This window comes from Sarcophilus harrisii, chromosome 4, assembly GCF_902635505.1.
Source record: "Sarcophilus harrisii chromosome 4, mSarHar1.11, whole genome shotgun sequence".
Classification (NCBI taxonomy): Eukaryota; Metazoa; Chordata; class Mammalia; order Dasyuromorphia; family Dasyuridae; genus Sarcophilus; species Sarcophilus harrisii.
Genome location: NC_045429.1, coordinates 420,117,867 through 420,262,045, shown reverse-complemented (window position 1 = coordinate 420,262,045; position 144,179 = coordinate 420,117,867). Strand labels below are relative to the sequence as shown.

Here is a 144,179-nt window from a genome sequence, read left to right as displayed (position 1 = left end):
TCAAAAAAGGAATTTAAGTTAGTCTTGTACTATTATTTTTGATGGATTCAAGGCATCCATAGCAGTAACTATTTCCCTTCAAAATATTCACACTTCATTTATTTAAAAAATACAACCTAAGATGAAAGCTGAAAACGAACTTTACATGTATTTGGAAAAATAAAACATTATTAAAATAAATAAATAAATGCAAAAAAAAAAGCTGAGCAAGGCCGGATGATTATGAATCACACTGTCCTCAGAGGAAGTTCTTCCTTCCATGGCCAGAGTTGGGGAGAAAAGCAGCTCTTCCCCCAAGTTGGTGTTTTCCTTCTTTATTGACAGAAGGGATTTGTGCAGGGAAGTCCTGGTTCTGAGTAGTTGGGTGGACTCAGACAATGTACCGGCACAAGGATTTCCACTCTTCCCTGCCATTTCTGGACATCCCTCTGCCACTGTTTATTATAGCATACTATAAAATAAATGAGTTGCTATTAGTCTTTGGTTTTTGTTATGTGAGCAATAGAAACTGAGAATCATCATAGTCTGGAATATCTGGCAGACCCACTAGTGCCCAGGGAGAAGAAAATCTCTCCCTAAGGGCAGCTAGACAGCACAGTGGATAGAGCACCTGAAGTCAGGAAGATCTGAGTTCAAATCTTAACACTTCCGGCTGTGTGACCCTGGGCAAGTCACTTAACCCCAATTGCCTCAGCAAAAAAGAAAAAAAAAAGAAAGTCTGTCCCTAAGTGTTCCCAAACCCAGTGGTTCTGCCCATAACTGCCCTCATGGCTAGCCCAAGGCCATATGTAGAAGTAACAGGCAGAAAGTGACTGTAACCTGCCATGAGTCATATTTCCCTGGACTGGAAATATTGTTTTTGGAGAGCTGTTGGAGAGAGGAGAGTTTTTATCTCTGGGAACCTCTGTGGAACACATTTCTGATTTCTCTCTTTCTCTTTTATCCCCTTCCCTTATATTCATTGCTACTCAGGGGGCTGCTCTACCACAGGAATCCTGCTGCACATGAGCTGTGCGGTATAAATATACATGTGGGGAGCTGCACCCCTAAGCCTTCCATCTGTGCTATCCTGGAAGCCTGGGAGCACGAATGCATAATATACTCAGTGTACCGAAGCCCTTCCCTGCTTGCAGGAATGCAGTTCCTAGTATCACAGGACCAGGTTTTTATTAAAAGGAGGAAACTAAACAAACCCTTTATTGGGCAATCAGTAGTCCCAAGGTTATGCAATTCCCAGGGTTATTTAACAGTTCCTAGCACGATGGCTCCTATGGCGGAGGGAGTGACCTCTAAGTCCCATGAGTAACCTCGCTCTCTGTCTTTCTGCCACCCTTTCCCTCTCCAAGGTACTGTCACATACAATTCATCATTTTTTCAGGCAAGCCTGGAAATCCTCTCTAAAGTACCCTGGATCTTTCAGGGCTATCTCTCCAGGCTAAAGAAAGACACAAAAGCACCTTGGAGGGGGTTTTTTATGCTTCTGGTTGTCCCTACCCCCCCTCCCCACTTCTACTGCTCTCATCCTTCTGTTTCTCCTCATTATGTCTTCCTTTTTTCCTTAGTTACCAATCTCTAACGTTATGGAGAGGTGGGTCAAGGAAGCTCTTTATAATCTCTCTGGACAAATATTATTCACTGGGGAGGTGAGGGAAGGTGGCAAGCTAAGGGAAGAAGAGGAACAAATTTCTTGTAGTTTAAAGACTCTATTTTCCACTTTTTGAACATTGGTTTATTTGCCCATCTCTGAGCCTGCCAGCCTTTTAGCTTTAAATTTAAGGCTGTTTTATATTGGCTCTGCATATGGCTCCTTTCCTTTCCTAGAGATTTATTCCATGTCAATCTTTACCCCTGAATTAATTTCTCCCTGCCCCCCTTTTTTTGTTTGCCAAATAATACTATCACTGAAGGGTCAGAATCCTCAGATTGAATACATCAATCAAAGGTGTAAAAAGGCATTTCCTTCTAGCCATTGGAAGAAAGATCCCCGCAAGAAACATCTTGTTATTGGTTGAAAAATTAGATATACCTCTGGGTCTCTGTATAATGATAGCTATACTTACTATCATTAAGATTAGGGATATTCTTCCCTATATATATATCTCTATATATATCTACATATATATATATATATTCATGGGAAAATATAACCTCAGACTTTGGGGGAGATGAGGAAATTTAGTATACCATAACAACAACAATACTCATATAAATAGCTAGCATTTATACAGCATTGCAAAGCACTTTACAAATATTACCTCACTTAATCCTCACAACAACCCTGGAAGTAGGGGCTATTATAATTCTGATTTTACATAAGAGAAAACTGAGGCATGCAGAAGTTAGATGGTCTGCCCATGGTCACACAGCTAGTTAATGTCTGAGGTAAAATTGGAACTCAGATCTAGTGGGCTTTCCACCATCATTTTGTTGCTTAGAGCTAATGTTTTGTGTATTTCATAGATACAAACTCTTTAAAGTTTGCAAAACACGTAGGCATGTTATCTAAATTAATCCTCACGATGGATCAATAATAATCACAATAATCCTATTATATAGATGAGGAAATTGAAGCTGAGAAAGGTTAGGTGAATTGCCCAGATTCACACAGGAAATTTCTGAGATGGAATTTGACATGCTCATTCTGACTTCAACTCTCTTACCCACTGAACTACTTAGCTTCATGTTAGTAACAGACCACATAATACTCTTTTCAAAAAGCTAAAGGAAGCTTGGTTAGATGATGTTAAAGGCAAGCATACCAATAGGGGTTCTTGAGCCTCTTAAAGGTACTTCTAGGATTCTTAGAGTAGCAGTCAGTGCCTTCTGGGGTTCTAGCCTGCTAAGAAGAGTAAGAGTTGAGGAAGTGGTCCCAGATGGGATGCTACACACACACACACATACACACACACACACACACACACACATATACATGTGTATGTGGATATATATTTATGTAGTCATTTTTATATGTGTAAGATATTTTATAAATATCTTTAAAATTCTTATGTATTTTAGAATGTATGTAATTTAAATATTTATACATACAACTACCAAGGAAAGAAAAGAATCATTATCTCACAGAGACCGTGTCAAATGGTTGGAAAATATTCCCTCAAACACTCCCAGTTTCTTTTAATAATCTGTTGTGTCATTTATCCATTAAATCTAAACTTAAGGTACAAACAACTCTAGTCTATTCATTTAAAAGATTTTAATCTTATTTTTATTGCTATCTATTGTTTTACATCACTCTGATTTCCAAATTTAGTCCTAGCGTGCGCTTTGTCTCTCTGTCTCTCTTTGTCTCCGTCTCTCTGTGTCAGGTTCAGGATTTTATTTGTTACCGTTTGGTTTATTTATTTGTTATCGTTTTGCTGTTTTATAATCATTATAATGGGATGTTGGTAGAGACCTATATCTGCTGATAGATAGACAAGTATTCGGAATGTTTATCTATGGGAGTCCTCAGAGATCCAGGAAGACTCTGACTGAAAAGCTAGCCTCTACCCATCCTAAGGCAGGGAGGAGGAGGAGGAGGAGGAAGAGAAGGAGAAGGAGGAGGAGGACTCTCCTGAAAATACTAAGACTTGAGAGACTGGAATAGGCCTAAGGAACAGACTCAGAATTAGTGATATCATGGGGAGGAGGGGGGCAAGCGGGCCAGATGTCCAGGTGCAGGACTGCTCTTCATTTTGAGGGAACTGACATGGGAGAGAAAAGCTCAGGCTCTAAGGCAAGCACTGGCTGAGTAACTGGATATACTCGGGCTACTGAGAATAGACTTGATGAATTTGTATTTTCCCATCCTCATTCTCTTTCTCAGGAAAGTAAGGAGAATATTTCTCAATCCCTGTTCCTAAGAGTTTGTTTTGTTTTCTGTTTTGTTGGTTCTCTTTGCAATAGAGTGGTTAACCAGTGAATGACTAATTGTGTGCAATGATGGCAAAGAGAGGTAGCAATCAGGTGGTGGGATACTGAAGGAGAGACAGAAACAGAAAGACAGAGATAGATAGACGCATATAAGAGACAGAGACAGGGAGAGACACAGAGAGAGAGAGAGAGAGAAGAAAGGGAGGGAGGGAGAGAGGGAGAGAGACAGGGAGAGCCACACACATAGAAAGAAAGACAGAGACAGAGAGAGACAGAATCAGGGAGAGACACAGAGAGGGAGAGCATGGAGGGAGGGAAAAAGGGAAAGATACAGAGACACAGAAACAGAGATGAGAGACAGACAGACAGAGACAAAGAGACAGAGACATGGAGACATAGAGAGAGACACACACACACACACAGAGAGATAATTTTTAAAATAATTGCTGGGTATTCTTATTGTCAGGGATTAAAAAGCCGTTCAAAAGAGAGAAATGTATAGCTTCCCAAAATCAGAGAGAAAAACATGGGCGCTAACTAGTCCTAGACAAAATGGCTTAGTGATACTGATGGGAAATGGTTTGTGATTATCTTATCCACTTCCATTTTCCCATTATTTCTTCTCAGGCTTAAAAGGAAAGCATCTTCAGGGTAGAACCAAGGAAGTGACTAGAGAGAAAAGATCACATCCAAGGGGAGGAAGGAGGGAAAAAGCTGAGGAAGATTTGTTGTTTGTCCTTCCTTCTTGAAAAGGACCCAGACATCAGGGAGGAGATGCCATGACATACAAGTGAATTAGACTGTAGTGAGGGAAGATTGTACAAAGTCACCAGCCTCATTTTCTCCTCCAGAGCCATCAGGGGCCATTAGAAAGATATAGATCAGGACAACTGGATTTGGTCGAGGGGAATAGTGTTACCATCTGCACAAAGGGTGGAAGCCAGATAAAGGAGATAATTAGTCCCATGTCACCAATACCAGCTTTCTAAAAGCTAAAACAACTATTTGACACATATTATATATTCTTTTCTTACTTTACTTCCTTTATTTAGCCTGTATCAGTTCATATAATTCATCCAGTTCTTCTGTGATCTCTCCACATTCATAATTTCTTATAGCACAGTAATATTCATGTACCATAATTTTTAGCCAATTCTCAAATGATGGCATCTACTTGTTTTCAGTTCTTTGTTATGATAAAAAAAATGCTCCTTTTCTCCTGTATTTTAGTGTAAGGTGCCTTTTTTTCTGTCTTTGACAATGGCCATCCATTTATTTTATAGATAAAGAAACTGCAGCCTCCAAAGTTTCCAGATTACTTACAAAAGGTCACAAAATTGGTAAAAGGCTCCAACAAGATTAAAGCCCTCATCTCCTCCTTCCCAGTTCTCTAGTTCTTTCATAAAGCTATGTCTTTTCTGTTATTTTTGATAATATCCTTTTAAAAGCACTGATTGCTGAGGGCTATGAGAATAAGGCAGGAGGTCTAGCAGGCTTTATTGTATAAAAATCATGTTTGTGTTACATGTGAAAAACTACAAAGTTCAAGGTCAATTTCAACAATTTTCCATCCAGTAAATGGAAATTTCCTCCCTGGGTCAATCCTGTTAAAAGAATGACTTTTTTTTCCCTTTTTCCTGTGCTGGATCAGTGACGGATCATCAGTTACATTATAAAGTAAATGTCAAATTCAAACTAAGGGTTCTTGGGCTCACCCATATAAACAAAGGGGAGGATATGCTGGTAACATTTGTCCTCTGCCAAGACAATACTTGTCATGTGTATGGATCCTGAGCACACTGGCCATCCTGGTATGCGGGGGACTGCCCAGATCCATGTGGGAGGGTGGGGAGGTACCTGTCATCAGTGGCCATGGTCTAAGCAAGAGGGAGGAATATATAGCTAATGATTGACATGTGGAAATGTTGGGAGTAAAGATAGGATTTATACACAAACGTTAAGTACAAGGTAATACCAATAAACTTTGCAGAGAAAATGCCATCTGCATCCAGAAAGAGATATATGGTGATTGAATATAAATCAACAATGCTAGCTAGTTCACTTCTTTGTTCTGTTTTTTTTTTCTTTCCTGTGGCTTTTTCCCCCTTTAGTTATGATTTTTCTCTCTTAACATGATTGAATATAAATCAACACATGCTACATTCATTTCTTTTTTCTGTTTTTTTTCTCTCCCCTATGACTTTTTTCCCTTTTGTTCTGATTTTTCTCTCTTAATATGATTCAGAAAGAAATATACATTTAAAAAGTGAATACGCATGTATAACCAGAAAAAAATATAAAAAGCAAACATTAATCAGAATTAGATAAGTTTGACGTTTTATGATATTAATATATCTCCCTCTACTTTTAGCCCTGACCTTTTTCTTCCATTTAATGCATGATCTTCAGGAATGATTTGAGATAGAATAAGAGGTGAGAGAAATTTGAATAGATCCAGTAAAGCAGGATAAAGTGCTCTCCCTACTGGTCATTATCAGATAGTGCAAAAGAAAGAGGAACGGGGTACAGGGCGGGAGCAGGGAGAGAGCCATAGCACTGAACGGCAGGAATGATGTCTTCTGGAACTAGAACAAAATGGAGAAGTTGTGCCCATTAGTATTTCCTTCCCTGGTCAAAGTTCTATTACTATTCACTACAACCGTCTCAAGAAAGGAAAGTTTTTTTCTTTTTATATTTTCCCCAATGCCTCATACAGAATTATAATTGGATTATTTATGGAACTCCCAATGTGGAAACTCCCTTCATAATGCATATCAGAAACTCATCTGTAATTTATGACCTTGGGAAGATTCAGGGCACTAAAAAATTAAGAAACTTGTCTACTCAGAAGCAGGACTTGAATCTGTGGCATGTGAAAAGTTCTAGAGACACAGGTGCTGGGTAATTAGTCATTTTATTAATGGTGCTAGTATTTTAATAAAATAGGTCAGTAACATTCTCGAATGCCAAAGATCCCTCAAAGTGAGGAGCTCATAGTTCATATGCCCTTGGAAGAGCAAGTGTTTCGGAGAGTAGCAATCAATTCTGATTGGTTAACAATTAATGAGAGAATGAGTATTATAATTATAATGAGTAGGTTATATTCCTTTTTTAATACTAATAGCTTTTTATTTTTCAAAATACATGCAAAGATAGTTTTCAACATTCACCCTTGAAAAACCTTGAGTTCCAAATTTTTCCCCCTCCCTCCTTTCCTTTCCCCTCCCCTAGATAGAGGCTAAATATGGGCAATTCTCTTTTAAACATATTTCCACATGCATCATGCTGCACAAGAAAAATCAGAAGAAAAGGGGGAAAGAGAGGAAAAGAGCAAGCAAGGAAACAAGAAAAAAGAAATAAAACTACTATGTTGTGATCCACATTCAGTCCCCACAGCTCTCTCTCTGAATGCAGATGGCTCTCTCCATCAAAAGACTATTGGAATTGCCTTGAATCACCTCATTGTTGAAAAGAGCCAAGTCCATCACAATTGATCATCACATAATCTTGTTGTTATGTACAATGTTCTCTTGGTTTGAGTAGGTTATATTCCAAAGAGAGTCTTGAGATGGGATCACTCAAGAAAGAGACATATCAATTTTCATATCACCTATCTGATTAAAAAAGGAGAATCCATTTATTTTCTTAGATCTGACTAAACACAATGATCAAGACTTCTCCCACTGTCCTAAACTTAGAATTTCTCTTATTGTCTGGTTAACTTTTAGTTTCAGTAAATCTTTTACGAGATTTCCCACATTGGTTGCCTTCTGGATGAGGAAATAGAAAAGGGGAAAAATTTTGATCCTGATTCGATAGTTATTAACAAAAGGGAGAAAAAAATCATTTCTCTCAAACCCAGATCTTTCTGCCTGAGGAAGGCTTCCTTCCCTTTATCCTATATTATCTCTCTTGCACATTATAGACCCTTAACAACTACTTGAATTCAATTCAATATTTTTAAGATGTTGACTATAAAATGCTTATACTAGGCACTTGTATAGAACAGTAATAGGTTAGTGTAGGGAAACCCCCTTCATAATGCATATCATAAACTTATCTATAATTTATGATCTTGGAGAGTCGTTAAAGGGTACTGAGAAATTATAGAAGTGATGAGTTCACTTTCTTTAAGAGCTTGAAGTTGGGGGATAACTTGTCAGAGTTTCTTTTGAGTAGATGACCACAGAGAACCTCCCAACACTCATATTCTTGATTCTAGGATGGAAGAGTTAATGGTTTAGTTTTATTTTGTTTAAAAAACTTGTGAATGTTTGTAAGCATCATGGAAGAAATCTGGGGAGCACGAGTTGTATCTATGCTCCAAGCTCAGGAGCATCATTTCCATGGCTCATTATAAGGTTTCTTAAAAAGTCAGAAGAGAGTTCCTATCTTCTGGGGAGTCATCGGGGAATGGCTGCACTGCTGAGGAGAGAAAGTGGGAGAGGTGGATTGGTCCCAAGGAGGAAATGATGCAGGATGCAATTAGCATGTCTTCTTTCAAAGAGAGGCAAACTGGGACCCTGGCTGCTGGGTAGACTCGAGAGAGTGGGGTGAATCCTGATGTTTGTGGGGACTCACATCCTCTGGACTTGGTGATATAGAAAGCCATGACCTAAAAACAGCAGAATCAGGAGAGGTGGAGGATCTATGGTACCCGACATTCAGAACTTCACAAATGAGGAAGGTTCCTCCTTCCCTGGAACAGGAGGAAGAAGAGCTCTGAATTGAAATAAATTGTGTCTGGAATTTGGGGGGCTTGTGCAAATCTCAGGGGAATGGCAGACTCTTAGTGCCTATCATATTTTATGATGCTTGGTCTCATTCATCTTTGTTTCTATGGTTATTAATAAAACACACCATTGATCCACGCTGGTGTGACTCAATTGAAATATGACATAGAAGGGAAGAAGGAAGTTTTCCTGGTGGAAACTCGTGGGAGCTGAGAAGAGATTATGTTTAATAAATCTACACAGATCATACTAAGAGACTAATAAGAACAGTGCCATCCATAAAAGGAACAGAAATAGCAGCTTTCTGAGGACCATAATAAGGATGGTATTTTCACCCTCTGATTCTCTCTCTCCTTTCTCTTCCCTCCCCTTTCTCTCTCTCTCTTTCTCTCTCTCTCTCTCTCTCTCTCTCTCTCTCTCTCTCTCTCTCACACACACACACACACACACACACACACACACATACACACACACACCCCTGGATTAACTTAATGATAATTTCACTCTTCAGCTAATAAGTAGAAAGGCTATTATAAACCTGATTTTCACCAACAAGGAGAAATTATTGGACTGACAAGTCATCAAGACAAGGTATCCTAAAACAAATTGTACTGTTCCATTTATCAAACTCCATGAAACTAATGATCTTGATTTATAAAATCATGATTTAGGTTGGTTTTAGTTCAAAGTTCCCAATATCATGGACTCTGAGCAAGTCAAGGGGAGAGGGATGGGAAGTAAACAAGTATTTATTAAACATCACTATATGTCAGGCATTGTGTTAGGGGCTTAACAAATGCTCTTTCATTTGATATTTTAGTTGGTGGGGGAGTTTTAAGCAAAAGACTCAGTTTATATCTTGCACTGAATTTACTTGCTTTGCTTACAAAATATTTGATGTGTGCTGGTTACTAAGAAATGATTTCTGAGAAGAAAACTTCATATACCATTTCCCTTTGCCAACGAAAGTGATGAAGAAAGGGAAAGACATGTATGATTAGGGAGGCCTAGTAATCAACCTTGTATTGACTTTTGTCTTGCTTTGTCTACCTTTACAAAGCAATATGAACAGTGAAAATGGGATATTAATGTGTGCTTTATAGGCAATCAAGGGGAGGGTTATAAATAGAACAAGTTTAAGAATAAAATAGATTAACTATCATGCACAAAGTTTGCTTGATAAAAGGCATCAATTTACATTTCACAAATGGGAATTTTCAGCTTGATTCTTCCCTTTCTGGTCCACTAGGGCAAAGCAGCAAAACCTATGGAACTACTAAATAAATATGGAATAATAAAAAGAGTTCCAGTTCTAGAGCAAAAGGACCTGGGTTCAAAAATCTTTCTAGTACTTGCCATCTGATGACCTTGGAAGGCCATTTTCATCTCAGTGGACCCTCATTTTTGTTTTATTTTATTTTTTTGAAAAATGAGATTTTACTAGTTTCTTTTAAATCTAGATCTATGATCCTATGAAATAATTTTCCTTTTGTTGCACTATTCTTCCTGTGGCAGAGGAATCTCTCACATCACACAAAGCTATGGAGAGATTTTCTCTACAGACTTACAGTAACCCAACTGGCTGAAGAGTAACTTGAAGTTACATATCTCCCATTATCTCAAGATGACATAATATATTGCTCTACCTCATTTCCCCTATAAGAAAAAATAAAGAAAACTCTTTTAGAAAAAAATACAGTCATCTAAAACAAATCCTCCCCGGCCATGTCCTAAAACGTATGTCTCATTCTGTACCTTGAGTCCATACTCTCTCTTTCAAGAGAGAGGAAGAACGTTTCATCATCAGTCCTTTGGAATCATGACTGTACATTGCATTCATCAGTTCTCTAGTCTTTCAAAACTATATTCTTTTACAATGCTGTAGTCATTGTAAAGATCTTCTTCTGCGTCTGTTCCTTTCATGATTTCATGTAAATCCTCCCAAGATTTTCTGAATCCATCCTTCTTTCTCATTTTCTATGGCTCAACTACAATTATAGCCCTAAACCACTACATTGTGAATATCCTTTGTTCCAGCAACATCATTACTAGACACGTACCCCAAAGAAATCACATATTCAGGGATGTGGTACAGCATATTGGCTATCTATCTCTCGTCTGGTGCTCCAGCTACGTGACCAATAACTATCTTTTCTGATCAGACATCTCTTGGATGCTCTCTTTTCTTTTTTTTTTTTATTTAATAGCCTTTTATTTACAGGATATATACATGGGTAACTTTACAGCATTAACAATTGCCAAACCTCTTGTTCCAATTTTTCACCTCTTACCCTCCCCACCCCCTCCCCTAGATGGCAGGATGACCTGTAGATGTTAAATACATTAAAATATAAATTAGATACACAATAAGTATACATGACCAAAACGTTATTTTGCTGTACAAAAAGAATCAGACTCTGAAATATTGTACAATTAGCTTGTGAAGGAAATCAAAAATGCAGGTGGGCATAAATATAGGGATTGGGAGTTCAATGTAATGGTTTTTAGTCATTACCCAGAGTTCTTTCTCTGGGCGTAGCTGGTTCAGTTCATTACTGCTCCATTGGAAATGATTTGGTTGATCTCGTTGCTGAGGATGGCCAGGTCCATCAGAACTGGTCATCATATAGTATTGTTGTTGAAGTATATAATGATCTCCTGGTCCTGCTCATTTCGCTCGGCATCAGTTCATATAAGTCTCTCCAGGCCTTTCTGAAATCATCCTGTTGGTCATTTCTTACAGAACAGTAATATTCCATAATTTTCATATACCACAATTTATTCAGCCATTCTCCAACTGATGGACATCCATTCAGTTTCCAGTTTCTAGCCACTACGAAAAGGGCTGCCACAAACATTCGTGCACATACAGGTCCCTTTCCCTTCTTTATAATCTCTTTGGGATATAATCCCAGTAGTAACACTGCTGGATCAAAGGGTATGGATGCTCTCTTTTCTACCACTTCTTGCATTCAAGGGGTCACTGATTTTACATTAAAGTCCATTTATGACTCCATTTGTCTCTCCTTTGTCCTCTGTGTGACCTGCATAGTAGAGACTGCCACATTCTATGATTCATAATAACACAGGGTCAATGTAAGAATATTGGTGCCAAAATTTTAGGCTTTTTAAAATAGAGAAAGCCCTCTTTCATTAAATGCAGAATATTTTTAAGCAGTAGTTTTTTGTTTCAGAGAGAAGCTTGGGGTCATTGGCAAGTACAGTGCAATTTTCCAAAGGCAATTCATCCTACTCTCTTCATTCTATTCAATTCCGAAACCTAGTAACTCTTAACTCAGGCCAGCTTTGAAAAAGAAAAAAAGGTGAGAAAAGAAATCATCAGCCTTATGGTAAAACAAAGAGAGTTTCTAGGTATTCTGTACTTGATACTCCCTATAGCACTGTCTCTTTACATATATAAATATATGTATAAATATATATATACATATATTATATATTCATATATATTATATATTCATATATATGTGTATATGTATATGATTGCTATGGATGTATGTCTGTATATAAATGGCAGGTGGCTCAGTGGATAGAGTACTAGATGTGGACTCAGAAACACCTGTATTCAAATTTGGCCTCAGATCCATATTAGACCTTATGACCCTGGATAGGTTACTTAAACTCTTCTCTCCCTCAGTTTCCTCAATTATAAATGGGAATAATAATAATAATAAAATATATCTATTTCCCAGGGTTGTTGTGAGGATCAAATTAGATTACATCTGCAGAGTGCTTAAAATATTATATAAATGCTGGCTATTGTTATTAAAATAGCATCAAGAAAACACAAAAAACACTCAATTAAAAAAGGATCAGAGAAAATTAGAACAATAGAGCTGCTAACAAAAATAAAGCTAGATGGCCACACCAAAATATAATAGAATAAAGATCTTTAAAGAGTTTAAATAATTTATCAAGAGAATACATTCTATGAGTATTTAATTGTTTATATATGATAATCATAAAATGCTTCTATAACTGTGTATTTATAGTTAGGAATATAATTTTCAAAATTTGGAGAAAAACTGATATATATATATATACACATACATATATACTCTCTTTCTGCATATATATATATGCACATATATATATATACATACATACACATAATTCTAATATTCTTTTTGAGGGCCCTAGTACAATTTTTGGAAACCTCTTACACCCAGGGAAATCCTGGCAACTTAAATATCAGTTTCAGATTGTTTAATTCCAACTGGAGCTCTTAGCTCCTCTGTAACCATTCAGATCGATGACAATAGCAAACAGAGAACAGACTCAAAATGGTTAATAATAATAAATAGAAAGAAGTCACACCTTAATCTTTGGAAAATCAAGAAACCCCCTCAATGTTGGCCTTCTTCTACCCAGAGTTCCCACAATTTATAAAAATACTCTGGGTGAAGTTCCATCCAAAAACAAAGATGACTGACCCTGTTGCCTACTCAGCATCTCCACATGGTACTGGCTCCTTTTTTCTGGACAGCTCATGCTGTTGTGCATCCAGGTTAACAGAGGGCTTAGAGGGGCTTTCTTTCCCTTTCTGTCCCTTTTAACAGATGTTTTCATCTTATCCAATATGTTAAATTTAATAGCCAATCATATGATGTACATTTATTTTTAAATCTATTTCTCTAGGTATATATAGAGATTATAAACAGCTTAACTTGCAGGATTCTAACAATTCTTAGTTATGACAAGTTTATGAAAAACAGACAAAAATGATGAGGAAAGATGGAACTATAAACATAATAGAAAGACAAATAATAGTGTGTTCTGGACTCAGTATTCTATCCAGCATCAAACATGTACAAAAAGCACTCATTAAAAAAAAAAAGCACCTTATTTTTATTGTTGCCTTTTGTTTTTACATGAGCTTTATTTCTAAATAGATCTCTTTCTCCCATCTACATTATCCCCTATTAACAAAAATTTTAAAAGAGGGAGAAAAGGGATTTCAGCAAAACTACCCAACAACACATCAGTTATTTCTGTCGGTATTTGTAATGTTCCCTATCCATAGTCCTCCATATCTGCAAAAGAGGGATATAATAAGATGCATGTTCTCAACTCTTCTCCAATAATCAAGCTTGCTCATTATAATTAGGATTACATTTTGGAGTTTGGGGAACTTTCTGTTGACATTATTGTAGTCACTGTGCATATTGTTTTCTTAATTCTGCTTATTTTGCTCTGCTTATTTCAATAATTAAAAAAAAAATCGAGAAAACTAGGACTCTCCAAGCAGAATTTTTAAGGCAGATAAAAATATAGTTAGTGATAATGATGAGGAGGCTAATGGTACTCAGCATTTATGTGGTGCTCTAAGGTTTGAGAAACACTTTACACATATAATCTCTGCCTACATTCCCTCTCATCTGAGAGCAGCAGAATCAAAATTGGTAGGAGATAATAAAAGAACACCTATCATCTCTAAAAGTCTTGTGTTCCAGACATATCATACCCCAGATAGTAAAGGAGATTCCCTAATGAAATCTCCAAGGAAATAATGATGTTTGATCAATTGTGTAAAGAGTAGAGGCCTGAAACCTGAAGATGAGTAAATACTGTTCTGATTTATGGTAAAAGGGGCAAGATGATGAGCCACCAGAAATCCCCCTTGCAGAAAGAACCTAGGACATGTGGAGGGAAAGAAAATCATGTTATCTGAAAGTACCTCTTGAGAGGGATCTATAAGGTACAATCCAGAGATAGAGCATAAAATAGAAATGGGGAAATTGTTTCCAATGGGTAAGCTGGAGTAAAATTAACAATTTGTGTTGGGGTGTTTCTGGGGTATAGAATATCCAGGCTACAAAGGTGGCCTTAAGTCCCAGATGTTGTGCATCTGAAATGGACCACTTGAATTGCTTATCTGATTGACTCTGTTGGGCCTTGAGGGATGGGCTGCATGGTTTAGCCCACTTCCACATCCACCATCTCTGGGTCTGTGAGTTTTATCGTCAGTCCCGGGCAAATTTCTAGAACGGATTATTTGACATTTTATGAGGATTTAGAAAGTGATATCTAGAAGACAGTGTAAGTTTACTAAGAACATGTCATGGAACACTAATTTAATTTTCCAGTGACAGGATTAATAGATTAGGGGAATGCTGTAAAAATATCTTATGTGTATTTCTGCCAGGGATTTAGAATGATCCTCCATGATGTTTACTGAATCAGTGACTTTATACTTCAAACAGGTTTATTATTAGCTATTCTTTCAATTGTCATGCCATCTAGGCACCTGGGGGATGTAAAGTATAAAGTATTGTACTTATAAGTCAGAAAAACCCAAATCTGAATGCTGTCTCATTTTTATGTGACACTGGACAATCAATTAATTATTCATCATCTAATTCACAAACTGGGGATAGCAATACCTCAAAGGATTATTATAAGGACTAAATGTAAAATGTGTGTAAAGTGCTTTGCAAAACATAAAGTATATATATATATATATATATATATACACATATATAATAGTTACTTATATATATATACATATATGTATATATAATAGTTATATATATACATATATGTATATATATTAATAACTTATCTTCATGCCTTTGCACAAATGGCCTCCATCCCTTCTCACCATCACCTCCTAAGCATACACCTCCTAACTGAAGACTTTTCTGATCCCCTCAAACATTAGTGCTGTTTCTTTTCTGAAAATACATGATTGTATTAATTATGCATTTATGTACACATTGACTCTCCTGATAGGATGGTAAGCTCTTGGGCATGGGATGCCCAATTTTCATTCTTTGTTTCTGTATTCCCTGACATCCAGAACAATACTAGGTAGTCTAAGTGCATAAAGCAGACTCTTAATATTAGTTGATCTCAGTTGAATTGAATTGATGAAGGTATAATAAACTAATGAACAGGGATAAAAAATAGGACCTGAAAGGAAAAATCATCCTGGAAAAAGTGTGTTTGGATTGTTGTGACCTGAGATAGACAAAAAGATGCTCTATTGATTCAAACCAGATTTCACTGAATAATCAGGAAGGAGCCAGGAAAACTTGCTTGTTGCAACATTCCCAACTGGGAAAGACTACATTACAAAGGGAAGAGACAGATATCACTGAAGTGATGGCTTATCTCCCACAGCTTTTCCTTTCAGAGAGCTGTCTCTTACCTCAGGGACATTGGCTCTGCCTGGGATCTGGGCAATTTCCCTTTTAAAAATACAATGAAATAAGGAGATGGATTATAGTACTTAAAGGTAGATTCATGACGGATGGAATAATCAGATGAAGAGAATGAATTATCTACCTGGATGAATGCTTTCCAGTGGTAACCACAAGGGCTTTGCCCTTGATCCCATCATGTTTAATATCAATGATTTGAAGATGTTAATGTTATTATTGCCTAATTTGAAGATGAAAGGAAGTTTTTTGGTGGGATAAAAAAATTGGGGGGAATAGTTAATATTTTGGATGATAGAATGAGAATCTCAAGATTCCCCCAACTTACAAAACAAAACAAAATCAAACCAGTGAGCTTGATCTAATGACATGAAATTTAATGACAATAACTAGGTTAAAAATCCTGAATTTGAACTAAAAAAATAATCCAAGTGTTCTTTGGTAGTTGTACAGCCTGTAAAGATTGGGAGCAGGAAGTCCAGTGGGAAGACTATTACAATACTTAGGGCAAAACCTACCTGAATTAGTGGGATGGCCATGGCAGCAGATACAAGAGCTACTGGGGACGTGGACTCACCAGGATGGCGGCAACCAGATGATCTAAAGAGGGGCAGAAATGGGGCAAAAAGACCAAAATGAATTTGAGCAGGCAATTTTGGAGGAAGAGTAGTTTGGAGGGTATCTGAGGAAGATGTGAGCTAGTGCTTAATTCAAGCTCTTTTAATAGGAAAAATAAAAATCAATCAATGGAGGAGAAAAGGGAAAGCAGCTTTTCCTCTTTGTAGCATCCCCATCACCCAAGCCTTGATGTCTCGATATGCAGCAGAGAATAGCCACGTGAGGTTGTGTTCAGCTGCTTTCATTCTTGATACCTCTTTTCCATGGTTCTTAATTAGACCAAGTTGTCTCTCAAGGGAATATCAATTCAAAACAAACATCAGGTGATCTTAGCATGACTAAGGAGCTTGTTAACAGATGGAAAGGACTGGCACCAAGGGATAGATATTAGGCAAATGTCTTGATCCTGTAATAGGGTTAGGGATGGATAAGTAGGTTCACTAGTCCAGTCATGCAATTCATTATACAGAGACAGAGCAATATTATACTCAATTGATCTAATTATGGGGTTTATTGATAGGGGACAAATTAATTTAGTAAAGAAAGAATATTGAAGCTGCAGCTCCCTGCTTCACTACCTAGGCTTCCTGAGAGATGATGCAGAATCCATAATAGTGTCAAGAAACCCACCCAGAATTTTGCAGACTAGTCCTGAATGATCCAGAGGAAATCGATGCTACTGGATTTAATTCTGAGATAGATGAAAGGAGCAAGAACCCTTAAGGGTTCTACATGTTCCAGTCTGGCACGTGAAGATACTAGTCAATTAGAAAAAATTCCAAGCATAAGACAAAGATCTAGAGTAGAAGGGACTTCAGAGTCAATATTTTCAGAGTTACATCTTGGCTTTGAGGTTGGAGGCTGCAAATTAATTTAGGAAATTTACATAATAATGACCTCCAAATCCCCAAATGCAGAATCTCTTATGGATGGCATTAAAGTCAAGATTTTCAGCAGTTACCCAAATGTACTATTGGTAGTCTGGGTCTTTTTCAGACTGGTCAGGGAGTCCCATTTACAGCTGTCATGGAAAGGATTTCTACTGTCATTCAAATGGAGACATCCCATTGGAGAATCAACCTTATCTCTCCTTCATAGTTGCATTATTGACTCCTTGAAAGTCACTATTTCATGGTCTACAAAGGCAGACTTCCTCATGATGTACAAGCAATGGCCAGCTTTGGGTGCGACCTCCTAATACCCAGGTAGAGAATGAATAGGTAAGCAGAAATAATCTGCTGAGGTATCCCACCGAGGAAAAAAGTTCTGTTCAAGGGCTTTAATTGTGGAAACTAGGCCAAGCAATGCCTAAGTAGCAGAGATATTCAAGCATATGAGATGCCATATCCCAAGGTTTTGAAATGATAGAAGGCTGCTGCCTATCATAGTAGGAGGGTCCCTTCCCTTTAGTAATGAATAGCCAATGTGATATGGAAGACTAACACAATGGAACCTCATCCACACTTAAACATCTTTCTGCTGTGGGTCTTTTGTTAGTCTATGATTCAGGACTACTTGTTCTATTAGTTTAGGCAACTGGAGGTTATGACAATTGTTGATAGAATTCTTTAACCAGGGAAATGAAAGGAAGAAAGAAAGAAAGAAAGAAAGAAAGAAAGAAAGAAAGAAAGAAAGAAAGAAAGAAAGAAAGAGGAAGGAAGGAAGGAAAGAAGGAAGGAAGGAAGGAAGGAAGGAAGGAAGGAAGGAAGGAAGGAAGGAAGGAAGGAAGGAAGAAACAGAGAGAAAAAAGAAAGAAAAAGACAAAGAAAAAAGAAAGAAGGAAGTTAGAGGGAAGGAAGAAGGAAGAAAGAAAGAAAAAAGAGAAAAGAAAAAGGAGGGAAGAAATGAAAGAATAAAGGAGGGGGAAAAAGAAAAGAGAAAAAAGGAAGGAGGAAAGGAAGGCAGCCTTAAAAACAATATTGCTGATCTTGAGCTATTACTGAAAAGTAACTGCACCCCTGTACATCAAAACATATGGCATCATTGCCATCATCATAGCTAACATATGTATATATCGAGAGACAGAGACAGAGAGAGAGAGAGAGAGAGAGAGAGAGAGAGAGAGAGAGAGAGAGAGAGAGAGAGAGAGAGAGAGACAGAGACAGAGAGACAGAGACAGAGACAGAGACAGACAAAGAAAGACAAAGAAAGACAGAGAGACAGAGAGAGAGACAAACAGACAGAGACAGGGAGAGGGAGAGGGAGAGGGAGAGAGAGAATCAGAAGATTGGGGCCATCCTCTATCCTGCCATTTTATGTTTCTTCATGCCCAGATGGAAAGCCATACATACAGAGACTATAGCGCGTCTTAATATTTACAGAGCATTTTATATGTATTATCTCAATTTAAAACCGCACTCCCAGTCAGGAAATAACCCCCCCCCCCCTTGTCTTTCACTAGCTGTCTGCTCCTAGGTAAATTCCTCAACGTCTCTGATTCTCACTTTCCCCATGGGCAGAAATGGAAATAGATGGTGATAGCATCTACCTCCAGGGCTGTCGAGAGGATGAAATGAAGCCCTGTGTGTGTAAGCTGCCTTAAAGTCCTGAGCCCACGTGAGATTCTACCACAATGAGCCTTCCTAATCTCCCTCGGAGAAAGGCAGCTTTGCCATAATTTTAGAGAGGATGAGCACAAAGCCCCAGGGAGTGCGCTGTATTGCCCTTAGCCATACAGTTAGTCAACAGAGACTTCAGACTTTCTACTCAGAATCCAAGGGATAGTGAGATGGCAAGTGGACAGAGCACCAGTCAGGAGGACCCAGCCTCAGACACCTAACACTCCCCAGCTGTGTGACCCTGGGCAAGTCACTTAACCCCAATTGCCTCAGCAAAAACAAACAAAAAATAAGCATCAGAATCCAGGGCTTGCTCTTGCCCTATGGGACAGATCCTTCTACCTTTATATCATCCCTAGGGCCCAGCATAGCACTTTTCACATCATGCAAACCGAGTAAATGTTAGAAATGACCCCCTCCATCACTGCAGGGCTATCCTTTCATTCTTGCCCAACAGACTCCTTACCACAATCTATCCAGCAGCCGTTCCTGGTCCTTCTGCCTCTTCTAAAGCCTTTCTACATCTTTGCCCCTGTCTCAGAGGATAGAATGGTTCTCCGTACAAAGGCCAGTTCTCTACTGCTATTCATTGATCCCAAATAGCATTCTCTCTTTCTTTCTACTTATTGGGTTCTTCCATGCAGTTTACAAATACATTCATCCCTCTCATCTTTAGATTTAACCCCATCATCTATTACAGCTAAAATAGAAACCCATATCTTAGTTATATTACAAACTTCCCCCAAGAGCCTTTTGTTCATAAGAGTTGCCACTGTTCAATCCAGTATTTCAAAGTGATTTTCCAAGTGAAATGGCCCTGGCTGGGCTTCATTGACAATAACTTGAGAGGATTAATATCAAACTGCTAGAAAATCAGCCAGGAGGGAGGAATCATAAATATAGCTCTTTCCTTCCCCTACCACTCCCCCCAGTGTTGGTCTTATTTCTTTCCTAACAGGAACTAGGAGTCTGCAAGACCACATTCCCTTTTGAGGATACAACTTTCCTACCCCGTGAGGTGCAGATCCTGGAAACTCAGAAGATTGAGGCCATCCTGAATCCTGCTGCTTTCTTGCCTTTGTTCCTTCATGCTCACACGGAAGGCCAGTTCCTTCCTCCCCTTCCCACATTATAAAATGGATCTTATTAGCCCAAACTTTCTTCCAATTACAATTTGCATTCTCCCAAATCTAAATTTAATACAAGTACACTTAGAATTCAAGTTAATCAAACCAAAATGGAAACAAGCAGGAAAAAACCAGTCTTTGGGCATTCCTCAGTTTCCTGTATATCTATAAAATTCAGTGTTTTCTTTATTGCACAACTTTAGCAAGAATCATTAGCTGGCCAGAGTAAGAATATGAACCCAACGAAATATACACAGTTTGTAAACTTTTAAGTGCCAGATTCCAAAATCAATTGATCACTTCCTCCTCTTCCTTCTAATTTAATAAACTTGCATCAGTAGATTAAACTAACTTTCCTAAGTGAAAACACTAACACACACCCTATTGTCATTTGTGGTTTGGGTTTTCTGTTTTGTTTTGTTTTTTTCACTGATTCCAATTCATTTGTCTTCCCCCTTTCCCCTTGCTTAGGTTCTTTGGAAGCCATCTCATAAATCAATCCAACCATGGCATCATGGGAAGACAGGTAGGAGAGGAGCAAGATTCAAAAGACAAGGACGAGCTCCCCATCCATTCTCCCTCCCTACCACCCTGTTATTAATGTTGTATGCCCTCCATTTACTTGTCTGTCTACGTTCTGTACTCCCTCAGCAGAATCTAAGTTTGTTGAGGTCAGGAACGGCTTTCTGGTCTTTGTATCTCCAAAGCTTGATACAAAGCACAAGGGGCTAAGAATATTCATTAAATTGAATGGAATGGAAGGAAGCCTCTATGTGGTCTTTCATCTCTGTTAAAAGAATGGATCATGGAGGAACTAGGGAGAGAAATAAGGTTCACCAAAGGGGAAGCGAGGGCTGGTGGGAGGCGCCTCTGCTTAAGACCCCAGAGCAGATGAGATCCTGTGGTACTGTCAGCCCATCTGCATGGCTCCTATTCCTCTAAAGTCCTTTGTTTCTGAGGAGGGCCCCCACTTCAAAGTCTGGTTTTGTGATCACATTTAAGAAAAAACTTTGAACAAACTGCCAGGTTCTAATCTTGGTTCTGCCACCAAGAAGCTGTGTAGCGCTGGGCAAGCGACTTGGGTCTCAGTTTCCTGATCTATAAAATGAGCACGTAGCATCAGGATTCTCCTACTCCCGCACCCCTCAGTTTCCTCTGTTCTCACAAAGGGTTGTGTCCCTTTCAGTTCAGCCTCTGACCCCTCACGTCCTTTGGACCCGCAGTTCCCTCACACTTAGATTAATAAATATTAGAGTTGCATGGGAGGGGGGCAGAGAGGAGGAGGGGGAGTGGGCTAATTTTGATTCTTCTGGGAAATTAGCAGATGTCGGCTTCATTTCTCCAGCTGCTGCCTGGGGATCAGCAAACTGTGCTGAGGGCAGTGCCCACATTCCTGGTGATCACTGACCCCCACGGGCTCTAGCTCTACTCGGGCTCTATCTTTGAGGTCTCTTGTTTATCTGGGGTGGACAGGCCCCTGAGCCAGGGGGAGCTGGGAACAATGAGACCATTCAGGGCTGGAGTGCTTCCTTCTGTCTATGGCCTCATTCTTTGCCTCCTTGGGCTTCTTTGTTGTTCTTGTTCTATTTAATAAACTGGGTGTGGGTGTGGGGAGTATTTGAATGGCCAGTAACCAAGGTGGATGACTGAGAACTCTTGATCAGAATGCATTTTAGGGCAAGTGGCCCAGGCGGAGCAAACCTCCCCCGAGCGGTCCTGCCCACACCTCCAATTTTGGCCTTGGTCTCTTTAGTCTACACGAGCCAAAGCCAACCAGAACAATGGGCTGGTGTCCTGACACATGGGTCTCATTATTGATCCAGGGCATGGAGTTCTCTGAAGGGCATGTTTCCACAGCTGAGCCCCGACCCACGGTGAATCCACCTTTTATTCCTTTCCGGAGGGTCAGTTTCTAACTGTCTATGACATGTAGCCAAGTAGCTAAGAGCTCTGTTATTTGGGATGATGAGAGTCCCCCCAATAATCCCTTATTTCTCTGTTTGGTTTTCTGTAGCATCATTAGCATCATCATCATTCTGGCTGGAGCAATCGCACTCATCATCGGCTTTGGCATTTCAGGTAGGTGATCTGTTGAATCAGGAGCCGGAGGGCCCTCACAACTTGCCCACTGCAATTTTACCTTAAGCTCCCCTTCTCCCAGGTCTGGGGAGCAATCGTGCTCTCCAGGTAAAGGTCCCGGAGCTCCTAGACCCTTCGCCAGGTGGGTGACGCGGGAGGCTCTGCGTCTGACAGTGAGGCTGCCCTTGGGTCTTTAACAGTTCTTAAGTCTCTGTTTCCTTAATTTAGAGAAAGGCAAAGCTCCCAGTGGCCACTGTAGCCTGTCACTAACAGATGCCTCCGCAGTGTGGATGACTGGTTTCTGAAAGCAGCTTATGTTTCAAGTTAGAAAGTCACCTCTCCCTTCTGGTGGACCGGCTATTTCTCTGAAGCACCTGACACACACCTGACAAACAATAATGGCCCAAGAGCCTGAATTGTACAAATTGGCAGCTTTTCCCGGCTTTTCCTTTGTACCTTAATACAGTCCGTGTCTAGGTGTCTTGGGAGAGACCCCCCAGGTTGCCTAGTCCAATGTTTACCAACTCAGTGTCTCCTCTACAGTATTACTGAAAAATAGTCATAATCATCTCGGCTCAATGGGGAGCAGCCCATTTCACTCTTGAAAAGCTTTACTTATCAGAAATGTTCCTTATATCAAGCCAAAATCAGCCTCTCCCTGGGTCTGCCCTCTGAAGCCAAATCGAACCTGCTTTCCATATGCCATCCTTCAGATATGGAGGAGAGCTACTGTTATTCTCTCTGGTTCTTCTCTTCTCATCAACTAAAAATCATTTAACTGGGGATCATATGGAAACAGTTTCCAGGCCCCCTACCCCTCAGCTCCCCTCCTAGAGCTAGACTTCAGCTTCAAGCCCCTTCCAAAGATATCTGGTCCAGAACCGAACCGAACACCCCAGTTGTGGTCTGAGAGGGCAGGCTCTGAGCTGCTCACCTCCTCCCACAGCCTCTGACAAAAGCTGCCCCTTCATCTCTTTAACCAAGCAGCTTCCACACTGGAGAATGATTTCCCTCCTCTTGGATGGCTGTGGTCCTGGGTATGTGCTTGTACCTGCAGTACCTGTTATAGGTCCAAAGGACAGTTCCCTTGGGGGCTGGCTGGTTTTAAGTCTTTGAGGACAGGGACAGAGGCTACCCTTTGCCTCTTAGCAGAGTACCTGGCACAAAGTAGGTATTTAATAAATGTTGATTGATTGATAGATAGATAATGCAGCCTTTGTTGGAACAATGTTCCTCCTCCTTGAATTCTCACCCAAATTTTACCCATAAAACTTTCATGAGATGTACGTATCTAATTCAGTTTGTAATTTGAGAAGACTAATTTACTACTTGGCAGGCCTTTATTGTCTTTTACTCTTCCTATATCACTGGCCATCTCCTTTTCTATTTACATGTCCTCAATAACATATTTTACTCAACTTTTTCTATGTGGTTATTCCCAGATAATGTATGATAGTCTACTTATACCCACCCATCTGTTTTCCCACTGCCCTTTCAGTCGTTTCCAATTTTAGTCACTTTGTGCTCATGACATCCCCTGATTTGTAGCCATAGAGCATCATCCAAAAAATAGTGGTGGTAAAAAAAAAATGATTTTTTTGGTGCCAAAGTGTTTAAGAGCACCAAAAGCATTCTGCAATTTCTCAAATGCCAGGAAGCCTTAGGCTCCCCTCCTCTTCCCCATCTGAGCCCATGAATAATGAGGTCACTGTAGCACTGTAAATATTCTGTACTAAATTGGAAAAACTTTATGTGGGGAGCATTATCTCAACAGCTCAGCTACTGGGATTTCTGAAGAGGTTTCTAAGCCTCCTTTTTGTCCCTGAGACTGCCAAGCTTTGCAGCAACTGGCATCTTTGCGGCTTGTTATTCCACATCACCTTGAACTACATCACCTTTCCCCTATACATTATATAAATACATACAACACAAGCACACATATATAAGTGTGTATATATCCTATGTAGAATATATAACATAAATATATAAATATATCTTATAATATATATCCTTTTGAACCTTTTGTTGCTTTTGAGAATTTAAATGAGTATTCTTTGTTGCAATAAACTTTTACTTAATAGTAGCTAGCATTTTTTGAGAGGGTTTGCAAAGCACTTTACAAATATTATTGCATAACCACCTTGGGAAATGCTATTATCCTCATTTTGCAGATCAGGAAACTGAGGCACTCAAAGATTAAGTGGCTTAAGTATGAGGTATATAGTTAGTAATAGTGACCAAGATCAGATTTGAACTCGAGGTTCAGAATTCCTGAATCCAGGTTCAGGATTCTATCCATTGCACCACAGAGTGGCCTTCAATATTGTAATGAATTCATGATTGCATAAATGTGGGTAATTTCCCAAATCTCTGAAAATCACCCATCCGTGCCTTCTCATCCTTGTCTTTGTTGCCCATATCTTTCTAGAAATCCTCCCAAAGGTTTCACCCACTTGCTAGGCCGGGAGAATTCCTCTCCTTACTTGAATATTGTATGGAAATCAGGGAATCACCTGGGCTATTTAACATGGCATCTAAAATAGTTGAAGCACTCTGAAGTCCACAATTTTTTTTTTCAAATTGAACTCCATTTTAATAGTTCATGCTCATTTTTGTTCAATTCAACAAGGATTTCTTTTTTTTATTATAGCTTTTTATTTACAAAATATATGCAGGGGTAATTTTTCAGCATTGACAATTGCAAAACCTTTGTTTCAACTTTTTCCCTCCTTCCCCTCACTCCCTCCCTCAGATGGCAGGTTGACCAATACATGTTAAATGTCAAAGTATAAGTTAAATACAATATATGTATACATGTCCATACAGTTATTTTGCTGTACAAGAAAAATCAGACTTTGAAATAGTGTACTATTAGCCTGTGAAGGAAATCAAAAATACAGGCGGGCAAAAATATAAGGATTGGGAATTCTATGTAGTGGTTCATAGTCATTTCCCAGAGTTCTTTTGATGGGTGTAGCTGGTTCAATTCATTACTGATCTATTGGAATTGATTTGGTTCATCTCATTTCAACAAGGATTTCTTAAGTTTCCACCATGATTTATTTGGGCATTTTGTTCATGCTAGGCATGAAACTCAAAAACCTGTCCCTCCATGAGCTTATATTTTACTAAAGGGAAACAACATGTATCCAGGTAGATATATCTAAAGAAAATACCAAATACCTATGGAGGTTGGGAGGGGACTAATGGGGGATCAGGAGAAGAGGAGCCCCTCCATGGCCAAGCCTTAATGGATATGAATTCAAGAAACTGAGGTTGAGAGGGACAATGTTGCAGGCTCAGGAGGTAGCCTGTCCTAAGGCCCAGAGAGAGAAGAGATTCAGTTCCTGGACTAGGGAACTCCAAGTAAGCCCAATTGGCTGGAATCCAGGGTGAATACTAACAAATGGGAGGATAGACTGGATCCAGATTGTGATGGGAAGCTGGAAAGCTTCACATATAGGAGAATGAAATGGCCCAGCCTTCTTTAGTTTGTTTTTTAAATTTTGGTTAATTTGTTTTGGCAATAGGTCATAGGTTCATCGATTTAGAGCTAGAAGGGACTTCTTACTCAGCTTCTCATTTTCTAGATGAAGAAACTGAGGTCAGAGTCATTGTGCCTTGCCCATGGCCTCCCAGTCACAAAGAATCAGAAGTAGCATTTGAATCCTAGCTTTTTACCACAGGTAAGACAGGGGGAGAGCCTGGAGGCAAGGAGACCAAAGAGACCATTGAAATAATCCAGCCAAGAGACAGACCTGACCTGGTGGTGGACAGGGACAATCCCCATCACTTAGCAAAGCATCTTAATAAATGGAACACGTATGCACTGAGCTCCTCTCACGTGCACGCTCAGAGTTCATATTTGTTTGGTATCTTCAGACTTAATTAACATTGATGTTCATTCCATCTGCCACAGTATTAACGAAAAGAGTAAATGGGGCCCAAGCCCACAGCACGTCCCAGCGGCTCACCACAGGTGCCCGTTTTCAATCATTATGTCCGCTCTAAAAAGTTTCAGTTCATTTCCTACCTGTGGGCTCAAGGCCAACCTATTTAAATTAATTTGGTGAGTAGCAATATTACTGAAATTGAGATACATCATTACCATTGCACTCCTTTCATAAGCTCTACTAATTGCCTATTTTTATCCAAAAAGCAATCTGCTTCCGTCCAGCATGGCTGGTTCTTTATAAACTCCTGCTATGCATAGCTACATTACCCTCAAATTGACAGATGTTTTCTCTTAGTAATATTTGTTTCATTATTACAATAAGAATTGATGAGGGTAGGTATTTCCTTCTCTTTCATCAGCTAGCTTCTTCAGTGTCTCTGAGTGTCATCTCCCTCAGAACTGAGACCAGAAATCGGCCTTATTAAACATAGATACTGATAATAACTTGCATTTTCATGACATCATAAAGTGCTTTATACAAACACCATCCCTTTGGGATCTCACCAACAACCCTGTGAGGTAGGTCATGAAAGTATTATTATTCCCATTTTACAGATGAGGGCTCCAGGAAATAAAATGAGCCACATGTTATAACATTGCTAATAAGTGACAGAGTTGAGGTTTGAATTTAGCCCTTTCTACCACCGTATATGCTACCATTTTCCTCGTGATTCCTACAGGGAATGGGCTATGATTAGTCAACATCTCTGTACCGCTGTCGGTTGATCTTTGTTTAATGAGCTAAGGGAAGGGAAAAGCCCCAAGACAGCTCTTTTCAGTTTGGGGACAAGTTTAACTCAATGCCATGAATGACCCTGAAAATCTCTCTCACGTATACCTCTGGATGCCTGGATTCAGTGCCTTCATTCTCTGTTAAGTCGTCAGAGAAGCTCCAATATGTAACATAATTTTTACTAATTCTTGTGTAAATTATTAGGCAAAGGGTACAGCGCAGCAGAAAACAATGCAAGGACTATATTACGGAAACATCAAACATCAGCAAGGATTTTTCTTGCTATTCTCAGCAGTATAGAAAAGTGCCCCAATAATTCAGAAGGAATTTTCTTGTGTGTGAAGGAAGCCACAAGAAGCTTATGACAGAGGAAGAATCACTTGAAGACCTCTTGGGTTTCCTCCTTTACACTCTGAGGTTTAGTGTAGCTTAAAGTAGTGAATTGAATTTCATCTTCTCCTTCGCTTGCTTCACATTTCTAAAGGAGATGACAATGACCAGTGAAATGGGCAGAGAAGGGGTAGCATTTTTCATTGTGTTCTTAACTTTTCACATTTGCATTAGGTGAAAATACATTCATGAATGCATGATTTGTTGACCTTGAAATAGTTTTGTCTTAGCTTTCACTTTTTTAATTGGCTTAATTCCGCATTAATTCTTAAATGTGAGATAATGATAATGTGTAATGCACTAGAAAGCATACTGGGAGTCAGAAAAAGGGTTCAAATCCTTCCCTTGCTAATACTTTGTATGACTGAGAACAAATCATTTAATTTCTCTGGCCAATAAAATGAGAATAAATAAGATGAAAAATAAGACTCTTTCTACATCTGAAGGTCTCTTCTGCTATTCTAGGCTCCTAAACACAAAGGCAGGACATTCTAGGAAAGAATGATTCCATATACTTTTATATTTGTTCTCTTGATTCAGGCCAATGGCCGTCTAGATTTAAGAGAACCTGAGATATTATTGCTGTCTGACTAATGAAAAGGAACAATAGAGAAATTGATTGTCTTGCCAGGGCCACACAGCTCAGGTTCTGCTCAGGCCAGAATTTACTCTTCTAAATTTGTCTGATTGGATGATATGATCTCTCTAGACCCTGATTTTTCTCATAGTGAAAATGTCTTTGTTTCTCCTCAACAAGGAGGTTGTAAGAATGACTTTAGAGGGATTTTGTAGCTCCTTAAAGGTCTTTTTCATTCATTCTAGCAAAGAGATCCATATAGGATCACAGATTGAGAAAAGAAGGCACCTCAGAGGACAACTAATCTAATGCTCTCATTTTATAGATGAGGAACTAAGATCCAGACAGTGAATAATTTTGTCTCAGTCACACAGTTATCAGAATTAATAATCTAATGTTTTCCATATCCATTTCTTTACAAATATCCAAGTTGCAACAAATTCAAACCAGCCCCTTGCCCAGCTGAAAGTATTCTTTTCCTCCATAATTTTCCTAAAATACTTTTGTTTAGATGGCTTCTTTATCCCCATCACATGCTTGTATTATACTTACTTGGGTACATGTCTTATTATTCTGATTAGATTGTAAGTTTCTTCAAGTAAGAGCCATGTCATTTTTAAAATCTATGTCTTCATATCATCCTGGTAAGAAATGTTTGCTGAATTGAACTGAACCCCTCAAATTTTTAGCAAATGTAATCTCATTTGGCTCTTTTTGATTATAAATCACTCCCAGAATATTGCCCCCACCCTTTACCCCTTCCCCAAACTCCTACAGAGCTTTACTTGCCCTCTGGACCACCACTTGCTTCTGCTCACTCTTTGGCAGAATCCAACAAGGATTCTTGAAATATGTTCTAGAACCCAAACTGCAATGCTTGGAGGTCTCAATCCTTTCCCATTCCAGCTTGACAGGCTTTAATTTTGTTCCATTTTTAATACTAGCCTCGTTTGAGCTACTTTTTTTTTTCTCTTGGGCTTTTTTTTTATTCTTTTCATCTTATAATCTAAATCTTTTGGTCTGATTTTTTTTTCTGTCATACAGGATAAATAGAATAATTCGGAACTGGAAAAACATTAGAAATGATCTAGTCCAGGCTATTCATTTACAGATGAGGAAACAAGTCTAGAAAAGTAACATTATCTGGTCAGGGTCACACCACTGGGTTCCATGATTTCCTGGCCCATTGTTCTCTTCCTTGCATTTAGCTTCCTCTCTTGTTCTTCATAGTGCTTTAAAGAAAGCTGTGGTACATTGGGAAAAGTACTAATTTTATAGTCAGAGAATGAGTGCAAAACTCATCTCTTTCACTTGCCTATGCGATCTTGAAAAGTTCTCTGTGCCACAGCCTTAGTAAAATGAAGGGGGAATGTAAAGAGAAGATTAGAGAATCTTTAAGGACCCTTCAAGCTGCAAAACTATGAACTAATTTCTTTAAAACCTTGTCTTTTCTCCTTAACTGGATCTCTTACCTAACCTGATGCACAGCAGGTGGTCCCAAGACATCTTCCTTTGATAATATTAATATGAGAGCAATAAGAATTCAAAAAATCAGATTCTAAATCTTTGGGTTTTTTTTTTTGTTTGTTTATTTATTTATTTATTTATTTAATAGCCTTTAATTTACAGGTTATATGCATGGGTAACTTTACAGCATTAACAATTACCAAATCTCTTGTTCCAATTTTTCACCTCTTTCCCCCCCACCCCCTCCCCCAGATGGCAGGATGACCAGTAGATGTTAAATATATTAAAATATAAATTAGATACACAATAAGTATACATGACCAAACTGTTATTTTGCTGTACAAAAAGAAGATTCTAAATCTTTGCAAGTATACTGGTGCTAGTCCAAGGCTAGATTTGGAAATAACAATCCTTTATACCTGTAATTATCAGGGATAATAACTTCAATGTACTCAAAGGAAGATGTTCATCATAGCCACTCTTGAAGAAAACCTGCCCATACTAGCAGGTGGGAATCAGAAGAACCATTTACTTTAAAAGATAAAGATAGCTAAGTAAATTTTTTAAAATTTGGTATATAAGTAAAAAACATATTCTGTGGTTTTTTTCCTTAAAAAAAAGAAAAAAATAGTTTGAATTTAGTTAGACATTTATAGCACTGTCTCATTTGGTTACAGTCTCAGATGTTATCAGAGGCTACTGAAAGCTACAGAACAAAAATAATTACTATAATGTTTTTATTTGAATGGATCCTTAAATGTACAGCTCTTGCTCATCATGCCTTCCTGCAGTTTCTTCATGGAGATTCCTTCTAATGTGCTGAAGGCCTTTCTCAAGATCTCCCAATATTGTGGTTGCTTGTCCTTCATTCTTGAAGAGGACCATGACATCAGGAAGGTGGCCATGACTTGCAAATAAATTGTATTTAAGTGAGGAAGGACTGTGCAAAGTCACCGGTCTCACTTATGTGGAGAGAGTGGCCAGATATAGATCAGCATGCCTGGAGAGGGCCCCAGATGTAGTAGTGGGAAACCTAGCTTAAGCTAGTGTCTTTCTCAGGTTTCAATCTAAGAAAATGTCCAATCAGTAATTGGACAACCTTATAGTGTAGCCAAAGAACTAGGAGTCTTTTTGATATAAGAGACTGTTCTACAAATAAAGGCTTTGGTTGACTTTGCCTAATTCTTGGATTTTATAGGTTGTTTTTTACTCCTTCTAAAAAGGGAAGGGGAGAAAGGAATAAACATTTATATGGCACTTACATATGCCGGGCATTGTGCTAGCTAAGCACTTTACAAACATTATCTCATTTGATTTGAAAAAAAAAAAAGTTCGAGAAAACAGAGGACAACAAATGATCTGTGGGATAGTAGAAAGAGCCGTGGACTCAGGATCAGAGGGTCTGGTTTCAAATCCTGGCCATATCATTGACACCTCCTAAATCACTTAGTCACTTCTGGTGACCTTGGTTTATTCTTCTGTAAAATGAAAGCCTGGATAACGGAAGATCCTTGCCAACTCTTTGATCTTCCACCTACTTAGTCATTAGCATTTCTTATTCCCTTTATTAAACTACAACCTGCATAAATTTGGACATTCCGTTGTTCATTAGTGTGTGTCCAGCACTTAAAAGTCACAGTTGCCTGACCAGAAGTGCCTAAGGAACATCCTTAGTTAGTCTGTAAACTATTGCAAGAAGCTCTCTTAAACAGTCTTTCACTTCATAGCAACATCCTCCTAATGCACCACTCTGGTCCTAGTCACTTCTGCCCTCCACAATGGCTAATGAATGAAGGCCAGACCTTTGAGTGGAGCCTTCAAGTCCTCAGCTATTTCCATCTCATCACTTGCCTCTCTTACCTGTGAATCCGGGAAGCTATAGCATGTACAGTGGCCATATCCCAGTAAAACCTTCCAAAAAGGTGGGCCAAACCAGGCTGACAATAACAGACAAAGCTCAAGCCCGTTAATGACTTGGGGGATGTCTATCCCAAGCAAGGGAAGACTTCCTCTGATGGAAAAGCCACGAAGGAGGCTGACTCAGGAGGGCTTAGAGCTTGGTCAGACATCAAAGACCTCAAGGTCGTCCACTGTATCCCAGGCCATCCTGAGATTTCCTGCCTAGTCTTGCCACTGGACCTTGATGACTCTGGAAGACAGAACGAGGGTCACAATTTGATGCAACTCTGCCTCCCTAAAAATCAATTCATACACAAGTTAAGACATTGCACATCACATTGTGATGTGTTTGATCCTCTTCAAAGATGAAGGATGTCCAGCAACATTCATTCTATCTATTGGGTCCTTCATGGACAGATCTGCCTTTAATTACACTTCATCAAAATCTGCCATCCTTCAAAATACCATCATCTACTTCACCTATTCTTTCACACTACACTCTTAGAAAAAGTTGTCTCCTCTTGATACCTTTCACTTTCCCACCATCCATTGACTTCTCAGCCCTTTTGATTTGCTTTCTGAACCTAGAATGCTACTTGAAGGATTCTCTTAACAATCATTCATCAAGTAAATCAGATGGTCTGCCCTCTTTGTCCGTCACCTCTCTGTAAATCAACACCACTGACCTCCTCCTCTTGAATACTTTCTTCTTCCTGGGTTTCAATAGCTTTCCTTTCTCTTAATTTTCCTGGTTCAGTCCTCTTTTCATCTCCTAATTATGGATGTTGCTCAAGATGATGAATATTCTCGTGTGTTTCCGTGACTGCAATTATCATCCTTTCATCTGCTCTCCTGTGTTTCCAACACTCTAGTATTTTCTTTCACCCAAATATACTTCCGGATCATCAAACTCAAAAGATCCAAAGCTAAACTCATCTTTCCACTTAAAACTATGCTTCTTCCAAACTTTCTCATTTCTGGTCATAGAATCATCACCTCTCAGTTATCCAGGCTTGAAACCTTGTTATCATTTGGGCTCTTCCTTCTCTTTCCCCCCTATATATCTGCTCATCTGCCAATATCCATTCATTTTTCCTTTGCAATCTCTTTTATATCTGTTCCTTTCTTTCTACTCCCACTGGACCCTCCCCAAATCCAAGCCATTCCTATAATTCTCATGGGTCCCTAATATCTGTGTTCCTCTTTTCTCCTTTGACCTTGGAAGTAGGGGAATGAGAGTCACAATGACATTTGGAGCTGGAAGGCATTCATCTTGTACTAATTCTATTTTTAACACAAGGAAAATCAACTCCATAGAAGTGACCTCTCCAGAGTCAAGGAGGCAATAAATAGCAGAATCTCCTTTGTCTCAAAAGTCCTTTGACTCTAAATCCATTATACTACATCACCTTTCCTCCATCAACCATTTTAACTTTCTGCCCTTGTTAGCTTTGACAATCACCCATAATTTGGTATTATCACCATTTATTGCAAACTGCTTCCCCATTTAGGAATTCACCACACAGAATTAACAGAGGCAGGGTAGGAATAGTGGGGAAAGTGTTCAACACGAATGAAGAAATTAGGATGGGACCTCAAATTTCCCTGTCTGACACTGACCTCTCTGTGTAACCATGGGCAAGTCACTCACCCTTTCCTCATCTGTAAAATAAAATAATTGGACTATACAGGCTTTTCTAAATGTATGCTCCTATAAATTTCATTTTGTTTTTCAGGATAATCCTTGGCTTAAATTGTCAATATCTTTATCGTTCACCTGATCATTCATTCATCAGGTTCAATTAACCTGATAAGATTAATTGACAAACCAATCATTTATTACATGCTTACTACAACCAAGATATAGTCACTGGTTTTGTTTTATTTTTTAATTTGTGGTGCACTTGGAAAAAAAAAGGCAAAGTGCTTCAAGTGAGAAAAAGCCCTGACTTCATTTGGCATAGTGAATGGGATTAGATAAAGAGTTAGAAAGACCTCGATTCAAGTCTTGCATCAATAGGGAGGTCACTTAAGTTAGCTTTTCCATAAGTTACTTAGACTCTCCATACCCATACAATGAAGGTAGATCCTCTAAAGTTCCTTCTAGCTCTAAATATATGATCTTATGGCTGTGGAGAACATAAGTTGGTCATCATAAAATGGGGGTTTCTACCTTATCAGAGAGTTGTGCTATTTGAGCTTGACACCAATGGCCTAGGGAACCTAGGAAGCAATTTTATGGTTAACCAGACTAAAAAATAAATGGAACCATATGAAGGATAAATATCAGCCATGGTTATTCCAGAGTGGGGTGATGGCCTCTGGGATCCACAACTTTGGAGACTTCCCTTCAAAGGCAAGCAAACATTTCCTCCGGGGCTGATCTCTCTTTCAGGGAGGCACTCCATCGCGGTCACGACTCTCACCTCGGCAGGGAACATCGGGGAGGATGGCATCCTGAGCTGCACGTTTGAGCCCGACATCAAACTCAGTGACATCGTGATACAGTGGCTAAAGGAAGGCGTCATGGGCTTGGTCCATGAGTTCAAAGCAGGCAAGGATGATCTGTCTGGCCAAGATGACATGTTTAAGGGCCGCACGGCCGTGTTTGCAGATCAAGTGATAGTTGGCAACGCTTCTCTAAAGCTGAAAAATGTGCAGTTAACAGACGCCGGCACCTACAAGTGCTACGTCATCACCTCCAAGGGCAAGGGGAACGCCAAACTGGAATACAAAACCGGAGGTGAGTCACAGCTGGGAAGGGGGAAGGAAGTGTCCCCCAAACTCACATCGGTATCACGTCACGTGTCCAAAATCCAACTGGGTGAGCAGTTATTCAGTCTATAAGAGAGGCAGCCAGGAAGCCCCCCGGCTCCCAGCCCACCTCTGACCCCTCATGGAGGCCACAATGTCCTCGGGCTTTTATTTCAGGCACTTGAATCCCTAGAAGGTGCCTCTCTGCTTGGGTAAAGGAAGTTTCCTCACCTGGGAGTCTTGTATCTACACTAACAACACAACAGGCCAGTCTCCCTGTCCTGGGCCTATACAAGCCTATTATGTTTGAGTAAATGGAAGATGGCAGCCCAAGGCCAGCACCCATTGTACTGTGTGACGCGGACTCCCTTGGAATCAGAAGGCTGGAGTTCTAGTCCTGGTTCAGATAAGTTGTCAGACTTTGAGCAAATCCCTTTAGTTTTCTGAACCTCAGCTTCTTCATCCATAAAATAGGGCTAAATTCAAAGATTATTCAAAGGTTATTAAATGGAGAATGCATTTGCAAACCTTAGAGCCTCCCTATATGATCCTGAATCAGATGCATCCACTCTTCTGCCCGGAGCGATTCCTGACACTAACTTGAAGCCTGCTTCCCATGTGTCCCAGTGTCTGACAATGTCCCCATCTGCATTTACTGATCCCCTGTCTCAGCTGGAGATCCCCACATGGCACCTCTACTCCCTCAATGTATAGACATCCTTGGCCACAGCAGTCTCTGATATAACAGAATAGACTTAATTGACATCTAGGGCAAAGAGAAGTCTCCTTTGCTATTTAGATCAAGTATAATGTGCCAGACTCCTTACATTTATACAAGCGTTTGTTGGGCTGGGGTTCAGTTCTAAGAGCATGCAGTTGGAACTGAACAAAAGCCCCATTTGTCCTTACAAGGAAATGTTTTGGAAACCTGTGTCAATAAGCATTTTATTCATCTTTCAAGACTCAGGGATCCAGCTTTTCCAGAAGCCTTCCCAGGCTTACCCTACCCCATCCATCATAGTCTTTCCCTGAGCATTCCAAAATGTATACAATCTAACCCCTTGAATTCAAAGCATCATAAACTTGCAGAGGAAGAGAGAGACTTGAGAAGTCATTCATTCTAACATCTTGCAATATATAACATGTTCAGCTCTTCAACCCTCTCTGCCACCCCAGGTGTGAAGCAAGAGAGGAATTATGAATTATGGGAGTATCTCTCCTGTGTTATGGGTCTTATCACCTTCTTCTGACTGAGGGCTCCTGGGAAGAGAAAATATGGCTTCTTTTGCAGACCTTGTAGCCCTAACAGAGTTCTTGACAGCCAGAAGGCACTTGGCAAATGAAGAAGAAATAAACTTGGATCACAATGTTTTGCAGAGAGTCTAGGACCTATTTTCCCCCTGCATCTCCCACTATTATCTCATCCTATAGGTCCAGGAGAAATAAATTTAACTTCAAAATATAGCCATTTTTGGAATAAGAAGCAATATATCCAAGGGGAAGAAATGCCTGAGTTTTGTCATTATAAGTCTAGAACTGAAAGGGACTTGAACCAGTCCCTCCCATTTTACAGTCCTAGAGAAGTTAAATGATTTGCCTAATGAGAGAAAGAGAGAGAATTAGAACTCAGGCCTTGAGATCTTTCCCCTATATCCTTTTATCTATTTACAGTTGCTAGGATGGATAACTTCCATAAAATTAATGAATAAATATTTATTAAGTGTCTATGTTACAGCCACTATGCTAAGTGTTGGGGGTGCCTCCTTTAGTCTCTTTCTCTGCTGTTAAAGACAGGAAGCCTGGGCCTGCCTTCACTTAGTCAGGGCCTGTCCAGTCTGAAGAGGCTTCATCCTTGCAGTCCATCCTCATCCTCCCCCTTTTTCTCATGACCACCACCACTGGGCAATCCTTCCCCAGTCCTCCTGATTCCAGTCCCCCATTCGTGTTTCCATCTCTTCTCTCCCAGACCTTTGTAATAGTCATTAACCCAATATTCCTGCCCTCAGTATATCACCCCAATCACCCCTCCATTTCACTAAGTAATACTATTAATTAGTGCAGTGTTATGACTATTGATCAAAAAACCTTCCATTTCCCCATTTCCTACCAAATAAAATAAGAACTCCTGATCCCAGGACTTGAAACTCTGCCACCTGTTTTTTTTTTTTCTTTTTAATTTAATAGCCTTTTATTTACAGGTTATATGTATGGGTAACTTTACAGCATTAACAATTGCCAAACCTCTTGTTCCAATTTTTCACCTCTTGCCCCCCACCCCCTCCCCCAGATGGCAGGATGACCAGTAGATGTTAAATATATTAAAATATAAATTAGATACACAATAAGTATACATGACCAAAACGTTATTTTGCTGTACAAAAAGAATCAGACTCTGAAATATTGTACAATTAGCTTGTGAAGGAAATCAAAAATGCAAGTGTGCATAAATATAGGGATTGGGAATTCAATGTAATGGTTTTTAGTCATCTCCCAGAGTTCTTTCACTGGGCGTAGCTGGTTCAGTTCATTACTGCTCCATTGAAATTGATTTGGTTGATCTCATTGCTGAGGATGACCAGGTCCATCAGAACTGGTCATCATATAGTATTGTTGTTGAAGTATATAATGATCTCCTGGTCCTGCTCATTTCACTCAGCATCAGTTCGTGTAAGTCTCTCCAGGCCTTTCTAAAATCATCCTGTTGGTCATTTCTTACAGAACAATAATATTCCATAATATTCATATACCACAATTTATTCAGCCATTCTCCAATTGATGTCTGCCACTTGTTTCAACCAATTCATGTTGTCTTAGCTCATACTCTCCTCCTTGTATTCTCTGATCCAGTTAAACTGGACTACCCTACACTCCTTCATCCTGCCGTCTTCTATCTATGTATCTCATACCATCATCTCTGCTTGGTGGACTCTCTGCTCAACAACGCTAGCTGCTAATTAGCCTCTTCTTTCCTTCTACAACTAATTCTAATGTCATCTTTTCCATATTTTTTTGATCCCTTCAGATGAAAGTAATCTCTTGTGTCTCTGCCTTTCTGTGTCTCTCTCCCTCTCTGTCCCTGTCTCTCTGTGTATGTTTCTATCTCTTCCCATCTTTCTCCCTCCTTCCCCCTCTGCCATTTTCTCTGTGTATGTGACCATCTTTTTCCCTCTTTCTTTCTCTTCTTTAATTCCCCTGACACTTTCATTTTCTTTTCTTACAAAGCAGTTGCATATTTGCCCATTCCCATGGGACTGTTTTTTACAGGGTCCAGGTCATGTCTCTATTAGCATCTCCAGCTTTTAGCCCACTACCTTGTATACAGCAGATATGATTTAAATATATATATATAGATAGATAGATACATATGTGTGTATGTATGTGTATATATATATATATATATATATATATATATATACGAATTATGCTCTAGTCCTAGGATGCTTCTATGAGCAACCAGACGTACACACAGGACCCTGGGAAGCCTGATGCCCAGGGCTAGGTATAAACTAGTTTTTTTGGGGGGGTGAGTGGGGTCCTCAAGACCCCTGCAATAGGCTCCTAAGAGTTCTTCCAAGTCTCTCACTTTCCCATCTATCCTCTTCACCCTGTACAAAAGTAATTTTCCTAAAGCACAGGTCTGCTTGTGTCAATCCCCTAAATAAACTCCAAATGGATGCAAGTTAATTAATGCTTTTACTTTTGAATTTTGCTCTCAAACCATTGACTTGCACCTTTAGTCCTGACCCCTGCTCTCCTGTGGATTACATTTTAGCCTTCAGCATCCCAGATGTGAATGTGGACTACAATGCCAGTTCCGAAAGTCTGCGCTGCGAGGCTCCCCGATGGTTCCCACAGCCCACTGTGGCCTGGGCCTCTCAGGTTGACCAGGGAGCCAACTTTTCTGAAGTTTCCAACACCAGCTTTGAGCTGAACTCTGAGAATGTCACCATGAAGGTGGTGTCAGTGCTCTACAATGTCACTGTCAACAACACATACTCCTGCATGATTGAGAATGACATTGCCAAAGCTACAGGAGATATCAAAGTGACAGGTAGGTCCCTCTACATCTGTTCTGTGCATGGAATTGAAGGGACTCTGACTGGTTTAGAGACCTGGTGCAGACTGAAATTTAATCTGATTGGATTCAATAGCTATTTATGGTTCACTACAGTGTTAAAGGATGACCTCTGCAAGCTATGTTACTACTTGCCATCCAAGCCAGTTTTCTAACAGCTCAGAGTAAGGTCAACAGGGAGAGAATTATACAACAGCTATTCACGTGAGGCAGCTGCTCACAAAAGCTGATTCACGGTGTCCTTGGGAGCTGATGGGTTCAGACTACAATGTGGGAATGCAATTTCCTCTGATGTGGCTCTCAGGTCTAGCCTGTCCCCTAGTATATGAAAGACCTTGAATGGATCCAGTGGTTTATAACCACATTAGCGTGAACCTTGAGTACCAATGCTTGAAAACTTTGAACTTAACTGGCCTCCCAGGCTGGACAGAGGCAGACCTAAACAGTCCCCAGAAGCATCCTGCTCTCCTTGGGTTCTTTTAGAATACAATTTGTGGTTGGGCTAGTCTTTCAAGAAGTTTCTCTAGACTGACCAGGACGCCCTGGGTTTATGTAAGAGCTAGGGTGGAATCAAATTGGTTTCTAAGATAAAAAGTAACTAGAAAAAATTTAATTCAGAAAATTCAGTTGTTATTTACTCATATCACGATCAGTCAACATTGTATTTAGGTGCCTTTGATTATGAAGCTTTTAAAAAAGGAATTGTTGAATGAGTTGAATGGGAATTCATTTCCCATTGAATGACTTTTCTCCACATATCACAAAGAATGTCTATTGGCATAGAAAGGTCAAGAGCTGCATACAACACAATGGCTTCTGGACTTCTACTCTATTCAGAGACTGGGTCCTTTGGCTGCCACAAAGAGGTCAGATGCAAAGGGGGAATCAGACCTAAAGACCTAAGACCCAAAGAAAGAATTTGGAACAGAACAGCACAGAAATCATTAATCTGCACAGATCCCTTCCTTGCTATGCATGTAGTAGCCATTCAATAAATATTTATTGAATGGATGAATGTGTTATGGTCTGTTTCTTATTATTGATAACTTGGGTGTCCTCTGGTAAGCCAATCTATTTCTTCACTCACTGACTTTCTCAACTATAAAATGAGCACTTTTTCTCCCTAAGCATTTTACTAATGTTGTGAGGGTTAATGATAGAATATCTGGTAAGAGCTAAATACTACGCAAGAAAAGTGCTATATGCACAAAGGGATTTTCTATGAACCTGTTTGTTGAGAAAATGAACCAAGGAAGTCTATTCCATTATTAGGCAATGTGTAATATTATTCTATTGGCAAAGGTTCACATTTGACTGAGTGATCATGGGAATGAATCCAAGAATGGAATTTCCTTTGAAGAAAGATCTGCTCTTAAGCCAACTATAAATTAAATGGTGATCTGATAAAAATGGCTTTTATTAAAAACAACTCCTATTGTTTCAGTGTTTGCTATTTGTTTGCTAATGAGCCACATGAAGAAAAAAAAGCACCCAGTTTGCCCTCAATGGTATTTTTTCCCTCTCCATCTGCAGACTCTGAGATTAAAAAACGGGGCCACCTGCAGCTGCTGCATTCCGAAGCTGGCCTGGCAGGCTCATCCCTCTGTGCCCTTGGTTGGGTGCTTCTGCCCCTCACCCCGCACTTGATGCTCTTATAGGTTCTCTGGGATATACAGAAACATACACAGTCATTGACAAAACAGGTAAGATATCCAGGTGAATGGTATGGGAAACCATTTCTGAATTACATGTGCATGAAGGTACTTTCAAGAAGCTTTGCTCACAGTTGTTGGTCTCAGAAAACAATTAAGCAAATTCATGAACCAGAGCTCTATTTATGCACATACTCTGTGGGATAATAGCATTCACTTCTCAGACCCAAGCTCCCAATGCACCACCCTCTTTTGCAGAAGTAGGAGGACTTCAGGGGAACAAGGCTGCATATATTCAGACATGTTGGTTAATTTTTTTCTTTTTTCTTATACAAACTTCGCAGAAAGCCATCTTTCTGGGTAGCAAACAATTCAGAAATAAAAATGAAGACACAAAAAAGATATCAGGCATTAAAAAAAAAACTTATACTTGTGGTACTGGAATCAGTGTCCCATAGGAAAGGAGTTCATATTCTTCTGATGGTATACTCATGCCTCTGTACTTTTATTTACACCTTGGCCTGTTTTTAGAATGCCCTTTTCCCCATGTCTACCTTTTGAAATCCTTCACATTCTTCAAGATTCAGCATAAATGCTCACTTTTACATGATACTTTTCCTGACTGTCCCAATTAGAACTAAGTCCTCATGTACTTCTTATATCTTTCATTGTACTTATTATGGTCTATTTTGTTTCTGTGAGACCCTAACCACCATGAGCCTCAGTTTCCTCATCTATAAAATGAAGATAATATTTGTACTACTAACTACACAGGGTTGTCTTGAAGAAAACACTTTGTAAAGAATAATATTCAACATAAATATGAGCTTTAATATGATCATTATTTTGATATGTGCCTTATCTCTCTTCCAGGATAAGCTCATTTGAATCAGGGATGATGTTTTATTCATTTTTGTATCTCCTGCAAGACACAGCAGTCTATCCTGTATATGGAATATGATTAATCAATGTTTAATTGAACTAAAATTTTATTGGGATTTGTAGAAATATCTTTTACTGATGGGCATCATATACTTCAATGAAGGCAAAGCAATTTAAAACAAATAATTATCCCTGACCAGAGAAGAATAAAAAGGCCCCACTAATGTGTTCATTCTTTTCAGTTCAACAAATAGTCACTGAGCACTGTGTTGCTAGGAGGGATGCGCTAGAGCCAGCAAGAACTGAATTTTCAACACGATCACTTACATTTCAGAAATGAGCAAATGCGACAAGCTTTAATAGCTTATAATGATGATTGATACGATATCAATTATGTTAATAATACTTTCTACTGCCTGTTCTCCCTTTTCCTCCTCATTCCAATTGATTATAACACATCAGCATCTTCCAGAAACTCAAATTTCATTGTTTCACTCTACTGCTCAAGACCCAATAATGGCTCCTTTTTCCTCATTGTCACCTCTAAGCACCTCATCTCAGTGTTTAAGGACCTCCATTGACATTTCAACATTTCTTATTATTGCCCAATATGGCCCTCCACTCCAGTCAAACTGACTTACTACTTCCTATAATCATCTCGCTGCCTTTTCCTCTGCCATTCCTGCTGCATGTAATCTTCCTCCCTCTCTGACAGTATATGCGAATCACACTTCCCTTGAGACCTACCTCAAAATTGGCTTCCAAAGAGTCCTCCCAAAGTAGCCTCGTCTTTCTCCTCAAACACTGAGGGAATTTAAATAGAATTTAGGCCATAAAATCTTGTGCTTGTTTGTTTCTTTAAATGTATTCTCTAGATGCATGAATACTTAGGAGGCAGATATGCTATCTTGTTCTTCTTTACACAGAACTACAATGTTTTCCTACTGGAAGGGACCCCATGGGCCAGCTGATCCAAATCATCTATCAGAGGCAACCCTTCTAGAGTCTATTGGACAAGTGGCCATTTAGCCTCTGCTCAGAGACTCCCAGTGAGGGAGAATGTGAAGCTTCCTTACTAAGGCATTCCATTTCCCTGCACACAGTTCTAATTGTTGGGAGGCTTTTTCTGACATCAAGGCTGTTTGCTCAATTGCAACTTCTATCTATTACTCCTGGTACTGCTCTCTAGAACAAAACAAAACATCTCTGATTCCCCTTCCATGTGACAATCCTTCAGAATATCTGAAGGCAGCTAGCGTGCCCCTCATAAGTCTTCTCTTCTCAAGTATAAAAATTCCCAGTTCCTTCCATCAGAATTCATATGCATGAACTTCACCATCTTAACTGCCTTCCTCTGGATGCTCTAAATATAATGATTAAAAAGTATATACAACGCTGCATTTGTAGCAGGACTATAGCAACCTATTATTCTCCTTATTCCTGAAAGACAAGTCTTTTTCAAAAAAGACTCAAATCACTCCATTATGATTTCGTTTTTTAAACTATCAAATCACCCCATCAATTCAAAATGAACTTGCAGCCCACCAAGACCCCACTATCTTTGTCAAACTGCTCTTTAACCATGGATTTTTTCCTTACCTTATATTTATGAAGTAAATTTATTGAACTCAAGCCTAAGACGCTGCTTTTATTCCTATTAAATTTGGACTTGGTCCAGTGTCCCAGTCTGTCAAAATCTTTCTGAATCCTACTCAATCATCTAGTTATAGTCATTCTTCCCACTTTGCATCATTTGAAAAGCTGACAAACATGTAACACATGTATCTTTACCCAAGTCATTAATTAAAAATGTTAAAAAAGCATAGGGCCAAGCACAAATTCCTGGAGTACCCCACTGGGGATCTCCTTCTAAGTTGCAATATAGAACTATTAATAATTACTCTGGATCCAGTCAGTCCAGTCTTCTATCTCATTGTACTAGCATCTAATCTACCTCTCTCCATCTTTTTCATGAAAATAACATAAAAGACTTTGTCAGGTGTTTTGTTAAAATCTAGGTGCACCATATCTACCCAAGAGCTTTTCCTTGGTTTTCCAACTTAGTAATTCTACAAAAAGAGGAAATAAAGTTAGTCTGATATGACTATGAGAAAGTAGAACTCAAAGGCCTCTGAGATCCCTTCCAGGTCTAAGTCTATGACTCTATGATCCATTCTTGATGAAGCTCTGCTGGTTCTTTGTGAACATCTCTTCCTTTTCTAGATGTTCTTTAACCATTCCATTTATAGTATGCTTTAGAACTTTGCCAAGAGTAGAAGTCAACCTCATTGGCCTCTAGTTTTTTATAAACTTCATTTTCTTTGCTTTTATGGGGATTGGGGACTTGTCCTTTTCCAGTGCTGCAGTATTTCTTCCTTCCCTTCTCCAGAGATCACTGCTCTTCACAGTCTGCCAGTCACATCACATCTTCCAATTGTTTCAGTGTTCTGGGATGTAGTTCCCCTGGGCTTCGTACCTACGGTCATCAAAGGCAATGATAACTCTCTTACCAGAAAATGAACAAATCTGCTCAATTATTTTTTGTTTCTCCTTGCTAAGTACATAGTACAGTTCTACCCAATAAATTCTTGTTGAACTAATAAATTAATAAATGATACCTTATTTTTTTTTCAGAGTCCCCAAAATCTCCTGGACTGTATCACATCTTGAAGACATGATTTTTTTTTAACATGCTGCTTCTTTTTCTAGAGAGTAAATGCCTTTACTTCTAGAAATCTGAACTGAAAAAGATCAAGAAGCAAAAAAGAAATAAAAAGCAACTCAGAAAACATACCAGACTATAGCCAATTAACCCACCTTCCTAGAAGCAGGTTCACAACTTGTAAAATGATTCATCTGAAACAGAGAACCATCTCAGAGCCTTTCTATAAATGCATCTGGACATAATGGACTTCTGCCCACATCTCCCCACATCAGAGACAGACCTCTTCCCTCCTAATCCCTGGATGACCATGGAAGGCAACTCTAAAGATGCTCTAAATTTCACTTCAAATGTCCTCTATAAAATATACCCTGGGCTTCCTGAAGCACTGCAGTGGCCAAATGGCCCAGCCCCAAAAAAGGGCTGCATTTCAGTACTGGGTCAAATCTCTACCATCTTCCTACATGCTGAGCCCCGAGGAAATGTAAGGGGTTTTCATTAGGTAAATGCACTAAATTATTTAGGTGTTCTCCCCACCCCACCTCCAGTCTTCAGGCCTCCAGGATTTAGAGGTGGAAGAGACCTTGGGAAACACCTCATTAATCCATGCCTCTCACTTGATAGACAAGGAAACTAAGCCCCCGAGGCCCCCAGAGAACAGGGGGTCTGGCCAAATTCGAGCTCTCTCCTCCGGCCTCGGACGTTCTGCCACAAAGTCCACCCTGTAATGGTCCAGGGAGATGCTGTTGGAGGTGAGAGGTCCTTGGGAGAGGGGCCTGTCTTGCTCTGTGAGCAGCTCTCAGCAGCATTCAGGAGAAAGGCCCAGGGAGGGGGACCCCACTGCGGAGGGATGCACAGGGCTCAGGCTTGTTGCTGGGCACACCTGCTGGGTGCAGAACTGCCCGTCTGGGGATGGGCCTGGCGCCGGCTCTCAGTGACCAGACCCGGGGAGTGTCATTCTAGCCCATCTGGCTACTGAAATCCCTGTCATCCTCCCTATGACAAAGCAGGCCCCTGGTCTGTGAGGGAGCTCCTGCCTTGGCCTCCCAGTTCCTCCTCAGAATCCAGCTTGGCCCAAAGGATGGGAAGGCAGCCCAAGTGGGCTGTCCTGATGGAGGGACCGGGCAATGGGCCTGAAGGCCAGCTCGACAGGGTGAAGAACCGGGCCAAGGGACACTTCTTTCTGGTTCTCTTTACTATGTTTTTATATACTGAGAGTCATCTCTTCTCCCTGGAGGTCACACTTCAAGACTCTGTTTCAGTTCTACTGTAGGAAACTTGCTTCCACATTTCTGAGTCGTTAAAGTTGCGTTTCCAAGTCCGGTCTCTGCTGGCCAGGTCAGAGAAACCAAGGACTGGGCAGGAAAAAGGATGGAGAAGGAGGTCTGGGAAGTGAGTGCTTTTAACACTCACCTATCTGTGGGAAGCCGTCCGGTTCCAGAGGATCACTGATTTGGGGGCCAAAGGGGAGGAAAGCAGATCCCCCGGTGGGGGAAGCTGAGGAGGCGGTCCGGTCCATCTGATCCTGGAGTGGGAAAGAACTCTGGACCCATGACACCAATGGGGGAAACTCCCAAAATCCAAACCTTCTTTCGGGACACAGATCAGCAGCCCTTCTGTAACTTTGGGGTGCCTTTGTCCAGGGTCCCCAGCTGATGTTCCTGAAGCAGCCCTTGTCCTTCCTGCTCCCAAAGCCAGCCCTTTATGCAAGATGCCGGACGGGCTAGGGAAGAGCCAGATTTGGAGAATGTCAGCATCAAGACCCTACACACGACAAGAGCCGAGAACTTGGGAGGGACCTTCAGACCAGCTCGGGAACGAGAATCTTCTCTTCTCCTCCACTCCCTCTCATCTGGCCCAATGCAACTCATCCTGAAATTTTAAAAATGGGACCCAGAGAGAGTCAATGACTGGTGAACTGTCAAGGACAAAGTGATTAGTAGCACAGCCCCGGCTTATCAACTGATAAAGTCCCCAGCCCAGTCTGGGGGAGGGGCTCCTCGCCTGTGGCTCACTGCAGCTTCATGTTGGGCAAGTTCTTTGCCCACCAGGCCCAGGAGAACCAAGTAGGAGAAAGATTCAGGCCCCTCTCCCACAAATTCTACATCATCTCCATCAACATTTAGTTACTGACCACACACCCACCTGCTCCGGTGATGAGGATACATCATACAAGCTGAAGCACGTTCGAGGAAGGGAGTGAATGAGAGCCGCTGGGAAAACCTGGAAAGAGGCCGGCCCCATGCCCAGGCCCATGCCCAGGCCCCGTGCCCAGTCCTGGTGCCCAAGTGCACAACCCTTTACAAGGGCTGAAAAATTCAAGAGAACCCACACATCCCACCTCAGGGTGAACCGTGAGCCTCGGGCAGCTGTGGGGGCCTGCCGTGGGGGCCCTGGGAAGTCTGGGCACGGTGCCCACATGGGAGGCCTTTCTGACCCCAGGGGTGGCTGGGCACTGTGCTCTTGGCATCCGCAGGGGCTCTGCCCTCCCCCGATTCCCTCGGGCTGGTGAGTCTTGCCAGGCCTTTGGCCACCGCCCAGCCAGGCTGCCTGGTTGTTTGCGTTGTGCATGGGCAGGACTGGAAGCCCCCAAAGGAGCAGCGCTGGGAAAGGAATCCCAGAGAAAGGAGCCCAGGCTCTCCCCGCGTGCTGGGCGGCCTGGCTTCCTCGTCCCTATACCCTGATGTCCCCCCACCCTTCAGGGCCTGACAGGGGGCTCAGAGGCCCAGCTCCCAGGCTCGCTTCTCTGTGGCCCGAGCCAGTCACTTCCTCGAGGGATCACAGTTTCCTCCTCTATAAGATACTAGACACCTCAAAGGCGTCCCTGCCGGTTTAAATCTGAAGCACCTCCTCCCCCCTCCATGAAGTTTGTACCACCTGGGACAGCCCTGGCCTATCTCCCTCCCCTTGGACTCCTATGAAAGTTCGTCTGCCACAAACACTTTAGAACTCCGATGTACACTGTCTTATACTGCATGATGTGCTTCCCGTGTGTCTGTCCTGCTTCCCCGCTTGGAATGTGAGCTCTCCAAGGGCAGGTTCCATGCCCACTGCCAGGCAAACCGCGGGTGCCAATAAACGCTTGCTACTTCCAGCTCCGTGTGACGGTGGCCACATTATTGACTGCACTAGCCTTCAGAAGTCTCGAGGGGGTCTGATCTCCCCAGGAGCATTTTAGCCTGGAGTGCCCGTCCTGGCGCCTTCTGGACCCAACCCTGACTTTTTCTGCCCAAGTCCCCAAAATAAAACCTTTAGAGTGCATTGTCCTGGTGCAGCTATTTTTAAAAAAAGCCTCCATGGCACTGAATCTGGAGCAGAAAGGATGGCATTCAAATTCTCTCATTGTGTGACCCCTGGGGTAAAATACTTGCCCCTCTGGACCTCAGCTTTCCCAGCTGTGAAAGGAAGGGTTGGACTAGATGGCTGCTTGCTAAGGTCCTTTCAGAAAGAAGCCCTATTATCTTATGAACACAAATGAACAAACAGAGCAGTAGGAAGTCCGTTCCAATTATGAGAGGAACTCTAGAAATTATAAATGCTAACATCAGCAAGGCTGGTGGGCTCCTAGACTGCCTCAGACACTGACTAGCTGTGTGATGCTGGGAAGGTCATTTAACAGCTTGGTGCCTCAGTTTCCTCATGTGTAAAATGGGGATGATAACCGCACCTACCTCCCACGACAATATGTGAGGATCCATGATATTAAGATATGTAAGGCACTTACTGGCTATTTTCCAAGGACCCTCCATCACATGATGAAAACAGAGGAACATGTCCTGAAAGTGGGAGAGGTGGGAGAAGAGACTAGGAGATGCAGAAACCCCTTTAGCTCCATATTTTGGAGTGGGAATTCTAGTAAATGACATCATCATCATCATACTTCTCGTCATCATCATCATTCATAAAGCACTTTGTTTTCAAATACATGTTAACTCATGAGACCAACTCTAAACACTCTCTGGTTACAGAGAATGTTGATGTTTGACCACTTGGGAGACAACCAAATTCTTTGTCCAATTCTCTATTGACAGGACACTTAGGGGACTGGAGCAGGATAGGTCAGCAGTGTAGATAATACATACTCTTTAAGAAGAATGCAATAGTTATGGTCTTGCTAAACCAGAGGTAACTATTTTAAATGTTCCACAGAATGACACAGAATGAAAGAAGAAAAATGAAATAAAGCCAGAGTGAGTTCAATCTTCAAAGGAGAAGTAAGGGAGGTAGTTTGATGGGCTGCAGATACCTCACTTCAATTTTGGGTCCTGGGCTATACTTGCAACCCAGTGAAAGGGCCATCTTCCCTGGGATCAGCAGCTCTAAAGGCAGGGAATTTTGTTTTTCACCATCCTCATTTTCTTTTTTTTCCAGTTGAATCCAACCCCTAACTTTCCCTTTTCTAGGTCATGAAGGTAATATGAATCCTGGAAAGAGAATGAATAATCACTTTCTCGTTTTTTTCAGAATCCTTTCATTTAAGCTTTACAATCATAAGAATATTTTAACTACATGCTAAATGATAAGCATGACATCCTCTTCAAGAGAAGATCATTGCTCTCTTTTTCTTTTTTGTTAATTATGAAACAGGTCTCTAGCAGAAAGGAACCTTCCGAGATTTCAAAGATGTTCAAGGGAAAATTTACACCAGTAAGTTCACTCAGCAGTAATCAAGTGACATTTTAAAATGTCTAAAATGTGCAGGGCTAGACAATGAGAGTAATTTAAAGTTAAATAAAAAGTACATTGGAGAATGCTAGCTAGCTGAGCTGATAAGATGTAAACAAAAATATGTGAAAAATCGTGCCAAATATACAGTCTGGGGAAGTCCTTCCCAATCCCTCCAGTCTTCTTAATGGGATGTTAAACTCTTGATAAGGTTAATTAACCTTGTTAACCAGGTATTCTTTGAGGCTTTTGTTTGGCATTAATGGAATTATCTTGAAAAGGCATTAGCTTATTAAGTTATGGCCTTGGGTACTGTTAATACCACATTAAAGATTACTCATCGAGTCACGGATAGTAATCCACCAGAGGTATACCTTGAACTTCACCTTTTTTAGGCCCAGAGAGCTGGCAATGCCCCCAGAAAAGCCTCCAAGGGAGAAGAAAAACTTGTAACACTTACACAGTTCAAGTTCCTTGAAGATAAATCCATACAATGCTATGGCTTCTCCAGGAAACCCTGTGTATCGGGAGCCAGGGTGGGCCCAGGAATAGAAACAGAGAGGAAGAAGTAAATGAGAATTTACTAGAGCAAACAGTGAACTAAAGTAATGTGAGACGTTGGCAGAGGAGAAGCTCTGTCCCTGGACAACAAGGAGTTCTAGGATCAAGCCTCTTATAGTAACACCCAGGGGAAAAGTTCCTGAACCGGATGGGGGAATTCTTGCACTAAGCAAGCAGGAACTAGTGAGGATGTGGAGGGACAAAGCTAGATCTTGCCTTTCAACCGTGCTGGGATTTAGGTGGATTATACTAGTCCTGGTGTGCAAAGGTAGACTTCCTTGTTACTCTTGGCAGTGACGGAGTCTCAACCCTGGGATAGTATTATAAAGCAAAAGAATATATAGCTCCTTGGGAGAAGAGAAGGTTCATAACTCAGGGAAGGAGAATTATATTATTTCTTAAGGTGGTCAGGTTTAAGTCCTTTGAATATTCTGTTGGGTTAATTAAAACTTCTTCTATATTTGATATATTGTTAAGTGGAATGAGTGCTTACATGAGAAATGAGTGCCCTTTTTCTTTTTCTAACAGACTTGAATAATAACTGAATGATAATGTTCTCATTGAAAAACCAGGAAGGAGCATAAACCAAAAAGATGGTAGTTTGTGATGAAACCCCAAAGTTTTTTTTTAATTAATTTATTTTTTAATTTAATAGCCTTTTATTTACAGGTTATATGTATGGGTAACTTTACAGCATTGACAATTGCCAAATCTCTTGTTTCAATTTTTCCCCTCTTTCCCCCCACCCTTTCCCCCAGATGGCAGGATGACCACTAGATATTAAATATATTAAAATATAAATTAGATACACAATAAGTATACATGACCAAACCGTTATTTTGCTGTACAAAAAGAATCGGACTCTGAAATATTGTACAATTAGCCTGTGAAGGAAATCAAAAATGCAGGCGGGCAAAAATATAGGGATTGGGAATTCAGTGTAATGGTTTTTAGTCATCTCCCAGAGTTCCTTCCCTGGGCGTAGCTGGTTCAATTCATTACTGCTCCATTGGAACTGATTTGTTGATCTCATTGCTGAGGATGGCCAAGTCCATCAGAAACCCCAAAGTTGAACCAAGCCCACATTAAGGCCAGAGAAATGGTAGCCTGAGATAGAAAGGGAAAGCATTGCAGAACTAAGAATGGGATGGGCAAATCCAGGATGAGGAAAAGTGTCAATTAAGTTCAAGTAATAGTGATAGTCTACTTTGGCTAAAGACAAGATGTAGTTTTTGTTTTTTAATGTATGTTGCATAGCATTTCTACTCATTCTGTTATTGTTTGCTTGCATTTTTGTTTTCCTTCTCAGGTTTTTTTACCTTCTTTCTAGATCCAATCTTTCTTGAGCAGCAAGATAACTGTATAAATATGTATACATATATTGTATTTAACATATACTTTAACATATTTAACATGTATTGGTCAACCTGCCATCTGGGGGAGGGAGTAGGGGAAAAGAGGGGAAAATTTGGAACAAAACATTTTGCAAGGGTCAATGTTGAAAAACTACCCATGCATATGTTTTGTAAATAAAAAGCTGTAATTTAAAAAAATGTATGCTGCAGCCAAATTGTAGAAAGCCTTGAATTCAGGAGAAGGCCTATTCCACAACCAACAGTGATTAAGATTTGTTACTGGCAAAGTGACATGATTAGAGCTGTGTTTTATTAAATATTAACCCAAGAGAAATATACACAGTAGATTGGAAAATGGAGACACTAGTGGTTGGAAGAGACAATGTTGAGTCTCAATCACAGACACCAGAAGAAAACAGATTAACTTGATACTATATCCACAAGAACAATATGAGAGGCTGGTATTTGTGGCTATCGGCTATAACTGCAAAGAATTGTGAAAGAACAAGCCTGACCTCTCCTGGACACACAATTGACTGTTAAGTAAGATAAGAATCCTTAAAGTTAGTATAATGTAGAGAGACAAGGAATGCAGAAAATGACAGTATAAACCTCTCCCAAATGAAGGTGTCCTAGTACTTCTAACAAATGATTGGAGGTGAAGTCAAGAGTTGTAAGCATTTATTAAGTTCTTCTATATAATAAAGTCAGTCGCTGTACTAAGTTCCAGGGAGGAAAACAAAAGTCTTTGGCTGAAAGGGGTTTACCTTCTAATGGAGAAAACAACATGCAAATAGACAATACACATAGTCAGTAAACACACCTACTGTGTGTGCCCACATAGTGCTAAACAATGGGGAGACAAATACCAAAAAAAGACACAGTCCCACCTAATACACTAATGCTGTAGGACCACCCACCAAAGGCTCCAGGGCAGGGGACCCGTCCCCTAAGTACATGATGGAAAAGCTGAGGGAGCCTCAGAGTAGAGCAGCCGAGGAGATGTCTCTAGTGTTCATGGCTCCATACTCCCACGATCCACAGCACAAATGGGAGGCAACTTCAGAAAGGCATTAGCTATTTGGGAGATGAGCCTGGGCTCCTGAAGGAGGTGAGATTTGTATTTTGAAGGAAGAAAAGGAATAAGGTATAAAAGCAGAGTCTTCTAGGAATGCTGGGAAAGTGGTGCAAAATCAGAGAAGGGAGATGAGATGTCTGAGGATGAGAAAATAAGCTAGCAGAAATGAATGGTGGAATGTGGAAGGGAAAAGAGGAAGAAACCAAACTGTCAAAGAAAGGACTTGATATTTGATGTTGGAATTAATCAGATAAGTGACATGGTGAGATCTGCACTTTGGGAAAATCACACTGGCAAGTGATTGAGGACAGACCAGAATGGGGGCTGAGACTTGATATAGAAAAACCAATTAGGAGATAATTGCAGTAATCCAGGTAAGAGGGGTGGTGTAAGCCTGAACTAACACATTAGCAACTGTATAAATAGAGAAAGAGACATAAAAATAAGAGAAGCTTTGAAGATAGAAATAGCAATATTTGGCAATGAATTACCTAAGTGCATGAATGAGAACGAGGAATCAAGGATGACATGAAAGTTGGAAGCCTAATGACTCAGAGAACAGTTTTATTCCATCAATAATATGGAAGTTCAGAGGAGAGGAGCCAACTTGGGACTCCATCCATGGGCCCCTTTAGCTAAATTTCTCCTTATAAAAGAGCCAAGCTGGAGCCCTCTCTTTGCAGAGGTCCCAAACATGGCAGCCTCATACCTGGCACCAAGGACTCTCTGCCCATTGGAATCCTGTTTTCGGTGCCCTCTTATCTTTACCTTCACCTATTTCCTTAACTAGACTTTAACCTTACTTCCAAACCCCATAATAAACCTCTTTTATCAATTTAGTTTTTCTGGTCTGTAAATTCCTTTACAGGGAACTCTTGCGCTGCCACTAGACCTCATTTAACTCCGTATCCTTGTGTCGAATCCAGGGGGGTTGCAGAGGAGCTCTTTTTGACTCCCTGTATCCTGAACCTGCCACTAGACCTCAATTAAACTCTAATTTCATTTAGGCACCCCAAATCTAGACCTCATCAGAAAGACTGAAGAATGGAGAGACAACAGAGATGCTCTCTGGGGCAATTTGCTGGATATGATTAGGTAGAGAATCTAGTCTTTTTAAAGAAGGGCTGCCTAATCATTCAATATTAGAATGAAAGAGGAGATAATGGGAGGGGGAAGATATATGAATGATCTGTATCTATCTTTGCAGCTTTGTCTTACCTGCACATTTGATGAACATGCCATCTATTACTGCATCCAAGTTATTGATAAAAATGCTAAAAAGTATAGGGCCAAGCATAGATCATTCAGGCATTTTACTTCAGATTTTCTTCCAAGATGTCACAGAATCATTTATCATTGCTCTTTTGAGTCCAGCCATGCAACTAGTTCTGAATCTGATTATTTCATTGTCTCTCCTTCTTTTGCATATGAATAGTATGAGGTACTTTATCAAATGCATTACTGAAGTCCAGATATAATCACTAATTATTAGAAAATTATGAATCAAAATAACCTGAGGTTTCATCTCTGTGGGAGGCAGGCAACATGCAATTATGAAGGACACCAAACACCAAGCACTGGGTATACAAATACAAGTCAAAAAGAAAAACAGCCTAACCCTCAAGGGCTTATGTCCTAACGGTGAAGGACCACATATAAAAGGGAGCTGGGAAGGAGTGGGGGAGGATCAAGGTACCTATTAGCCATCTGGTATAACTATCCATATCCAACAGAGGAACAGTTAGCAAACCTGAGCCTCTCCCCAAGATGGAGAGTCCCAAAACTTACCAGTGGGAGAAAACCACACACAAAAGGGAGCTGCAAAGGAGTAGGGGAGGATCAAGTTACCCTTTAGCCATGTGATATTACTTATATCTGCAAAGTCTGAAGCATATCCAACAGAGGAACAGTTAGTAAGCCTGAGCCCTTCCCCAGAATGGAGAAGTCAAGAACTTACCAATTAGAAAGGGGATCAACAGGAGCGATATCTGCTGAACCAGTTTTCCTTAAAAGGTACTAAGATAGTCCCCAAGACTTATGGGATCAGGAGACCAAGTCTCCAGCTACTAATAGAGCTTCTTGGTAGTCTGGGTCCAAGAGTCATTCAGAAAGTTGCTCTCAAGCATGGACAAAACATGCTCAGCTCAATTAATGCTAGGTCCTTGCTGAATATCCCTTCCATGCTATGGAAATCAACTTCTCTGGTTCTGTTAGACGGTCTATGAGTATTTCGTTCAAACCAGAATTTGGGTCAGATACACTCAGAGACTGTAACAGATAGACCTTATGGAAGTTGGAGAAGATCAGTGGAGAGAAAGGTGAGACCCACATAATCCCCAAGCTTGCCTTGCTCCTATCGCACTAGCCACTTCCTGTACAGCAGCATCCATTCCACAGCTGGAATTAGAAAATACAGGCAATTCAGTAACATGATAAAGGTGAATAGGCTTTTCAACTTTCAGAACCATGTCCCAAAGATGCTTCAGCTGCCCTCATTGGGAACCTTCGTTTGAGAAGGGCCCACTTCATCCCCCAAACTCTGCGGCCATGTCGCTGTATGTTGTCTTCCTCTATTAGAACGGAGGCTCCTCAGTGACACAGACTGTCCTTTTGTATGTGTACCCCCAAAATTTAACATAGTGCCTGTGTCAGTGCTGGAAAATGAGGTGGATTGACTTTCTTTCCCTGTCAGCAAGACGCTGTCTGGCTATTACCATAACCAAGTCCCAGACTCTCCTGTACAGAGTGATAGTGAGGAGGAAACTATCACCCTCCATTGTCTTTCCCCCAACCTCTGAGCATCTTTAAAAATCTTTGAGACAGTGATTAGCATATTTTTAGACAGGTCTGAGACCTGCCCTGGTTCTTTGATCCCTCCCTCTGCCTTTACTTCCCTGGTTTCCCTGAGAAATTCCCAACGCTGTATTTCCCCTCTGCTTATGATGATTATCTTTGTTCTTTTCAGGACCAAACCCACCATGAGCAACTTTCTCTCCCCCTCATAGTGCCTTCCCTTTAATGGTGTCTTTCTCCTTACTCTAGCTATTCTGCTAAACTCCTCTACGAATCTAACCTGCCAGTCAAAGGCTTAATCCCATGTCACTCAATATTTCCTTTCTAATGGTGAGTTCCCTTGGGGAACTTGTCTTTTCCTTGCTAACTATATGCTCTCCCAACTCTATTTCATATTTGCTATTCCTGGTGCCTATTTTATTCTTAGCCTCTTCTCCTAAATAAATCTACCTTTTAGCAAAGAGAGTGGTGATTGCAAATTTGTCACATTTATTTACAACTAGGGATTGCTATCTCAAGTTCATTAGTTAAGTGCTTAATAAATGCTAGTGGACTTGACTAAAAATGATAAATTCTATAAATTTTGTTGAATTCCTATAATTTTCATTTTTGAAAATTAAAGTGTCTATCATAGAAATCTTGGACCCAGTTGTTGTGTCCAAGGTATAGCTCTGCATGACCAGACTATTGATTGGGGAAGAGCCATATTCTAATAGGGCATATGAATCATATAAACTAAGTTCTATAGGAGTTCAGAAGAAGAAGAATTCAATGCAAAATAACTATCTAATATTTAATCTTCCCATGTTGGAATTTCAGGTTAGAGGCTAGTGGGTCATAGAGACCTATATTTAGTCTTCAAATCACAAATTATAGTTATATATTCCATATATATGTGCCAGATTTCTGTCCCAGGATTAAATACCTACAAAATAAAAAACCAGCCAAAGAAGCAATCCACGTGAAGATAACTGAGAATTGACTATGTGAGATATTTTTAAATGTTGAGCTTTAGTTTAAGGCTTTTCTTCGCTATGATTTCTTGGGTGTTTACAGAGCTGACTCTGCCAGTGTCTTAGAGCAGACCACAATATTATGACTGGTTGATTAGAGTTGTTCTGTACATTATCAGATCTCACCCACACTCTGCCAGCCGGGAGGCAGTAGATCACTAGATTTGAAAGTCTCTTTGATTTATATTGGCCAGATTCTGCCCTATGGGTAGGGTAGGCCTGAGGATAGGCCCAGAGAGTAAACCAGTGGGATTAGAGGTAGAGAACCCCAGAGAAACAGATGAGGAGCAAGTTTCTCACAGCTGCTTAATTTTGTCCCATCTCCCAAACTACTTCACTCCTAATCTAATCACTAATCTAATTTCCCTTGTCAAAATTTGAGTGTGTCAAGATCAAGAGAGTAAGAGTGAGACCATGACGAAATAAGAGTTAGAAAACTTTCTTTCAGAATGCTTTCATAATTGAATTTCAGGGCTTAAGTAAACATGTTTCTATAGGGATATATATGGATATGCACACACACACACATAATACATGAAAATTGTTGAAAAATGACAGAAAAGAATGGCTTGAGCTTATCTTCTCTCTACCCCCCCCCTTTTTGTAACTCCATTGTCTATTATATCTTCAGTCTCCCTACACTCTGCCCCTAATTTCTCTTCTTATGCTTATTACTTCCAGAGTCCCAAAGAGAGAAGTGGTATCCTGGGGTCCCTAGAAAGGTGAGACCATTAGGAAAAGGAACACACACACACACACACACACACACACACACACACAAATGAACACATATGCATATATGTGAAGATTTGCTCATTATTCATGGGTGCCATTTTTTGAATTTGCCTACTTGATAAAATTTATCTGTAATACCAAAATCCATACTCATGGTAACTTTTCAGTGAGCAAAGCACCCAAACTTAAAGTCTCACATTTTTTGTGTTCCCAGTTGGGTAAAATAAGGTAACATATCTTCCTTCTTACAGCAGCTCTCACATTGTAAATAAATAAGTGTTCTTTTCTCAATCTATTTAGTGGTACAGTACTTTGTTTTTTGCATCTTTGTATTTTTCATTGTTAAAAATGGCTCTAAGAATGCAAGATGATGGATTAAGGATATGGAAGAAACTTAAGTCAGAAGGCCAACTATGAGTCTCTTTTCTAATATTCCTAGCAGGACATGATGAAAGCCTAGACTGGAAGAGGTGGGGGAAGTTGGAAGTGATATTACAAACTGAGGAGAAAAGGAGATTTCTGAGAGATAATCTATTTTTAATTAATTTTGTTTTTAATAGTTTTTCATTTTTTCAAATACATGCAAAGATCATTTTCAACATTCACCTTTGCAAAATCTTGTGTTCCAAATTTTTCTCCCTCCTTCTACCTTCTCCTATAAACAGCAAGCAATTCAATATAGCTTATAACATGCAATTCTCCATTTCTTGTGGAGGAATCCACAGGATTCCATTCCATTCCATGGATGAATTTCCATATTCATCATGCAGCACAAGAAAAAACAGATCAAAAGGAAAAAAAAAAGCACTAGAAAAAAAAAAAAAACAAGCAAAAAAAAAAAAAAAGAAAAGAAAACAACAACTATCCCCCCAAAAGGTGAAAATACTATACTTTGATCCACATTCAGTCTCCATAATTCTCTCTCTGGATGCCATCACAAATCCATTGGAATTGCCTTCAATCACCTCATTGTTGAAAAGAGCCAAGTCCATCATATTTGATCATATAATCTTGTGTTTGCTTTGTACCATGTTTTCTTGGTTCTACTATCTCACTTAGCATCGGTTCATGTAGGTCTAAAATGAAATACTCCCCTAGAAATGAATACAGGCCTTTCTCCTCATAGTTCAAATGTTTCCTTTCTATTTACAAATTCAGTGTTTGACATTGCTGAAATTGCTTAAAAACAAAACAAAAAACAAAGAACAAACACAAAAACAAAACCAGAAAAGAATGACTTGGACTTACCTGTCTCTCTGAGATGAGTCTTCCCTTACTCTACCTATTTCTGTATCTATCACATTTTCACTCTGCCCATACTTAGCCCCCCTCTCCACACACACACCATTTCTCCTCTTGATGTTAACTATCTGGGTCCCAAAAGCATCATGGGATCCTTAGAAAGATGAGACCCTCAGGGCAAGGAATTGTCCAGGGACTTTATACCCATTTTTTTCCATAATCCATTCATATACCATAATTTATTCTTCCATTCTCCAACTGATGGGCATCCACTCAGTTTCCAGTTTCTTGCCACTACAAAAAGGACTGCCACAAACATTTTTGTCCATGTGGGTCCTTTTCCCTTTTTTTATGATTTCTCTGGGATACAGGTCCAGTGGAGATACTGCTAGATCAAAGGGGATGCACCGTTTGATGATCCTTTGGAAATAGTTCAAAAAAGTGTTTAGTGTCTGAGGTCAAATTTGAACTCAGGTTCTTCTGACTTCAGAACTGGTGTCCTATCCACTGTGCCATCTACCTGCCCTGAGAGACATTTTAAAAGAAAAAAATGATAGGATTTAAGAGACTGATGAGAGAATGTATATGAAAAATAAGAATAAGTCAAAGATGATGTCCAAGTTTTGAATCTAGATAATCAGGAAATTGATGGTGCTACTAAAAAAAAATTGGTTCAGGAAGAAAGATTATGAATTTGGTTCTACACAAGTAGAATTTGAAGTGATATGGACATTACCCTGCTAATGGTGACTAGTAGAAATTTGAAGATTCAAGACTGGAGTTCATATGAAAAAAAAGGGGATGGTTGGGATTGTAGATTTAGAAAGCGTCTGAAAGGTAGTTAAACGCATAAAAACAAATGAGCTATCCAAAGTATACAGAAAAATTCCTTAGATGAGAGACATAAGGAAAAAGAAACGGGGGTGGGGGAGGTGGGGGACATATTCACATTTTCCCAATAACCTATGTGGTAAGTGGGGAATGTCTTTTATCTCTATCTTCCTAAGGAGAAAATTGAAGCACAAAGAAAGATTAAATAACTTGCCTAAGGTCATAATCTTTAATTAGGGGCAGAAGCAGAGACACTGATTTTTTTTTTTTTTTTAACTAGGAAGTCCCCAATTATGTTTCCTTTTGTTCTTAGGGAGAAGGGAAGGGAAGAGAAGAAAATAGCTTTCTATAGTTTCCTCTATGTGCCAGTCACTGTGCTAAATGCTTTATAAAGCAGTACATTTCTGACTGCTTGGGAGAACAAGCCCAGAACTTTTACAGATAAAGAAGAGCTTTCTGTAGAAAAAAAAAGCCCTTGCTGCCAATTTGAGATTGCTTAACAATCTCAAAGAGAAGTCAGTCAAAGCTGGGAAATGCTTACAGCTGCATCAGATTCACCAGTGAGACAAGTCTGAATTCTGGACCTTCAACCAAAAATTTCAGAGAGGGTTCCCTCCCTCAATCCTTGGACTTTACATATACAGGCCATAGAACAGTACTAGGCCTGATCCTGGTTCAACCTCTTAGTTTCTTCTCCTCTGAGAAAACAGTTATGATGATAGCAATGATGATGAAGATGAAGATAACAATAATAATAATAGCAGCTAGAATTTATAGCATGCTTTAAATTTGCAAAAGTACTTTTAAAAGATCATCTCATGTTATCCTTAAAACAAACTTACATTTAACAGGAGAAAAAGGGTCATGGAAGAGAGAAATAGAAGGGAGAAGGAAACCAATGTCATTAAAGCCAGAGTAGAGAGTATGAAAGAAAGTCTGGGATAATGAGAACTAGGTAGCTTCTCTTAATGCTGTTCTCCCTCCATTCTCTCCTTACTGACATCCTCACCCTATTCTTCATACTCACTACAAACTTAAGGTGATCTCACTTTTGTTGATCACTAGGACTGTGCCTTCCTTTTATTAATGATAGTCCAATTTGTATTCTAATCATCTATGTGTCTAATAACCTCTTAGAGATTGTACCCTTTTAATGGGCAGGAATATTATCTTGTTTGTATCGTACCCAATACCTAACACAGACTTAATAAATACAATGTTCAAATACTCTGGTGAGTTAAATACTCTCCTAGAAATGAAACACACATCCTTCTCTTCATAGTTCAACTGTTCCCTTTCTATCTACACGCAGAGTTTGACATTGCTGAAGTTGCCAGAAAACAAAAGAAAAGAATGGCTTGAACTTACCCTTCTCTCTGAGGAGTCTTCCCTTTATCTCTTTTTGTAACTTCACTGTCTATCACATATTCAGTCTACTTATACTTTGCACAGTCCCCCCATTCTCTTATGTTTATTGTCCCAAAGAGAGAAGTGGAATCATGGGGTCCCTAGAAAGGTGAGACCAATGGGGAAATTGCTGTCCAGGAGCTTCACACACACCTTTTGTACCTCCTCCTTTGTGGCCTCCCTGTCCCTGAAGCTTTCCCACTCTCAGCACTAGATCACCTGGGGGCAGGGATTGTTCACTGCCATCATTATTGGTATCACCATCATAGCCTAGGCTCTGTGCAGGGCCCAGGAGATAAGAAGGTCTAAGTTACAGAAAACCCTCGTTCTCTAAGGGCTTACAAACTAGTTGGGAAAAAAGAACACATTAATGTTAATGATGATGATGATGATACCTTATGTTAAGTACCACTTGGTACAGAAAAGCAGAGGCAGTGATCATCAAAGAGGGTGAGGCAGTTGGAGGAGGTGGTTCTAGAGACACATTTTGAAGGAACCATAGGAATTAGAAAAGCAGAGATGGGGAAAGGACATTTCCAGCGAGGAGAACATTGAGAAGAAAGGGGCACATTCATGTACATAACATGTTTCAGAGAGCCGTGAGCAGACAGGCTGGTTTAGGTGAATCACAAAGTTTAGAGAAGCAGTTGGAAATAAGGTTGGGGAAGTAGGTAGAAATCAGATTGTGGGGGATTTTGAATATTAAATAAGTTAAGGAGTTTATATTTTGTCTTACAAAGAGAAATCCTATTTCTAAGTCCGATTTTTCTTGTGCAGCAAAATAACTGTATGGATATGTATACATATATTGTGTTTAACATATACTTTAACATATTTAACACGTATTGGTCTATCTGCCATCTAGGGGAGGGGGTGAGAAGGAAGGGAAAAGTTGGAACAGAAAGTTTTGCAAGGGTCAATGCTGAAAAATTATCCATTGCATATGTCTTGTAAATAAAAAGCTATAATAAAAAAAACAAAACAAAATGAGAGTCACTGACGATTTCTGAATGATGTCATATTAACGTATAAAAAAAGTATGCTGGCTTTTTAAATCACATATAAGATAAATTGATTAGAAAAAATCAGAAGCAGGGAGATGAGCTGGGAGATTTTTGCAAGAGGAGGAATGATGTGGTAAGAGATTGAACAAGGTTAGTGGCAGCAGGAAAAGAAGAGATGAATTAAAGACTTCAAAAAGAAAGAAAGAATAGGACTTGGTAACAACTGCATGTAGGTGATGAAAGTCAAGGATGACTCCAATGTTTCAGGAGTCTGAGTAACTGAAAGAATGATAGTATTGGGACAAACGGTTTGAGGTAATCGTTATTTAGCTTTTAGATTCACCGAGTTCTGGAAGTGACAGGAATCAGGAAGAAGCAGCATGGTATAGAGGTAAAAATATACTGCATTAGAAGTCAGAAGACTGATTCACAACCCTGTCTTTCAAGATTTTCTCTTTATGTGACCCCCTGGACAAAATAATGTCACTTTTCTGACCTCTTTCCTCATCTGTAAAATAAGAAAATTGAACTAGAAGAGCTCCGTCCCTTCCATTTCTGAATCCATAATTGTATAATCTAAATAGTGATGTTCAGCAGACAAGATGACCGATTTGAGCACAAGAAATGTCAGAGTTGGAGACTTACATTTGGGAATTTCCTACATAGAAATGCTAGTGAAAACCATGATAATGAATTTTCCTTTCTCAGGGAAAGCATGTCTTGGAGAACATATACATTTAGTTAAAGTGGAAGAAATCAGCATAGGAGACAGAGAAGGAGCAGTTTATAAGGTACAAAGACCAGGAGATGTAGTGATTCCCCAGCCACTAATTACCTCCAAAATAACTCAGGTTTATTTTGTATATATTTGGCTTATGCTTATATGCATACACATTAACCTCCTCCCAAAATGCAGGCTCCGTGAGAGCAGGCTCTATTTCATTTTTTTTCCCTCTGTATCCCCAGCATCCAGCACAGCCTGACTCATGATGAACACTGAATAAATGCTTTTTGATTGAATGATGGTATCTTGAAAGCTGAGGGAATAGAAATATTCTATAGAGGAGAGGAAATTGCTAATAGAGATTAGTAAAAAAAATGAGAACTGAGAAAAGGTCACTAAATTCAGTAATTAGGAGGTTATTAGAGACATCGGAGAAAATACTTCATAGATTAATGGGAAAAGGAGCGAGGTTATATTGGGCATTTTGGAAATGGAAGAATTAAATGCAGAGAAGTCAGATCACAGAATCATTAAGAACTTGATTATTATCTAGTAATAGATTTTGGTTGAATTTCCTCACTTTACAGATGAGGAGTAGAGAGCCAAAGATCTGAAGTGTTCTAAGGTCACACTGCTGAGAGTCCGAGTCTCCACACTCTGAGACCAATGTTCTTTTCACTTTGTCACTTTTGGATATTTCAGAGAGAGAGAACATACCTGGAAGGCAAGAGAATGTCAAGGAAAACTTTAAGGAATAGGGAGGCCTGAGCATATTTGTAAGTAGGATGGATAGAGAAGAACAGATTATGAAGAAAAAGAAATTGAAAGAGATGGTGTGCAAGAAAGGGATAATGGGCTAAAGTCTCAGAAGGGAAAGCAAAATATAATGGAATCCAGGACATAGGTAGAATTGATGGGTGAAGTATCACATATTTTGAAACAGAGAAGTTAACAGCGAAGATTATGATAAATCTGGATTGTATTCAGTAAATTAAGGCACAAGAGGCAAATTACTCAAACAGATCATCAGAGAAGGTGCAGATCATTTCATAGGTAGATGAAATACATATATAGAACTCATAACACTTATGGATAGGCAGATTTTTTTTTAGTTAAAGGCAAGAATTAGAATTATAGGGTAGAAGGGAAAATTAGAAACATAATGGGTTAAAATAATGGCTATAGAGAAATCCATAGTAAGGATTCAAATAATACTTAATAAGTGCTAGGGACATTAGGACAAAAATGAAAAAAGATGCCTTCAAGGAGCTTGCAAGGGAGGACAATAAGAACAGAAAGAACTGTCAGGGGCAAGGAAGACCTAGTTAAAGGATGAAGAGAGAAAAATTGTGTGTTCCCAGTTAGAATTTTCTCCAGCAACTCAGAAATGCCCACATTAAAACTCTGCAAACACAAGGGATAACCTAACGATGAGAAGGGTCAGCCCAGTAAAAAGTCAGGAGGAGGGCATTGGGGCGTCCTGGGATGGAGGACTTGAGTCCAAACTAGAAAGAAAAGAAAGTCAGAAGGGAGTCGGGGGCTTGTGGAAATAGGAAAAGTAAAAGGAACAGAAGAGGAGTCAGATTTAGGCGGTAAGAGGAATAGCAGGGAAAGTAACAAAAGCGCTGATGAGGGATGACTTTGCCAGGAGAGCGCATCCTTCATCCATGCCTCGCAGCTCTCAGTGAGCATCTTCCGTGCTTCTCTCACCTCCCCCACCACATAAGGCGCTCATTGGAGGGCTTCCTATTTGCTGTTTCCCTTTGCGTTGTCCCCGCCCACGAGGCCCCCAGCAGCTCCTCAATGGATCCTTGTTGAGTCACAAAACTAAAGATGGGCAGTAGGGTGACGGGGCGCGGAGTTATGAAATCACACAAAGTCAGAGCTGGAAGGTACTTGAAGGGTCCGCATGGTCCAACCCCCTAATTTTAAAAATGAGGAAACGGGTTCCCCGGACACTGACTGACTCGCCCAAGGTCACACCCCAAAACTTAGGGGCAAGGCTGGAACTCAAGGGCCCCGACTGAGTGCCCGGTGGCTGCCCCCCCCCCCCCCCCCCCAGGCGGTGGGGAGTTCTGGAGGGGAAGGCCATGGGGAGAGTGAGGGTAAGAGACCGGGGCAACGAGCTCCCAAAACCTGCAGGATTAAAAGAGACGCCCCCATCCTCCACCTCTCTGCTTTTCTAGCTTAGTGCGGGAGGGGTTCCTCATCACTGGGGAAGGAAGAGCATCAATGTCAGGGTGACATCACCCTGGTTTTCGAAATACACAATAAAAGTTTCTAGGGAGAAGGGCAAATACTCTGGTGGAAAAGAAACTACATCTCCCAAAAGCCTATGGGGCTCCAGGGCTGGACAGAATTTTAATTGACATCACTTGGGCTCCAGGGCTGGACAGAATTTTAATTGACATCACTAATAACCAATCAGAAAGTGAAGAGGCGGTACTTTCGATTTCTATTGCTCTCTTCCCCTGAGGTTTTGTGTTTAAAAAACACCTCTGGAGACCTTCCTGCTTATATCAGGGGGACAGAAGATAGTTTCCCCTAAAAGGGCGACTCCCGCCTGACCTCTAACCGGTACCGCCCCGCACCCTCGTCCCGTCCTATCCCTCAGTAAATCCCTCCTCCGACGTCCCATTCATCTCCCGCTTCCTCCACTTTAGTGCCGCCCTCTCCCTTACGTGATTGGCGAAGACTGGATTGCTCCCAATGGTGATTGGTAAGGTTCGGTGTTACTCTGGATGGAGGTGTGGCAGGGGCCGCCTTCCCGGGAGAGTGATTGGACTCAGCTGCGGCGTGAGGAGGCCGGGGGTTGGCTTGCGCTTTGCGGGGCAGCTGAGGGAGGAGAAAAGGCGGCTGACTGAACTCAGCTCTGAGGTATAAGCGTCCCGAGTTTATTACGTAGCGGAGGGAACCTGAAGAGCCCGCGGGAAGGGGGCGGGGCTCTGGGCTGCGGGGCGGGGCGTGCGCTGGAGATTGGCACGTGACAGGGGATGGCGTGGGAGAGGAAAGAAAAAGGGGTTAGAGAGTAGCACATGCTTCGGGGGCGAAGGGCGCGTGCGTGGAGGAGGATCGCGCCGGGGCTGGCACCTTGAGCAGCGGGATGTATCAGCTGCACGGGGAACGGGGTGGGGCCGGAGAAGTCATGAGTCCGGCATTGGGCAGCGACTTTGTAGGTAGAATTTAAATACAGTGCACGGGCTTGGGGAACAATATCCACACTGGTAAATTGCACGTAAGAGACGTCATCGGCAGGTGTGGGGGCTGCTGGCTCTTTCCCCTTCTGTCCTACTGTGAGAGTCTGACTTGGAAGGCGCCTATGTGTGTGCGTGCGCGTGCGCGTGAGTGTCTATGTATGGATAGATTTCTGGCTCGGAAAGCGTGCGCGCGCACGTGCGCGTGCGCGTGTGTATATACGTGTTTGTGTGTATGGACATTTCTGGCTCGGAAAGTGTGTGTGCGCGTGCGTGTGCATGTGCGTGCGCGTGCGTATATAGACAGAGTTCTGGCTCGGAAAGCGCGTGCGTGCGCGTGCGCGTGTGTTTATGCGTGTTTGTGTATAGACAGATTTCTGGCTCGGAAAGCGTGTGTGCGCGTGCGCGTGTGTATATAGACAGTTCTGGCTCGGAAAGCGCGTGCGTGCGCGTGCGCGTGTGTTTATGCGTGTTTGTGTGTATAGACAAGATTTCTGGCTCGGAACGCGCGTGCGTGCGCGTGCGCGTGTGTTTATGCGTGTTTGTGTGTATAGACAAGATTTCTGGCTCGGAACGCGCGTGCGCGCGTGTGTAATGATCTCTCTCTGAGATCAGGCTTTCTCCCTCGGACGGGACGGCCCTCACTCCCCTGTTGCTTCCTCCTAGATAAGATCTGGAAAAACCTTGGGAAAATGTCAGCGAGGGAGGCGAAGCAAGAGCCCCAGGGGGTTGGGATGCCGCTCTCCAGCCCCTCGGTTTCCCTCGGAAGCCTAGGCAAGACTCGCTGTCCAATGTGCATGGAGCTTTTTAAAGTCCCCAGGATCTTGCCGTGCTTGCACACGTTCTGCACGACCTGCCTGGAAAAGCTGGAGCCCTTCTCCGTCCTGGCCCTGCGACCATCTGACCTAGAAACGTCCCCGGAGGGAGCCAGGCCTTGGGATAAGCCGCCGCCGCCGCCGCCGCCGCCAGCGCCGCCGCAGGAGTCACAGCTCAGCATCCTCTGCCCAGTCTGTGATACGGAGGTTGACCTGCCTCCAGGGGGCGTGAAGTCCCTGACTATGGACCACCTGGCTGTGAATGAGGTGCTGCAACAAAACCTGCAGGAGGACACGCCGGGCGTGGTGTGTGATCTGTGCAGCGACCGGGAAGTGGATAATCGCTGTCTCACCTGCAAGGTGAATCTGTGCCAGTTCTGCAGTCAGGCCCATAGGTAAAGAAGGGGGGTCCCCTTCATCCGGGCCCGGGTACACAGCGCTCCCGAGGCCATTCGCTCTGGAGGGGAAGGTTTCCTCCCCAGCTGCAGTAGCCGCTCACCTCTTTTGTGCATTCGCCTGACCTAGGAGAGGGGCCTGGACTCAGTTCAGTGATTATTAAACGCCAGTTGCGTAGAAGACACTGTGCTAGACAAAAACAAACAAACAAACAAACAAACAAAAAACCCGTCAACATGTGTCTTTTTGTAGATTGAGAAAACTGAAATTGCAGAGCGAAAAAGGACTTTACTAAAATCACACAGGTAGCAAGTAGGAGACCCGCTTCTAACTTCCTAGAGTGCTCAGAGTACAACCGAGAGAACATTTCAACACTTATATTAACCAAAGGGTCAGTCATTAGAATGCTTGGCTTGACCCTTCCCATGGCCAGATTGGCAGTCAGGTCGCCCTGTGAGGGGGGTCAGTGTGTGCTGGCAGCAGCCCCCTGTCTGGTTTTTGGATCTCTTAGCATTTGGTGGGCAAACCAGTTCCTAGATATCTCTGCTGAGGTTTTCTTGGCAAGAATAGTGGTTTTGATTTTTCCTACTCCAGCCCATTTTGCAGATGAGGAGACTGAGGCAAATAGGGGTGATTTGCCCGTGTCTGAAGCCAGAGTTGAGACTCAGGTCTTCCTGACTGGGTGCTATTCACTGTTGCTTGTCGATGATATTTAGGAGAGGCATCAGAGGAATAGTTTCACTTGGCTTTTAATCTGCAGTTGTGAGATGATCCTTAGATAGTGGACAGCAGGTCCCTCCTGGGTAACTCTTCCTACAATCCCTCTTCTAGTAGGTTATGTTACTTGAAATGGATTCCTAAATGCCGAACAAACTTTATGGGGTTTTTGTTTGTTCGTTTTTAATTTAGGATTGGTTACTGATCTGGACTTTTTTCTGATACTAAAAATAACTTATGGGGAACCTGAAAGAAGGCAGGTTGTGTTAAAGGTGGCATTGACTATTTAGTATTCTTCTGGTGTCCATTATAAGTGTTTGTAAGTAGTAGAGCTCTCTTGAGTTCGGAGCAACTAGAAATCAGAAATGACTGTGGACTGGTTTGAGGGGTAGCTGCTACATGGAGAAAATGCCCTTCCAAAGCCTTTTACTTGAATTTTATCTGGACTTATTCAGCACAAGCTACTCCATAATTCAGTTCCCTTGAAGGGTCATTGCTGAGTCATTTAACAGATTTTCCAGCACCTAATGTAGAGTGTCACTTGAGAGTTCCTCTCCTGTTTGCCAAAGGGCAAACGGTTCTGCAGGCTCTTGTTTCACTTTGTTCAGACATAGGGAGAAGGGTAAAAAGCTCTTTACGATTCACTGTGACCTTTTGGGATTTACTACTTCTCATGCCTTGAGGTGGATTTTTTTTTGTTGGCTGCTCAGAGATTTGGAGTCAGGTCTAGAACTGAAATCGCCTAAATTTTAGCATTCTGAGATGATGTGGACCAAGTTTAGAACTTATGGCTGTGCTATAGAATCTTTACTGGTTGGCAATAGTTTTTACAATTTTTGATCTATAATTGTAATGCCGGAGAAACTGAGGCAGGGGAGAGATTAGAGAGTTTTCAATATTTTATTAATTTGAGAGTATAATTGACTGGACAGGACTCTCGTCTCAAATTATCCAGTCAGATAGAGATAAAAATGTACTGGGACTAAGGAAACTATGTTGGTCCTAGGGCTGGAGGAGACTGTCATCTCAAAGAATCCAGCACCTGAATGGGCGTATCTCAAGCTCTTAAATACCCCTCTAGAGACAAAGAAGGGGTAAGAAGCACGGGAAGACTTCTGTCAGGATGGGGGAGACCATAAATCCTAAAAGCCCAGAGACAGGATGTCTGAATACCCAGAGATAAAGATGTCAGTGAGGTATCTTGGAATATTTTAGAGGGATATTGTAAATTCTTGAGGACAGGGAAGTCCTTAGAGTAAACGGTTCCCAATCTTAATGGACCAGAAGGGGTTTTTACAGTTTTAAGGAATTGAGACAGAACACACAAGTTAAGGAAACTTGAGATAAAGGAAACTAGTTCAGGGAAACCAAGTCAGAACAGTTAAAGAGAACTGTGGCATAACATAGTAGTTGCAAACAGATAAATTTAAGCATAATGAAAGGAAAATTTTCCTACAGAGTTATCCAAGAATGGAATGGGCCATTTGGAAGATAATGGGTTTTCTTTAGAGAAGGTTTTCAAATAAAGGGTGGATGACTGATTGTCACAGCTATATTGTAGAAAGGGCTTCTAATCAGGTATTGATTAGGCTAGATGGCTTCTGAGGTTCCTTTCATCTTTGAGATTCCATGATTATCATTTCTGTGGCACATTGTGTATTCATTTAATAAACTACCTTGGAATTTTTTTTTTGTTATTCCTATACATTTATCTCTGATCACAAGTCAATTAGTACATTTCATTTTTTCACAGAATCAGAAACATCAAGTAATTTGATCCAAAAACAAAATGGCAGAAGTGAGCTTAGGACCTTAGCCCCCTACATTTCATGGCCACCACTCCTTTTGCTGAGTCATAATCTTCCTTTAATCTTGTCCGTGTCTGTTTAACCTAGGCGGCAAAAAAAAACTTCTTCCCATTCTGTCATGCCTATGAAGGACCTGAAAGGATACAGCCAGATTGGGAAGCAAATTATGTGTTCTATCCACCCTGCTGAGGAGCTGAACCTGTTCTGCGAGCAGTGTGACCAGCCGATGTGTGGGGTCTGTGTGCTAGGTGAACATCGGGGGCACACCTACGACTTGATTGGCAACATTATCCACAAGCACGGGAACTCCATGCGGGAGCTCCTCCACAGCACCCAGCCCCACGTGGGCTCCTTAGAGAGAGCCCTGGCCCAGATTGAGGGGGTGGGAAGTGCCCTCCGTTGCCGCATGGATGCCCTATCCGCTGACATCCGGGAGTTCTGCGATGGCTACATCACTGCTATCAGAGAACATCGCGATCAGTTGCTGAAACAATTGGAAGACCTCCGGATCCAGAAAGAGAATTCTCTGCACCTTCAGAAGCTCCAGGTGGAGCAGCTGCTAGCAGATCTGCGCACAGGAGTGGAGTTCACAGAACACTTGCTGAGCAATGGCTCCGACCTGGAAATTCTAATCACCAAGGAGGTCGTAGTGAATCGGTTGAAGAAGCTCAAGAAAGCTGACTACAGCATTGGCCCTGGGGTAGATGATGGCATATGCTTCTCCCCACAGGAGAAGGCGGGACAGTACGGTGGCTATGAAGTTTTTGGAGCAATTCTCACCAAAGGGGTTGATCCTGCCCAGTGCATTCTCCAAGGGGAAGGTAAGGAGAGCATTTCTTGTTCATCTCTAGATGCTTTGGGGATGGACTCTTCCTGTGCCATGGATTATGGTCCCGCATGCTCCTTGAGAGCATTTCTCTTCTGGTCAGTTTACTGAGACAGAGGGATGCCATGAGAAACTGGACACCTCCATCCTCCTTATCTAGTTACCATGGGAATCAGAGGGAGATATTTTATAGACCTCTCATGAAGTTTAAGTTTTTTTCCATGAGAAAAGTAGCACTTGCCCAGCAACTCAAAGTCCCTGCCTAATTTCTCTAAAGTGAATAGGAATGAGAGGCAGAGGAGGCGAGAGCAGTGACTTAGCAGTCACACCTTGCCTCGTAATTCCTCATGTAATACATTAGAGCAGGCTCCCAAGGGAGCAGGGATCCAAGAAAGAAAGGGGCCCTGTGAGTTCTTCCCTATGCACACCAGCCATCAGCAGGTCACTGTCTTTTGAAAGAGGGGATTAGAGAAATCCCTTTTAGAATAACACTCCTTTTTCCCATGTTCTGTCCTAGAGTTGGGTCTGAGCTCTTAGATTTAGAGAATATTAGAGCTAGAAGGAGGCTTGTCAAGTTATAGATGAGGAAGTTGAAACCTAAGAGAGGTGACTTGATTTGTCCTAGATCACAGCTAGTTAGGGGCAGAATGGGAAACAAAATCCAGTCTAAAGGTCTTTAAAAGCTTCTATTTTATGACTAAGGCATGTTCCGGAATCATCCTTTTTTAGTGAAATCTTTTCCATAGGATATTAGAAACATTTGGGGCTGTCTCAAAGCCTGTGCTTGCCATCACACTGTAGAGTAGCCACAGTCAGCTTCTATCTAGAAGGCAGGTTAGCAGGCCAGCAATAGCAGTGAGGGGGACCCCAGGCCAGATTCCTCCAGTATTTTCTCTGATGATCCAGAACCCCAAGCAGGAGAGGGTAGGAGCCAGAGAACTGTGCTGTTGTGGGGAGCCCAAAGAAGGACCCAGCCTACTGAAGCTTCCTGTGTTACATGGGATGCCCAGCTCCTTCGGAGGACTGCAACTTCTAGAAGCATCCCTTCCCCTTCATTTCTATGATTTAGATATAATTCAGATGCTAACTACATCTTCCTTCTTCCTTTTCTACACAGTAACAATTTTGATTCCACGTTCATTTTGTTTTTCCCCTGGTGTAAATCTCCTCTCTATCCCAAACAGATCCCAAATGAGAATAATAATGAATAAAGATAAGAAGTCAGAAGGCAGCAACCAAACAGAAATTGAAACCTTAGCAGGGGGTAATACTTGTAGAGAGACAAAATATCAATGAGCCTTTTCTTAATTCTTTTGTTCCTATTACAGTTTAGCCCTTACTGAAGGGAAGGGAAACACCTTAATTTGGGGTGTACTGGCCATTTGATTTTTTCTGGGCTTCAGTTTCTTCCTTTCTTAACAGTGCTACACTAAGTAATCTTTAGGTGATCTCTTGTAAAGGGCTCTCCTATTTTACTGATGATTCCATAAAAAGTCAGCAAGGACCAAATCCAAATGCTGAGTGCTCTGATCCTTTCACACTCGACAGTGATGGGCCTTGAGACGACCTCTAGGCTTCAGGGTATTTTTGGATTGGAATTGGAGCTGCCTCAGGAAGGCTGCCCTGAAGATCCATTTTCTGACTCTGGATGTGGCTTTGATTCAGGATTCCTCCAGGGTTGCTGTGTGGCCAGATGTTCTAGAGAATGTCTGGGGAGTCTCACTGTGGGAATCTCTGATCCAGGCTTGGGGGGGTGGGCCTCCAGGGCACATAGCCTATAAACAGTAAGGCCGCATGCCAGGTGACTTGCCCTTTGGGTGCACTGCTTGCTGTGGTAGTCACTCAGGAGCAAGATGCAGAAGGATGTCTCTGGCTGAGAAGGGAGGTTGAGGCAAAGGTAAATTTTTTTTTCTTCTAAAAGTCTGTGGAGTAAAATGCTGTTGAATATGAGCATTTTCATCCTTTTAATTTGTTCTTTTGCAGTAATGATTTACTTAATGCTTTCTTCTTCAGACATCCACAAAGCTTGGGAAAAGCAGAAAGTCACTTTTACTCTGCTCTGCAGAGATATATTAGGGGAGTCCATGGGCAGAGGAGGAGAGCACATCCGAGTGAGCGTCATCCATAAAAACAAGAAGGACTGGTTGGTATCAGACAGCTAAGTCTCATGGGTAATACACACGTAGAACTGAACACTTCAGACTCCCACTATTAGGATATCTAAGTGCCTTCTCCCGGGTGCTTTGAGAAGTCTATTTAAGAGTGATGATTCCCATTGGTTACAGTTTTCCCTTTCAAGAGAATGCTGTCTGTGTGGGGATGAAAGCCGGAGATCATCCTTTATCTATTACAGTTAATGGTTCCTGTGAACAGAGGCTGTTTGCTTCCTCGGAGCCCTCTCTGAGACCCAAATGTCTCTAAACTTAAAAATAAAAAGTTATGTCTGTGCTGGACCAATGAGCAGTGACTTCCTTAGAACCCAGTATTTGTTTTGCTCCATAATAATATTCAGAGTACATGTGTTTGGTGCCAGGAGAGGGAAAGACAAAGAAAATTCTAATAGAAAGAATAGGATCAAATTATCTTGGATTGGAATCCTAGAAACCATTTTGGAGATGAAAGAGATCTTAGAAATAATTAGCACCTCTTCTCTTGTTTTGAGGAAGGTCATATCATGAAACAACACTGTATATTGGCGAATACTTGCTGTGGACCCAGTGGGCCTGGGTTTCAAGTCCTGCTTCTGATCCAATGTGATCTAGGCAAGTCACTCATCTCCTGGACCATCTCTGTATAATTGCTCTGCTGTATAATTGGGGAGTTGACCTGGAAGAGAGGCAAGACCTCCGAGGCTGGCCAGTCCAGTCCCCTCTTTTTTACAGATGAGAAAATGGAGAAACAGGGAGAATAATGTGTATAAGGTCATTGAGTTTCTGGGAGTTAGAGATGAGACTTGAACCCAGGTCCAGGATATGCCATATCATGCAGATCCCTTGCTACCCCAAGACGTTTTTATGTGACCCCAGACCTAGAGGGATATAAAATAGATATAGGAATCAGACCTTTACTGATAAATAATCATTCAGTTATGAGACCCCATATGGTGTCCTGAACCACAGTCTAAGAAGCTGGAATATAGAGTGTGACCCCTGAAGCTTCTTGCAGCTCTGGAGTCTTTGTCAGCTCTGGTTTGTGGCACTTGCTCAGGGGTAGAATTAATCGGGAAGAAGTAACTCTCTGGTGAGCTTCCTAGGTTCCCTGACAAAGAAGGCTTAAGTAGTGATGCCTTTGGCCTTTGGAGACCCCAAGTGTCATTGATTCTTATAACTGATACTCAGACATATGTGAACAAGTCTTTCTTGAACTCTTGTCCCCATCTAGTGTTCTTAAGACGATGGTTCAGGATAACAACAATGGAACTTACGCGATTTCCTTTATCCCCGAGGACCCCGGCCCCTATACTGTGTGCGTCTGTGTCAGAGAGCAGCATGTCCAGGTGAGTGAGATGGCTACTGGTGGTCCTGATCGCCATCACTGCCACAGCCCCCTCCCCCAGAGGATGGTCCTTTTCCCCTCAGAAACTGAGCCCATCCTTCCCTTGCAGAAAGATGTTTGAAGCAGGATGTAACAGGATTACTTGGTGCTGAATAAAGGATGTATTTGGGGGCACCAGGCGAGGTCCATATGCTCACCCTGTCTCTTCTTCAGTTAGTTCATTCTCTATCAGAATACGGTGCATTGGAATGCCCCCAAAGGTGGAAAACAACCTATCTTCACGCAAATTAGCCCATTAGAGCAGCAATCTCTGTCCCCTTCCCAACTTTGAGGCCTTCTGACCTTAGTGGAAGAGCTCAGGGAGGGCTGTGCCCGCTCCACTCTGTCCTTGTATTTCTGTGGCGGCCCCTTCCTTTTTTCGGACCAGAGATGATCTATAACAGACCTGAGACATTGAAAAGGAAGTTTTTGTGTCCGTGACATTTTAGATCTGAAGTGGCAGTAAGCCGTCTGCACAGGTGATTGGGATCCTGCATTTCCTCCTGGGCATTTGGCAGCGTTTGGGCAGGGAGCACATGGGGACACTCGCAGTTTGGTATAGGATTCACTTGTGAGGTTGGAGTAGCTCATGCAGAAATGAAACTGTCACTGATAATCATTTTCCAAGTGGAGAGCCTGCCCTCCATCTGTTTCTGTCTGCCTTCCTCTCCACAGTGCTTCTCTACCTCCCATGGACAAAGGTGGGAACTTAAAAGGCTAGGAGGGGATAGAGGCAGTGAACCGGAGGGGTCAGACACGGTCACAGGGCACCCATGTCTTGTGGGGTCATGACACTCTACTGTAGTAGGCTTTCTGGGACTTGCACAAATGGACCCAGTAGTAGGTCGTGTTGGATCCACTAGTGAACACGAAAGCATGCATGTTTCCACAGTGTGGGATACACCAGGATCACAGATTTAGAGCTGGAAGGAAATCTGAGAGCAGGAGATAGTGATGAGGATGACTGCATGGAAAAGCCCAAAAGACGTGGGAGCATTAAAAATAAATTATTTGTATTTTGTTGTTTTTAGTTCTGTGTGAGCCCATTTAAAGTTTTCTTGGCAAAGATACTGGGGTGGTTTGCCATTTCCTTCTCCAGCTCATTTTACAGATAAGGAAACTGAGGCAGACAAGGTTAGTGACCTGCCCAGAATTACCCAGATCTATTTGTTGTGCCACTTAGCTGCCCCAAATGATTGGGAATTATTCTTTTAGTCACGAATTATTTTATTAGCACATAGGCACTACAAAACAAGCCTTTGAGTGAGTCCCAGGGAGCATTTCTGGACTTGAGCTGCCTGCCACAGAGCTTTACAATAACTTCAGAGTGCACTGAGGGTCTGTGGGGGCAAGGGGAACAAAGTCTTGACCCCTTTGCAGGAGCACACGCAGGTACAGAGGCCCATGTTTGGTGGGACAGACCTTTCCTCCTGACCCAGCTTGGGGACAGTCCTCGACTTGGTGTTTCTTCCCCTAGGCTGGAATGGACATTTGCTCACGGGGCCCGTGCCCTGCTCTGTGGTCTCTATGATTTTGTAGGGCTCACCATACACAATGAACGTGAGGAGGAGGCGACGCCCACATCCGGGGGTCTTCCACTGCTGCTCCTTCTGTTCCAGTGGAGGCAAGAAGAGTGCCCGCTGTGCCTGTGGGGGGACCATGGCAGGTGAGAGGCCCATGCGGGGCAGGACCTGTGCCCACCCATGGAGGCTATGGGCTTGAGAACGTCCCGCCTCCCCTGACCTTGGGGTGGACCCTATAGGGCTGAGCCGTGTCACGGTAAATCACAAATGCCTCACAAAATGTGGAGAAAGCACTGTTAGGGCTTTGTGGTTCTGCCCTTGGGAGGCGTGTGGGGAAAAGTGCCAGGGATTTCTTTGGCAACAGGCAGACCAGGGAGGAGTCGGCAGAGCTCCCACTCCCCTCCTGGGGTCACTCATCTCCCCACTTTTGCTCCTCTGTTACTCCCTTCATGCTTCCTTCAGCTTGGTACAGGGGCAAAAGGGCCGCTTCTGCTTTCTGATGCTTACTGTCCGTGTGATCTTGTACAAGTCACTCTTCTTGTATCTCAGATTCTTCCGAAAAACGAGAGCTGGACCAGACAGTCCCTGAGGTCTCCTCTCCCCAGTGCCTTTTCTAGCTGCTTTGCACTCCTGGCTGAGTGCCGATTAAACAGCATGATAAAAAAATAAGGGTTCATGATAACTAATGGGGGGCAGTGAGGTGCAGCCTCACTGGGCACTCATCCAGTCTCACACTTAGCAGCTGTGTGAGCCTGAGAAAGTTACTTAAGTCTGCCTCCCAACAAACTATATATTACCTTTCTCTACCAACTTTGTTCTGGCTAATAAGATTGATTATTGACTTTTTTTTTTTTTTTTTTGCTGAGGCAGTTGGGGTTAAGTGACTTGCTCAGAGGTCACACAGCTAGGAAGCGTTAAGTGTCTAAGATCAAATTTGAACTCAGGTCCTCCTGACTTCAGAGCTGGTGCTCTAGGGGGCCAGTTCACTGTTCCTCAGATCCTTGGAGGGCTGGACTATAGTAAAAACAAAAACTTTGTTTTGTGGGCCTTTAAATAAATAAACTTCACAGCCCTGGGTGAGGGGGATAAAGGTTCTCAGCTGTCGCATCTGGCCCGCAGGCCTTAGTTTGAGGACCCCTGCGGGTACACCAACTAGCTGCCCTGATTATTGACAGATATTCACCTGTGGGTGAAGATCACATGACAATGTTGATTAAACACTGTGCTACTAATCTCTTAAGTGCTTCAGCCAGCGATTGGCTGTAGTTAATCAATTTAACGCTGTGCCATGGCCAAAGCTACCTCTGCTAAGACTTGCTTTCCAGGATTTTCCTTCTGAAAGCTGATACTTGGTCTCCCCTCCACCATACCTGGGTGGACCAGTTAAGGAGCTTTCATTAAGCAAGCGTCACTTTGGGCAAGGTCCAAGGCTAAGGTGCTGGAAAAAGCGAAAAGGAAACAGTCTCTGACCTCAAGGCTCCCACAGGCTGGCAGGGAAAAACATGAACGCAGAAGTGGGTCAAAATACGGACAGGGTGCCTGCCCTTGGTGAGCCTCGTTCCGTTGGAATTGTTAAGCGCTCAGGCTAATTCTTGGTCTCTCGGGCAGGGGGGTACCAAGGCTGCGGACACGGACACAAAGGTCATCCAGGCCGCCGTCACTGGTCGTGCTGTGGTGGGACGGAGGAGAAATCGGAATGCTCCTGGAAGGTAGAAGACGAGATCAGTTCCCACAGGAGCCTAGTCCGGACGGTGGCTCTCTGAGTTTTCCGATGATACAAAGGCCGAATCTGCAGGAACGTTAGTTACTGGGAAGTCCCTGGGCCTTGGGGCCAAGCTGGGCTGAGCTGCTGATTAATTCTGAAGAAACCCCTAAAATAAATGCGCCTTATCTTACCATCGAGATCAGTGCCCCTGCATGTTACTGGGGTGATGAGGTACTGCTCTGCACCCAAACGAAGCCCAGCACTAGGTGCTCTCCCTGCCGTGGTCCCACCGAGCGTCCCTGATGTGAGGGAAAGACCACGCGGATTCCTGGCTCCACATGTCACTGACCGCGCCGGCTAAAAGCCAAGGTTTGTTTCTGGCTGCTGGTGGAATAGTAGCATGATCTTTGTCTACAAAGGGGCTAGGCTACTAGATCATAATGATGGGGGGGAAGGATATTGTCTCATCTCAAATAGAGCTTTGCTTTCAATAGCTACGACTTTCAGGCTGCTAGAGTTGTTCAGTCATTTATGTCCAGCTCTTTGTGACCCCATTTAGGGTTTTCTTGGCAAAGGTACTGCAGTGCTTTGCCATTTCCTTCTCTAGCTCATTTTTACAGACAAGGAAACTGAGGGAGGACAGGGCTAAGGGATTTTCCCAGGGTCACACATCAGCTAATAAAGGTCTGAGGCCAGATTTGAACTTTCAAAGGGGAATTTTCTTGATTTCAGGCCTGCCACTCTATCCATTGTGCTGCCACCTAGCTGCTCCTACTGGCTAAAAGTCAAGATTTGGTATTTTCTTAATAATGGTAGTAAATCCACAGCATTATCTTTACCTACAAGGGTATTATGCTACTACATAATAATTATTAAAAAAAAAAAGATATTTTATAATCTAGTTTTCCTTCCCATAGCCAGATATTTCAGGTTATGAGGCTTAGAGATAGGCACACTTCTACACGAAACCTGTAAGATCTGATTTTGGTTAATACAGGCTATAAGCTTAAAGAGGTAGTTAGCTAACTATTTTATGTTCTTGTGGTAGTTTTCTATTTTGCAATGGAAAGAAAACTGATTATGCTTTAGCATTAATTTAGCATTTTGTACACTATCTTGGATGCCTTCTGGATTATATACAGACAAACTAGACATCAGTTAATCAAGGCTTTTCTTGAACTCTCCTCCTACTGATTTGTTTAAAGGACAACCATGAAGAATCATAGTAAGATTTTAGAAGCTCTTACCAAAAAATGCAAAACTGAGCAATACTGTTTTCTGGATATTTCACAAACCAAAATCTTATCATACACCCAATAAATAGAAAAGGAATCAACTGCAGATTATAACAAAGACAAAACAAAATATGGCTATAGGGATGTCTGTTCTGTTGGCTCATTTCTGCCCTCATATAGTACTTGGAATGAAGAAAGCTAAGTATTTTTTGGTTAATTGAATAGGGCATGAATTTTTCCAATTTTTCCTCTATTAATAAGCATTTGTAATCCAAGCATCCTTTCCTTCCCTATTGAGACACATCACATTGTAACTACAGTCCATTGGTGGGGAGATCAGATGGGAAGGGGTTAAAGACTATAAACCTATTTCCAAAAGCTGTCATTTTATAACCTGGGGGAGCTAATAGCTTTTGTTTGTGATGTGCCCTTGTCTTCTCCATCAAAGAGAAAAGGGGGAAAAAATGTTTTTAGAAACATCAAGAATGACTGAGGCACCATCTCTCACCATCAAATTGACTAAGATGTCAGAAAAGGAAAATGGTCAATGCTGGAGAGGGGATGTAAGGAAAAGGAGACATTAATGTATTGTTAGTGGAGTTGTAAACTGGTCCAACCATTTTGGAGAATATGGAACTATGCCCAGAGAGCTATGTGTTTATCCTTTGAACCCAGCAATACCACAACCAGGTCCAAAGAGATCAAAGAAAAAGGACCCAAATGTACAGAAATCTTTATAGAAACTCTTCATGGTAGCAAAGAATAGAAACTGAGGGGATGTCTGTTGGAGTTCAGCTCCACTGAATGTCAAGTGTGAGTATTCACCCAAAGCCAGGTAGAAGACAATTTCCAGAGTGCCAGTGCTTATATACTTTATATGAAAACACTTAACCTTTTAGGCTAGTGTTACAATATTACTAGCTACCTTCAGTTGACATCATATACCTTCCAGAGTTAATACATAATCCATACTTTGACATTTCAGTATCCACCTTAACTATCAATACTAAGTACTTAATAGTTAAAATTCCTTGTTTCTGTCGCCTGCCATTCTCTATCAAGATTACCCTAATTTTACCAAATATGTTTTTACAATTATTAATACCTAGACTGAACTCTAGCTGTTCATGGACATATTCAATACTGGCCCTGTACAGGTGCCCATCAATTGATAAATGACTGAAGAACTTTATGAACATTATATGATGGTTGTGCTGTGAAAAGTGATGAAGGGGAAGATTTGAGAAAAACCTGGGAAGATTTATATGAACTGATGCACAGTAAAGGGAGTAGAACCAGAATAACCTACACAGTAACAGCAACACTACAGAGATAATCAGCTGGGAAAGACAGGAACTCTGACCAGGGCAGTGATTTAGCACAAATCCAATGAAAAAATGATGTAAAATGATATCCACTTCCAGGGAGAGAACTCTGATGGATTCAGAGTACAGATGCAGATGAAAGCATGTTTTTTTTCCTTTTTCTTTTCCTGCTTTTATCCCTTAAGAATATGGCTAATGTGGAAATGTTTTACATGACATACACACATACATGTATGCATACTATTTCTTGCTTATTCAATGGATGAAGGAAGCGTTGGAGAGGAGAGAATTTGGAAATGATACTATGAGAAGCAATTTTAAATTTTGGTACTCATTCTTTTTTTCAGCTGTTTATACTAAAGCTTCTTATATTGTACCATATCATTTTCCTTTTATTCCTCAGAAGTGCAGTTTACACCTTAAGAAACAGTAGCTTTCCTTAGAGGCACCAGTGGAGTCCCAGTTCACACAGGTGCTTCACTTTGGAGTATACCCTGAATCTTTGCCTTACAAATCCCTTGATTGAGGGGGAAGAGTTCTACTTAAGAAAAGCCTTCCTTGTTCTCTGTAGGTACAAATTATCATGAGAAAAAAAAATTTTTTTTTAAAAAGACCCCAAACAAACAACTGCCAGGCACTTCACAGAGTTTATTATAATTTGAATACCAATAAAAACCCCAAGTTATTGAAATAATAGGAGGATGATTTAATTGGAAAGTTGCCTGGTAGACTTTCTCTGAGAGGCTCCTGCCAGGAAGGAAAGAAGGTCTATGGGACAAACTTCTCTGGTAGGAAAATGCCAAAATGAAGTGGTGTCTCCAGAGATTAACTGGGTTACCCAGTCCCATTGTAACAGATGGTTTCCTGAGGATTTGGCTAAGTGCTTTATACAACACGATGCACAGTTCTGTGAAGGTTGTTAGAAGCCATAACCTCCCAGCCCTACAGCTCCTTTTTTCTAAACATAGAATGTCCCTTTGGGTTTCTAAACTCCTTTTCCTACCCAGAGTGTTCATACTGATTTACAAACAAATGCTCCATCCTCAGTTTTTCTGAGAGAGCATGACTGTCACTTTCTGGGGCTATGGGAGTGAGATGAAAAAAGGGGCTGATTGAGCAGGGAAGGGGCAGAAACAGAATCGATATGCCTAACTTCTCTCCCCTCACGAGGTCACAGAAGGGAAGAAATGATGAAGGGGAAGGTTTCAGGAAAACCTAAGAACACTTATATGAAGTGATGGAAAGTGAAGTGAAAAGAACCAGAAGAATAATCTGTAAACAACCAGTTGTGAAAGACTTGAACCACTTTGACCAATACAAAGATCCTCTACAACTCCAAAGGAATCATGATGTATTGTAAACTATGATCCACTTCAGAGAAGAACCGATGGATTCAGTGCAGATGCATCTGAATATTCCCCCAGAGAGGTTGTTCAGATTTGTCTTGGATAGAAAAATTAAACGCCAAATAGGATTTTGAGGTCAGCAAGGGTGAGGTTGGTAAAGGATTCGCCAGATCCAGACAGAACTTGTGTGGCTAAATCCTTCTTCCTGGATTGCAGGTATGAGATCTTCTCTTCCACTGTGTCCTCGCAGACAAACCTAAAAAACCCAAAACATAATATCATTTTCCTCAGGCTGCATGCACCAAAAAACAAACAAACAAAAAAACCAAAACCAAAAAACTCTTACATAACTTGAAACTCGTGCACTAATCTTTTCAAAATAAAACAAATTCTTTTAAAACTATAAATAAGATATTGAAACCTAAACTAGGAAGTCAAAAAAGGGAAAAAAACCTATAGAATAATAATCTTAACGAACCCTGATATAAACATTTGAAGTAAAATGTTAACAAAGAGATTAAAACAGTATCATATAAATTAAACACTATGACCACAGTTTATATTTATTTCAAGTTTAGAACTGATTTAGTATTAGGAAAACAATAAACATAAGTGACCACATTAATAATGAGAACAACAAAGATTATATGATAATATCAAGAAATGCAGGAAAAACTTTTTTTTAAAAGTATAAACATCTTTTTGTTTAGAAACACTGTAAGACAAAAGAATAAATGGATTTTTCCTTTACATGATAAATAGTATATATGGAAAATGAGGCAGTATTAAATGTAAGGAGAATTAATGAGAGTCCTAATCAAATAACAGGTTATAAAACAAATCCACACAAATCATTAGCACTTCTGTATAATACCAATCAAAACTAATAGGAAGAGATAGAAATTCCATGTAAAATAACTACAGAACAGGAGTCTACCTACCAAAATCTACAGAGAAACTAAATGAATACACTTAAATCACTGGTTATGAAAGTAAAGACATAAATAAGAGATATATTAATTGCTCCTGGATAGGCCAAGTGATATTTTTAAAAAACGAAAATATCTAAACTAATTTATTTATCCAATGCCATGATAGATTATCAAAGGATTATTTTTTAGAACTAGAAAAAAAAAATTTGGAGGAGCAAAAAGTCAAGAATCTCAAGGGTGAAAATGAAAAATGGGCAGGAAGAGTATTTCAAACTATACTATAAAGCAACAACCACCAAAACAATTTGATCCTAGTTAAAAAGCAGAGATTAGTCAGTACATGATCTATGTGGGTCCATGATACACTGAAACAGACAAACCTAGTAGCCTTGATAGCCTAGTAGCCTTGATAAATTCAAAGATACTAAAGTCTATGGTAAGAACTCACTACATGTCATACATTTAGGGGAAACATCAGTTGGGAATGGCTGAAAAAGATAAGGTATGCAGAAGTAATGGAATACTGTTCTATAAGAAATGATGAGCAGCATGATTTCAGAAAGGCCTGGAGAAGCTTACACGAACTGATACTTAGTGAAGTAAGGGGAACCAAGAAAACAGCAACAGTAAGATTATATGATGATCAACTGTGATGGACTTGGCTCTTTTCAACAATGAGTTGATTCAAGGCAACTTCAATAGACTTGTGAATGGAAAAAGTTATCTGCATTCTGAACTTTGGAGACTGAATATGAATAAAAGCATAGTATTTTCACTTTTGTTGTGGTGGTGGTTATTGTTTGTTTTTTCCTTTTTGATCTGATTTTTCTCACATAGCATGACAAATGTGGAAATATGTTTAGAAGAATTGCACATGTTTAACCTATATAGGATTACTTGCTGTCTAGGGGAGAGAGGAGGGAGAAAAATTTGGAACACAAGGTTTTGCAAGGGTCCATGTTGAAAACTATTTTTGCATGTATTTTTTAAAATAAAAAATTATTATAAAAAAAATTTATGGGAAAACAAAACAGTTGTTTGGCAGAAATCAGATTTAGAACTAACTTCATACCACATACAAGGATAACATCCAGTGGACATGTAATCTAGACACAAAGGGTGACTTTATAAACAAATTAAAAGAACAAGAAATTACTTTTGAGAACTATGTATAAGGAAAGAGCTCATGATCAAACAAGGGACAGCAAAAATCACAGAAGATAAAGTATACAATTTCAATTACATAAAATATGAGTTTTTGCATAAAAAAGAAAACAACCCAATGCTGCTAAGATCAAAAGGAAAATAGTTAAGTGGTTATAAAAAAAAAGTAAATAAACCTTTTCAATAAATTTCTGTAGTAGAGGTATGATTTCCAACACACACATATACACGTGCACGCACGAGCGTGTGTATGTGTGCATGTGTGTATGAAGACAGATTCAAATTTGATTTTTGGGCCATTCTCCAGTTGATAAATAGTCAAAGCATATGAATAAGCAGTTTGGGGAGTAGGAAATCCAAGCTATCAGTAGCCCTATATAAAAAGTACTCCAAATGGTTAGAGAAATGAAAATTAAAAGAACTCTCAGGTACCACTTCACATTCATAAGACCGGCAAAGTTAACAGAAAAGAAAAGTGATAAATTCTGGAGAGACTGTAAGTACACATCGATGCATTATTGTGAATTGGGCCAGCCATTCTGGGAAGCAATTTGGGAACTGTGCCCAAAAAGTTAACAAACTGTGCAATACTCTGACCTAACAATACTATTCAACCTATTCACCAAGGAGATCAAAAGAAGAGGAAAAGGTCTTATATACACAAAAAAATATTTATAGCAGCTCTTTTTTGTGGTGGCCAAATAGTTGAACACATACATAAATCATTTCAAATCAATAAGCCAAAGGTAGAAGAGCTCATACCCTACCCAAAGAAGGCAAAAAATCTTAGAAGGATTTTTGAGCCCTAAAGGTCATTTCTCACCTGTGTATGACAACATCATTTTTCTGTCCAACTCGGTAAATTCGGTCACAAGCTTGCTCCTCAAGTGCTGGATTCCTGCCAAAGATGAGAGGAAAAAACAAAGATTTCAGCAACTTGAACTGTACTCACTGACATGATGCTTAAAACTTGCTCTTCAGTATCTTTGTAATACTGTGCAATTATCTGTCCTCCACATTTTTGGATAGAGAGGTGTCTTTCCTCCTTAATTATTCTTTGCCCTGTCTTTATTTGAGAACTGTTTGCTATTGAGGCAAGGGTGAGACCTATCTCCAAAGAGTCAACCTGTCAAAAATATCTATTTTCAACCCCAGTCTCTTCTTTAAAATCCTCTCAACATTTCAGTGTCTCTTTAAATCTCTGGGAATCACCTTCTGTTTCAGGAACTGCCATGATTCTTTACCATATATTCCTTATTCAGTTTTCCCCCATAAAGACCTGTGTGGGGCCAAGCACAAGAAAGTCTGAACCTAATTTTCCAGAACTCAGCCCAGTATGGTAGCTCCAACTGTACCACTTCTAAGTTGTTGAGGACTGGAGCACAGCAAGAATCCCTAGGAGCACTGCTCAACATGGAAATTCCAGATTGGAGTAAAAGTCAAGAAAACAAAGGATAATTATTAAAAATTTTCATAGCAATTAATCCATTCACTTTTATATGCAAACTGTATAACTGTGTTACAGGTATTTTCCCTGTCAAGTCCAACACAAACAATAATATAGAGTTGGCATGTTAAATATACTTCAGTTTCCTGTACATGTAATTGAAAAGTTCGTGCTTTTTTTTGAGTAACTGTTTTTTTTTTTTTTTTAATTCTCCTAAGCTGAAATGTTCTTGGATCCCAGAAAATGTATTTTGGAAATGGCACATGGTGTTGCAGCTGAAACTGACAGATGTTTGCTCTCAGCTGGCAGAAATGGCTGTGCTTCAGTTACCATAGCAACAGATGTGAGTTTTAGCAATCAAGTGGAAGACTAAGTCATCATTTGAAATCTTATTCAAGATTTCTGGAAACCCTCCCCTCCCCACCCCCCCCCCCCCAAAAAAAAACACATTATGTTTAGTTCTACTGTAACAACACATAAGCAACACATCCATGTAGATGGCCCAGGCACTTCTAGAGAATAAAGGGAAAACTCGATAAATAAAGCAGATCCCCACCTCCTATCTGTCCTACATATGGAAAGAAAGCAGTGGGTACCAGTGCATATCCAGAAGAAAAAGGTGGTTCCCTCCAATGAGGTTCAGTCCAACGCCTCCAGCCAAGAGAGAGATCAGCATTACCTTCAAAAGGAAGCACATGTTACTAATTCTGAAAGGCCATCATGATCATCACATGGGCTGCTGCCGGATTTCCTCCTCTCACCAATGATTGCATGATTCCATGGGGAATCAAAAGATCTTCTTTCCATCACTTACTTCCTCTTAATAAAAACTCCATTTTACCTGTTCCTAGCAGTCACACATCAAATGTAAAGTGAGTGTCGGTGACACACATAGTGCTACCTGTAGTCAGTCTCAGCTTGAGAGTCAGATACAAAGCTGGAGCTCTGATACACAGTTCAGACAACCTGCTTCACCAACTTGTCTGCTCCTAACAGTTCATGAAGATAGAGAATTCCAGGAAGAGCAAAGTCATTACAAAAAGCACCATGTTGATGAATTCACAGGAGGAAATAATCCAGTGTTTGGAATTTGGGTATTTTGCTAGTAGCCAAAAATTCATGCTCTACAGGGGAAGTAGGCTGGAGTACTACTTTCAACCTGTATGTATTTGCCATAAAAGTCAGCAGTTTGGGATGCAATTATAGATTCTCTTTAATGGTAGCTAAAATGGAGTAGATTTCAGAGACTGGTAATTGTTGGAATCCCTACAAAGTGTTAACTCTTTAGAGTTGATAGAGACAATAATTATCTAATTTAGCATGGTTCAGTATGACTGATCTGATCTTACAAGATGTTATGGGCCAGAACTTGAAACAAGGTACTAAGTGGAACTGATAGAAACAATGCTTGTGTTCATACTTTTAGAGAGCTCATATAAGCAAGAAGCTCTCAGGGCCACACACAGAGCATTCTGGGAGATACAGAAGCCCACAAGCCCACAAGCCCACTCTCGAAGGTGGAGTCAGATTCATTCCAACTTTCACCTTGGTGCTGGCTAGAGACATTTGGAAGAAGAGAAGCTGAAGCCGGTGGAAGCAAAAGATTAGGGGCAAGAGCTCTTGGAACCAAGGAGAGATAGGCTTCTAAGAAAGCTAACCGGGCCTCAGGAAGAAGATTCAGAAACAGGAGAAAATAAACATGGCTGTATTTAGAGTGATTATTACTCTGAACTGAAACTAAGGCTCCCTCCAGAAAACCTCCCCAAGAAACCTGCTCCCAGAGAGAACCATTATATTATATAAAAGAAGAGAACACCACGTTTTGGCTATCAACCCTAATGAGTTAACACTTTGTAAGGATTCCAACAGGTAATCCTATTGTTAGTAATCAATTAGCCTTAAGCATTCTTGACATCAAAGGACTATGAATAGAAAAGGAATCTATGAAGCCAAATGTCTTCTGTAAGAGAACTAATTCCTTTTGGCAAGGCTGAAGGCTGACAGCCTCATATTGTCACCTTTCACTTACACCTTTGTAGATAGTCAGTGTCAAACTGACCAATCTGTGCCCTGGAGAGAGAAATTAGACTGCTGATCTTCAGGAGATTTCAGTCAGCATTTTTCATGATCCATTTCCTACCTGAGGCTTACTGTAGCTTCTGTTGAAGGCCTCGACAAGGTCCATCCTCTGTTTGGGATTGACAGAGCCATCAATGACGGCATAAGTCAGCCCACGTCGCTGAAGATGCAGAGCCACAATTTTCAGCATGGAGGTCCACTGAGACACAATGACACTAAAAACAGAAAAGGGAACAAATACAACATGCTCTCACTCAGTCTATAGGTCTCAGTATCCCTGTTAGGCATGACCTCAAGTCCTCAGGTGGAAGGATGGGTTTCTACCTAAGCACCATCTCCAAATCCTTAGAAATCTGATACAGAGGAAAGACCACCAGCTTTAAAGTCAAAGTATGTGGGTTCAGATCTTACCTCTGTCATAATTCAGTCAGCAAGGAATTAAATACTTAATAGTTGTTACTGTTTTTCAATTAGTCCAACTTCTAGTGACTCCATTTATTTTTCTTGGCAAAGGTGCAGCAGTGCTTTGGCATTTCTGCTCCAGTTCATGACAGCTGAGGAAACTGAGGCAAACAAGGTAAGGTGACTTGCCCAGGAAGTGTCTGAGGCCAGATTTGAACTCAAAGAGACGAGTCCTCCTGCCTTTGGACCTGCGCCTCCGGCTGCCCTTTGAGCACTTAGTAGGTATCATGACCTGAACAAGCCACTTAAGCTCCCTGAGCCTCTGTTTCCTCACCTGTAAGATGGGCAGCCTGGGACTGCTTCCAACTCCGGATGCAGTTCTTTGTGCCTCTCCCTTGTGACCTCCATCCCATCCCCAGAGAGCTTTCCCTGCTCTGTCCCTTCTCTTCTTCAGTGCTCCCCTTACTGGAGGCTCCTTTGCTGCTGCCCACAGACCCACCAAGGCCATTCACATGCTTAGAAAACCTTGGCCGGGGCGTTCTCTCCAATTCTGATCATTCACTATCATCTCTTGGAGCTGCTTACCATTGCCTCTGCCTCCCCTCCCACTTTTCACCCCTTAGAATCAGGCTTTCACTACCCCCCTCCTCCATGGAAATTCCTTTCTCTACAATCTCTTCCCTGCTAAGCCAATCCTTTTGGTCAGTGCTCAGCTTCCCTGACCACCCTGTGGTTTCTGACAACTCTGTCCATTCTCCTGCCAGCACACTCTCTCCTTTCTTGGCTTCCATTATACTGCCCAAGCATAGCGGACAGAACATTGTTCTTGGGGATCTCTAAGACTAAGTTTAAATGTCACCCCAGACACTTAAAAGCTGTGCGACTCTGGGCAGGTTTACAGCTCTCTCTGCCTCAGATGCGTCTTTTAAAATGGGGACAATAATAACATCTATTCCACTGGGTTGTTGTGGGTATCAAGTGATATGACATACAAAAGGACTTTGGGATTCTTAGAGCACTAAAGAAATATTAGCCTCCATCATTTCCTCTGATTACTCCGCCTTAGTCTCCTTTGCTAGATCATCCTTGCCCAAGAGATAAGTGCTGGTGTAGACTTCAGGACTCTGTCCTTGGCCCTCATTAAATATCTCCACTCCAAAGTGTATATATGCATCTCACACACATATTCATGTTTAGGAGTGGGGGAGTGAGAGAGAAGAGAGAGGAGAGGAAGGGAGGGAGAGATAGAAGGAGAGAGGGAGAAACTAAGAGAGAGAGAGGGAGGAGGAGAAAGGGAGAGAGAGAAGAGAGAATCACAAGAGAGAGAGAGACAGAGAGAGAGAGAGAAAAGAGAGGAGTGAGAGAAAAGAAAGAGAGAGAGACAGAGGGGGGGGGGAGAGGGGGAAAGGGAGGGAAGGAATGGTTTTGGTTTTGCCTTTATATCCCCAGGGCACCTTTAAGAAAAATGTCTGTTTAATCAAATTGTCACATCATTAGGGACTGGCCTCTGAGATTTCACAAAATCTAGTCTTTAGAATCTGAGAGTTGAAAGGGACTACAGCAGTCATCTAGTGCAAACCATAAAGGAAAGAAATCCTCATTGTAACAGGCCTGATGAGGGAGACTCCATGCTGCCTCAAGGCTTCTGAGGAACACGACTCTACCACTTTTACAAGCAGCCAGTCCCACATGTGAACAGCTCAGATTCTGCTGCCATAGGTTTACCCTAGCTCTGAATTGATGACATAAAAGGTAAAGAATGAATTCTTTGAATTACTTATGCTAAATACTGTCAAAATAAAACCAGAACCTCTAGTTAAACGGATATCTTTTTTGTTATTATATATCTTGGAATCTAGCTAGAGAATAAATCCATTATTCTATCATTGAAGAAAAACAACAGAGATAATCAGGTCATCTCTCTGGCAGTTACTGACCTCAAATTGCTTTTTTACTTTTAGAAAGTTTCCTCCAGACACTTATTATTATAGGGCTCCTGGAGAGATTTCTCCTTCAGTCTGTACCACAAGAAAATTTCCATTCATAATCATGAATAGGTAATGGTTTACATCCACTCTAATTGCTGTACTCTTTCCGTTTTGGTGTGACTCAAGGTCCTTGGGAAAAATTTTTTGACAATCACCGAACAGTACCAATTCTCCAGTTAGTCATAACTAAGCACAGGAAAGTGATACATTACATTTACCTTTTTTGAAATTCTGTTTTTTTCTGGATCAGCTCCAGCTCTGCTAACAGATTTGAGATCTAGATAAAAGAGATTAATTTGTAAGTTTATGAAAAACCCTTTATATATTACTTGTATACATTAAAATTACAAGAATCCACAGAGCTGGGCTTATGTTTTATATACAACAGGGTTTTGCTTATTATCATGCAGAGAAACCATACACACACACACATACACACACTTAAAATCCTGAACTAAATATATTCATTTGTGTCTTTCCCATATGATGAAGGTTTCTTTCTTCTTTTAAACAGGTATATGTGCTACTCAATATTGCCTCCTACAAATAATCGCCTGTCAATAGGCTAATCTACTGAATAGTGTGAGTGGGTGAAACAGAGAGAAATAGTCAAATGACTTCTTTAATTTGCACCCAAATTAAAACTTTCATTGATGAATACCATAAATAGAAATGAACTTGAAGTTCCAGTTTGATTAGGTCACATAATTCAACTACTATCAAGTATTTTTCTTTTAACATTTTAACTGATGCCTTTTTCCTTTACACTAGTCATTCCCCAAATGCCTAACTCATAAAGTCTCTCTTTGTCAACACAGATTGATATATTTGTTGAATGACTAATTCATTACAAAAACTACCTCTTTCACCTCCACTTTTCTCCTTTACTCTAATTGTTGTTCCAACCCATCCAATGTCCATGCCTGGATTGGGCAGCCCTCCATTAAAGTTTCAGGGTATTCATTGGCTAGATGGAGATTGAATCTTAAAACTAAAAAGATTAGGTTCATCCTGTAACACTTTTTTTTTTTTTTAAACAACATTTATATAATGTTTTAGGATCTCCAAAGTACTTTATAGCATTATCATGTTGGAATCTTACAACTCTCTAAGGCAAATGCTACAGAAAAAACCCAAGACCAATCCACTTTGTAGGGGTTGTTTAAAAAGCTAGTGAGACAGCCAAGTGGTGATATCCAACAAGAAATTAGTGATGTGACACATATTAGAGGGAGAAAGACTAAGTATATATGTATGCATGTATGGGAAGCCTCTGAATGAAAAGAATTAACTGAACCCATAGATGTGTGTTATGTTCTCTGAATGGAGAAAATTAAATGACCCACAGGAGCAGCAGAGATTAACCGGGAGTGTGGAGAGTCAGAGAGCTGAGGGGAAGGACAGAGCCTTGAAGTACACAGCAGTGTTTATCTGTGGGTGGGAGTGAAAGCCTGACTGAGGGATGAGAATGAGTGGGAGGGGAGGCCTCTGCAGCTCCAAGAGATCGGTGGTGAAAGATCAGAACTCGAGAGGATGCTGGCCAAGGGAAGGTTTTCTAAGCATGCGGATGGCCTCGGTGGGTCTGTGTGCTGCAGCAAAGGAGCCTCTAGCAAGGGGAGCACTGAAGAAGAGAAGGGACAGAGCAGGGAAAGCTCTCTGGGGATGGGATGGAGGTCACAAGGGAGAGGCACAAAGAACTGCATCCGGAGTCAGAAGCAGCCCCAGGCTGCCCATCTTACAGGTGAGGAAACAGACTCAGGGAGCTTGAGTGGCTTGTTCAGGTCATGGCACCTACTAAGTGTTCAAAGGGCAGCTGGAGGTCCAGAGGCAGGAGACTCATCTCTCTGAATTCAAATCCTGCCTCAGACACAATTTGTGTGATCCTGGGCAAGTCACCTCACCTTGTTTGCCTCAGTTTCCTCAGCTGTCATGAACTGGAGCAGAAATGCCAGAGCACTGCTGCACCTTTGACAAGAAAAGCAAATGGAGTCACAAGGACATGGGGTCAGGGAAGGCTCCTGGGAGGATGGGCCACCTCAGCTTAGGCTCTGGGATGTGACTCGTGGATGTGGTAGATGGAACACTGAGCAGGTGCAGGGGACAACTAGTTGTCTGTCTCTCTCCCCATAGTATGTGGGGTGTGTGTGTGTGTGTGTGTGTGTGTGTATAATGCATATGTACATATCCTTTGAGTGGAGATAATTAATGATTTGTCAATGTCATGGAGAAGATCACAGTAGAGACCAGGTCAGAGAAGGATTCCCTGTGGATCACATAATGCCGACCTCATCAAACCCCACAACTGGAAGTTTTCCTTAATTATTGTGAAGGGTTTAGTCTGTTCTCCACATATGAAAGACCAAGTGGATGAAGAATGTCTATTGCCCAGATTTCAATATGCATTTGGATAGACACTCTTTAGAGTTTGTCCTATAGTATGTATGATTTAGGACAGACATTAAAGACAGAGAAGGAGCTTGTTCCAAAGATGAATTAAAGGAGACTACTGAACTACTTTTGGTAAATTGTAAGGCTCCTTTATTGGCCCCATATTTTCAGTAGCAACATTTTGTCAGGGTTGCTGTATGGCAGTGAATTGTTCTCTTGGTTTTGCTCACTTTGCTACACGAAAATTAATCTTCCCAGATTTCTCTTGTCATTTCTTGCTGTGCAATAATATCCCATTATCTTTATAAACTATAATTTGTTCAGCCATTTTCCAACTGATGGTCATCCACTGATGGATTTACAGTTCTTTGTGACAATAAAGTGCTATTATAGTTATTTTTCGTTCAGATGGGAATTTTCTCTCTTTTTTTGATCTCTCTAGTGATATTGCTGAGAGGGTATATATGACAGTTTAACGATTTTTGGGGTAGAGTTTCCAAATCCTTTCCAGAATGGTCAGATAAATTCCCAGTTTTTTGCAATAATGTTTAGCCCAGTTTTCTGACATTCGAGATCTTTTTGGATCCCAACTGTAACCAGTAAGTTAGTTTTCCCTCCTAGCACTGTGCTGTATAAAAAAAAAAAAACAAAAAAAACTGACAAGAATATATATCATTTATGAACACCCCTCCCCCCCAAAAAGAAAGAAAAAAATATCATTTATGCCCTTATATTCAAGTGACTCATAAAAACGTTAAATAGCACAAGGCCAAGGGGATTTCCTTCCAAGGTGATGTGAAGTTATCAGCACTCATGCTGAATTTGGTCATTTAATCAGTTCCATAGGGGCTAGTTCCATATTACTTAGAGGACAGAATAAAACTATTACCTACTCCAAATCTCTCCATCTTTATCATAAGTTTAGCATGAGATACTTTATCAAATATTTTGCTAAAAACTACAATATTTCCTTGATTTACCAAAAAAGAAAATAAGGTCAGTTTGACATAACAAGTATGACACAGCAGTGAAACAAGCTAATGGGATCCTGAGCTACACTGGGGAAAGGATGTGGGGAGGAGGAGAGAGGAGGAAGAGTTTCTTCCAGAATAAGAAAGTGCTGTATATTGCTCCTATCCAATCACATCTGAGGCAATATAGCCAGTTTGGGATAGCACAGCTTAGAAAGGACATTGTTAAGCTGGAGAGCACCCAAAGGGCCAAATAAGAATCAGATCCTCAAATTAATGCTGTATAAGGACTGACTGAAGAGTCTGGGATTGTTTTGCCTGGTAGAGAGAAGATAGGGTGAGGTAGGTGGGCATGCCAACTGTCTTCCAGTATCTGAAAAGCTACCATGTAAAATAATGATACCCTAACATCCTCCTTATAGAAGGTTTTGATATTTAATTTTAATCAAGCAACAATCCTATGAACCACATAAGACAGATCACAAAATCTCAAAATTAGACAGGATTTCCAAGATCAATTATTCAAACTCATTCTAATTCTGAAGAAACAATAATCTTCTAAACAACATCCAGTTTATATATGATGAAATCCTTAAGGAGGAATCTCCTTAATGAGATATTCTTTTTCTCATTTTAAAGCAGAGAAACAGGCTCAGAGTGCGTAAATCAATCAAATCACTTATTCTATGCTTGGCGGGTGTCAAGCATTGTGCTAAACACTTGCCTTGTAAAGACCATCCAGCTAATAAATGACAAAGGCTGGATGACAGCCCAGTCCACCAGACCCTCGGTTTCTCCCACACCACAACCCTCTGGCCAACTTTTGGAATGGCCAGCACAAGAAGGCTCTCGATCCCCGTGGCCCTACCCCTCTACGCTTCTCTCAGCTGCTCAGGTGCAATGGCAGCAAATGAGCTGAGGCCATTTAGAATTTTAACCACACAGAAGCACACTTCTGTTAAAACAAAACCATTCCCTTGTTCTCTATAGGCAGCAACTTCCCTCCCAGGCATTCGTGCAAACACAAAAAAGCTTCAAACCAGGAGGACAGTTGTGATAAAGAAGGAACTTAAGGGTAAGAATGGCACGCTTCAGATAGAAACACAGAGAAGGGGACGCGCACTTAGGGGAGGGTGGAGAAGAGCACACAAATATCATCCAGCTAAGAAAGAGAGTGGCTGGAAGCCAGTTTACATCCTATCTCTGCCACCCTCTGGAAGGAACTGTCAGCCTTAATAAACTTTAATGAAAGCAGAATGGACTGATTAATGAAGGTAGCAGGCCATGTAAGAAACAATACTTAATAGTTAGAAGCTTTTCAATGAGCAAAAACCAGCTGGCACTCAGGTATAGCCCACATTTCATAGATTCAGATTCCTTCTGTGGCTTTCTGATAAAAGCTCTTTCTAAAAGAAGGATTTGCAGCTTTGTTCAGTGCTTGGGCATTTCCCTTCCCCTGATGTAATGTATATCCCAGAAAAAAAAATTGGACTTTTTTTTAAATGCCTCAGACTATGAATAATCAGCTGGGGTAACCTGGCCCTTCTCAAATGTGCTGTTTTCTGCCAGCTTTGCTCTCTTCAGCACAGGGTTTGGCCATCATCAAATCTGAAAGGAGTTGAAGACTGGAGGAAAGTGAAATTCACCAAGTGAAATCCCAAAGCAAAAAGGAAAGCAGGACTTTTACGCCTTCCACACAACGGCGATGACTCTCAACCACACAATACCTTGGTACTCTCTCTCGTGTCCTCAAAGAGTTTCACGTTGAATTGTGTGCCATTAAGGCTGATGGTGGCAGACGGATCCGGGGTGTGGAGTTCTGACAAAGTCAATGCACTGAGCTGCTCCTCCAGGGTAAACAACAGGCCTTCATTCTTCAGCTCAGTCTGGTCAAGAGTCTAGACATAGTGAGACAAATCCAAGGTCAGAAAAAAAGGCCCAAAGGCCTATGCCAATTTAGAAAACTAGCCAAACTGCTGATCCAAGCTGAGGGCTGGGCTCAACACTTAACAAAATCTTTTACAATATACCATCAGTAAATCCTCACAGAAATATTAGTCAATGCGTAATTCCAACAATATTAAAAGAGTGGCAAGCAATAAAAAGATATATGAGGTGTCAATTTTCCCCAATTTTCAAACTCCATTTCAGTTAAATTTAAGAGTAATCCCAGAGTAAAAGTTAATTCCATTCAGTTCTTCAGCTCCACAAAAATCAAAATTATTTATATATAAATACATATGTATATACACATACATATAAATTTATAATAAAACTTAGAGAGACAGGGTCACCAAATTAACCAGGCAAAAGCATATAAATGATTCCTTAGTTAAGTGGCTTATGGGTACCAGCTGACACGTCTCCATCTGAAAGCCCAAGCAATCCCTGCTCACAGCACTGAGTGTCCACTACAGCCAGTCCCAAACAGGGGCAACAGTGACTGAAGAGGAAGAATAACACTGAGTCACCCAAGTCTGTGGCACTCCCGGTCTGCCCCTTAATGAAAGATTAGCCCCTGATCTGGAAGCCAGAGAGCAGACACCATTCTAACTAAAACTGACCTGGGGCTCCTTAATTTACCAGAGCACTAAGGGCATGCTGAGAGTTTTCCTTACTGATTTTAACAAAGAGAGATGACAACAGCACTGGCGGAGCCTCAGCAACAGGGACAGGATGTGGACGGTGCTCGAACACTGGGAGGCGGCTGTGGTGCTGGACCCAGGGGCATAAGACTCAAATTCCTTTGTCACTGCCAGAGGGAGAAACAAACCAGAAGATAAAGTGCAGGGCAGAGAGCAGAATTTGAACCCAGCTCTACTGACTTGGAAGACAGCTTCTGAAAAACTGTGGGCCTTTTCCAGGAAGACATCTGATTAAATGCCTTGGAGGGTATTTTGCTGGGTCCATGTCCCTCCACCAAAGGCCACCTGCCGTCACATATATTGTGGTCACCCTCTGCTGCATGTGGAAGGGGACCTGGGCTCTTCAGACTCCCTGTGGCCAGAGCCGGCAAGGTGTCCAGCTGGGCTCCCTGACAGACCTGAGGCCTAGTCGGAGGCTGAAAAAATGTCCCAAAAGGCCCTATTAGCACATGTGCTTATGACAAGGCTACCAGGGAGGCAATCTGCTGCAACAGATGGAGTCAGCACGGGGAAGAGCCCCCATGAATGGAACTGCCAATCTTTGGGATAAATCCCCACACTCAGGCTGGAGCAGGGCCTACCTCTGCTGAAGGGATTAGCAGGGCTCCTTCCAGACTGCTTGTTCTCACCCGTGTGCCTTTTTAAGTAGGACTGCAGAGTTGATCTGGCTCGAACGAAAGAGAGGCCATGATAACCACCACTTGCACTTACAAAGTGCTCCACTACACACAACACTTCCCACAGCCGCCCACTGGTGTTCAAAGAAACCCTCAAGTGAAGGTCACGATCACCATGGCTATGTGCCAGCAGCACCAGGCCGCTGGCACCAGACAGCCCATCAGCTGAAATCAATATAATAAGAAATAACTGAATATGATGTCATAAGAACTAGAAAAAGTTTGGCTTTTTAATAAAAGACAGAAAAAGTCACAAAAACAGACAGAAAATGACAGAAAACCTGAGATCGAGGGGGAAAGACAGCTGCTATTATCAAAGTATCACTGAGCAAAGTAAAGAAAAAGGTCACATGAGATTCTGAATATTATACACTGACCAATAGAGCAGAGAGATAATCTTACAATACTGTTATGATTAGGTGCTGAATAGAAACTATGCACATTATGTTAAACCTGAGGGATTTTTGTTTTAAAAAGCAAATATGAAAAAAGGTTGGACTATTAAGAAGGAAGATCCAACAAATCCAAATAAAACACAAAAGACCCCAATGTAACCTTTCACTTATTACCAAAGGAAAGAGAATCTGAGTGATATGAAAGACAGAGACAGAGAGAAATAAAGTGCACTTAAAAAAAATCACACACCTTGATTTTGTGAAAAGGACATCATAAACAGCCTTTTCATCTTCTGATAGTTTCAATCGATGCAACTTAAAGTGACGTTGGGGCAATATCACCTGATGAAGAGGAAAAGAAATACTAAGCTGGGGTGCAGACACACATTTATAATATCCATGAAGTCAAGCAGGTACCTATTTGAGCACAATGAAAAAGACATCATCTCCCTCCTCCTCTGGGCATTCAAGTGAAAACTATAAATGAAGTTACCAGAGGTTTGCCAGTTGAATCCAGCTGGTCTTTTGTTCTTCTCAGTAAAAGACTCTTGGTTAAAATACTTAACCTTTCCCCTCCTTTTGCTGTACCATTGTCAACCTGATTCTTCCACAGCTTGAACTCATCAAATGGAGAACAACGGAGAAACCTGATTTTGAAGGGGATGAATGAGATAGAAAAAAGGAATAACAGTAAAAGGTTAAAACATAACCTGAAGGGAAAAGTAAACCATATTTTGTGTTTCATCTGTCATCCAACTACACTAAAAAGAGATCATCAAGCCAAGCCCCATCAAATAGATCAAGACAGTATGATCAGTTACTAAAACCACATGACAACATGGGAATTTCTCCATAGATATCTGTGGACAGATACAAAAGCACAATAACCAAGAAGTGAAATTCTCTATAAATCAGTCTGACATCCCTGTAGGAATACATTATGGAACAACCAACAATACTCTTCTGTGCCTGCCTCAAATAAACTGTGGACTTTGCTCTAGACCCTGCTTTTTGAAAAAGAGTAAGTCCATGATTTTCTGTTGTTCTAAGTGAACTTTTTGTTTTGTTTCAAGTCAATTTATTTGGCATTTGAGAGGTAGGGTGGTAAGGCTGGAAAACTACATTATATTTGTAGTTGACAGAGACTACATTCACATCTGACCTTTGAACTTACTAAGTGGTTAGCCACATGTAAATAATTTACCTCTCCAAGTCTCAGTTTACTCATCTAACAAACAGGAATAATAACAACTCTAAGCAGCAAGGCATCCTGACACAGAGACAGTAGGCAGCAGTCCCCCCCATTCTGACCAACACCTATACCCAGGAACCTCAAGCAGAGCAGCACTGCCCAGACCACCAATCTTGCTTCCCAACTCCCACAGTCATTATCCCGGGAACAACCCTTACGGAAAAGAGCCCCCTCATCCCTACCACCACCCACTGAACAACTGCTACCAAAGGACAGGTAAGCATAAGAGTATCAGTCCTCCTTCCAGGCTGATTCCAGAGCCATTGCCAGGGAAGCACCCCTTGTGGAAATGAGAACTGGTAACTAATTCCACCCCTCCTACAGCCCCTTCCCCAGTAGCCATAGTTATTGCAGATCCAGAAAAGAAAGTGTTCACCTCCAAAGTCCTTGGCACTGTGTCATAGTTCAATGTCAGAAAAGAAATGGCATTAAAGAAGGTATGTTACCATATCTTGATGCTTCACCCTAAGGATCATTGAGTTTTTCCATTTGAACTTTAGCCAAAACCTCTCCCATTACAATGAGTTCCTTACAAGCAAAGACTGTCTTCTCTTTGTATCCCTGGCATTTGACACAGTATGTGGTATACAAAAAGTGCTTAATAGATGCTTTTTTTTGGGGGGGGGGAAGGGGAAGGATTCTGGAAAAGTGGCAGAAGAGGTTGGTTAAATTTCAAGCTTTCCTGATTATTCTCACAAATAGAACAAATTTGAGCCTCAAGGTGCCCATAGACTGGAGAAAAATCAAGAAGACCTGGGGCTGATCTGGGGTTCTCTGGATAGAATTGAAGATCTGAAGAAAGATCCCAGGCCAGGATTAGTGCAAACACCTCCAGGCTAGCTCCACAGGGATGTTACTGCCAAATTTCAAAACCCCCAGATCAAAGAGAAAATTTTACAAGAAACAAACAAAAAAATCAATTCAAATAAATTGGAACTATGATTAATACAGGACTTATTAGCAACTATAAAAGACTGCAGGTCCTGGAATGATATTTACCAACAAACAAAAGAACTAGGCCTGTGGCCAAAAATATCATGTCCAGCAAAATTATCCATAATACTGAATGAGAGAAAAAAATGGATTCAATGAACTTGCAGATTTTCAGGACTTTCTATCAATCAAATTTGAACTTAACAGAAATTTTAACACATAAGAGCCAATACCAAAGTTCAAGTTCAAGGAACTCAACATGGACAAATTGTATGTTTTTTCTTTTTTACATGGAAAATGTATACTATATACTTAAGATTCACATCAACAATATGGTAGCTCAAAAGAAATATTGGCAAAGTTCAGGTAAAAATAGTAATTATACAAATGAGGTACAGAGGAAGAACAGACACAGGCATTAGAAGGGGGGAAGAGGGCTGGTAGTTCTGAAAACCTACTCACATTGGGAATGGGTTTAATTGGCAAAACTACATTTATACCACGAAAGGTACAGCACCCTCCAAAATCTATAAAGAAATAAGGGAAGCAAAGGGTGAGGGAAGAAGAAAAGGAAGGGATCCATGGGGGAGGGGAGGTTAAGTAATAGCAAGACAAGGAGCCGAATTAAAACAAGAGATTGGAAAGATGTATGTGTGTGTATGTGTGTATATATATATTTACATATACATGTATACATAAATATATCTTTTCTTAACTATAACTTGCTTGAAAGTGTTGAGGGGATGAAAGAGAGAAAAAAAGATAAAGTAAAAAAGGTGTGAAGCAATTTATAAGGAAGTAAAGAAAGGATGGGTGTTCATGAATATAATTTCTTCTAATGTATTTTAAGAAAGTATTTCTTGATCTGTTAATTTGTTATATATTTTGAATCCTCCCTAATGTTCCCGCTGGGTACATGACAATGTTCTCTTTTGTTTTGTTTTATTTTATTTTGTATTTATTTTCTGTTTTTCTTTTTTTCTTGTTTTTTTAAATAAAAATTTAAAAAAATAAAAAATAAATAAATGCTTTTTTTTTCCTTCCATTCACTGATTTCATTCAATCAGATATTTAGCTCACAGGGTTACCTGATGAATCAAACAGAAGCAAATAAAAAAATGTATTTTAAGCAATGTTACAGATCTGCATACATATGAGTTACTTTAATAAATGCCAAAACCTCTTATAAAAAAACAATCATTTATCAATCAAGCATCATTAATTTATAAAGACTTTTTGCTATTAAAAAGATTAGTAGATTCATCTTGTTGTATAAGAAACCTGATTCATAGTTAGGTTCTCCATGAAAGGGATACTCTCCAAACCAAACCACCTGAATCTTAGAGAGATAGTTTACCTCAGTAATGAATACATGTCCAGCAGGTTATTCTGAATGGGGGTTCCAGTGACAGCCCAGCGGGCACAAGCTTGTAGCTTACATACAGCTATGGAGGTCTGCACTCGGGGATTCTTAATATTGTGAGCCTCATCCAGGATAATGCGAGCCCAGACTATTTGAAGCAATGGTGATGTGCAGTCCTAGAGAAGATGAGAAGAAGGTGATGTGCTGTCCAATAACAGCTTGGTGATGCAATAACTTCAAATGGGAAGGCTAATGGTAAGAACATTAAACAGAGAATTGGTTTCAATTCCTGGTTCCTAACCTAACTGAAGAGGTATACATAAGTAATTTGTCTCTACCTCATCATATTAATTCATATTTCTTCAGTAAGAACTTAAGTCTGGACAACATCTAAGAATACCTTTATTTTCTAAAGCAGAAAGCAATCTTTCAAAAACAGGGTAAAAGAAACCCTCTCCATTCACAATGGCTACATTCAAAAGATCACCACAAAGAGATAAGTCTATAAATACAAAAACTGCAATTGATACTTATTGCAGCAGCATATGCACTAAATGCAAATGATGTGGAAAATATTTACATGGTTACTATTCAGGGACAATAGACATTTACGGAGCTGTCATTTTTTCTCTTTAAATTGGGTTTGTTGCCACCATAAAAAACAACTTACTACTAAAAATAAAGTATTCATTCAATAAAGAATTATCAATGTCACACATTCTTCATTATAAGGTTGTACTAAAACCAATTAAGCTTACCTAAAAAGTGAACTTTCTTGATTATATCTATTACTTTTCCTACCCTCTGACCTCTCACTCATTTGCCACAATCATCTCTTTTTTAAGATAGCATGAATGTGGATAAAGATATGTCCAGTATACAATAGAATTTGCATTATTAAAGTATCCAAAAAGTGCAGTAATACACTGATTATCCTTGTGGAAAACTATGAGTCGACACATATAAGCTTCCTGTAGTCATGTTATTATTACAATTCATATAAAGTAGACCTATTTCTACTATAAGAAATGCTGGAGGGGCAGCTAAATGGTGCAGTGAATAGAGTACCAGCCCTGAAGTCAGGAGGACCTAAGTTCAAATCTCAATACTTCCTAGCTGTGTGACCTAGGGCAAGTCACTTAACCCCCAATTGCTTCAGGGGAAAAAAAAAAGAAAAGATAAAAAGAAATGGGGGAGAGCATGGTTTTGCATTCAGGAAATGCTATAAAAATGAGAGATACACACAAACATAAAAAGCAGGGATAGTAATCATGACTTCAAACAAAGTTAAAGCTAAAATAGATTTAAATAGAGGAAAAAAAACAGTAAACAAAAACACATAGTATCAGCCATATTATGCAATATTGTATTAATCCATTTAAAATAACTGGACAGTATAAAATACCTGAGAACAAACAGACACAGGAATTTCCTTTTCCATTGTTAACAAAATAATTATTAGTGTTTGTCAATATTCTGCTAAAATATTTATATGAACATATACATAAAACATTTGTTACACAAATAAATTTAGACCTAAATAATTGAAATGAAATGTTGGTGGGTAGGAAAAGCCAATATAATAATAAAAAAAAGACAATTTTATCTAACTAATCTATTCATGTAATGCCCTTCCAATTAAATTACTAAAAAATTATCTTACTGAGTTAGAAAAAAATAATAACAAAGTTCTATCAGAAAAATAAAAGGTCAGGAACTCCAAAGTAATCAGATGTAAAGGAAACAGACTCAGTAATATCAGACCTCAAACCATATTATAAAGTAAGAAGATTGTTAAAGTGTAAAATGGTTAATTTTGATTATTTTAAATTAAAATATTCTTGAATAAATAAAACCTATGCATCCAAGAAAAGAAATGCGGAAAAATGGGGGAGAAATTTTCATAGACAATCTCTCAGATAGAATGTGATTGGGTTGGAATATTGCTATGATCTAGGAAATGGGCTGGTTGATTTAGAAAAACATGGAAAGACTCAGACTTATGAGATAAGATGCTATCCACTTCCAAAAAAATAGATGATAAGCAGAAATAAGCATCTTACATATATGTATATAATTATATGTGTGTATGTTTATAGATATCAATATATATGTAGATGTTTGTCTCCATGCCTACTTGTAGCCTTCATTTGGAGGGTAGGGACGACTGGGAAAAAGTTAAGTAAAAAATGCACAGTAGAGAACAACAACAAAAAAAAAACCTACATGGAAGCAAACAGAGGCAGGATGCCTTTGAAAACAATGTATTTATTATATAGTATATTTATATATTACATAGTATTTTATAGCATATAATATATTTATAGAGTATTTGTATTAATTATCTAGGTTTTCTTGAAATAAAAATATATTGCTTTATATTGAATCATCTCATGTTCTGCTGTGTACCTGGCAACTTTTTTTTCTTTTTTTATTTTGTACTTAAGTTTAAAAACTTAAAAAGAAATAACTTGAAATATGCCCAATTTCAACATAAAATATATACATATAGATATAAAAATATACATAAATAATAAATGAATGTTTGCTGAAGTGCACAGAAGATTGCAAAAGTGATAAAGGTAGGTTAGAAAAGCAGATATTCAATCCAATCTGTAAGGCATATTATTGAGTTCCATTTTGCAGATTTAAAGAGATGAACTGTTAACTCTATGAGTTAAAAACTTTCACTCCAGTTAATGACATACAGTCTCTAAAATTGTTTTCTCTCAAAGTACCTCACCTCCACACAGGCATCAGTAGCAGGGACATCTCCCTCTTCTTTTCTGGTAGGGATCTCTTTGGCAAGAAGACTATAAGTGGTGATCACTACATCATATCTGGAGAGACTATACAAACATCAGATATGGAAATGCATAAATTAGGAAGGCAGAACTAATACCTGGGAAGTCCCTGTGCCTATCTGATTAAGTTATTGTGGAGAAAAAACTACTTTACAAATCTTTAAAGTCCTACCTTACTATGAACCATTATTCATGAAACATCTCTCGTATGACATCTATAATGCCAAAGATAATAAACAATGAAATTCATCTACACAAGTTTTCAAAATGTACTATCTCGTATATACTGCATAAGACTGGGCTGGTTTCACTCCTAATGAAGAAAGAATATAAAGGGGAAAAAAAAGAATCGGAGATACTGAAAATCTAAACTAGGAAAAACATGGACTCTAGTCTATGGTTAAATAACAGTTGGGTGAGTGCTGCTGCCACCTGGTGGCAAACCCAAAGAATCCCAAGGCCTATGTTACCATCTTCAGTTACCATCTTGCCAAAAATAAGAAAAGGCCAATATTTGGCTCTTAATATGTGTATATCACTCTACATTATCATCAAAGGAATGGGGCTCTATTCTACCCCCAAGCATGATCTCTCCTTCCTTTTTCAATGAGATCCCTGGTGAAAGATCATTTGACTTTTTTTCTCCAGTTCCAAACATGAATTAAGGTGATTGATTCTGAATTGAAAATTTATATTTTGGCCATCATACATATTGGTAACATTAGTTAGAATGGAATCTAAATGGGATAATGGGATAGTAGTAAGTAGATGACAGAAGAGATATATATCCCCATGCTGATCTTGCAATAAAGGTCAATTTTAACCTACTGTCCCCCTTAAGCTAACTGGATATTGAACATTTTCAGGATCATCTTCCACTTACACTTTTGCATGTTGCTCTCGATTGGATCCATGGTAAAGATAGATTCTCAGCCTGTTGTTGCTCACACGTTTTTCTATTTCCTTTTTCCAATGATGAATCAGAGAAGCAGGGCAAATAATTAGAGTGCCATGGGATGTAAAGCTAGTGGAATCTTAAGAGAAAAAACATCGTCATATGATCAAATCTTACTCTAAGTTCTTATTGACCCATCACCTTTTCTTGATCACTCAATTTCTACTTTTATCATTTATTACTTTTATTTCTGGGGCAGTTTCTGAATATAAACTAGAAAGGAATATTTTTATAAATCAAATTGCTTCAGCTACTTTCCTTCCTTTCTCTCATAAAGGTATAATCCAGGAATGACTCCTTGTTGATACACAGAACTGTGTTGAAGATCTTCTTAGGCTGGTGCTTTGTATCATCTAAAAAGTAACACTATTTATCATCTGATTGGAAAGGAAGAAGGCGTAGAATGAATGACAAGAAGATATTTGATAATTCTCTAGTTTCTCATTACTTGGATCTTCAGGGTGAGTATTATTTCAAAGTGCAGCAAGTCCTCAAAACAAGAACATATATTCAAGTATAAAAAACAACCTCCAAAGCCAAATATAAATTATTTAGGTTGACTTTTACTTTGGCCTTTCTGTTTACATGGTTGAGAAGTCTGTGAAACATGTTCAAATATATGCATTAATTACTCTTACCTACAATGGAAGTAGGTTCCATTTTAATGATAAAGATGGTCTGTTTTCATTTCCAGTAGTCTCTGATGGTGGATGGTTAAATTTAAATTTTTTTCATCATCTAATTTATGTTTAGAATTATTTCTGTGTCATCCAACTTAAATCTAAAATACTCAGGATTAAAAAAAAAAAAAAATGCGATCTACCCCCATAAAGAGAACCAATGAAGTCTGAGATCAAACTGAAATATAAGTTTCTTACTATTTTGGGGAGGGTGGGGGGAACAATATGGCTAATATGAAAATGTTTTGCATGATTTCTCATGCATTATTTATTGTTTGGTTTCTCAGTGGTAAAGAAGGGATAAGAGAGAGAATCTCAAACCCAAAATTGAAAAAGAAAAGAACACTAAATAAATAAATAGAAAAAGAAAAATGTAAATAGGAAACATTAAACAGAGAAAAATATAATAATTTTTTTTTAAGAAATAAAAATTTTTAAGAAAATAAAAACAAAACACTGGGAAAAAATTGTGCAAATTTGGTTATAGTATTACTAAATATGGATTCAGAACTGGTTAGATCACAAGGCTCAAAGAATAGTAATTAATGATTCAATGTCAATGTATCGGTAAATCCTCAGTGGAGTGCCAAAGGGATCTGTTCTAGACTTGTGCCATTTAAGATTTTAATCATTGCCTTTTGGATAAAGGCTTGAAATCTGTAGGTGTCAGTAAGACGAGTATAGCTAACAAACAAGACAACAGTCAGAATCCAAAAAGATCTCAACAAGCAAGAGCACTGAGCTGAAATTAGTAAGATAAAACTCAGCAGAAATAAATGCCAAGCTTTACATATGATACCAGAAATCAATTTTACAAGTTTGGCCATAGTTAGACAACAATTTGTTTGCAAAAGACCTAGTGGTTTAAGCTCCATGAGTCAGCAGTGTGCCATATCACCTAAAAAAGCTAACACCACTTGGAACTTCACGAAGAGGGACTTAGCTCCCAGCTGATTGTCCCCCAACACCAGGCCCTTCTCAGACCTCATATATACAGTAATGGATTCGGTTCTGGGCGGACAATTTAAGGGCAACAAAAAATGGGAGAACATGTGGAAGAGAACCACCAGAATGGGGAGGGGGCCTTTAGTTCATGACAAATGAGGATCAACTGAAGGAACCAGTCAGAACAAAAGAAAACTTGTGACAGCTGTGTCTATTAACGTGCGAAGGGGCTATCATGTGGGAGAGGGATTGAGTTCATTCTATTTGGCTGCAGAGAGAAAAATCAGAAAGAATGGGGAGAAATTATAAAGAGAGAAATCTAGGCTTGATGTCAAGAAAAATTTGGTAACATAAGAGCCATCCCAAAGTGAAAGGACTGTCTCAAGAAGCAGTGGGCTTCCCCTCCTTTGAGGTAATCCTAGATGACCTTTTGTTGGGTAAGTTGTAATGAGGATCCCTTTATCCAAATTGCGAGTTATTTATCCTAATTTCATGTCACTTCAAATTTAATAAGCCTGCTACCTATGAACATGCTAAATAACTAACACAGGGTCGAGCATAGCTCCCTGGTGAATCCCACTAGAGGTCTTTCCACAAGATGTAACAGAATTATTACTGATCATTTTTTTGGAGTTTTTAAAGTCCAACCTATTCAATCTAATTGGAATCCAATCATTCCACAATTCCAAATCCATTTAATTGTATTTTATCATGTAACTCACATTTTATCTTTGCCATAAGATTAGCATGAACATGAACTAGATTATCATAGTTCGTTTCAGAGATCCTTTTATCTCTGTAATAGGTATCAGTACAAATAAGAATTATTTTAGAGAATTAATTTCCTTACACAATGATATGAAATGGATAATTTTGATGTATTAAATTTTAAAATGTTTGGACAAATAATATCAATGCATCTAAAATTAGAAAGGAAATAACTGAAAAAAAAAATATCAGAGCAAGTTTCTCTGATAAAAATTTCCTAAGTGCAGAGGAAGAATAAACACAGGGGTATTAGAGTGGGGAGGGCTCATAGTTCTGAAAGCCTACTCACATGGGGAATGGGTTCAACAGGCAATACTATATTTATACCATGCAGAGTATAGCACCCTCCAAAGTCTATAAAGAAGTAAGGGGAGAGAAATGGCGGATGGGGAAGAAGATAAGGGAGGGATCCTTGGGTGTGGGGAGGTTAAATAATAGCAAGACAAGTTAGGGAAAAGAACTTAATTAAAGAGTCAGCAGGGACAGGGAAGACATGTATGTGTATGTGGGGTGTGTTTATGTGGGATGTGGGGTGTGTGTGTGTGTGTATCTTTTCTTAACTGTAGCTTGCTTGGGGGTGGGGAGGGGGAATAAAAGGGAGGAAAAAGAATAAAGTAAACAAGGTACATAGCAGAGAAACAAAGAACAATTTACAAGGAAGTAAAAAACTGGACATTCATGAATATAATTTCTTCTACTAATATATATGCTTTCTTGATCTGATAATTTGTTGTTATATATTTTGAATCCTCCCTGATATTCTGCTGGGCACATGACAATGTCCTCTTTTGTTTTGCATTACTGTTGGTAGACCTGTTAATTGGTTCAATCATTCTGAAAGGCAATTTTGAACTACATTCAAAAAGTTATTAAACTGTATACCCTTTGACCTAGTCTATATCCCCCAAAAGATCACAGAAAATGGGAAAAGCCTTACATGCACAAACATATATATGGTCACTCTTTTTGTGAAATGGAACTGGAACTTAAGAGGATGCCTAACAATGGATAACAAGTGAATGTAAAAAAAATTTACTGTGTTGTAAAAATGAGGAAAAGGAAGACTTCTGAGAAAGCTGGGAAGACTTGTATGGACTGATGCTGAGTGAAATAAGAAGGGGAAAGGGAAGAGAACAAGTAGTTATTAATTATCTACCAAATGCCAGTCACAGTACTAAATGATTTATAAGTATTATTTCATTCATCTTCACAACTCTAGGAAGCAGATGTTATTATTATCCCCATTTTACAGTTGAGGAAAATGAGGCAGAGATTAAGTGACTCACTTAGGATCGCACTGCCACTAAGTGTCTAAGGCTAATTTAAACTCAGTTTTTCTTGACTCCAGATCCAATAGTCTACTCACTGTGTCACCAGGAAAACAATTTACATAATAACATTTAAAAAAACTAAGTCTGAAAGACTTAAGAACTCTGAGCAACATAATGATCACCCAGGATTCAGGATTTATGGTGAAACATGCACCCACCTTCTGACAGAGAGCTAATGGACTCAAGGTGCAAGATAAGACATATTTTTTCTTAATATGGCCAATAAAGGAATGTTTTTCATGACTATGCACATTTGTTATAAGTTTTATTTTTCTTTCCTTTTTAATAGAGGGGTAGGAAGGGAAAGATGATGATTTTTTTTTTAATTAAAAAAATGAATTTGAAAACATTTTCTAGTTAGAAAATTTGCTGATTTTAGTCAAGCTCATAGTCAGTTTGAGTTTTTAGTAAAAATTATACCTAAGAAATTAGTTGGTTCCCTCATAGATGGACTAGAAATGACCAGGGTGTTTTGACTGCTTATGATTTGAAGCCTCCTCCCAGCCCAGAGGAAAACTTCCTATACTCTACCATCTCTGGAGAGGCATACAACAAGCTTTTGATCTTTCTTTTTCTTCTGTTCTTGATTTTTTTGGGATAAAATGAGTGCGATCATTGTCAGAGTCTTGCCTAAGCCCATGTCATCCGCTGGAAAAGAACACAGAAGAGAACTCCAATTATTCAGGGTAAAAAATTCACTCGCCTTCAAAGTCTATGTGCACAATTTTTGCTTCCTTTTCCCTTCATAGGGCACGGTAGTTACTCTTCTTCCCCTAAAACTTTCTGGCTAAAAACAGACCCAGGATTTCTTCCCATGATCACGTATTTTGACTCTTTCTACTTGACTCAGAACTTCCAAAGTACTCAGAAATTACATATTTGAAAAAGGTTCACAAATTTTCACCTTATATCAAGCAAGCATCCTTAAAGTGCTTTTATTTGCCCACTAAATTGAATCCCATTCCTAGAAGAGATGGTAGTACTTTTAAATATTACAAAATGGAAAAACTAAGACCAAGTGATATGCCTTCCATGCAAAAAACTGGCTATCAAAAGAGAAGTAGTTCTAATGGCAATTAATTACATCACAAAAGATACAGAGACTTGTCTTCTGCCCATTCTAGAAATAAAAGTTCCTCCTTGCTAATTGCTGTGGATTCAAAAAAAAAATCTCATTAGAAAACTCACAAAAAGAATCTCATTAGAACCAAGGCAACTAAAATGTAATTAAGTTGTAGAGATTCTTGTGATTAACAAATATCATTATATCGTTTGAGAAAAAACAGCAACTTGTAGAAATAGGCAAAGGAGCTTAACTAGGAAAAGAACTAATCAAGGGGCAGACAAAAAAAGCAGGTGAGAATAGAATGATTTTTAAAAGAATTTGAGGATTTTAGAAAAGATTAGAGAGACTAATATGGAAATATGTTTTACATGATAGTACACAGATAACCTACATCAGATTGCTTACCATCTCAGTGAAGGAAGAGGGAATGATGGATAGAATTTGGAACTCAAAACATAAAAAACTTAGAATTTTAAAAATAAAACACTGAAAGACAAATTTTTTTTTAAAAAAATAACAATAACTAAAACAAACTGATTCTGAATACATATACTAGGCATTCATTTTAGAAAACAAACATGGATATATTCTAAGTTAGCAATTTAAAAAAAAATTTCAATAAATAAATGCCTGTAGTAGAATGGCAAGAGTTTTAAAAAGGAAATGGAGAGCTAGGAACAACTACCTGCAAAAAACAAACAAAACCCAAACAAATAAACTCCTAGCAGGTTCATAAAACTGGATATAATTCTATCTTTAAACTGTTCTTCACTTCCTTCCCCTATACCTCTCTGCAGATATTCTGTCATTAGGCTACATGTACTCACAAAGGCCAATATTTTTCCATTTACCTAAAATTCCTCCATGAGGTTTTTGATTCTCTCTCCATAACAACCATGCCAAAGCTTGCCTTTGATGTAGCAGCAAAGGGACCTGAGAAGAAAAATGAAATGCAAAGAATAACTTGCCCAGTCATGCTGAACTTAATTGTGGTAACTCAGAATCAGACACTTTGCTTCTTTATTACATGTTCTTCATCTATGAAAGAAATGTCATTGTGAAACCAATTCAAGTGTAAGTAATCCTTTCATCTTTTTCTCCTGTCTTACATTCTTCCTTCTTCTAACTCCTTGACAAAGGTTTCTTCAGATCCTTATTCAAATAACTTCTGCCATTTTTAAAGGAGCATTTCATTTTACCTGATAACCCGAAGAGTAAAGAGATAGTCTTTGAACCCCTTTATCTTTGCTCTAGACTGCACTGTGAGCATATTTAGTAGCAGCTACTTAGCTATGGCAAAAAGAACATTCTATGTACATCACTGCAAATTTATCTTGAGTTCATACTAATTGTTGAAATCGAAATGATATGGAAGGAACCTTGGAAGAGACCATTTAACTCTCAGAATTTATGACAGTACAGGCAAGCCGTCCATCTAATTATAGAAAAGCATATTTCAAAGGGTTCAGATACAATATATAGGATTCCTTGGACTAAAAGGAAAAGTTTCAGTGGGGAAAAAACAATAATAAAATCCTGACAACATAAAGATAAACAATTTCAATGAAAAGGGTCAGTTGTCTAAAGAGACCAATAAGAATGCACAGGGGAACTTGATCAATTTATATTTTGAGAAGATAACGTACAGAAAAAGGAAGTAAGGACAGATAAGACAGGATCAATACAAAAACATGCTGCCATACCATGAAAATAAGTAAGCAATGTTAAAACTCTGAATGCTCTGTTACAAATAAAGAATACCACATGCAACAAATATTCTACTTTGTTGTTTTTTTCTTTGTTTTATAAGGTTATTATTTTTTTTTAGTTGTAATGGATAAAAGAGAAGATTCAGAGAAGGGATATGGATGGGACAACAGGAAGACACAACAATGATTCAACTCTTACTTCTATTTCCTTTTCAGACTGGAACAGACAGAACAAAACCAAAAATGGTTAATGGGGTACTGATGTGCAAGATTTGTAGAGAGGTATTAAAAGAGTACCTAGTTGCCCTAGATAGTTCAAGTCACTAACTGCAGATTATCAGAGGGTAGGATTTAGGATGGGAAAATACCTGAAAGGTCATTTAGTTTACTTCCTTAATTTTACAAGTGAAGAAACTGAGGGCCAGATAAGTTCACATACAAGGGGGCAAGAGTGCTGAAACTCCAATCTGCTTCCTTAGCCTTCTCCTGCCCCAAAGTAGTGGACACAGCCCACCTTCTTCCTTCTCCCCAAAGTAGCTAACAAAATGTTCCCGAACTCACTATCTTTCCTCCTGAGCCTCCCTCTCCTACCTGTCCTATGGGCTGTAAAGGGCAGCCATGTCTTCCCAGTCCCTGAGCTCTCTAGGCTCACAACTTGAGTCATCTTGGACTCGACATCATCTTTCATTCTCCACATTCAACCTGACTAACGTCTGTCCATTTCACTTTTACAGCATCTCTTGGATATATTCCTCCTCTCTCCTCTGTTCCAACTACTAAGCTCCCTGGATTCCTTTCAGTCTCAACAAATATTCTACCTTCTATAAGCCTGTCCTAGCTCCTCTCATTTCTAGTGCCTTCTCTCTTTTACTTCCTTCCTATTTATCCTGTATGTAACTTATATACATACAGTTGTATGCTTGATGTCTCCCTCATTAGAACATAAACTTCTGAGGGCAGGGATTGCCTTTTGCCTCTTTTTGTATCTCTAGTGCTCAGCAAAATATCTGGAACTTAGTAAGGATTTAATAAATGCTGATTATGATTGTGAATGGTTCAAACTTAACAAAAGCTTAATGATACAACTATTTCAATATTAAATACAATGGAGAGGATATAAGCAGGGAAATTATTAAAGCATCCAGAGGAAAAAATAATATATTAGAATCTCACCAAGCTAGGCTATTTCATACAAGTTGTTCATATAAAATAGAATTCATGACTTGGACTACAAGTTTCCATAATTTAAGGATTTCAATTTTGAGGTTCTGTATGATGCTCAACAAATTAACAAGGATGATAGAAAATGGGAACAGATTAAATTGAAAGTTCCTTAAAAGCAGGGGTCATCTTTTGCATCTTTTTTGTGTCTCTAGCACTTAGCACAGTGCCTAGAATATATTAGGTACTTAATAAATGTTTATTGATTCACTGATTGAATGTTGAAGGGCTTGTAAAAAATTAAGCACACTAATATACTGTTTGGAAGAGCTGTGAATTGGTCCAACTATTCTGGAATACAATTTGGAATTATATCAAGAAAGTGAATAAAATGTCTATCATTTGACCCCATTATGTCCTTAACAGGTCAGTGATAAAAAAAAGAAAAAGCCTCACATATACCTAATTATGCATAACAGAACTTTTTGTAATACTAAAGAAATGGAAACAAAGTAGATGGCAATTAAATGAGGAATAACTAAACAAATGTGGTACTGCAGTAAAACATATCATGATAACCAGAGAAGCACGAGAAGACACATGAACTGATCAAAATAAAATAAACAGAATCAGGAAAACTATATGTAATACACATACAAACAAACAATGCAAATGAAAACACCAAAATAAATGAAACTTAAATTATAGTAATTAAAAACATCTCCATCCCCTTCTTTGCAGTGTTAGGGGGGACCACAAGTATAGAAAAATGCAAATAATGTGAAACTTTTTTGATGTATTGGTTAGTCTGGCTGAGCTACTTTTTTCTTATTCTTTTTTCATTCAGCTTACCTTCAACCCATCCGGATCTTCTGCCACTGTCTCCTTGCCAGGACATGATTCAAGAGACTTATGGAGTTGATCAATGGCTTCACTTGTAATTTTCCACACAGCCTGCAGGCGATCTTGGGTCATCCGGCCCCCATATAAATGGACATTGTCTGGGAAAAGTGTTATAAATTACATAACCTGGCTGGACAAAGTCTCCTAATTCTTTCCATGAAAATACCATAATAGTTGAAACTTGAAAAGCAGTGAAGTAAAATAGATATTAGTTTGGTTAACAGAGGACCTGCACTCAAATCCTGAAAGGTAGGAGACAATGGCTGTGGAAGGTGGCTGGGTGATGCCATAGTGCATAGAGAGCTGGGTCTGGCCTTGGACGCTTTCTAGCTGGGTGACCCTGACTGAGCAAGTCACTTCACCTTGTGTGCCTCAGTTTTTTCATCTGTAAAATGAGTTGGAGAAGGAAATGGCAAATCCCGACAGTGTTTTTGCCATGAAAATCCCAAAGAGGTCTTGTAAAGTTGGAGAAGACTGAAAAAGACTGAATAAGAGTGTGGAACATTGCATACACTAGCAGGCAAGAACCTTTTGTTGATTAGTTTTGCAGACCCATTTTTCATTGTTACTAGATAAAGTATTCAGTGAAGTCAGGTGAAAATAGCGTAACAGGAAATTACTTGTGTGAAAACAAAAGGCACTAATACAACTCTAAAAATAAATGCATGATCCTATGGCAGAGATGGGTTGTTGTTTGTTTTTTTTTTTTTTTTTAAGTACAATCCTAGTTCTTTTATACCTTTAAGTACAGTAATCATATGAGAATGTATTCATGCATCCACCCACTTATAAAAATGATGAGAAGAAAACTGGCACTAGAAAAAAATGCTTCAATGTTTAAAAACTTGTCTATCTACCTCATAAGGATATGAAGGGGAATTGGATTAAGTCTAAATAATGAGTTAAACTTCCCAGAATACTATCATCTTCATTAAGAGAGAGTTCAAAAATAGCTTTTACTTTCACATGAGAACAAGGGCAAACAAAAGCTAGAACCTATCTGTTTTCTGTAACAATATCTGTGATCAAAAATTGATCTTACCTCCAGAGTGCTGGCTGGATCCCCCAACAGATGCCTGATTGAGAGCATGCAATTCCAAAAAACCAGAGGGGTGAGAATCCTGAAGGTGCAGTGGTTTGGGTGGCACTATGCAAGGTGCTTCTGCAGTGGTTTTAGTCAATGGGTTGCATGGCAGATTGATTTCTTTATTACTCTCTGCTCAAAAAGTAGAAAACCATCAAAAATTTAGAAAAATGAAGGACTCAATCAATGATGTGAAAGTTACAAGAGTTAGATATGAGTAGCTATCACTACCTTTCTAATTAGTGAGAGGGAAAGTGGGATTCCCAAAATTACTTCAATGATGGAAATTAGAGAGTTTACCTTTGGGATAAGGAGAACATTCCAAAACTAGTACATGCCTTGGAAGAAAATTCAGAGGCAAAAGTAGGCGGGCAAATCAAAAAGAGGATGGCAAATCAGACCACACTTTGCCTATGTGGTGAGCTAAAGTGGCTTTTCAGCAGTACAACCAGATGTTTAAACAGGACATAATTTATTTTACCTTGTTCTATACTTGTCACTGGGGCTAGGTCTAGAGCTTTGAGTGCAGCCTCCACTTCTTGAATTTGCTTGAGGAGCCTCTCACCCTTGTCTGGAAGGACCTGAATGTTCACTGTTGCCAGTGTAGCCTGAAAAGCAAATTCTGTTAAGACTGATGCACTTTTCTTCTTAGCATGCAATGGAGAGGATTTTAAATAAAAAACCAGCAAAGTTCTGAGCATCTTGAAGCTTAACTATTGCATGGAGATCTGGAATTTTTTCCCCAAACATTTTTCTCACTCCAGAAAAACAAAGACAAAAAGCACACAGGAGGCCATGAATACTTCCCTTGACTATTCCCTTTCCTTATTTGCATATTATGCTTAAAGCTGTCATGCATGCTGGATGAATCCTAGAGAGTAAGTTCTGAGTTCCTACTTCCATTATAGTATTATCTGAAGTGCTCACTCTCTAAAATTCTCTCTAATTGGGCCAATAGTTCATATATAGGTTCAGTATCTAAAAATATGCTTAGCACAAATACTTCCAAGAATCACTTCCCAGAAAGTATTACTTCTGAACTACCCACATTTACAGACTAAAGTTACTCTCACCACAAACAAACTAAAGTCACCTTTTTCTGCTTCAGTTGTGTTGTGAGATGCAAACGCTGGGAACCAGGGTCCAAAGACTCTGCCTTCTTCAAAGTCGTTGTGAGTTCTGGGATTGGTCTTGGTTCACTTGCCTCAGGTACCTGAAGACTCTTTTTCTGGGTAGAATTCTCAGCCACCTGAACCTGTGGGGAATGTTCTGGTTTGGAGGAAACAACAACTTCGCTGTTTTCCTTGCTGCCTTTCCTTTCTCCCAGAGATTTGGCTGATGCTGATGGTCCATCGGCCCCTCCTTGTGGATCGTGACTCTTGGCTTTTGCCTGGGAGCCAAGAGCAGCCTTGACCTCAAGGTTCTGAGGCTGCTCTCTCTGGGCCAGGCTAACAGTGTCTACACTGACAGTACCTGAAGGCCTAGGCTTAGTTTCACCTTCTCCCTTAGGTGCTAATTCACCTGAGATCGAGGGGCCTGCCTCCTTGGATTTCTTCTCTTTAAGAGGAATAGACTGTTTTCTGAAGTCTTCCTCTGTGGGTAGATCAGGCTTAATCTGAGAAAAGCTTTCTGGGTGTGAGATTTTGTGATCTTTTGCTTTGTTCTGAAGCACTGTTCCCTTCTCTGGTGCCTGTGATTTCCTTATTACCACATCGGGTGGAATTTTCTCTTGTATGCTAGATTCTGGCATAGACTTCTGCTCCTTGTTATGTGGCAAAAGCCGATCTTTCTTTTCCTTCAGCTTCTTTTCAGCTCTCTTTTCCTCATTTTCACCACTGTTTAGTTGTTTCCAGAGGGATGGTTCTTGGTTCTTGTCTAAGACTTTAAAAGGGTTTCTTGGATGGCTGGAATGCTGGAGCCAATTAGATGCTTCCTGGGCTTTACTGCTTAACTCTTCTTTAGCGCTGGGCTCCTGAAAGAGATGATCAAAAAGTAAAATTCTAACACATGGTTATAATGTTGATATGTATGTGTATAATGTCTCTTTCAGAAGAAATGGAAAGCATAACCTTAAATTCTTTAACTTCCTTAAAAGAATCTCTCCAGGAGGTATCCCTCCTTCTAGAAAGAGATTCATTTACACATCCACTTATAATCTGCTACAAGACCCCTTGTAATATACTACTTTAGTTCTCTGTCTCTGAAAAAGGTTGACTAACCTGTACAAGATGTTCTGCAGAATCAAAAACTAAAAAAGCTATCCTCAAAATGCTAAATAGTAGATACTTTCTCTTGCCATCAAAATATTGTTTAGTGCCCGCATTTTTCTTTTTTGCTAAGCAGAATATTTTGAGCAACTAGAGTGATTCAAATGCACTCTAGGAAACAGCATATTATAGCAAAAAAGTCTGAATGTATAATCAGGAGACTTGGATTCAAATCCTGACTATCTTACCATAAGTAAATCATTCAACTTTGGGGGATTTCAATTTCCTTGTCTGTAGACAAAATAAACTTCTTGCCCTCAAAGTTGTTGGGGGGACAATACTCAGGAAAAGACACATTTCTCTGACTCTCTAGACATAAGAGAATTAGTATTATTCTTATTTCAGTGATCAAGCACTGCATAAGCACTCTGAAATGGACACATTTCCCAGATCCATATAACATCATCAAATGGGGATTATAAGAAGGCATTTATTTTCACCTTGCAATGTGGCATAGGAGCTATTTTATTTTTATGTTTTGCTTTTGTGAAGCAACTGGGTTTATGTGAACTGCCCAAGGTCACACAGCTAGAAGTATCAACTGTCTGAGACAGGATTTGAACTCCTATCCTCCAGACACCTGGACTCTACAACATCTAGTTGCCCCCAACATAGTAGACAGAAACAGGACTTGTATTGGGCAGACCTGATCTCCCATCTCACTTCCATTAAGTATTTGTGTGATCATAGGCAAAATCACTTAACTTCTTTGAGTCTCAATTTCTTCACCTGTAAAATGGTGAACATGTAACTATCTCACAGGATCTTTAAATTCAAATAATTAGTGTCCATAAAGCACCCTGCAAAACTTAATTTGGTAAATGAATGTCAGATGTGATGAGATATGATTTTGATTATATTTGACAGTTCTACAGACCACCAAAAAAAAAAAAATATCAGTAGGTACATAGTGATCAAAGTAGAGCAATCCATCATGGGATAAGATATCATAGGTCAAAACCAGAAGACCTGAGTAGCCTATGTACAATCTTTGAACAAAAATATCCATAACCATAAGCAAGTGGCTTTCTGCTTCAGGTGCTTCCTCTGTGAATGGGGATAATGACAGCACCTAAATCCTGAGATTGTTGGAAGGATAAAATGAGGTAATATTTGTAAAGTGTTTTGCCAACCCTAAAGTATTACATAAATGCTAGTTATCATTATTAGGATATCATCATTATTATTTGAAAACAAAGACAAGGGGACCAGAAACAAAGGCTTGGGGACACCCATGCTAAAGGAGAAGGTGAATGATGAAGTGAAGACTAAGAAGTTACACAGAAAGGAGAACTAAGAGAGGGCAGTGTCACAACTGGCAAGAGATGAGAGAGTATACATAAGAAAAAGGATGATCCACAGTGTCACAGAGACTTTTTTTTTTTAAACTAAGATTTGGAAAAAGCTATTGCACTAGATTTAGCACTGATGACCTATAAGAGAGTAATCTGAATAGCTTAGGAATTTAGCAGTGAAAAGAAAAAGAAAACTAGGATGAGAATTTGAGAGAAGAGTTGGCCCAAATGAAAGTTTAGGACTTTTTTTTCTTTTGAAAGGGAGGATTGGATTTCTTTTTAGGGATAAGACAGGAACAAGTTTATAAACAGCTAATGGGGGAAGAGACAAGGGGAAATAAAGGAGAGAGGGAAAGAGCATGAGAGGGAGGAGGGGGAAGAAGGAAGGAGAAAGTGGGGGTTAAGGAAAAAACAGGGTAAAGGATGACTAGGGTGACAAAGTGGACAGAGAAGGGACAAAAAAGGGGAGAGAAAGGAAGACAGAGGAAGAGACATAAAGGGAGAGAAAGAATGATAAAAGAGGGGAAGAAAGGGTTAGGGAGTTAGAGAAGTTAGGTTTAGAGAGTTAGGTTAGAGAAGAAAGAAACCTATGTTTCATAGGTGGGAAATAGAGATGGGGAAAGAAAGAGGGAGATAAGAGAAAGAAAGAAGAAGATAGGGAAGGAAGGGGAGAGAATAGGAGAGAAGAAGCAGAGAAAAGAGGGAGGGAAACAATAATTAAGTACAAACATAAATATGAATAATCACTAGAGAAACTTCCAAAGGAAAACGCATAGGACAGGAACAAGTACCCAAGTCAAAGAGTTAGATTTGGCAAAGAGAATGTCATTGAATCTAATAAAACTGGAACAAAGTAAAGTGGGTGAGGACTCAGTGAGGTTTTGAGGTGCAGAAGAGCTGAGGAAGCCTTAATATTCCCAGTAAAAGTAGGAAATGAAGTCATCTGCTGAGTGAAGGTTTTTTTTTTTTTTTTTTTTTTGGGGGGGGGGGGGGGGGGGGAGACAGATTTAGAAGCTTGAGAAGAAAAACAATTTAGAATAGCCATCATGGAGTGTGATCAATTTAGGGATAAATGAATTGCCACAAGCAGTAAGGGCCTAGTTGGTTAAATAGATATAAGGTTTAACAAAGAAGTTATTGGTTTAAATCAAGATGAACCATTTGTACCTTCCAGGGGATGTTTCCACACCAATGTTTCTTCTCTGCTTTACTTTGGCTGCATCTATAGAACAATCTGACAGAACATAAAACACAAAAAAGAGTTATGAAAGCCCAATTATACATTCTAAGTTGTGTGTGTGTGTGTGTGTGTGTGTGTGTGTGTGTGTGTGTGTTTTAAATAGCCAAGCCCAAAAGCTTTGTTAAGGCAAATATCTTGTTTGTACTCCATAATACATAGTATATATGCTGGATAATACAGTACTTGGGGCATTTGAAAATGAAAGGGAAAAAAATAATAAAGATAATGCTGCTGCAATAACCAAAGGATATAGACACTTCTTTTGCTCCCTTCAAACTTAACTGAGCATTGATTTAAGCTTTCCTCAAAATTGATACATTTTTGTCTTACTTGAAAGGCAGCTTGAATTACAGCTGATAAGAGCTTTTATTTAATATATTCAACATCAAGGGAGTCAAATTATTTGCATTCAGCAAAAAGTGTCCTAGAGTTAAATCATTTTTGTCTTGATTATAACTGCTTTATGCAAAATAAGTCAATCAAAAGCTATAGAAAATTATCATTGAATTAAAAAAAAATGCGAGTGAAATAAAGAATTCCAAAAAATAGTGAAGAACTCGAGGCTGTTTCATGCCAGCTCTGCTTGTTACACTTCCTGCTAACCTTATATAGGGACTTCAGAGAGTGTGATTTCCTGGACCTTCTTTCTTTCTCTCTCTGTGTTTCTAGCTTTTCTAAGACTATTTTTCATTCTCACTAGCACCTTTAGTACTTTTCCCAGGCCAACACTAATTCTGACTTCATTCTCCTCTGTCAATTCTGTACTTTAAATCTATGTCTTTCTTCTACTCTCAAATCTCTTGACCTTTTATTCTGTCACTCAGGGACCAAGTTTCCTGTCAACCCCCTAATCTTGGATTGTTTACTCCCATCATGTACTTCCTCTATTGCACCTCTTTACAAGCTGAAAGAGAGTAGATGATGCCATGTTACAGCAATGTTGGCTGGTTCCACTACAAACTTAATCAATCTCTTCTGGATTCTCTTTGAAACAAGGTGATCTTTTTATTCCTCCAAAAAAAATCCCTCATGCTTTTTCATCTCCCATTAAGTTAAGGACCTTAGTTCAATACTTCACTTAAATAAATAAATAAATGGGATCTACTCCAGTGATGCCTCTCTTGCCTTTCATAGCTCCTTGACATTATTTTCTATAATCAAATACTTTAATCCAGTCTCTGATAAAGAGGTAGCCATTCCCTTACTCTAGATTCCATTCTCTCATTTTCTCCAATAGATTGCCCCTAAATCATCCATTTTCCTTCATACATTTTCTTTCTCCCTAACTATAGATAACTTTCACGTTGCCTGTAAACACACCCAATCTTCCCCAACTTTGAAAAGCTTTCACTAGATATGTCGAGCTATCATCCTACTTCTCTTTTTAAGGCCAAACTTCTAGGAAAAGCTACTGACACAATGCTGCTGTTGCCTCTTCTTTCATTTACTCCTCAATCTTTTACAAAATCTGGCTTCTGCTCTCCATATTCAGATGAAACCATTCTCCCTAAAGGTATTTACTATCTCTTAGTAGTCAATCAGATAGCCTTTTCTCAACCAGAATACTCTGTAATCTCTCTGGAAAAAAAAAAAAAAAAAAAAAAAAGGCAATGATAGAGCCTTCTCTGCTGCCTCTGCGTTCCCTTCTCCGGTTTTTGTATCACTGCGTCTCTAGGGTCTCCTCCTACCTGTTTGACTTTTGTCTCTTCTGCTGTCCACTTTCCTTATCCCCCGTTAGCTGGGCACCTTGGCCCTCTTCTCTTTTGTCTCTTTCCTCTCTCACTTGGAGGTGTCACCAGTCTTGGTGTTTAATCATTGTCTTTGTGCAGAAGACTCAGCTCTGGTATCTCTGCAGAGCTCATGGCCTGCACTACTGACGAGATTTTGAGCTACAAATCTCACACTTCTCTCAGCCCAACATGCCCTCAAGGAACTCCTTATCCTCACTTACCAAGGCCTCTCTTCTGAGTTGTTCTCTTTCTTCCAGTTTCCCAGTTCTGAAACTTATTTTTCCTGGAGTTTTTAGTGTTTCTCACCCCACAGAGCTGACTGCCAAATCTTGTCCATCATATCTATCTCCTCACAAGTCTCTACCTCAATCTCTGACCCTTTCAACTCCTTTATACAACGACCAAAGCAAGTTTTCTGAAAATGCAGATCTAAACACATCATTCCTCTGCTCTAAATGTCATCTCTAGGACAAAATATTTGGCACTTAAAGTCCTTTATAACCTAGCTACAATCTATGTTTCCAGGGGTATTATATAGGCTACCTTTCCTGCACTCAGTGGTGTAGCCAGACTTGCCTGCTTGCAGTTCCTCACAAATAATCCTCCATCTCCACATCCACACCTTTATTTACACTGGCCTGAAATAGGCTTCCCTCTTCCCCTCTGTCTACGAGAATTTCTATAATCCTTCAAGACTCCACAACTACCATGTGCATCAAGCCTTTCTTGCATGTTCCCTATGCTCTCCATACCACCCATACCATTATTGATTTTGTATATATTATATATACATTTATTTATGAACAGTAACAAAACTTAAACTCCTTAAGGGAAGGAACTATCTCATTTGTGTCTTTGTAACCCTAGTGCCTAGCATAAACCCTGTCATATGGAAGGCACTTTTTAAATGAATATTGATAAGCTAATTTATCTCAACTAGTATGAATGATTCCTTCAATGGTAGAGATTCTAATATCTCCTTATCCCATGCATTTCTTGTCATTATCTTGTCTCTTAACATTACATGGGTAACTGGGCAGTAATGCAAACTGTTCCCATGTTCTTCTTCATTCTTACTATACAACCAACCCATCTTGGTCATATAACTGTTTTGTCCCTTTGACACCACTTCAAGTGGCCAGTCTTACTAGTAATACGCTACTTTATTATTTATCTTCACCATAACTTTATTTTCTTCTGAATGAGTTACAACTTTGATTCTTCAGAGAATTGTTTCCATGATTTACAGTCACACACTATAAACCAGAAAATTTCTATTAAAAAATAGTCCTTGGCTTCGATTGAAAAGCTTCAGGTCATTAAAAGAACTGTGTAACATTCCAAATACAAACCTTTCTATTCAATTCTGATACCAGTTCATTCTTCCTCCATAATCTGTTCAGGATACACACATATCCACATATATTATATACATACCTACTAAAGGATCAGCTCTATGGGCTATCCATGTATTTGACTATCACAGTCTGGCCATTCCATATAATTCATCTATTTGGTTTTCCTAAGTACATAGTTGGACTAAATTCTTTGACCGATTTTGGAATCAATTAGGTTTCATAACAGCTGGGTTACTGATTGCATCAGAACAATGCTATTCTACAATAGAGACATCTAGAACATCACTATTTATAGGGAAATCTTCCATTTGGATTCTGTAGTGGATGTACTCTATGATAATGAAAAATATCTTTAATGAGCATATAAAACCCTGTTTAATGCTTCATTTGACACTAATAATCAGATGGCTGGAGAAAGTTATCACTTTTGTTACATCTCTCAAGGAAACAAAGAATCACAACTTGAGAATTGGAAAGGACCTCAGGGGTCAATGAATCTGATCCAAATTCAAAAGAGTCCTGCATTATATACACAGCATCAATTTTTGCTAAAAAGAACTCAATAATGGAGGAAGGAGGAAAGGTGCCTCTCAAGTCATCGTATTCTACTTGTGGTTATATTTATCAGAAAGTTCTCCCTAAAATTATATCTAAATTTAGCTCTTCATTGTTCCTTGTTCTGCTCTCAAGTGCCTAGGACAAGGGTGATCTTTTTCTCATGAGACGGCCCTCCAAATACATAGAGCCAGCTATCACTTTTCCCAAATCTTGTTTTCTCCTGGGCTAATGCACCCAACACTCCTTCAAGGCTTTTTACCATTCAAGGTGTCCTCTTCTTGATTCTTTACAACAGTAGTGTCAAAATGAAATGGAATCAGATTCCTGCCTTAGAAAACTTCAAATTAACATTATCTATGCTAGATTGCATTTTTATTCATTTTGGTACAACATTCCTCAATTACATTTTAATCTAATTCCTGCAGCAGCCTCAAGTCTGATACCTCTAATCTATAGCTTATCAAATATCCTTCTTAACATGTGATGCCCCAACAGTATACATACAATAGTTCTTAAAAATGATCTAAAAGGGACAAAACACAACTAGACTCTTGCCTTTTTATTCTTGGAAATAATGCTTCTTTTAACAATACCCAACATCCTAACAGCTTTCCTTCTGCAGTATATTATTGAATCACTGAATGAAAAAGCACTTATGAAGCATATGCTATAAGGAAAGCACTGCTGCAATCTAACCATTCTTCTCCCATTTTGTATTTGAGAAGTTGATTTTCTTAACCCAAGCATAAACTCTATACATTATCTCTATATTAAATTTCATCATGTTAGATTCAACACAATATCCTAGCTTTTAAAGATCTGTTTGTATCCTGACTGTCAATTAGTGTATTAGATAATCTCTCCCAGTTGTGTCTTAACTCCATATCTGATAAGAAAGCCATTTATACAAGACACTGATAATAATGTAAAAACAGCAGAGGGTAAAATATAATCCTTAAAGCACTCTACTGGAGACCGCCTTCCTACCCAGAAGACATTAAAAATTATTGTTAAAGATTATTCTTTGAGTCCAGTGATTGAACCAACTCTAAATCCATCTAATTGTATTTTACCCAGCCCACATCTCTCCATCTTTTCCATAAAAACAACAAAAGATACTTAATCAAATCCTTTGTTAAAATCTAATTAAATTATAACTCTTGAATTCCCCATATATATTAATTTTGTAAGCCTGTTAAAAGAAAGGAAATGAAGCCAGTCTAGCATAATCTATGCTGATGTTCTTAATCGTCTCTTTAATGACCTTAGAATTTTCCAAAAAATGGAGGTCAAGTTTACTGTCCTACTGTTTGCACTGGATTTTCCCCCCGTTTTTGAAAAACAGGACAATATCCACTCTTTTCTAGGGCTGTAGTATCTCTCCTGTTTTCTACAATCTTCTAAATGTCACTGACACTGGCTCAGAAACCATACTCACTAATTCTTTTTAGAACCTGAGGACATAGTTCACCTGAATAAGTGATTTGAATTCATCAAGAGCTGCTCATCTCCTTATTTATTATCTTACAATCTCATTATTTATCATGAGTATCAACATGTAAATACAGATAAAGAAGAGAGCAATAACAGCCAGGAGATCAAATAAAGGCAACTAAATGGCTCGGTAGATAGAGTGTCACGCCTCAAGTCAAGAAAACTGAGTTCAAATCCAACCACTTAGTAAGTGACTAGTCAATTACTGTGTGATCCTGAGCAAGTTAATTACCCTCTACCTGACTCAGTTTCCTCATCTGAAAAGTTGGACAATAACAGTACCTACCCCCCAGGGTTGTGAGGATAAAATGAAATCATCATTGTTAAGCTCTTATGCAGCACACAGTAAGTGCCATATGTCAACTAATTGTAGCAGTACTAGAATGATCCCCTTGATCACAGTTTTAGAGCCAAGAGCTCACCTAGAGGTCACATTGCAACCCACTCATTTTATAGGTGAGGAAACTGGGGCACTGAGAGACTCAGGGACTTGCTTCAGATCACACGGCTAAGTAAACACCAGAATGTCTATTGGACTCCAAGTCTAGCACTCTTCCCACTCTATCACATGCCTTTTAGAGATGGTCCTTTCATTCATCCTTGAAATAAAATAAATATTCTAAAAGAGCAGAGAGAAAGAGAAGAAACATCACAGAAATAGTGGGTAAGAGGAAGAAATGATACCAGGTTCAATCGGCTGGAACATAGATGGGATGAAGGAGAGTGATAGAAAATCCTTCTGCAAAGGTAAGGGCCAGTGGGAGTCCATGGGAGTCCATCTAAACCAGGGTAGAGATCTTGTGAAAACAGAGAAGTAGATGTGAGAAATACAGTGGAGGTAGATCCAATAAGACTTGGCAACTTATTGGGCATAGGGGTAAAGAAAAGTGAAAAGCCAAATATTATTCCAATATTGCCAACCTAGATGATTGAAGGGCTGGTCATGCTCTCATGTGAGAAACAGGAAATCTGGAAGAAGATAATAAGCTCCATTTTGTACCTACTGAGTTTGAGATACCCATAGGACATTCTGGTGGAAATGTTCAGCAGGTAGCTGATGAGGTGGTACTATTGGAGTTCAGGACAGAAATGAAACCTAGCGATATAGATTTGGAAATCATCCGTATAGAAATGATAATTGAAGCCATGGAAGCTGGTAAGAATGTAGAGAGTGAAAAGCTTTGGGAAGACACCAAAACAGGATGAATTAAGATGCCTCAAAGGAAGCTGACCAAGAACAGAGAAATACAACTAGTCAGTCAACAAGCACTTATAAGTACCTACTAAAATGTAAGAAGGCAGAAGAGTCACAAAAATCAAGCAAAGAGAAAGTATCTGAAAGTCTAGGACAACAGAAAAACTCTTCTCAAAACCCTTCAGTGGTGTTCTTAAAAATATCTAAATTGTTTAGCATAGCGTTTTTATATTAAAGTGCATGGTTGCCTCCTAATGTTCTGAAATCAAACTATTTTAAATAATATTTAAATTTTCTCACTCCTTTATGAAATGGATAGTTTTAACTATATAAAATTTAAAAGTTTTATCCCAAACAAAACCAAAAATTAGAAGGAAAGAAGAAAACTTGGGAGGAAGAAAGGGATAGAATTTGGAACACAATGCTAAAATTGTTTTTAACATGTAAGTAGGGGCAAAAATAAAATATTAATTTAAAAAAGAGTAGAAAAAAAAGTTCTCACTCCCAGTAATAAGTGACCTAAAAAAAATATCCTTCTCACCAATTTGGAGTCAGAAGATCCTGCTTTTTTGTTCTTTGTTATAAGGAATGGTTTACTCAGTGTGGGGAAAGGGAGCAATGAATATAATATAAAAACAAAAGATATCACTTTTTAAAATTTTAGCACTAAAAAATTAGTTAAGTTTCTAATTTCAGTTTTCTTGTGAGGTTTTGGTGGCATACTTAATGCAAGCATTCAAAAGTTATTCCTGAGAAGTAACTGGTCTGCTAAGGGACTCATCAGAAGCTAGCTAGCAGTACCACCTAGTGCTAAAATTCAAGAAATATACCTTAAAGCAATTGAAAACTATTCAGTAACCATATTCTTGAGAAATAAAAAACTGTCACTTTAACCTTGTCTTTTGCAACTATGAATATGTTGGACAATTAATATGATGGCACTGACTAAAGAATACCAATTTTTTCATGCTCTTTGGAAGAAAACTAACATCTATCACTTTTGGAAAAAGTAAAACTAACTTTTTTTCTGACATACTTATCACAGGAACTCTTAAAAAATTTTTTGAATACACACATTAAACATTACAGTATTTTATTATATTCAGTGATTTGCTGACTTTATGGCCCTGAATAAATTCAGTCTCTTACAAAGCACTAAGTCATTACATCTTCCTTTAAAATACCAGAAACACTCATTTCTTTCTCTCCATCCTCACTGCTTTCAGGCTAATCCAGACCCTTACCACCACATTCCTATATTATTGCAACTGCCTTCAAATTGTCTCTTGCTTCCATTCTTTCCCCTAAAATCAATCCATCCTGTATAATTAATATTTCCCAAATGTGAAAAAAAAATCTTTAATAGCTATTCATTATTACCGACAAAAGTGAAAATCCAAACTCTTTTAACCTGTCATTCAACACCCTATTTTTCCAGGTTCATTTTGCATTACTTTCCTTTCAAGAATGTTCCAGTCAAATTCAAACAACTAGCTGTTTTCTCATTTTAGCACATCATTTATTGACTTCATAAATACACACACACACACACACCCTAGAAAACACCCCCTCATCATCTTGGACTTTAAGTATCCTTATCTTCCTGAAAGACTGACCTTAAATGCCATTCTCTCTGATGTTCCCACCTTAAAGCATTTTTCAGATTTCCTTAGAGCATTTTGTCTAACTCTCTCCTTTGCCTACCTTGCACTATATTTAACTACGAAGAAGAATGTATGCCCTTTTAGAGTTAGGAATACAGTACTAAACTGTCCAACCTTTAAGATGGATCTTAAGCAGAAACAGAAGGAAGATGCTATCTTTAAGGAAAGAATAACAATTATTATCTTTTTTTTTTTTTTTTTTTTTTTTTTTTTTTTAACTATATATGGCTCCCTGGATTACCCCAAGCAATTTCAAACATCAGGTCAAAATACAAATTAACCTATCTTTTAAAATGACATCCTAAAGCAGGGGTTCTCCATCAGTTCATTGAAGCCCTGGTTGAATATGAAACCTAATTTCTTAGAAGAATATTTGAAGAACTTCTGAAACTATCTAGAACAACTCTTTTATTTTACAGATGAAGATTTTGAGGTATTACCACCTTTTCCCTTATTATTCACAGCAGAGAAGGAAGCATGGTATTAATGATCAATACCATCATCAACAAGCTTGTTGTTCCATATCAACTAGATATATTTTCTCCATTTTTTTTCAGTCTTAAATACTGAATGTCCTAAAGCAAAGATGTGAAAAATCACAAATGTAGCTTGAACCAGATTAAAATGTAACTAAGAAACTAGGAAATATTAAACAAAATGAATAAAAAAAGTATCAAGGTGTGGTTTTTAAGTAAACATATTGTCAGATATTTCCATTTAAATTTAATATCACTGTCCTAATACTTCTCAAATTTTTCCTATGACATATCTTTCATTTTCCAGAAATCTTAAGATCACTAATAAGGCTGGGAGTGGGTATCTGCTGGCCCTATGATTAACCACATTAATATTTGAGACTGACAAGTCAGTTATAATCAACTTGTCAGGAGGAAAAGATATGCAACAATTAACAAAGAATAATTACTCAAAAAGTACAAAAGTATAGGAAGACTGAGAAAACATATTTTTAAATGTGTATGTATACATATGTAAGCATATACATATATAGATATATATGTAGCCACATAAATATATATACAATAGACACATGCACATATTCTTTGGACATACCTGTATTCCTTCTTGTCCTGAGGCTTAAGCAACCCCTGAAGCTCTACCACATAATCTTCATGTAATAAACAATGAGAAACAGGTATACTGAAAACAGAAAAAGAATATTTTCTTCTCATTTCAGGATGCTAGGAATTAGTCAATATACTAAAGTCAAATCCTAACAATTTTCTTAATTATTTTAAATTTTCTTAAGAAAAAAAAATCTTAAATATAAGAGAAATATAAAACTCATTAATGAGATCAGGTCTCTAAAAGCAATGCTGTTTTGTAAACCAATATGCTATATGCGCCACTGAGGAATTTTGTAAGTTTGTCAGAAACTGAAATTTATTTTTCTTTCTTTCTTTTTTTGAAATTTGTTTTTCTAAGCAGCAAAGTAATTGGTGTTCATAACAACCTAGAGTTAACAATAAATTTCAAATTCTATTTTCTAAACACTGTTTAAGAAGGTGGTGATGTATCATATAATATATTTTTTTATTTTTATTTTTTTTAATAGCCTTTTATTTACAGGTTATATATGCATGGGTAACTTTACAGCATTAACAATTGCCAAACCTCTTGTTCCAATTTTTCACCTCTTACTCCCCACATTTTAAAATCATATAATATATTTTTAAAAGATTCTATCAAAAATATCCAAAGGGAGCTTCGCTGCTTAGAAAAGTAAATCTGTAGACACAATAAGGCTAACATCTGGGGGTGAGTTAATAATATAAGGACAAAAAATTCCACATGTCTCAGTGGTCCCGGCATAAAGATAAGCTTTAATGAAGTATCTGTTCCACTTAGTTCACCTCAAAACCCTAAGTTCTTGAAACATTCACTACCTGTAATGGATCCATTTTTGCTTCACTACAAAGGTTTCTTAAACTTATCTTCACCAGCGATCCCTTTTCACCTGAGAAATTCTGACATGATCGCAAGTATGAAATAGGCGTACCAACCAAACATTTACTGGTAACAAATCATCATTCTGAGCAGGACCAGGAGATCATTATATACTTCAACAACAATACTATATGATGGCCAGTTCTGATGGACCAGGCCATCCTCAGCAACGAGATCAACCAAATCATTTCCAATGGAGCAGTAATGAACTGAACCAGCTACGCCCAGAGAAAGAACTCTGGGTGATGACTAAAAACCATTACATTGAATTCCCAATCCCTATATTTATGCACACCTGCATCTTTGATTTCCTTCACAAGCTAATTGTACAATATTTCAGAGCCTGATTCTTTTTGTACAGCAAAATAACGGTTTGGTCATGTATACTTATTGTGTATCTAAGTTATATTTTAATATATTTAACATCTACTGGTCATCCTGCCATCTAGGGGAGGGGGTGGGGGGGTAAGAGGTGAAAAATTGGAACAAGAGGTTTGGCAATTGTTAATGCTGTAAAGTTACCCATGCATGTAACCTGTAAATAAAAGGCTATTAAATAAATAAAAAAACCAAAAAAAAAAAAAAACAAATCATCATTCTGCAGCATTCAGTTACGGGAGCTTTGCGCCAGGCTCTCTGACACAAGACAGGTCCCTGCTCTCCTTCCGCACGTACATCATTGCTAAGCTCTTTGAGAACAGGTTCCTTAACCTTTAATGACTCTCAGCATCCAACAAGTCTCCGTCTAAGCTGGATTGTTTTCATTTAGAAGTATAAGCCACTTCGGACTAAGCAGAAACGTGCATGTGGGCGGGGAAAGGGGCGGGCCTTGAGAGTTGATGGGCACATGGAACTCCCAGGCCTGCCACAGATGAGAGCAGGTGAGGCGATTTCCTCAGGGTAACGCAGCCGCGCATCTATCTGGGACGAGACCGGAACCGAGACGTTCCCGGCTTGGGAGCTGACGGGCAGCAAACGTGTGTTAGACGGCCTTGGGGTGGCAAGCACCGACGGGCTCCGACTTCCGGCCGCGGGATGCGCTGCCCCCCTCCCCTCCCCCACACACACATCCCCCAGACCTACTCGACGGGCTGCACGAAGCCACAGGACTCCGCCCGGCACACGAAGAAGCTCTTGCCTTTATTGGGGCCCTCGCGGACTCCGGTTTTCAGAAAGCAAAGGGTCCCTGAAGAAAGGAGGCGACAGTGAGGACACGCCAATACCGGCCCCTCCCTCCGGGCACGCACCCGCCCACCCGAGTCCTGCCCCTACGCCCTCACCGTGATCCCGACACCGAACCGGCTCCATAGGTGCGTCCGAACGACTTCTCTCCTTCTCCTGCGAAGCCCCGCCTTCTCTCTCTGCCGGCAGTCACTTTCTCGGCGCAGCTCGGCGTCTTCCGCCATCAGTCCGTCCTCCCTGAGACGCAGCCAATCATATTGGAGGCGGAGCTCACGACACCCAATCAAGATCGCCGGAGGCCTTAACGCGTCGGGAATTTAAAAAAATAAAATTTTTGATTGGTCAAGACAAAATAATCGTCCCTGGAGCCTATTGGCGGAGGAAAAGACCGATGTGGGCAGGGGCCAATAGTAGCAAGGCTCGCTGGTCCTACAGTCCAGATTCAAGAGCGGTGGATGCCCGGGAAAAGTCTCGTGCAACGGGAAAACTGTGAGTGTAGCTTGGTGGCGGCTAGTCCCTGGAGCAGATGCACGAGAATTTTCCCGCGTCTGCAGTAAAATTAGGAGAATCTCGTCTAGTGTTTTAGTGATGATGATGATGGTGGTGGTGATATCAACAACAAAAATAATTCAATAATTGTAACAGACTGATTTTTTTTTTTTTTTTTTTTTTTGGCTGAGGCAAGTGGGGTTAATTGACTTTGCTCAGGGTCACACAGCTAGAAAGTGTCTGAGTCCAGATTTAAACTCAGGTCCTCCTGATTTCAGGGCTGGTTCTCTATCCACGGAGCCACCTAGCTGCCCCTCAGACTGATTATTTCTTTTCACACAGTCCAGGCTTCAGCCAAGCTGACCTCCTCTCCCCACAACAAGTAGATCCTTTCATCTCCTATCTCCGGCTTTTTCAGGGCGCCTCCCATGTGCACAACTGCTTCCCCACCCTCCCTTTCAAAACCAACTCCAAAAATCTGATCCTCAAGCTTCACTAGGGGCTTGTCTGATCTCTCGCCTGTCCCCGGTCCTATCACTGCGTATATCCCTATCATCTATTTCTCTGTGAACAAACATTCCCCCCGTAGAATGTAACTGCTAAGGGTCTCTTGCTATTCAAACTAGTGGGACTCTCTTCTTGACTCCATTGGGGGTTTTCCTGGCATAGATCCTGGAGTCCTTTCGCCATTTCTTTCTCCAGCTCATTTTTATAGAAGAACGGCCGGAAGCCAACAGGGTGAGTGAGGGGTGAGTGACTTGCCTGGAGTCACACGGCTGGTAATTGTCTGAGGTTGGGTTTGAACTCTAGAAGATGAACCTTCCTCACTTCAGGACCAGGGCTTTAACCACTGCGCCACCTTGCTGCCGAGGTGGTCCGTGCTACTTTTGTATCTATATGACAGGAGCAGGGCTTTAGCCACTGCGCCACCTTGCTGCCAAGGCGGGCCTGTGCTACTTTTGTATCTATATGACAGGAGCAAGGCTTTAGCCACTGCGCCACCTTGCTGCCAAGGCGGGCCCGTGCTACTTTTGTATCTATATGACAGGACCAGGGCTTTAGCCACTGCGCCACCTTGCTGCTAAAGGCGGGTCCGTGCTACTTTTGTGTCTATATGACAGGAGCAGGGCTTTAGCCACTGCGCCACCTTGCTGCCAAGGCGGGTCCGTGCTACTTTTGTATCTATATGACAGGACCAGGGCTTTAGCCACTGCGCCACCTTGCTGCCAAGGCGGGCCCGTGCTACTTTTGTATCTATATGACAGGACCAGGGCTTTAGCCACTGCGCCACCTTGCTGCCAAGGCGGGCCCGTGCTACTTTTGTATCTATATGACAGGACCAGGGCTTTAGCCACTGCGCCACCTTGCTGCCAAGGCGGGTCCGTGCTACTTTTGTATCTATATGACAGGACCAGGGCTTTAGCCACTGCGCACCTTGCTGCCAGGCGGGCCTGTGCTACTTTTGTATCTATATGACAGGGGCAAGGCTTTAGCCACTGCGCCACCTTGCTGCCAAGGCGGGCCCGTGCTACTTTTGTATCTATATGACAGGACCAGGGCTTTAGCCACTGCGCCACCTTGCTGCTAAAGGCGGGTCCGTGCTACTTTTGTATCTATATGACAGGACCAGGGCTTTAGCCACTGCGCCACCTTGCTGCCAAGGCGGGTCCGTGCTACTTTTGTATCTATATGACAGGACCAGGGCTTTAGCCACTGCGCCACCTTGCTGCCAAGGCGGGCCCGTGCTACTTTTGTATCTATATGACAGGACCAGGGCTTTAGCCACTGCGCCACCTTGCTGCCAAGGCGGGCCCGTGCTACTTTTGTATCTATATGACAGGACCAGGGCTTTAGCCACTGCGCCACCTTGCTGCCAAGGCGGGCCCGTGCTACTTTTGTATCTATATGACAGGACCAGGGCTTTAGCCACTGCGCCACCTTGCTGCTAAAGGCGGGTCCGTGCTACTTTTGTATCTATATGACAGGACCAGGGCTTTAGCCACTGCGCCACCTTGCTGCCAAGGCGGGCCCGTGCTACTTTTTTATCTATATGACAGGACCAGGGCTTTAGCCACTGCGCCACCTTGCTGCTAAAGGCGGGTCCGTGCTACTTTTGTTATCTATATGACAGGACCAGGGCTTTAGCCACTGCGCCACCTTGCTGCCAAGGCGGGCCCGTGCTACTTTTGTATCTATATGACAGGAGCAGGGCTTTAGCCACTGCGCCACCTTGCTGCCAAGGCGGGCCCGTGCTACTTTTGTATCTATATGACCAGTGCCTAGAACAGAACCTTGGTACATAGTTGCTATTTATATGGTAATTTAAGATTTGCAAATCATTTTACTCGTGTTAATTCATTAGATTCTCTCAATAACCTTGTGAAGTAGGTAACTATTATTCTCCTGGTATTACAGATGAGGGAACTGAGGATGTGAAAAATTAAGTGATTTGCCTAAGGTCCTAGTTAGTAGGCATCTGAGGAAGCATTTGAACTTAGATCTATGCTGGTCTATCTCACCTAGTTACCTCATGTTACTGGTGGATATTCTTGATTAAGCAAAAACACTAACTCAACCTATTTGAAAGATGACTCTATCAAGAATGCAAGTTTGTTTAAAATTATATTGATCATATTAATAACAAAACAATAAAATTACAATTGTTATCAATTAACATAGAAAACTATTTTTTTCATTCTCTATATATCTAGGAATAAATTAGCCTTTCCTTAATATGGGAAACAGTATTTTTATGCTAACACTAAGAAATCTCCCTTTAGATTGTAAGTTCCTTGAAAGCAAGAAGTATTTTTTTGTTATGTTTGTTTTTGTTTGTCTTTCTTTGAGTCCCTATGCTTGGCACAATGCATGGCATATACCATAGGCTTAGTAAATTTTAGCTGACTGACAATTAACATCTGTAACATTTTACATCAGATGCCCCAATAAGCACCAAATTGATCCATGACCAAAATGTATAAGGTCATATAAAACTCAAAAGAGGAGAAAGATGATACTTTTATAACAGTGTTTAGGGGAACAATTCTTTACTAAACAAGGGATAGAGGTAACCATAAAAGATAAGATGGATAATTTTTTTATTATATAAAATTGAAAAACTTTTCCACAAGCAGCATTAATTCAGTTCAAATTAAACTTATAAAACCAATTATCTTGTTTTTTAAAAAATCTTTGCAGCAAAGTTCTCTGATAAAGATGTGATGTTCAAGATATAAGGAACTGATTTATACATACATACATATATATATATATATACATATATACATATACATACACACATACATAGTTGTCTTTGCATATATGCTGTTTAATTTCTTTTTTGTTATATAACCATTACTGTACTCTCACTCAGCATCACCCATAAAATCTTCCATTATCACTAAAGCACACAATCTAGCCAAAGAAAGCTACACATTAGCTATATCTCATTCTGTATCTCTAGCATATTATTGCTAGGCCAAGAGGTGGAAAGCATGTTTCATCATTAGTTTTCTGGGGTTATTCATTGTATTGGTCAGACCCTTTATTTTAATTTTATTTTATAAATTGTTTTCCTGGTTCTTTTCACTTATCTCTGCATCAGTTCATACAAGTCTTACAGGATTCTCTGAATCTATGAACTTAATTTCTTATGGTATGGTAATTTCCCATTAGTCCATATATTATAACTTATTCTATGATTATTATTAAAATATTAATTCATATTAACTAAATATGGTATAATCATAAAAATAAGATAGGTATTTTTATTAGATGAAATTGAAAAACTTTTGCATTAGCAAAATCAATTCAGTTAGAATTAAAAAAGGAAACAGTCATCTGGTTTAAAAAAATCTTTGCAGTAAATTTCTCTGGTGAAGATGTGATATCCAAGATATATTAGGAACAATTCAATTACATTTTTAATATTATATTAATTTTTTCAACCATTCCCTAGTTGACGAATAGTGGTTTCCAGTTCTTTACTAGATCAAAAAAGTGCTCTTTTGAGTATTTCTTTTATTATAAATGCCTTCCCTTTTTCTATTGTTTCTTTAGGACTTTTATTAAATTTAATAGATATTTTTTACAAAAACATAAAATTCAGAGTTATATATATAATCCTCTTTTTCATTCGTCTTGTGCTGAAATGTTTGTTGATGATTTTTTAATATTAAAAAAAAGTTTTTAAAAGTGCATCTGGACATCTAAATCTCCATTCTTTTTTCTTTTTCTTTTCTTCTCTCTCTGTTTTTAAAAAAGACCTCTATTCTTTAATATGTGTAATCTTCAATAGTTACTTCCTAGACCCTATTTTGTAGTTTTTACTTCTATAGCAAAAATGAACACTATTACAACTGTTGCAGTGTTTTCTGTGATATTTTATCTCTGTAGATTCTATGTATATGAAGTGCATAAAAATGCACTTTTGCCCATTTTCTGAAAACAATCTGGAACTCTGCAAATAAAATAACTAAAATAAAATCCATACTCTTTGACCCAGAGATTCCACCGCCAAGCATACACTCCAAAGAAGTCATCAATAAGAAGAAAGACCCTGTATACATGAAAATATTCATAGTAACAATTTTTTGCAATAATAAAGAATTAAAAACAAAATAACTGGCCTTTGACCGGGCAATGGCTAAGCAAATTATAGTACTTAGACATAATGGAATGTTACTATATTTTAAGAAATGACAAATATAATAAATACTGAGAAGCTTGGAAAAACGTACATGATCAGATGAAAAGTATGAGTAAGCAGAGCCAAAAAGTCAATATACACAGAGACCAAACAGAAAGTAAAGCCATGAAAAGTAAGAAAGTAAAAAAAAAAAAAAAATTAATGTATAAAAACAAGACAAAATAAAATTTATTTTTAAGAAATATGATTTTGTTTTTTAGAATTTTATAACTGCAAATACTATCCTTTCTCAATTTGAAGGCTATCAATGTATTTTATTGTGTTACTTGCTACAAATATATAAACATACATATACATATTTATATAATGCTATAATAAACTTTTGTTAGGATTTGAGTGTATTGGAAGTTAATTCTTCTTCCCCTGTGGAATCTGAGTTAGCATTTCACATGTAGAATCTCAAAGGAAAAAAACAAAACAAAACACAACTATAAGCACCTTTAGGAGGTCTTTGATTCCTCACTTGAAAGAATAACCTGAGGCCATTCTCCTTCAAGATTCAGATCAAGTAGGGCTTTCTTCATAAGACTTTTCCCTGGTCCCTCAACTGATAGTGTTTTCCCCTCTAAGGTTACCTTCCATCTACTATTTCATCTGTCTCATATGTATATGTTCTTTCCTTCATTAAGAGACAAACTGCTCAACAGAAGCTCTCCTCTGGCAGATGCTGGAAGAAGCAATATAGATATGTAAGCCCTCTTCTGCTCTTATTGTTTGACTCAGAAATTAGCCAGTTACTGCTATATACCCTCCAGGAGCCTTAGTCATCAAACAATAGGAATGCAATCCGAAGCAGTCTTGGGCCCAATTGTAAAAGGCCAGACAATTTTTAATATTAGTAGCAGGAGATAAGATGGGGCATTGATCTTCCTCATTGGCTCAGGAGTCCTAAAAAGTAGGTCTAAAGAAATCAATCAGGGACTGGAATTACCAAAGATTGAAAGATAGCCTTCTGCGTAGAGGGGAATATAACAGAGGGTATCTATGAAAAGATAATGTTGGATTTTTTTATGGTTTTCTTTTCCTTTTCATTTCTGTCTAACTGCCCCCCCCCAAAAAAAAAAAAAAAAGCAGTTCTCCCTTTTAGAAAATGGAAATAATAGGAAATTGGGAGAAAACAGCAACAGTATGGGAAAAATTGTTATTGGCTCTGGAAGAAAAATGATATGGTATGGTATGGATTACCTTTACATCACATCACACTGGTAAAAAACGACTAAGATCTTTATGAAATGCATCTTATGAAGAATAAAATACTGTACGAATTTGAGTAATTAAAAATGAGAGAGATAAACTCCTTGAGAATAGAGCCTTAAAAAACAAAAAACAAAAACAAAAACAAAAAACCCAAGAATCTATTTTTATCCCTGTTACTCAGTACAGTGCTCACCACATAGTGAGGTCTTAATATGCTTGACTGATTCTTGCCAGATAATTGGCATCTATTCCAAAAGTATGGATTTTCCCTCTTTTGTCCCTATAAGAATTTTCTCCCCAGTGCTAACTGCCATAGATAAAGTATTTATGTAGGCTCAGACAGCTCATAACACATACATCAGACAAGATTTTTGTATCCCCTTTAAGCAAAAAGGAAATATTCTACTCTAATATTCCTCAAATAGTTGCTAGACTTAAGATCCAAAATATAGATATGAAGTAGATCAATAGATAAGATCTTGTTCTACCAGTCACTATCCTGGGACCTCCAAAGTCAAGTCAATAAGCCTTTATCAAACATTTACTGCATGCCAGCCATTATACTAAGAACTTGGGAAACAGAAAAGACAAAAACCATCCCTGACCTCAAGGACCTCACAGACTAATGGGAGAAACAACTATGTACAAATAATATATTTCTGGGATAAACTGAAGATAATTTCAAAGGGAAGGCATTAGCTTTGAGGGAGACTATGAGAGGTTTCTTGCAGATGGTGAAATTTTAACTGATTTGAAGAAAGCAAGGAGGTAAAGATGAGAAGGGATGGAAATCCAGGCAGGGGAAACAATCAGTGATTATACCCTACATCTCAAGATTGAGTATCTTATTCAAGAAAGAGGAAGGAGGTCAGTGTCACAGTATTGTGGAATATGTGGAAGAGAATACAGCAAAAGAGGAACATAAAATTAGAAAGGAGCTAGATTCTAAAGGGCTTTGAATAACAGAAGATTTTACATTTAATCTTTCAGATAATAGGAAGATAATGGAGTTTATTGAACAGGGGATGCAGGGATAACATGATCAGAACTATTCTTGAAGAGGGACTTGAAGCTAAGAAACCGACCATCAGTTGATGCAGTAGTCCAGGATGGTGAAACCATGAGGGTCTGGATCCATCTACTTGTAGTACCAGAGGAGTGAGCACATGGGAGATAACACAAATGTAGAAACAACAAGGTTTGACCACTGATTGGAAGTTGCACAACTATATGATCCATCTCCTTCTGTCAGAGACGGCACCTTTCTGATATAAAAGGAAACCATCCTATGAAGTTGGTTTATACCATTGGTGTATAGCAATACTTCCTTTAGAGAACTCGAACATCTGACTACCATCTCCAGCCTTCCTGAGACTTTGATTGGCTTTTAAAATATCTTTTAATAAATCTTCACTGGACACAAATATTGTGTGTAGATCTCCTTTTCCCCTTCCTAATGCAGATATGAAGTTATATGCAGTCATTCATTTGGAGAGGTATTTAGGAAGAAAGGAAATAAACATTTATTAAGTGCTTATTACATACTAGATACGGTACTAATCACTTTACAAATATCATTTCATTTGATCCTTACAACAGCCCTGGGACGTAAGTGCCTTTATTATTCCTATTTTACAGTTGAGGAAATTGAGTCAGATAGAGCGATTTGCTTAGAGTTGCACAACTAGTAAATGTCTGAGGTTGGTCTACTGGTTAACTTCCCTGATACCCATTTTTACTCTAATTCAGGGGTAGTCACACCTGAAATGTCACAGTCACCTGAAACTGATTCCAAGATCCTAAACTTTGAAATCCTCTTCTCTGACCTCTCACTTTCCTCTGTCCTCCCCCACCCCTGTTTCTTGGACTTCATTGTGATTTCCTGCCTTCAATCCCTCATTCTTTCCCTCTTCTTCTAGAACTTCTTACTTCTAGAGTCAATGATTTATTTTGCCATCTAAGCATTTCATGTCTATTGTCAAATGAAGGAACTGAAACAGATATATCTGATCAAATCACGTCCATTTAAATTCCTTGAACTCGAGTTCTTTTTAATTGCTGCTGTGAGAGGCACTCATTTAAATATCCAAATTAAATGCTGTCATCAGCTTCTTATCTGACCCTTTTTGAATATAGAATTACATAAAGTCTTCACATTCAAGCCCTTCATTCCAGAAAAATCAAGTGGTTGGAGGATGTTTCTTGTTCAGATTGTCATGTATTTGGAAGGCTTGCCCAGAGAACTGATGCATAGATCTTGGAAGGACATTTTTAGTAGATAATAAATTGTACATAGAATTGAATAATAGGAAAAGAGTGGTCTGTTATGCCCTTGGGAAATTGCACACCTACTTTAAACATCCCAAGCTCCTCCCTGAGATAGAAGCTGATCTTTCAATATCATTCTGATGGTTTATGACTGAGAATCATGGAATATCACAGTTTCTGAGGAATCAAAATTGCAGGTCACCCAAAAGGCAATGGAAAAAATAATGATGAATACAAATAGAGTATGATACATTACCAGTAGAGGAACTGCATAAATGAATGAGTCAAGTTAAATATTGGGAGGAGTTTTATATGTCAAGCTAAATAGTTAGAGTTTTCTACTATGGCCAATAAGGAGGCCCTAAAGGTTTTGAATAAGGCAAATAATATGAACAAATCTCTGCTTTGGGAAGTTTATTTTAGTGGCTATATGAGAATGGATTGGTCAGAAACTGGAAAACGGGAGAGTAGTTAGAAAGTTTTTTCAAAAGACTAAGTGAGGGGGTGATAGGAACAAGAATTAGGGTGGTAGGATAAATAAAAAAGAAGAGAATATATCTGAAATGCTGTGAAAATATAATTGATAGAACTTGACAATTGCCTGGAAGTGGAGGATGTGAAAGAAAAAAAAGCCAAAAATGACTGAGTTTTGGAGCATGGGAGGATATGAGTACCCATCAATAGAACTAAGGAAAGTGGAGGAGGGGAAGTTTTAAAGGATACAGGGTGAATCAATCTGAGGCAAATGATGACTACGAAGCAGTTAATACCTAGTTGAGGAGAAATAGTATGACTCAATCAGCTCAGGTTTTCTTTTTAGTTTAGTTTTATTTTTTACATTTATTTTAGTAGTGCTCTATGGTAGGAGTAATTCTGGGTTGGGGATCAGCAAGATGGAAACAGAAAAAGAACAAAGAGACATGTGGAAGACAACATATCATTGAGTTAACTGAAGTAGGAGACTATAGAATCAAAAATATAAATGAACATAGTATTAAGCCAGTTGAACTAGGAAATTGTAGAGTGAATAAAAAAATAGAAATAGGAGAAGAGAGAGGGCTTAAAGGCAGGTGATCACAATGAAAGTCAGGAAACAGGGGGGCCAGGAAGAAGTAGTAGAAGAAGGTCAAACAAAAGGATTTCAAAATTTAGGATCCTGGAGTCAGAGCAGATTCAGGTGAGTGTGACATCTCAGGTGTGACCATCCCTGAGGTAGAGTAGAAATGGGCATCATGGAAAGTTGACAAATAAAACAGAAGCTCCTTGAAATCAAGGGCTGTTTAATTTTTATCTTTGTATTCCCAGACACATAGGAGGTGCTCAGTGATGTTTATTATAGAATCACAGGATTTAGAGCTACAAAGGACCTCAGTAGTCAGGGAGTCTAACCCTCTTTAAAAAAAAAAAAATGAAGAAACTGGGATTAAGTGAGTTATCCAAAGTCATGCAGCTAGTGTCTTGGTGGGATTTGAACCCAGATCCAAGATCCTACTTTGCATACCACATCATCCTGAATTAAAGAAATGAAACATGGAATCATTATTTTTGGAAGTAATCTGAGCTCCAGAGTCCATTTATATGGTAATCTCTCTTTACCAGCAGATATCAATGCCTTGAGCCTGATTATGGGGCAGAGTAAAGTTGGTGAGAGAAGAGAAGAGAGATCCAGTCTCTGTAGTTTCTAGCTCCCCTTGACAAGAGAGAAGACTGAGACTTTAACTTCTCTTCAGCATCACAAAGATAGAATGATTCTGAAGAAGTCAACATATAATATTGGATTATTTGCTGCTGGGGGAAGGGAGGAAGAAAAAAAAATGTAACACAAGGTTTAGCAAGGGCAAATGTTGAAAACTACCTTTGCACGTATTTTGAAAATAAAAGGTTATTTTAAAAAATAAAAGAAGAAGTAACCATGTAGCATTTCAGATACATTCTTATTCTCTACATATCTTATTACACTAAAAACTGGAGAATTTTTCCTTCAATGAGACAATAAGATCTGAGATATTCTCTCTCTCTCTCTATCTCTCTGTCTCTCTGTCTCTCTGTCTCTTCCCCTCCCCTCTCTCTTTCTCTTCCCCTCCCCCCTCTCTCTCTTTCTCTGTCTCTTTATCTCTCTCTGTCTCTGTATCTCACTGTCTCTCTTTGTCTCTGTATCTATCTCTGTCTCTCTCTGTGTTTCTGTCTCTGACTATCTCTGTCTCTCTGTTTAGTTGAGTTATCCCACTCTCAAAGGGAGAGCTTCTGTCTGGCACATATTCTCATATATATGCGTACACATATGTATTCCTCTGATTTTGGTTTTGTCATCAACTTGAATAAATGAGTTTCTTTGCTATTTTCTACATGTGTAGTCATTGTGGAAGTGGCATTTGGTGGGAAGGGAATCAAGCTTTGGCTTTAAAACTGCTTGTAAAACCCTCCCCCCAAATTAAGGAACAAAAATCAGAAGTTTAGCTTGAACTTAAATATTACGTCTCCTATACTAGAATCAAATTCAAATAGAAATGGATTTCTAATTCATGTTGAATTAGAAAACCACAAATTAAAATCATCTAAGTTGCATTATATTACTATTTATTAGGTTAAATATTTTCTAATTACATTTTAGTCCTATTTGGTCCTATAAGTGTTTGAAATCTCTTACTTAGATGAATGATATTTAAGGGAGCAGATAGAGATAATTTTAACCTGTTACCCCTCTCTCCAAGGAGACTAGCTTCTGCCTCTTCAAATTCCTCTGCTTCCTCTGCTGGCAGGAATTAAAGTCTCCCTTGGACAAGTTAGGAGGAAGAGATCCTAGAGATATTTATTCTTGCCTCCTGTAAGCAACATATGATACCCTATGCTATAAGTATATTTAAGATAGATTAGACTAATCCAAATTTTATGATTGTGGTCTATTCAATTGACCTTCTGTTTTTTATTATAAAAAAGAGAGTGTGTGACTCTTTAATGAATGCTTTACTTAGGTACATGTAGCCAAAGTGACTACCTTTTCTGTCATGTATTATATAACTTGGCATTAAATCAATCAGCTGTGGGAAATATACATTATAAGATTTCATGTAATTGGATAGAAATCTTATTTTGGATTAGTCTGCCAACTACTGAAAATAACTTTGCAGAATATATTTTGAGGACCACTCAAAACAACATAAAGAAACACAAGTAGAATCATTTGGGCAAAAATGTCCTTTTTAATCTTTTGGGAGGAAAGTTTTTACTGCTATCCAGTCTTGAATTTACAGGCTATGTTGCCATTACTGTTTATACCTAGTTGGTCAAAGGCCAAACTTAAACCACAACAATGATAATAGCCAGAATTTATATAGTGCTTTAAGGTTTGTGAAGTTTTAAAAAACATATTATGTCTTTTTAGTCTCACAACAATCCTAGGAAATAGGTGCTATTATTATCTTCATTTTATAGATGAGAAAATGGAGGCAGATAGATTAAATGACATGTATCTAGGGGCAACCAACTAGTAAATATCTAAGGTGGAATTTGAACTCAGGTCTTCTTACTTTGGGTCTGGCACTCTACCTACTATACCACCTAGTTGCTTAAGTTGTTCTTTTATAAAAGGCTAGATAACAAGAGGCCCATATTCCCTTTCCATCGTCCAATAGAAAGAGATCTTATTAATAGGGAAAAAAAGACTATATCATCAGTATACCAAGCCTTGGATAGTCATTGATTTTTTTTTTATATTGAAAGGAATCTTATCATTGAATTTCGTATTGGAAGCAATCTGAGAGAACATTTTGTTCAGTCTTTTTGGCTAATGCCTGAAATCTTACAACCACAGTCCCAACAAATCATTAATCGGCTTCTTAATCACCTCCTCCAGTACTAGAAACTTAACAACCCCACAAAGCAGTCCATTCCATTTTTTGAGATAACTCTAATTATGATGCTATTCATCCTTATTTAATTGAAAGCTGCCTTCCTATAACTCCTTCCCAGTAGTAATAATGATCTCTTCCAGAACTGCTACAGAATAAATGTATCTCCTTATTTTATAGATTAAAAAAAAAGTTTAGAGAATAACGTATCTTAAGTTATCTAGTTATTTGGTTAACACCAGCCACTCTAAGACAGAACCAACATCTTCTGACTCCCAGTCCTGTATCTTATCACTACCATACACTGGGAAAATGCAGCAACTCGTTCAGTTATCTCACCTGCCTTATGTCAAATACCCATTAGTTGTGGTATAAAGATGCTGTTCCATAATTGCATGTCTACTGTACAAAAAGCTTCTAAGTTTCTGCCATTTCACAAATGGTCACCAGGGAGCAGCATTCTAATACAAAATGTAATGAAGTCAGAATGAAATGTAGAGCTTTGGAACTTTCAGTACCAAGGGAAAAAATATGGCGATTCACAGAGCTCAATTTCTTTCATTTATTTCCCTTAAAAATGTGGCTGTCTTAAACAATGTCCATATTTTATTACAGTCATAAACTAGATATATTATGATCAACTCAAATCCTGTTACTGAACTCCAAGGATCAATCCACTTTTTTTTTTTTGGAGGGGGGGGAGATACTGAAATTTTACTGTATTGAATTTGAGCCAAATTGACTGAAAATAATAATCATAGAGTAGCTTGAAATCATGTATGTATTTTTTATGTAATTGAAATAGTAATTTTCTTTAAAAGCTCATATGGCTGTTTGAGTGAAAACAGAAAAGATAGTTTGGGCTCAGAAGGGTTAGAAAAAACTTTGATAAATGTGATTTATCCCACAGGTGACTCAAGCAATATGCTTCTGCATTCACACCTGACCCTCTTAAGAGTGTCCCTTTCCAGCTATACTACCAAATGGTTGATGACTTGTGATCATTAATGCCCTACCACAAAGGTCAGTGACAAAAGTTGGCCTTTGGAAATGTGGGCCAAGGATAAGTGTATGCTTGTAGAATCTCAATCTCTGCAGGATTGGAGAGGAGTATGAGGGAGATGATTCTCTTGCTTTTTAACTTTCTCTGACAGCAGAGACACAAAACAAAAATGGAACTATCATAGATCTTGCTCCCATTTCTTCCCACCTCCCAATGCCCTATGTCACCAAGGAAATATAGAATTTACTAACCCTAACAAAGATGCACTTAAATAGCCAACTCCACTTATACCCACTGAGAATACTCTGACTCCAATTTAGTCCTGGGGTCTAACTTCAGAACTAGGATGTGAATAACTCTGAAAATTCAACTACCCCCAAGTCAATCTATTCTAGAATTCATATCAAGTTTGATTCACTATTACTGTAGGCCTTTTATAATATGAACTTGAACTGAGAAATAAAGTCATGAACTTTCTGGGTGATTCAGGAGCCATTTCAAGTTGACAATTATAGTCCCAGGAACTAGGCCTTTTGGGATTCCTTGGTAGACTCATAGAACTGAGAGTTCTGAGATAGAACAGTTAAGATTGGGGCCAGAGATTAAAGCTGGAGCACTTCTTTGGAATTCTGCCCATTTTCTGCCTCTTTCCTCCACTCTCACTTTTTTCCTGGGTATTTTCTACCTTAGCTGAGGGAAAGGTAGGAGTGGTCTCCCCTAGGACAGTATGCTACCTGTCTAATTGTGATTTTATACAGAAACTGACCAAGACTGTTTTCTTAGCACCCACTTGACATTTTCAGCCCTAATCCTTCCCAAATGTAGTTTCTGTTATCTTATTTCCAGCTTCTGAAAACTAGAACTGATCACTGTATGCTCAACACAACATGTTCTCTATGCCTTGTTAATGACTTTTATGGTTGTCACTTTGTTTAGGAATTTCTTTATAACTGAATTCTCGGGAGGGAACAGACAAATCATTGCATTCAGAAATAAAAAGTTAGGTAAAGTCCAAATGGGGCTAGAGGAAAGATTTGTTTTCTCTCCCTGCATCTTCCTTATACAGAAGAATAAGAACTGGAGATCAAAGAAGCCAGCCCACTAGGTTTATGCCTTTCCATTATTCTCCCTCCACAATTCCATGCTAGAGCAGTGGCAAAGAATTTTAAAATTGAATAAGAGCTTAAAAATAAACCAATTTCCTATCTAATATGGGAATCCTCTACAATAAAGCTATGAAGTAGTTATTCATATCATTTAAACACTCCACCAAGTGATTGGGAGCTTACTACTTCATGAAAGTACTTTGTTCCAGATTTTAATAGTTCTAATGGATGAGAAGTTTTTCTTATGTGAAATGGAAATTTGTTTTGTGAATCTCATGCCCAAAGAGTTAGATTCCTTTTGATGGCAAAGATCTCCTGATGCTTCTATTGCAGATAATATTTTGCTGATTGCATGTTTCATTGAACAACCATTTTTTCATTATGCTTATTATATAGGCAATAGATAAAGCAGAGATGTCAGCCTCAAAAAGAGACGCAAGAATCCCTAGGGCTATACATAAGGACCTTGGCTGGTTACATATTGGGACTGGGGAAGGCTTTTTTCTGGAAGTGGGACTTTAGCTAAGATCTGAAGGACATCAGCTGAAGCGGAGAGATAGAGGGAGGATTTCTAGGTATTGAAGACACTCATGAAAAGTACCTGGAGGTGGATAATGGAGCATTTTGTGTGAGGTATAATAGAATCCAGGGCCACTGGATTGCAGAGTATATGGAGGGGCTGTAAGTTTTAAGAAGCCTGGAAAGGTAGCAAGGAGTCAGGTTATGAAGGGCTTTAGAAACTAGAAGATTTTATACTTGTTGCTGAAGACAATAGAAGGGTAAACCTGTATCTTAGGAAGAGCACTTCGATAGCTGAGTGGACAGTAGACTGGAATGGGAAGAAATTTGGGGCAGGAAAACTAATCAGTAAGTCATCGCAATAGTCCAGGGTAATGAAGTAAAGAAGGTATGCACCAGACTGTATATGAAAGGAGAGAAGAGGACATATATGAAGGTGGGAACAACAAAATTTGACCATGGATTGGATACAGAGAGAGTGAAAAGTTGGCTATTATATGTAGGACGTGAGCCTGGGGGGGGGGGGGGGGGGGGGGGGGGGGGGGGGGGGAGCTGGGAGGAGAGTAGTGTTCTCAACAGGAATAGGGAAATCAGGAAGAACCGAGGATTTAGGGAAAAGGTAGTAAGTTCAGTTTTTTACATGTTGAGTTTGAAATATCTTTGGGACATCCAGTTTGAGATATCTAAAAGTTCTCAACTGTTGGAGGTTTGAGACTTGAGACTGAGAGGGAGATAAGCATAGGACAAATAGATTTGAGGTAATAATCAAAACCTGAGAAGCTGATGAAATCACCAAGTGAAATAATATATACATATATTTATGTGTTTGCATGTATGTATATATATATATATATGTGTGTGTGTGTGTGTGTGTGTGTGTGTGTGTGTGTGTGTGTGTTTCTGTATGTATATGTAGAGGGGGAGGGAGAAAAAGAATGGGAAAGAAGGTAGAGAAAAGGAGGGAGAGAGAAAGAAGGAGGCAGGGAGAGTGAAAGAAAAAGAGGGAGATGAGGAAAGAGAGGGAGAGAGAAAGGAGAGAGAGGGAAAGAGAAAGGAGAGGAGGTGAGAACAGGGAGAGGGGAAGAGAAAGAGAGAGACAGAGAAGGAGAAAGAGTGAAAGAGATAGAGACAGAGAGAACTGGAGTTTCCTCATTTTTAGCAGGTATAGCATGGAATATCTGGTAAAAGAACCAGATATGAAGAGAGGGAACTAGGAGACAGAAATGTCATTAAATTAGAGAAAAGAGAATATGCACAGACATTCTGTAACTTGTTCCAGTCTGCTAGCCATGCAGGTAGGGGAAACTTTTTTTTGATTCCACATGGAACTAGGAGCATCTTCAAAAAGGCCTAATTCAGTCTCAGTCTAGTCTTTTCACCTCATTCCCAGCTGCTCTACTCTTGATTTGACTTTTTTACTCATGTTACCTGGTGAGAAACAAAGCTATAAGAGAAATGCCCTTGTGCCTTCTCCACTCCAAGGCCTTGAAGCCTTGGAAATATAGACCTGTATTCTTTGCCTGCTCTGGCTTTTGTCCCTTTGTTTTAGATAAGAGAAGAGTGATAGCCCATTGTTACATCCTCAGCTGTTTTACAGCCAGCTTTTCATCAGAACTATGAGGAACAAGGAATGACCTTCACGACTGACCTTCCAGACCCAGTTCATAGCAGCTAAGATTAGGACTTATCAGTAGTCTTGTGGTATCTGCATGTGAAGTTGGTGCAACCAATGTCTTGCAATAACTGCTAAGAATGCCCTCACTCCTTATAAATACCAAGATGATATAGGGGAGGCTGTGCCCGTGAGGTAGTGGGGGGATGTTTGTACTTTGTGCTTGCTATATTTTCAGAGTAAATATCACTTTTATAAATGTTAATTATTGTTAAGTAGTTACATGGAACTGGAGTGCTAGAGGAACACAGTCAGTGGCCTGTGAGCAAATGGCAATCAAGAAAAGCCAGCTCCCAAGCCCTTAGGGATACCTTAACATCATAAAGAGTAAATATAGC

At 39.6% G+C, this 144,179-nt stretch overlaps 3 protein-coding genes and 1 long non-coding RNA gene across 8 annotated transcripts; 2 read left to right on the top strand and 2 right to left on the bottom strand.

Moving 5' to 3' along the window:
- The first annotated feature begins 33,027 nt into the window (after positions 1–33,027).
- On the top strand, positions 33,028–39,671 carry VTCN1 (V-set domain containing T cell activation inhibitor 1). The gene is made up of 3 exons (XM_003769842.2): positions 33,028–33,927; positions 37,711–37,989; positions 39,547–39,671. The coding sequence occupies exons 1-3, from the start codon at positions 33,477–33,479 to the stop codon at positions 39,669–39,671; spliced, it is 855 nt and encodes a 284-aa protein (XP_003769890.1). The 5' UTR covers positions 33,028–33,476.
- A 7,185-nt stretch (positions 39,672–46,856) lies between these two features.
- On the bottom strand, positions 46,857–63,369 carry LOC116423415. The gene is made up of 3 exons (XR_004234026.1): positions 63,299–63,369; positions 48,335–48,391; positions 46,857–47,633 (listed from the first exon to the last, which is right to left on the bottom strand). It is a non-coding gene; the product is annotated as an uncharacterized LOC116423415 (long non-coding RNA).
- Positions 63,370–63,414: 45 nt separating this feature from the next.
- Positions 63,415–75,332, top strand: TRIM45 (tripartite motif containing 45). Of its 5 annotated transcripts, none has more exons than XM_031967375.1 (7): positions 63,415–63,494; positions 64,478–65,021; positions 67,635–68,368; positions 70,387–70,516; positions 71,755–71,869; positions 73,447–73,573; positions 75,039–75,332. In XM_031967375.1, the coding sequence occupies exons 2-7, from the start codon at positions 64,504–64,506 to the stop codon at positions 75,191–75,193; spliced, it is 1,779 nt and encodes a 592-aa protein (XP_031823235.1). In that variant the 5' UTR covers positions 63,415–63,494; positions 64,478–64,503; the 3' UTR covers positions 75,194–75,332. The 5 variants fall into 5 exon arrangements, with proteins under 5 accessions (XP_031823235.1, XP_023359249.1, XP_031823234.1 ...); XM_023503481.2 differs by lacking the exon at positions 63,415–63,494 and adding an exon at positions 63,631–63,793; XM_031967374.1 differs by lacking the exon at positions 63,415–63,494 and adding an exon at positions 63,636–63,841.
- Positions 75,333–78,323: 2,991 nt separating this feature from the next.
- On the bottom strand, positions 78,324–127,246 carry TTF2 (transcription termination factor 2). The gene is made up of 23 exons (XM_031967371.1): positions 127,130–127,246; positions 126,933–127,035; positions 124,956–125,042; positions 115,813–115,879; positions 112,177–113,055; positions 111,565–111,691; positions 111,042–111,215; positions 109,949–110,097; positions 107,078–107,159; positions 105,692–105,808; positions 101,365–101,515; positions 100,421–100,526; positions 97,672–97,853; positions 94,623–94,776; positions 94,380–94,471; positions 93,639–93,721; positions 93,031–93,164; positions 92,140–92,310; positions 87,272–87,330; positions 84,725–84,878; positions 83,181–83,263; positions 81,961–82,035; positions 78,324–79,297 (listed from the first exon to the last, which is right to left on the bottom strand). Exons 1-23 carry the CDS (start codon positions 127,155–127,157, stop codon positions 79,153–79,155), a joined length of 3,402 nt encoding a protein of 1,133 aa, XP_031823231.1. The 5' UTR covers positions 127,158–127,246; the 3' UTR covers positions 78,324–79,152.
- Positions 127,247–144,179: the final 16,933 nt, after the last annotated feature.

What these genes read in the sequence shown, in the direction of transcription:
- TTF2 (XM_031967371.1), bottom strand. Translation starts at nt 127,157, where the DNA reads ATGGAGCCGGTTCGGTGTCGGGATCACG. An exon ending in CAGGACAAGAAGGAATACAG is followed by an intron (nt 115,880 to 124,955) that starts GTATGTCCAAAG and finishes ATGTTCTGTCAG; the next exon opens with ATTGTTCTATAGATGCAGCC. An exon ending in CTACTGATGCCTGTGTGGAG is followed by an intron (nt 97,854 to 100,420) that starts GTGAGGTACTTT and finishes CATCTTCTCTAG; the next exon opens with GACTGCACATCACCATTGCT.
- TRIM45 (XM_023503481.2), top strand. Translation starts at nt 63,721, where the DNA reads ATGTATCAGCTGCACGGGGAACGGGGTGGGGCCGGAGAAGTCATGAGT. An exon ending in GTGCATTCTCCAAGGGGAAG is followed by an intron (nt 68,369 to 70,386) that starts GTAAGGAGAGCA and finishes TTTCTTCTTCAG; the next exon opens with ACATCCACAAAGCTTGGGAA. An exon ending in CATAAAAACAAGAAGGACTG is followed by an intron (nt 70,517 to 71,754) that starts GTTGGTATCAGA and finishes GTCCCCATCTAG; the next exon opens with TGTTCTTAAGACGATGGTTC.
- VTCN1 (XM_003769842.2), top strand. Translation starts at nt 33,477, where the DNA reads ATGGTTATTCCAGAGTGGGGTGATGGCCTCTGGGATCCACAACTTTGG. An exon ending in ACTGGAATACAAAACCGGAG is followed by an intron (nt 33,928 to 37,710) that starts GTGAGTCACAGC and finishes ATTACATTTTAG; the next exon opens with CCTTCAGCATCCCAGATGTG. An exon ending in AGGAGATATCAAAGTGACAG is followed by an intron (nt 37,990 to 39,546) that starts GTAGGTCCCTCT and finishes CTCCATCTGCAG; the next exon opens with ACTCTGAGATTAAAAAACGG.